General features: G+C 41.3%; 1 pseudogene; it reads left to right on the plus strand.

Annotated features, from left to right (window-relative positions):
- Window positions 1–91,431: 91,431 nt before the first annotated feature.
- LOC122548641 (ferritin, middle subunit pseudogene) lies at window positions 91,432–91,962 on the plus strand (annotated as a pseudogene).
- Window positions 91,963–144,179: the final 52,217 nt, after the last annotated feature.

Genomic DNA, 144,179 nt, shown 5'->3' on the forward strand with positions numbered 1-144,179 from the left:
TAAGTGTATAAGTCCTGCTAAGATTTACTTTCCCAAAATGTTCTTTAAAAAAAGGTGCCATGATAGGGCCCTGGAGCCTATCGAGAAAAGCTGCACAAATTAAACTGTTGTAGCAAAATTCTGCAGGGTTGCGGAAGGGTGGAAAATATTCAGAGACCTTGCAGAAGGTGAAAAGACTGTTCTGAGATCAGGTAGTTTCAGGGGAAGCTACTTTGATTTAAAATATCTGAAGCGTGGCAAGTAAAATTAAAAGTGGTCAAGAAATGATCTTTAGATTTCAAAAGAAATGAAGGGAAGTAGCCAGAAATCAAATTGTCGACTGCATCACTCAATGGGGACTGGGAGAGTTAATACAGATAAATTGACAGTGAGGGCAAAGCACCAGAACAGCAGAAACTAGACAGTTTCAGTTACACTAGGGTTTCCTAAAGGACATTGGGCTGAATAGGGACTGGTTCATCCTTATGGTACTGAATTAGGGAAATCTCCACCAATAAGCAAGACTGTGTTTGCAACTACTCGAGAGACAGTTTAAGTACTTCTGATAACCCCCTGCTCTTCTGAGTTGAAAAGTCAAAAAAAAATGTCGCTAGTGAAATCCTTCTCCCCAACTGATTATTTAAATAAGAATAATGTGCAAGGGATTATGAGGAAAGCCCATGATGTCAAATCAGAGACCCCTCTGCAGATGCAGTGTACTGGCTTCCTTCAGCACCAAAACAATCCTGTGCTTCAGAGACAAATAACAGCATTGAAAATTCTCATACCCAGGCAGAAAATTTCAAAGGAAGGGAGACCAGATCACTACTGGATGAGCAGAAGCCCTGGCTCAAAATCTTCTTTTCATATTTAGACAGAGACCAGAGAGGTTTGCACGTGGAGCCAGAACTGATGATGATGCTACCTGGCCCTAATTTAAAAGGAGAGATAGGAGCCTGTACCCAAGCTGGATGAGCAGGAGGTTCAGCTGTCCAAAGCCTTCTTTCTGCATTTGGAGTGACACCAGGTAGGTTTCCAACCTGATATACGGTTGGTGAGAGAGCTGCCTCTCCTACTTTTAAAGGAAAAGAAGCCTGCTCCCTGAGCAGCAGGTCTGACTAATCATAACCTTTTTGATTTTAGATGGGGATAGGACACGTTCTCAAATACACAACTGGCGTGAAAAGTACCTGACTTAATTTGAAAGAAAACAGTACAACGTTCTAAATGAGCAGCCAATCTGGCTATCTGGATCTGCTTTCTCAAATCTGCTGGGAGACCTGGGAAGTTTGCCAGAAGGTCAAGAGCTCTGTATGGAAGTTGCTTAACTCAGGAGTAGAACCACAGGTTAGATCAGCTAAAGCCAGCCCAATATCTGTGGGGAGGGTATCTCTAAAGATATAGGACAGAGCAGGGATGCAAAAAAACTCTCCAGACACTGACTGTTTGGAAGATGGGAACAGAAATTAAAAGCTCAGCTATATGTCAGGACAACACAGAAACAATTAATGTTCTGGCCATGTTAAACAATTAATCCTTTCAGCTGTCTGCTTGTGGTAGTGTACTGACCACGTTCAATCAGTCCACACTTACAAAACCCTGAATACAGTGAACAATGCTAGATGTGATTCTACTATTTGACACCATTTACTCAATAATACTCACTGTGCTAAGAATTCCATTGGAAACCAATTTAAGATCATCAGTCAGGTTTGCAGGGTGATTCATTTGAGAGCACTTGAAACCTCATTTATTCACAGACAAGGCCCCATTCTTCCCAGACAATACAAATATGTTCACATATTGCACCTTCTTCACTGAGGTACTCAGGAGGCAGCCAATCCCTGTTTCACTTCCATGGCAACATCCTGACTAATCATAGTTGACTTGTTTCATTTTAACTTAATCAGTTAACTAACAGCTAGGAACATGGAATCATGGAAACTGGAATAAGAAGAAAGCCATTTGGCCCATCGAGCTCAGTTCACCATTTATTATCTCAAGATCATACTCCTTTTCTCTCTCCATGATCCTTGATACATTTAGCTTCTATCATAGAATCCCGACAGTGTGGAAACAGGCCATTAGGTCTAACAAGTTCACACCAACTCTCCAAAGAGTATTCCATCCAGACCTATTCCCCTATCCTATTACTTTACATTGCTCCTGACTAATGTACCTAACTTACACATTCCTGAACACTATGGGCAATTTAACACAGCCAATTCACCTAACTGCACATCTTTGGACTGTGGTAGAAACCAGAGCACACATTAAACCCACGTAGACAATGCGCAAACTCCACACAGACGGTCACCTGAAGCTGGAATCGAACCTGGGTCTCTGGCACTATGAGGCAGCAGTGCTAACCGCTAAGCCACTGTGCCATCTAGAAATCTATTTATTCCTTTCTTAAATATAATCGGTAACTTGGCCTCGTCAGTCATCTGTGGTAAAGAATTTCACAGGTTCACCATCCTCTGAGTGAAGATGTTTTTCTTTATCTCAGTCCAAAATGGCCTACCATGTTTCCTAAGGCTGTGACCCCTTGTTCTGGGCACCCCCAGCCAAGCAACACATTATCCAGTTCCTACAGTGTATGAATGCCAAGTATAAACTATTGTGAGAAGAGAATCAGAGGCAAGCAGAACATGAACAGGTACTTTAGGTTTCCCATGTTTTACATTCCTTGTGGGTCCAGAGGAGAAAGGACTGCTGTGACATGTAGTGTAGTCATAACTATTCAAACATTGGACAGGGACAATGATCTGACTCCTAAAGCAGAAATTGAGCAAATTAATCAGAATTAATTTGATTGAACATCTTATATTATTAAGACTTTTAGATTTTGAGGGTAAATTCAATGATTTCGTATGAATGGTGAAGCTCAACGAATAAAGCTCCTGCCTACCATTCCACAAACCTCTCATGTTGCTCAATACAGAGGAACTTTGATTATCTGAAAGACATGAGCAAGGAGTATTTTGTTCAGTTAATCAAACTCCAGATATTCGAATGCTGGTTAGCATAGTTTAACCGAGCATCATGACATTGCGATCTTGCCAAATAATCCGATATTCGGATCATTGAATGCCGGATAATCAAGGTTCCTCTGTATACTCCACTCACAGACCTCATCAATCAGCATCTCTGGAAATAAAGACTCATGGCTAACATTGAAATGCTTACTTCACTCTCCCATATTTGCTAATGTTATGGACCAAACCAGATGCCCCAAAGTACATTATGGAGATAGCCTAAACCTTAACGCATTTTTTTTTACAAGATATGTGTAAGGCATTATGTTCCGGATATGATTTGATTGGTCCACCACTAAGGTTTAATTAGAACATACTTTATTCTTATAACACAGTTAAAAATACAATGAAAGATTCCATAACTTTTTTGAAATACTTAACAAGATAATATATTATTTAACCACTAATCATCAACTATTCCAATATAGGCAGCATCCCATAAATACACGCTTTGGCAAAAAGGCAATTCAGCAAAGCAGGTATTATTCTCATGGGCTGTCCCTCCACTCTAGGAGCAGAGAACTTGAGCTTTGACTTCCAGCAGCTGGCCAAACACCTACTTAACTGAAAGCAAAACAAAATGTTTTCCTGGGAGTGTGCTAGCCTTTACCATGACCAATCAGATTCTTTTGACTTATGAATAAAAACACCCAGGGTGCCCCTCTTCCGCGGTTACTGCCCCTCTTCCGCGGTTACGTTAAAGCCCGGGTGTCCTTGGAGAAGGAGCACGTGGTGTCGACCAACACCCTGGAGTTGTTCAGGGAGAGCTGGGTGCCGCAGGGAGTGGAGTGCATTATTTCTCCCTCCAACTCTATTTTGATTTAGTTACTACCCTCCCCCTCACTGTTTTGATCACACAGCACTGCCCTTTGATGTGAAGGGCAGTGTTTGTCACTGGCCACCCGGGTGTTTTCCTATATTCCTGGTGGTGGAATTTGAATAAAGATTCGTGCACTTTGTGTCTTTCACTGCGCCTCACACCTGCACACACACACCATGGGTGCTGGGGAAAAAATAAGCACTACCGCACTTAGGTGATAGTGTGGGGGTTAATATTAAAAAAAATAATAAAAACACCCAGGAGAACTCCAAAACTGTTTATTGACTGCCTGTCTGAACACATTTCAGCACCACTGTGACAACACTGCTCTGCAAGTGAAACACATCTTGCAAAAGGCACAGTACTGTCACACCAATGTTGCCAACTTCACGCCTCTTGCTCGCCGTTTCCAGCTGGTCAGATATGGCAGGAACATTGCCCAAACACATTGCAGTACACTTAGTAACAACCTTCGCTCTCTCTTGCACAACAAGGTTGCACATAACTGCAGTGAGCTACAAAGAACTGTTGGAGGACTGTTATTGCTGCATCTCTTGAAACCCTTGGAGGCAGAGCTGCTCCGCACTACAGGGCCAGTATTCTGGCCAGACTTCAGAGGTTTTAGAATTTACGTAGTTTCCCCTGAACCACCTTATCCCAGAAGGGTATTTTCACCCTCTGCAGGGCCTCTGAATATTTTCAAGCTTTCTGCAATCCTGGAGAATTTTGCTACAACAGTTTAATTTGTACAGTCTTTCTGGATAGGCACCTGGGTTCTATCATGACCCTTTTTTAAAGAATTTATGAACAGGATGTCACAGCAACCAAAGGCATCATTTTTAATTTTCTTAATGAAGGAATTATACCAATATCAGGTGTCCTCTTATAATATTATGCAAAAGCTTGAGAAGACATCAAATTTGCAGCACTTGCTCAAATGTGTTGATTGGTACCTGAAATACTGGGCTGAGAAGTGGCAGATGGAGTTTAATTTAGATAAATGAGAGGTGCTGCATTTTGGGAAAGCAAATCTTAGAAGGACTTATACACTTAATGGTAAGGTCCGAGGGAGTGTGGCTGAACAAAGAAACCTTGGAGTGCAGGTTCATAGCTCCTTGAAAGTGGAGTTGCAGGTAGATAGGATAGTGAAGAAGGCGTTTAGTATGCTTTCCTTTATTGGCCAGAATACTGAGTACGGGAGTTGGGAGGTCATGTTGTGGCTATACAGAACGTTGGTTAGGCCACTGTTGGAACATTGCATGCAATTCTGGTCTCCTTCCTATCGGAAAGATGTTGTGAAACTTCAAAGGGTTCAGAAAAGATTTACAAGGATGTTGCCACAGTTGGAGGATTTGAGCGAGAGGGACATGTTGAATAGGCTAAGGCTGTTTTCCCTGGAGCGTCAGAGGTTGAGGGGTGACCTTATAGAGGTTTACAAAATTATGAGGGAGATGATAGGATAAATAGGGGTGGGATTGTCCAGAACTAGAGGGCATAGGTTTAGGGTGAGAGGGGAAAGATATAAAAGAGACCTAAGGAGCAACTTTTTCACACAGAGGGTGGTGCATGTATGGAATGAGCTGCCAGAGGCCCGTACAATTGCAACATTTAAAAGGCATCTGTATGGGTATATGAATAGGAAGGGTTTGGACGGATATGGGCCAGGACTAGATTGGGTTGAGATATCTGGTTGGCATGGACGAGTTGGACCAAAGTGTCTGTTTCCATGCTGTACATCTCTATGACTCTATGCCTCTAGGATGTGGGTGTCACTGGCTGGGTTGCCATTTATTGCCCGTCCCTAGTTGTCCTTGAAAAGATATTAGTGAACTACCTTCTTAAAGCGCTGCAGCACATTTGTTGAACATATGCCTACTATTAGTGAGGGAGTTCCAGGTCCAAGTTAGAATCAGAGATATACAGCACGAAAACAAATCATTTGGTCCAACCCGTCCATGCCGACCAGATATCCCAACCCAATCTAGTCCCATTTGCCATCACTTGGCCCATATCCTGCCAAACCCTTCTCGTTCATATGCCTGTCCAGATGCCTTTTAAATATTGTAATTGTGCCAGCCTCCACCACTTCCTCTGGCAGCTCATTCCATACACGCATCATCCTCTGCATGAAAACGTTGCCCCATAAGGCCCTTTTAAATGTTTTTACTCTCACCCTGAACCTCTGCCCTCTAATTCTGGACTCCCCAACTCCAGGGAAAAGATTTTGTCTATTTACCCTATCCATGGCCTCATGATTTTCTAAACTTCTATAGCATCACCCCTCAGTCTCCAACGCTCCAGGCAAAGAGCCCCAGCCTATTTAGCCTCTCTCTATAGCTCAAACCCTTCAATGCTGGCAACATCTTGTAGATCTTTTCTGAACCCTTTCAAGTTTCACAACATCCTTCCTACAGGAATTGCACACAATATTCCAAAAGTGGCCTAACCAATTTCCTGTATGGTTGCAATATGACCTCCCAACCCCGATACTCAATACTGTGACCAATAAAGGTAAGCATACCAAACACCTTCTTTACTATCCTATCTACCTGCAACTCCACTTTCAAGGAGCAATGAACTTACACTCCAAGGTCTTTTTGTTTTGGAACATGCCCAGAGTCTCACCATTAAGTGTATAAGTCCTCCTCTGATTTGCCTTTCCAAAATGCATCACCTCACACTTATCTAAATTAAACTCCATCTGCCATTCCTCAACCCATTGGCACATCTGAGCAAGATCCTGTTGTAATCTGACGTAACCTTCTTTGCTGTCCACTGCACCTCCAATTTTGGTGTCATCTGCAAACTTACCAATCATACCTCCTATGGTCACATCCAAATCATTCATATAAATGACGAAAAGCAGTGGACTCAGCACCAATCTTTGTGGCATATCACTGGTCACAGGCCTCCAGTCTAAAATGCAACTCTCCACCACCAATCTCTGTCTCCTACCTTCAAGTACTGTACTGTATCCAAATGACTAGTTCTCCCTATATTCCATGTGATCTTACCTTGCAAACCTGCCTACCATGAGGAACCTTGCCAAAAGCCTTAATGACGTCCATATAGATCACGTCCACCATTCTGCCCTCAGCAATCTCTTCGTTACTTCTTCAAAAAACTCAATCAAGTTAGTGAAGCACAATTTCCCACACAAAAAGCCATGTTGATTATCCCTAATAGTCTTTGCTTTTCCAAATACATGTAAGTCCTGTCTCTCAGGATTCTCTCCAACAACATGCCCACCACCAATGTCAGTCTCTAGAGTTACCTGCTTTTTCTTTACTACCTTTCTTAAATAGTTGCCCCACATTAGCCAACCTCCAGTCTTCTAGCACCTCGCCTGTTACTATAGATAATACAAATATCTCAGCAAGGGGTCTATCAATCACTTCCCTAGTTTCCCACAATGTTTAGGGTACACCTGATCAAGTCTTGGGGATTTATCCACCTTCATGCACTTCAAGACATCCAACATTTCCTCCTCTGTAATATGGACATTTTTCAAGATGTCACTATCTATTTCCCCACATTCTATCTCTTCCGTGTCCTTCTCCTTTAGCATCTCTCCATCTCCTGCAGTTCCACACATAGGCTGCCTTGCTGATCTTTGAGGGGCCTTATTCTCTCCCTAGTTACCCTTTTTTCTTAATGTATTTGTAAAAACCCTTTGGATTCTCCTTAACCCTATTTGCCAAAGCTATCTCATGTTCCCTTTTTGCCCTCCTGATTTCTCTTTTAAGTATACTCCTACTGCCTTTATACTGTTCTGACAACTCACTCGATCTCTCCTGTCTACACCTGACATATGCTTTCTTCTTTTTCTTAATCAAAACTTCAACCTCTCTAGTCAACCAGCATTTCATACATCTACCAGCCTTTCTTTTCACCCTAACAGGAACATATTATCTCTGAACTTTTGCAATTTCAGTTTTGAAGGCTTCCCATTTTCCAGTCGTCCCTTTACCTGACTTGAGGGGAATTTACAGGTGGTGATGTCCCCATGTTTCAGCTGCTGTGGGTCTTTTAGATGATAGTGGTTGTGGTTTTGGAAGATGCTATGTAAGTAGCCTTGGTAAATTTCTACATTGCATCTTGCCGATGGTACACACTGCATCCACGATCATGGCATGTTTTGTTCTTATGCACCTTAACTTGCTACCTGCCATGGACGCTTGCTTTCCATTACATGATTGTGTCTCACGTCTGTCCTCCACTTCTGTGTTTTGGCCTTCAAGCTCCTGCTATCAGACCAGCCACTGAGGCCTCACCATGAAGGGAGTGAGAAACACCAAATGAATGATAATGAAGGACCAGCACTTGATCTGACACTCAAAACAATTGGCTCAGAAACTGGCTGTGAGAGGGATCGGCATTTTGTGAGTCACTGGGCACAATTGAGCTTTAGACAGCTCAGCAGGAAAGGATGACCCATGGACAGCTGCCGAGTTTGCAGGCAAATCCTGCTGCAGAGGATTTCAAGAAGCCTTTGATAAGTCTGTATACAAGAAAAGACTGATGAATATGCACACTGGTGCTTTGGCAGGATTACAGAAATTCTATCACTGTCAAGAGGCATGGAGAATTCCAGCACTAACTTGGCAGAGGGCTTTGTACAAAGCATACACATCTTTTGAGTGCGGAAGTGATAGCTAGCTTCATGATGGTATTCATTCCTATGTGGCTTCTGAGGGCCAATATCTAATCATCCCTTGCAGGACAGTTAAGTCCCATTCAAATTCCCAGTGCTGGAATCTCAGAGTAGCATCAAGAAATACATTTTTGTAATGAAAGCCCAGAGTGCTGTAATTATTACTGCAGAAGCCAGTGCTCAATAGGAATGCAGTCTTTCACAGCAGTTCAGCAATCTGCACTGTACCACTTTACTAGAACTTGCTGGGGTGCTACCCCAAAGAGGTGGTCGTGGCAATGACATTGTGGGGAACAGATCCTTTTGTCCTTTCTTCGGATGACGGCAATAGATATCTCCACACTGTTCAGCCACTTGTGTTCTTGTGTACTGTCATTCTGCCAGTCAGCCCAGACTGTTTCTTTGTGGCACATAAAAATAGATAAATGGATACGTAGTATCTTCCAAAAACACAGCCACTATCATCTAAAAGACCCACAGCAGCTGAAACATGGGGACATCACCACCTGTAAATTCCCCTCAAGTCAGGTAAAGGGACGACTGGAAAATGGGAAGCCTTCAAAACTGAAATAGCAAAAGTTCACGGATCTGATCAGCTTCACCCTAGAACTCTGTGGGAAGATGGGGAAGTGATTGTTGGGCCTCTTGCTGAGATATTTGTATCATCGATAGTCATAGGTGAGGTGCCAGAAGACTGGAGGTTGGCTAACGTGGTGCCACTGTTTAAGAAGGGTGGTAAGGACAAGCCAGGAAACTATAGACCAGTGAGCCTGACGTCGGTGGTGGACAGGTTGTTGGAGGAATTCCTGAGGGACAGGATGTACATGTATTTGGAAAGGCAAAGACTGATTAGGGATATTCAACATAGCTTTGTGCATGGGATATCATGTCTCACAAACTTGATTGAGTATTTTGAAGAAGTAACAAAGAGGATTGATGTGGGCAGAGCAGTGGATGTGATCTATATGGACTTCAGCAAGGCATTCGACAAGGTTCCTCATGGCAAGGTTAGATCTCATTGAACACAGGGAGAATCAGCCATTTGGATACAGAACTGGCTCATAGGTAGAAGACAGAGGGTGGTGGTGGTGGAGGGTTGTTTTTCAGACTGGAGGCCTGTGACCAGTGGAGTGCCATAAGGATCTGTTCTGAGTCCACTACTTTTCGTCATCTGTATAAATGATTTGGATGTGAGCATAAGAGGTGTAGTTAGTAAGTTTTCAGATGACACCAAAATTGAAGGTGTAGTGGACAGCGAAGAAGGTTACCTCAGATTACAATGGGATCTTGATTAGATGGGCCAATGTGCTGAGGAATGGCAGATGGAGTTTAATTCAGATAAATGTGAGGTGCTGCATTTTGGGAAAGCAAATCTTAGAAGGACTTATACACTTAATGGTAAAGTCTTAGGAAGTGTTGCTGAACAAAGAGACATCGGAATGCAGGTTCATAGCTCCTTGAAAGTGGAGTTGCAGGTAGATAGGATAGTGAAGAGGGCATTTGGTATGCTTTCCTTTATTGGTCAGTATATTGAGTATAGGTTTTGGGAGGCAATGTTGCTGATGTACAGGGCATTGGTTAGACCACTGTTGGAATTTTGTGTGCAATTCTGGTCTCCTTCCTATCGGAAAGCTGTTGTGAAACTTGAAAGGGTTCAGAAAAGATTTACAAGGATGTTGCCAGGGTTGGAAGATTTGAGCTTTAGGGAGAGGCTATTTTCCCTGGAGTGCCAGAGGCTGAGGGGTGACCTTATAGAGGTTTACAATATTATGAGGGGCACGGATAGGATAAATAGAGAAAGACTTTGGGATTGTCCAGAACTAGAGGGCATAGGTTTAGCGTGAGAGGGGAAAGATATAAAAGAGACCTAAGGGGCAATTTTTTTCACGCAGAGGGTGATATGTGTGTAAAATGAGCTGCCAGAGGAAGTGGTGAAAGCTAGTACAATTGCAACATTTAAAAGGCATTTGGATGGATATATGAATAGGAAGGTTTTGGAGAGTATATGGGCCAGGTGCTGGCAAATGGGCCTAGAGTGGCTTGGGATATCTGGTTGGCATGGATGGGTTGGATCAAAGGGTCTGTTTCCATGCTGTACATCTCTATGTCTCTGTGATTGAGTCTGGAAGAATGTTGATAGTCCACCACAGGAAGTTGGAAAGGCAAGAAAATGGAAGTTGCAGCAACATGGTGGTGAAAGTTTAGTTGAATTGATGTCTGTGTAGCCAGTGACCCAGAGTGAAGGTGTTCAGAATGTCTTTCCCTTCCCTCCTCCTGTTTTCTGTTCTGCTCCCTCTTCCTCATCCTCTTCTCAAGGTTCCTGCAGAAGAACTGATGGCAAAATCAATTTATGAATGCCAGGTTCAGTTCACCAAATATTTGAATGCATGATCTTGACAGAAATTAGTATATAAGGATGGCCATGATTTCCTCCAAGCATCCCTTATTGAAACATAGCTCTTGCTTTTCTGTCCTATCTACCGAAGATCAGGAGGTAGAGGGGAGTCAGCAATCATATTCAGCTATTTCCTGATCTAACATAGTAACAGGAATGTGGCAGGATTGGCTGACTGGCTCAATAGAAAAGCATCATGTTTGCTGCCAGGATGGGGAGCATATACTGGCATGATGCTCTGTGTATAGTCTTGCAACAACTACATATTAAGGGAATTAGAGCCTTTATTCTTATATAACATCCCTCCTTTAATATGTTGGACCTGTAATAGTATGCATGCATTTTATGACAACTGCTAAAGCCAAGTACTCACTAGTCAAAGAAAAGGTTATTGGGGTTAAAGCAGCAATATGGGATGAATTGTGAAATGTTGATGATATCACCTGCTCCCACCTGGGAGAATCTATTGTTATAGAAGATGAAGGCAAGACAATCTTCACAGTGTGCCATCCTCTGTATGGTATCTGGACGGTCATGGTTTCTAACAAGGAAATGTCTGAGAATCATAGAGTCCCTTCAGTGTGAAAACAGGCCATTCAGCCCATCAAGTCCACATACTTCAAAGAGTATCCCACCCGGACCCATCTTTTTAACCCTGCATGTCTCATGGTTAATCATAGCCTAGCCTGCACATCCCTAGGCACTATGGGCAATGTAGCATGGCCAATCCAACTAATCTGCGCATATTTGGACTGTGGGAGGAAACCAGGGCACCCAGAGGGAACTCATGCTGACACAGGAATAATGTGCAAAACCCATACAGACAGTTGCCCAAGGGTGGTGTTGAACCCAGGTCCCTGGTATTATAAGGCAGCAGTGCTAACCAATGAGCCACTGTGCTACCCATAACTTCACTCAGAAGAAAATTGTGAACTTTTGAATTTTTTGTTCAGAGGGTATGGATATCTCATCATTGAGTATATGAGATACAGAAACCAATGGACTGTTGGATGCTGAGGAACTTAAGGAATATGAGGTAAAAGCAAATTATTGCAGATGCTGGAATCTGAAACCAAAAGAGAAAATGCAGGAAAATCTCAGCAAGTCTGGCAGCATCTGTAAGGAGAGAAAAGAGCTGATGTTTCGAGTCTAACTGACCCTTTGACAAAGGGTCATTTAGACTCGAAACGTCAGCTCTTTTCTCTCCTTACAGATGTTGCCAGACCTGCTGAGATTTTCCAGCATTTTCTCTTTGGGTGAAGGAATATGAGGGTTCAGGTTGAAGACCAGCTATGATACAAGGACATAACACAAGAACACATGAATTAGGTGCAGACGTTGGCTGTTCAGACCCTCTGGCCTACTCCGCCATTCAATAAGACTATGGCTAATCTGATTGTGGCCTCATCTCCATTTTCCACGCTGCCCCCACAATGCAGAACTTCTTTCTCCATCTAAAATCTATCAAATTCTGTTTTGAACACAATTCAGTGATTCATACTCAACTGCTCAATGGGAAGAAAATTCCACAGACTAATGAACTCCAGAGAAAAGAAAATCTCATCTCAGTCCTAAATAAGGGACTATTATTATTTATGTTGTATTCTAGACTGGCTTGCAACGGGAAACATCATCTCAAAATTCATCTTATCAAGTCCCCTCAGAATAATGTATACTTCAACAAGGTCACCTCTCATTCTTCCATAATTGCATGGGTATAGACTTAACCTGCCTAACCTTTCCTCGTAGAATAACCCTTCATATCAGGAATCTGTCAAATATACATTGCAATTATATCCTTTATTAAGTAAGAAGAACAAAACTGTACATAGTGGTCCAGATGTTATCTCACCAAGGTTCTATACAGCTGCTGCAAAGCATCCCTCCATTTTATGTACTCAATTCTATTGGAATAAACTCCAACATTTAATTTACCTTGCTCATCTCTTTCTGTACCTGAGCAACAAAGGTTTGGGATTCCTGTACCAGGAATGATTTATTTGGATGGCTGGCTGGAGTGAATGGTCAAATGGCCAAATCCCATTTCTTATGTCCTTATGAATAATGAAGCCAAATTCCATTTTAGCACTGACAGTGAAGAACTTCATTGCTTCCAGCACATATTAGAAAGTAACAAGCTTGCTACGCATTGATCTTGGAAGAGGAGGTTTAACTCATCCATTTATCTTTAAACTTACTCCTTAACTCTGATTTTATATTGCTGATCCTGCTGCTAATGTAATTGGGTAAAAATATTAAAGGCTTTCAGATGAACTAATGTTGATATGATGATTCCTCTTGTTCCTGGTTAAACTGAAAACTTACTTCACGACCCTTAGGGTTTACCGCAACAATAAAATCTTACCAGAAAGTATAGAACATTAGCATAAACCGAAGGAGCTTACTTTAGTGGTAGTTAGTTATCTGAAAATAAACTTGATTTTATTTCTTTAACTCTGAGGTATTCCAGCATTGCCTCAAAACTAATGCATGAAGGATTTGTGCCTATGGATATTAATCAGACTTGTCTAATTTGTCTCAACCAGGTGAGGAGGAGAAGTCAGTTCCCCTCTTTTTAACCCTTTTCTGTTGGTCACAGCAAATATATTTTATTTATTTTTGCACTTAGTTATAACAAAAGAATTAACAGTAACTTGATAGAAAATGTCAAAGTCAGTTACCAAGGTTTTCTTGAGTAAAAGAGAAATAAATTTTTGTATCAAGTAACAAAGAGAAAATATAATACAAATGTGACAACAAACTTACAGACAAACAAAGGTAATAAGTTCAAAAGGGAGCGTGCCTTGTACAGACAGGAAAAATAAGTTTATACAGTTAAATAATCTGTAGAGCCTCTAACTCTGAAGAAAATAGTCTTAACCAATTCAGGCTCTCTTTGTTGGTCAGTCCTGCCTTCCCAAAAATCATTCTAGTAAAATTTGTTGCACTCCCTCCATGCCAGAACATCCTTTCCTCACATAAGGAGACCAAAAATGCTTACAGTATACCTGAAGATGTCTCACCAACACTCAGTACAATTTCAGCTCCTGTACTCAAAACTCCTCACCATGAAGGGCAATATACAAGTTACTTCTTCACCACCTGCTGCATCTGTATGCTTACTTTCAGCGACTAGTGTACAAGGACATCCAAGTTTCATTGCATTTCCCCCTTTCCCAATCTATCACCATTCAGGTAATAATCTGCCCTCCTGTTTTTGCTACTAAAATGTTTAATATCACATTTATTCAAACATTATACTGCATCTGCCATGCATTTGCCCACTTACTCAACTTTTCCAAATCACATTGAAGTTTCTCTGCATCCTCCTCACAGTTCACCCTTCTGTCATCTGTAAACTTTGAAGTATTATATTTAGTTCGCTCATCTAAATCGTTAATATATATTGTGAATAGCTGGTATCCGCACACTGATCACTGCGATATCCCACTAGTCACTATGTGCCACTCAGAAAAAGACACCGTTATTTCTACTTTTTGTTTCCTGTCTGCCAAACAGTTCTTTATCCATATCTACACTAACCTGGGACCTTATCTGGGACCTCATCAAAAGCCCGCTGAAAGTCCACATAAACCATAACCACTGGCTTCCCCCATCAACTCTACTAGTTAAATCCTTAAGAAAATCGAATAGATTTGTTAAACAGTTTTCCCTTTCATAAGTCATTGCTGACTCTGACTGATCTTGTCATTATTTTCCAAGTGGTCTGGTATTAAATCTTCTATGCTGGACTCTCGCACTTTTCCCACTATTGACGTCAGGTTAATTAATCTATTACATAGAAAATAGTGCAGGACTAGGCCATTCAGCCATTCAAGCATGCACCACTATTCAATATGGCTGATCATGTGATTTCAGTATCCCACGCTTGCTTTCTCTGCATACCCCTTGATCCCTTTAACCACAAGGCCACATCCAGTTCCCTCTTGATTACAGTAATGAACTGGTCCCAATAGCTTTCTGTGTTAGAGAATTCCACAGGTTCACTACTCTCTGAGTGAAGAAATTGTTTTTCATGGGTGGCACGGTGGCTCAGTGGTTAGCATGGCTACCTCCCAGTGCCGTGGATCCAGGTACAATTCCACCCTTGGGTGACTGTCCATGTGGAGTTTGCACATTCTCCCTGTGTCTGTGTTGGTTTCCTCTGGGTGTTCTGGTTTTGTCCCACAGTCACAGAGATGTGCAAGATCAGAAGTCGCACCTCACCTGATTATAGTCCAAGTTTATTTGAATCACAAGCTTTCAGAGCACTGCTCCTTCATTAGGTTTAGAAATAGAATCAGTCTGACTTAACATTGGGACACAGACTTTAGCTTCACATCTTCTGAGCTGAGAAGACACCTATTGTTAAAAGCTAACTTGAGAATGTAACTTTTAAAAAATTCTGAGATTTACATATGAAGGAACCAAAACCAACATAGTTAAAAATCACACAACACTAGGTTATAGTCCAACAGGTTTAATTGGAAGCACACTAGCTTTCGGAGCGACGCTCCTTCATCAGGTGATAATGGAGGGCTCGATCGTAACACAGAATTTATAGCAAAAATTTACAGTGTGATGTAACTGAAATTATACATTGAAAAATCGATTGTCTGTTAAGCCTTTCATCTGTTAGATGACAGTGATAGTTTCATTTCTTTCATGTGTTAAAAAGTTGCATTCTAGGGTTAGCTGTTAACAATGGTGATAGCTAGACAATATGTTGAAGGTGTTAGCCTCCTGTGTTCTCTGTCTATGCCATGATCTTTAGATTGATTCAAATCTAAAATGTGAGATAACAGAGTTTTACATAAATTCATGCAATTTTTGAGCTCAGAGTTCTCCATGAATGCATGCAGTTTTTGAGCAAAGTACAATGTAACTCTGCAAGTACAAATTCACCCCACAAAATATATGTGTGCATGTGGGTCTTTGTCTGTCTGTGTGTGTTTTTCTATCTGGGGTGGGGGTTGTGAGTATGAGAAAGTGTGTGTGTGTCTGTGTAGTGAGTGCAGAGTGTCTTAAGTACATGTGTGAGTGTGGGAGTGTGTGTGTCTATAAGGGTGTGTGTGGGTGTCTGTGTGCGGGTCTGTGTGTACCTGTGTCCGTGTGTATGTGAGAGTGTGTGTATGTGTAGGAATATCTGTGTGTGTGTGTAGTGCAATGGTGATCACCTGTAATGAACCCAAGGTTGAGGCCCTCCCTATGGGTACCGAACTTAGCTATCAGCCTCTGCTCGGCCACTTTTCTCTGCTGCCTGTCCCGAAGTCCACCTTGGAGGTTGGTCACCCGAAGGTCCGAGGCTGAATATCGTGGACCACTGAAGTATTCCCCAACTGGGAGGGAACCCCCCTGTCTGTTGATTGTTGTGCGGTGCCCATTCATCCGTTGTCGTAGCCTTTGCTCGGTTTCCCCAATGTACCATGCCTCCGGGCATCCTTGCCTTCAACGTATAAGATAGACAACGTTGGCTGAGTCACATGAGTACCTGCCATGTACAAGGTGGGAGGTGTTCCCACGCGTAATAGTGGTATCTATATCCACAATCTGACACGTCTTGCAGCGTCCACCATGACAGGGTTTTATGGAGTTGTCCTGAGAGCCAAATCATGAAAACTAATATAGTCATTCTAAAAGATGAAAGACTTAAGCTAGATTTGTTCAATATTACATTTTATGACACTGCATTCCTGTTGCTATAAAGTCTGTGTCTTATGGTGCTGCTCCACAACCACTTGATGAAGAAGCAGTGCTTCGAAAGCTAGTGATTCCAAATAAACCTGTTGGACTATAACCTGGTGCTGTGTGATTTTTAACTTTGCCATTATTTATAGACTGTGTTGCCTAGTTCTAGACTTCCTAACATCATGAACATTCATCCCCCATCTAGCTTGTCCAGTCCTATCAGGTTTTTATGTTTCTCTGACATCCCCCCTCATTCTTCCAAATTCCAGTGAGTACAAGCCCAGTTGATCTAATTTTTCTTCATATGTCATTCTTGCCATCCCAGAAATCAGTGTGGCGAACATTTGCTGGACTCCCTCAGTAGCAAGAATGTCTTTCCTCAGACGAGAAGCCAAAACCGCACGCAATATTTAAGGTGTGGCTTCACTAAGCCCCTATGTAACTGCAACAAGACATCCCTATTCCTTTCCTCAAATCCTCTCGCCATGAAGACCAGCATGCCATTAGCTTTCCTCACCGCCTACTGCACTTGCATGACAAGATTCAGTGACTATTTCACCGTGACACCCGGCTCTTGTACCTCACCATTTCCTAAACTATCACCATTCAGATAATAATCTGCCTTCCTGTTTTTTTCCCACCAAATCGAATAACCTCACATTTATCCACATTATCTTGAATTTGCCAAGTATTTGTCTACTCAAGTTTGTTCAAGTCACCCTTCAGCTTCTTAGTGTCCTCCTCACAGCACACACTGCCACCCAGCTTAGTGTTGTCTGCAAATTTGGAGATATTGCATTTAATTCATTTGTCCAAACCATTAATATGCATTGTGAATAGCTGGGGTCCCAGCACTGAACTCTGCGGTACCCCACTTGTCACTGCCTGCCACTTTAAAAATAACCTGTTTATTCCAACTCTCTGCTTCCTGTTTGCCAACTCATTCTCTATCCACATCAATATATTACCTTCGATATCATGAATATTAATTTTACTTATTAACCTCTTGTGTGGAACCTTGTCAAAAGCCTTTTGAAAGTCCAAGTACACAATATCTATTGATTCACCCTTATCCACTCTATTGGTCACATCCTCAAAAAATTCCAGAAGAATTGTCAAGTATAATTTTCCTTTAGTAAATCCATGCTGATTTTTTTAAGATTAGATTCCCTACAATGTGGAAACAGGCCCTTTGGCCCCATAAGTCCACACCGACTCTCCAAAGAGTAACCCACCCAGGCCCATTTCCCTCTGACTAAAGCACCTAATACTATGGGCAATTTAAAATGGCCAATTCACCTGACCTGCACATCTTTGAACTGTGGGAGGAAACTGGAGCACACCCATGCAGACATGGGGAAAATGTGCAAACTCCATGCCACTGCTTTGGGTTGATCCTGTCATTGCTTTCCAAATGTCCAGTTATTACATCCTTAATAATCAATTCCAGAATTTTTCCCATCACCAATATCTGGCTAACTGGCTCATAATTCCCAATTTTCTCTCTCCCTCCTTTTTTAAGAAGTGGGGCTAAATTATCTACCCTCCAGTCTATTGGAACTCTTCTAGAGTAGACAGAATTTTGGAAAATGATCACCAATGCGCCGGTCCACTGTTTCTAGGGCCACATCCCTAGAAGTGGAAATGCAGAGCATCAGGCCCTGAAGACATATTTGGTTTTAATCCTTAATACCAATTCCTGACTAATAAGGATTTCTTTAAGTTTCTCCTTCATGCTTGACCCTTTGGTCCCTAGCATTTCCAGAAGATTATTTATGTGCTCCTTAGTGAAGACAGATTCAAACTATTTGTTCAACTGGCCTGCCATCTCTTCATTGTCCATTATGAATTCACTTGATTCTAACTGTAAGGACGTACATTTGGCTTCATCAGTCTTTTCCTCTTCATGTATCTATAGAAGCTTTTGCAGTCAGTTTTTATGTTTTTCAACTTTACTTTCATCTTCATTCCCTGGTTTCTCTCTACCTCTTTTTTTAAATAGTGATGTTACATTAGCTACCCTCCAAACCATATAAACTGTTCTAGAGTCTGTAGAAAATTGAAAGTGGACCACTACTATTTCTAGGGCCACTTTTTAAAAGTATTCTGGGATGTAGATGATTAGGAATTTATCAGCTTTTAACCTCATCAATTTCTACAACACCACTTCCCTACAAATATTAATCTCCTTCAGTTCCTCTATTTCACAAGACCAAGAGTTCTCCAGTATATTTGGACTTTAATTGATCTGCCATTTTTTTGCCTCTTTCTCTTCACAAACCTATAGGCGTTTTTGCTTGACACTTGCTTTACATCATGCACCCATGCTCATGTGATTACATGCCTTTGTCCTTCGGCAGGATATGACCCTTTCTATTTAGGAATTTAAGGCTAATTGTGTGCAGTGATGAAAGTAGTTCCCAGTTCCTTGTTTCTTCACCTCCTGCAGCTGTTAGAATCCAAAATAGCCTGAGAGAAATAGCAATTATAGAAACAGAACAGATGACACAGAAAATGTGACTGATGTCAGCACAATTTTCAAGGAGTTTAATCATTCACATCAGGCAACTTTCATTCAAGTCAAACAATCCCAGCTGAGGAGATAAAGGAAGACTCATCGTAAAACAATCTGAATTGCTCAAAAACAAATGTTCACTTCATGTTTGAGTGGCTGAGAAAAAGCCTAACATTTTCCCAGGGATATCACAGAACAATTTTCCCATCAGACTTTCTGTTTTACATAGGGTGCAGGTGGTAAATATTGCTCAAGTTGACATTTGAAAATATCAACAAAGCACATTCACATATTTAATTCAGATGTCTGAAAAATATTTTATTTGCATTTTAGGAATGTTAAGTATTTGCTGCTTGAAAAATCCCATACAATTCTTAAAGAGTGATTTTAGATTTATTTTAAACCTGTTTACCAGGTAGAAAGAGGGAGACCAGTTTTAAAATGTTGGTTGAGTGTTTCTGGCTGCATATTGAAGTATGTGTGGTCTCTTTCAGTCGAACTGCTAAGAATTCATTAACATTCAAATTTCAGGGTCTAATAGCATCTAGATTCTGGTGCAGCTTTAATTACTAATTGAGGCAGTGATACTCAGTGTTAGGTCACCACTGAAAGTCGAATCATGGCCAGAGAAGCTCAAGTGTAAGATTTGGGGTTCACTTAGAATTAATTACCAGACCTAAGTCAATTTTAATGAGAAATTGAGTTGTGAAAGCCATCCTGAAGTATTTTATTAGGTTAATTCTTCAGAGTTCCAAAGAAGCCTGAGCAAAACTGAAATCAATGGGTATCCAGAGTGCTGTCTGCTTGTTGGAGTCATACCTGACACACAGGAGGATGGTTACAATTGTTGGAGGTCAGCTCTAGGACATCTCTGCAGGAGTTCCTCAGGATGGTGTCCAAGGTGTAACCATCTTAAGTTGTTCATCAATGACCTTTCCTCCATCCTAAGGTTAGAAGTCGAGCTGTTTGTCGATGATTGCACAATGTTCAGCAATGCTCTAACTGGAGTTCCATGACCAGCGGTATACCACTTGGTCAGAACTGGGACCTCTGTTGTTTGTAATACTGTACATACAAATAATTTGGAGGAGAAGGTAAATAGTCTGATTAGTAATTTTACAGATGACACAAAGATTAGGGGAGCTGTGTATAGTGAGGAGGATTGCCAGTGGATACAGCAGGCTGGAGACCTGGGCAGAAAAATAGCAGAAGGAATTTAAACCAGACAAACTTAAGGTGATGCACTTTATAGAACATAGAATGTTACAGCACAGTACAGGCCCTTTAGACCTCAATGTTGCGCTGACTTGTGAAAATACTTTGATGCCCATCTAACCTACACCATTCAATTATTATCCATATGTACGCCCAATGCCCATTTAAATGCCCTTAATGTCAGCGTGTCTATGACTGTTACAGGCAGGTCATTCCACGCCCCTACTACTCTCTGAGTAAAGAAGCTATCCCTGATATTTGTCCTAAATCTGTCATCCCTCAATTTAAAACTATGTCCCTCGTGTTAGCTTTCACCATCTGAGGAGAAAGGCTCTCACTGTCCACCCTATCTAACCCTCTCGATCTTCTTCTCTCCAACAAAAACAGCCTCAGTTCCTTCAGCCTTTCCTAGTAAGGCCTTCCTTCCATACCAGGCAACATCCTAGTAAATCTCCTCTGAGCCCTTTCCAAAGCTTCCACATACTTCCTATCTTGCGGTGACCAGAACTGCATGCAGTACTCCAGGTTCGGCCTTACCAGTGTCTTGTACCACTGAAGCATGACCTCGTCAGTCTGAAACTCAATCCTCCACCAATAAACACCAACACACCATATGCCTTGTGGACAACCCTATCAACCTGGGTTGCAACTTTCAGGAATTTATGCACCTGGACATTGAGATCTCTCTGCTCATCTACACTGCCAAGTATTTTACCATTAACCCAGTACTCTGTATTCCTGTTATTTCTTCTGAAGTGGAGAAAGTGAGGTCTGCAGATGCTGGAGATCAAAGTTGAAACTTTATTGCTGGAACAGCACAGCAGGTCAGGCAGCATCCAGGGAACAGGAGATTCGACGTTTCGGGCACAGGCCCTTCTTCAGGAATGATTCCTGAAGAAGGGCCTGTGCCCGAAACGTCGAATCTCCTGTTCCCTGGATGCTGCCTGACCTGCTGTGCTGTTCCAGCAATAAAGTTTCAACTTTCTTCTGAAGTGAACTACCTCACAACATCCTTCGGCACTATCCACAACTATCTGCCTATCTTAGTGTTATCTGCAAATTTACATCCTTCTACACCAACCTCCAGGTCACTTATAAAATTGACAAACAGCAGTGGCCCCAAACAGACCAATGGTAACTGAACTCCAGGATGAATAGTTCCCATCAACCACCACCCTCTGTCTTCTTTCAGCTCGCCAATTTCTGATCCAAACCACTAAATCACCTTCAATCCCGAAACTCTGTATTTTGCACAATAGCCTACCATGTGGAACCTTGTCAAACACCTTACGGAAGTCCATATGCACTGCATCAACCACCTTACCTTCTTCCACCTGTTTTGTCACCTTCTCGAAGAACTCAATAAGATTAGTGAGACACAACCTACCCTTCACAAAACCATATTGACTATCCCTAATCAGATTATTCCTTTCCAGATGATTATAAATCCTATCTCTTAATACCTTTTTCAACTCCTTACCCACAACCGAAGTAAGGCACACTGGCCTATAATTATCAGGGTTGTCTCGACTCCCCTTCTTAAACAAGGGAACAACATTTGCTATCCTCCATTCTTCTGGCACTACTCCTATCAATAATGATGACATAAAGATCAAAGCCAAAGGCTCTGCAATCTCCTCCTTGGCTTCCTAGCGAATCCAAGGATAAATCCCACCTAGCCCAAGGGTCTTATCTATTTTCAGTTCTTCCAAAATTGCTAAAAGCTCTTCTTTGTCAACCTCAATCCCATCTAATCTTGTAACCTGTATCTCTGTATTCTCACTAACATTGCCCTTTTCCAATGTGAATACTGACAAAAAGTATTTATTAAGTGCTTCCCTTACGTCCTCAGATTCTGCACACAACTTTCCACTACTTTCTTTGATTGGCCCTGATCTTACTCTACTCATTCTTTTATTCCTGGGTTTAGGAGTTTAAGAAGGTTTAAGAAGGACTTAGGATTTTCCTTGATTTTATCCACCAACAATTTCTCATGTTGCCTCCTGGCTCTTCTTAGCCTTCTCTTTAGATCTTTTCTGGCTTTTAACCTCAAGCCCCCTGACTGAGCATCACATCTCACCCTAACATAAGCCTTCTTCTTCATCTTGACAACAGCTTCAACTTCTTTAGTAAAACATGGCTCCCTCTCTTGACAACTACTTCCCTGCCTGATAGGTATATACTTATCAAGGACCCACAGTAGTTGTTCCTTGAGTAAGCTCCATATTACAAGTGTGTCCATCCCCTCAATTTCCTTTCCCATCCAATGCATCCTAAATCTTGTCCAACTTCATCATAATTGCCTTTCCCCCAGTTATACCACTTTCCCTGCGATATATACCTATCCCTGCCCATTCCTATTGTAAACGTTACCAAAATGTGGTCACTATTGCCAAAGTACTCACCTACCTCCAAATCTAACACCTGGCTGGATTAATTCCCCAGTACCAAGTCCAATATGGCATTGCACCTTGTTGACCTGTTTACACACTGTGTCAAAAAACCCTCCTGCACATATTAAACAAAAACTGACTCACCTAAACTACTTGAACTATAGTATTCTCAGTCAATATTGGGGAAGTTAAAGTCCCCTATAACAACTAACCTATTAGTCTCTCTCCTATCGAGAATCATCTTTGTTATCTTTTCCTCTATATTCCTGTAAAAATTTGGAGGCCGAAAGAAAACTCCCCAGCAGGGTGGCCTCTCCTTTCCTGTTTCTAACCTCAGTCCAAACTTCCTCAGTGGATGAATACTCAAACGTTATCTCAGTTGCTGTAATACTACTCTTGATTAACAATGCTACACCACCCCCCTCTTTTACCAACCTCTCTGTTCTTACTGCAACATCTAAATCCCAGAATCTGCATCAACTATTTCTGTCCCTGCTCTACCCATGTCTCTGAAATGCCACAACATCGAAATCCCAGATACCAACCCACGCTGCAACTTCACCCACCACATTTCGGATGCTCCTGGCATTGAATTACACACATTTCAAACGAACATTCTAATTGCTTTGAAAGGTCAAATGCAACAGGGAAGTCAACAGTAAATAGCAGAACTCTTAGATGCATTAATATACAGAGGGATCTGGGTTTACAGGTCCACAGTTCCTAGAAAATGGCAACACTAATGGAGAATGCAATCAAGAAAACATTTGGCATGTTTACCTTGATCAGTCAGAACATCGAGTATAAAAATCAGCAAGTCATTGCAGCTGTGTGAAACTTTAGTTAGGCCACATTTTGAATATTGTGTTCAGTTCTGGTCACCACACTATCAGAAAGATGTAGAGGTTTTCAAAAGGGTACAGAAAATGTTTACCAGGATGTTGCCTGTTTTGGAGGATATTAGCTATGAGGAGACATGGGACAAAGTTGTTTTGTTTTCACTTGAACATTAAGGGCAACTTGATAGAAGTTTACAGAGTTAGGAGAGGCACGGATAGAATGAATAGTCAAAATCATTTTCCCAGGTTCAAAAGGTCAATTACTGGGGGCCATAGGTTTAAGGGAGTAAGGGGGGAAAGTTTAACTGAGAAATGAGAGGCAGGTTTTTTTGTAACAGAGGGTTGTAAGTGCCTGTATTGCATTGCCAGAAGAGGTAGCAGAAGCAGATACAATACCACTGTTTAGTGGCATCTTGACAGATATACAAACAAACAAGGAATAGGACATGAACCGCATAGAGACAAAAAGAAGTTTAGAAAGACACCATGTGTTGGCACAGACAGGATGGACAGAAGGGCTACTCCTATGCTGTACTGTTCTTTGTTCTTTGAATTACTGAGGATCAGGGAGACCTGGGTATGTGTCTCCATAGATCCTTGAAGACAGCAGGAGGATACTTTCTTTGGTCAATGTCTCCTAACTAAGAAAGTAAAGGATTCATTCTAAGTATACTATTGTTGTCTTCTTTAAACTAACTGTCAAAAGTCTTTAAAGTTTCATCTTGCCACTGATTTTCTTTCTAGTTGCCTGTCCTATTGTATATGCTATGCAAATGTATATTAGTTTTATATATCTGTAGCTCACACAATATAGACAGTTAATCCAATATCCACCTATTCCTTTTAGTGTTGAACCCAACAGACTAATAATGTTCAGTTTATATTTCTAATGTTTCTTCTTAGTCACCAGTTTTGTCACTTGCACTTGCTGACACTGAACTTAATTTACCAGTTATTAGGCAAACATCCCAATCAGATGTTTTAGAGCTTATTTACTTTCTGTAGTAATATTGGCATCAAGAGGATTTCACAGTTGGAACGGAACTATTGATAGTAATTTGCAGAAAAGAAATCTCACTTATCCATATTAAAAAGAAACGGATGGTTAATAAACAACAACAGAATTAACAGATCATTTGCAGTGAAAATGATTGCAATAAGGTTTCTTCATTCTAACAAATAAACATTTAAAAAAAAACTGATGTATCATGATATTGATAAACAAAAGCAAAATAGAGCAGATGCTGGGAATTTGAATCAAATACAGAAAATGCTGGAGAAAATCAGCAAGTCTCGCTGCATCTATGGAGACAGAACAGATTTAATGTTTTGTGTCTGATATGACTCTTCTTCAAAACAGAAAAGGTTTTGAAGGAGAGTCGTACTGAACTCAAAACATTATCCCTATTGCTCTCTCCACAAATGCTGCTGAGTTATTCCAGCATTTTCTATGTTCGTGTTATATTAGTGAGATTTGATTCTATTCATTCCCAGGAAATCCTTTTCTCCCTTGCAAAACAAACATAATACATCATTCTTGTCAGTGAGCATCAACGTTATTCACCGGGGAAGAGAGAATGTAGCAATGACAGGGTGTGGAATGGCTGAATGGTACATTCAGAATCACCACATCTGTACTTTGCATCAGTTGTTGTATGTTGGTCTCCAATATGAAGCCCCTCCTCATTGCTGATGCACACTCATCGATCTTATTCATCATGAAGCCAATTAATTTGCACAATCACATTGTAACCTCCGAAGGTCAGGAACCTCTTCAACATCATTCTGTTAATGTAGTGCTGTACTGGGAAGGATTTTTGCATCATCAAATTCTGACCCATGAATTCTTGTTCTGTATTCCATTGCACTGCCCGCCCTCTACCTCTCCTTAGATATTCTCTGATTGACTTGTTCAGAGATGTTATTACAACTCTCTGGACCAGGTTGGAATTGAACATGGGGCCTCCTGGTTAAGACATACAGACATTACCACTATGCCATAAGAGGTCCCTCTATGTCTCCTGTGTCCTATACGTCTTCTCCAACTTTCCATCTTATCAGGGTAACAGCTTAATTACCCTTCAAAGGTTCTCATTACTGCAGAGATCAGCCATGATCTCATTGAATGGCAGAATAGACACAAGGGACTGAATGGCCTATTCCTGTTCCTTTTTGAGATCATTACATTCCTGAAGTATTTGCTACAGTTCTAATGAACCTTCATACTATTAATTGCTATCCAATAGTTCAATAGGTTAGATCATAACAGCTATCACTCATGAGCAAACAAATAAGGTTGGCTGCATGACATTGAGTGCCTGACAAAGTTGATCACAGACATATAATTATTCTGAAAAGTACATTTGTCATGGTTATTTGGTTAATCAGGGAATGCTCAAGGCTCGGCATAACACGCTGACATCCTTTTGATGTACAACCTGGAATTATTGAGAACTTATTCCTCCCATCAGTTCTCAAACAGACATTCTACACAAGAAGAGTCTGCTCTTGAATTAAAAACACTTTAGCGGCAAATTTTCTTTGAAATATAAAGATAGTTATCTTGAAAACTTTTCAATTTGAAAATGAGTGATACCATCTTAACTTACGAAACCCGAAACATATTTTGTGAAATAATTTGATACTCCAACAATAATTTAACTTTTTAAAATGTAATTCTAAATGCAAATGAGTTAGTTGACAATTTTATACTCACTGCATGGTGCTAAAATTAAAATTGAGCTTGTATCACCAATTATGTTGACAACATTAGCCAGGAAATCAAAATGCTAGGCTACAGAAGTTATATTGTTCAAGCAGGGAAGAGGTTACATTTCAATTGGTTCATGAAGGTCATTTAGGAAAGCAAAAAAGCAAAACCTTATATGATGTATTGTGAATTCAGCCACACAGTGAGGTGCTTGAACCTTAAGTACCCTCAGAAATGATCTCGCAAGCCGATCAGTAGTATCAAAGGGAAATAAAAAGTTCACAAAGTATTAAAGTCTCCAGACCACTCAGCTTTGACGTATGCATTAGGGTTGGACAGTAAAAAAACATAGCTAGCCCTGTTGACCCTGTAAAGCTGCTTCATTAACATCTGGGGTTTTGAGCTAAAATAAGACAGCTGTTATACAAGCCCTGCAAAGGCATATACATAGAATCCACCATGACCATCTTGTACTCCGTACCATCAGCAGGACACATCTATCAATGATGGTCTAAGAGAGGATTATGGTTGAGAAGGACCGGCCATAAATATTGAAATCTCAAGGCATCAAATCATGAGCAAAGCCTCCTACAAATAACTACAATCTACTCCCCTCCCTCAGTAGTTCATGAGGAGTATAAATAGAGTCAGAGAGTTGAACAGCATGGAAGCTGACCCTTTGGTCCAACTCATCCATGCCGACCAGGTATCCTAAATTAATCCACTCCCATTTGCCAACATTTGGTCCATATCCATATATTGTGTCCAGTTCTGGTCGCCCTACTATAGGAAAGATACAGAGGCTTTGGAGAGGGTGCAAAGAGGGAGGGCTTGCTTTATGAAGAAAGGTTGAATAAGCACAGACTTTTCTCTCTGAAGAGAAGGAGGAAGAGAGGAGACCTGATCGAGGTATACAAAATAATGAGCGGAATAGATAGAGTCAATAGCCAGAGATTTTCCCCAGGGCAGGATTGACTGGTACGAGAAGTCATAGTTTGACGATATTAGGAGGAAGGCATAAAGGAGACATCAGAGGTAGGTTCTTTACGCAGAGAGTTGTGAATGCATGGAATGCGTTGCCAGCTGTAGTGGTGGAAGCAGTCATTGGGGACATTTAAGCAACTGCTGGACATGCACATGGATAGCAGTGAGTTGAGGGGTGTGTAGGTTAAGTTAATATATTTTACATTAGGATTAAATCTCGGCACAACTTCGTGGGCCAAAGGGCCTGTTCTGTGCTGTACTTTTCTATGTTCTATCCCTCTAACGGTTCCTATTTACATTCCCACCCAGATGCCTTTTAAATGTAATTGTACCAGCCTTCATCACTTCCTCTGGCAGCTCATTCCATACACGCACCACCTTTTCCTTGAAAGAGTTGCCCTTTAGATTCCTTTTAAATTTTTCCCCTCTCACCTTAAACCTATGACCTCTAGTTTTTCTCTTCCCACCCCTGGAAAAATTCCTTGGCTATTCACCCTATCCATGCCCCTCATGATTTTATAAATCTTCATAAGATCAACCCTTAGTCCTGATGCACTAGGGAAATAGCCCAGCCTATTCAGCCTCTCCCAAAGCTCAAATCCTCCAACCCCAGCAACATCCTTGTAAGTCTTTTCTGAACTATTAATTGCTATCCAATAGTTCAATAGGTTAGATCATAACAGCTATCACTCATGAGCAAACAAATAAGCTTGGCTGCATGACATCGAGTGCCTGACAAAGATGATCACAGACATATAAGTTTCACAGCAACCTTCCATAGCAGGGAGACCAGAATTGCATGCAATATTCCAAAAGTGACCAAACCATCATCCTGTACAGCTACAACATGATCTCCCTATTCCTATATTCAATGCATTGAACAATAAAGAAAAGCATACGAAATGGCTTCTTCACTACCCTGTCTATCTGCGATTCCACTTTCAAGGAACTATGTACCTGTCCTCCAAGGTCTCTTTGTTCAGCCACACTCCCCAGGATCTTACCACTAAGTATATAAGTCCTGCCCTTATTTGCCTTTCTAAACTGCAGCAACTCACACTTATCAAATGTAAATTCCATCTGCCACTCCTTGGCCCATTGACCCATCTGACCAAATTCCCACTCTATTCTGAGGTAACCTTCTTCACTCTCCACTATACCTTCACTTTGGGTGTCATCTGCAAACCTATTAACCATATCTCCCATGTTCACATCCAAATCATTTATATAAATGACGAAAGCAGTGGACCCTGCACTGAGCGTTGTGGTATACCGCTGGTCACAGGCCTCTAGTTTGAAAAGCAACCCTTCACCATCACCCTCTGTCTTCTACCTTTGAGCCAGTTCTGTATCCAAATGGCTCATTCTCCCTGTATTCCATGTGATCTAACCTTGCTAACCAGTCTCCCATGGGGAACCTTCTCGATTGCTTTACTGAAGTCCATCTAGATCACATTCACTGCTCTGCCCTCATCAATCCTCTTCATTATTTCTTCAAAAAACTCAGTCAGGTTTGTGAATTAATGGTAGATGTTTTTTTTTCCCTAGGATGGGGGATTTCAAGACTGGAGGGCATATTTTTAAGGTGGGAGGAGCGAGATTTTAAAAAGACATGAGGGCAAATGTTTTGCACAGAATGTTGTTTGTGTGTGGAATGAGTTTCCTGAGGAAATGGTGGATGTGTGCACAGTTATAATGTTTAAAAAACACTTAGGTAAGTACATAAATAGCTAAGTAAAAGCCCCCCATTCCTGATGAAGGGCTTTTGCCCAAAATGTTGATTTTCCTGCTCCTCGGATGCTGCCTGACCCGCTGGACTTTTCCAGCAACACTCTGGTCGAAACATAAATAGCTACGGTTTGGAGGGCTATGGACCAGGAGCAGGCAGTTGGACTAGTTCAATTTGGGATTATGTTTGGTATGAACTGGTTCAACTGAAGGGTCTGTTTGGGTGCTGTATGAACCTATGACTTTATAAGACACACTGAGGTCATCAGAGACAGAATGCATTCTGAGTCAGAGGCCCTGATTATTTACTATCTACGTTAATGACTTGGAATAGTATATTGTATCCACATTTTCTGATGATACAAAAGTAGGTGAGAGGGCATGTTGTGATGTGGACATGTGGACTCACAGTACAATATTCTGTGCGTATACTTATATCACATAGACTGCTGCAATTCAAAAAGGTGGATCACCACCAAGTTGCCAAGGGCAACTAGGCATGGGCAACAAATGCTGGTGGAGCCAGCAATGCAAATATTCTGTGATTTGTTTTAAAAAAGATCAAAGGATATGGGCAAGAATGGCCATCTTGTCCTGCAGATCAACCATGAACTCATTAAGAGGTGAAATAGGCTTGAGAGCAGGTTTACACCTGCTCCTACTGGAGTGTAGAAATGCTGAATAGCAGTAACAGCATTCCACCAACAGAGGTACACAATCCCACGGTCAAAGGATTAGATCAATGGTCTGCTTACTTACACACCAACATGATTGATTATTTCCACTTAACAAGAGAAAGAGGCGCCCAGGAACATTCAATCCTAAAAAATGACTGAAGCCAGTATATGCCAGCTTACCACTATCAGCTGGAGTTACTGAGTGGATGAATCATCTTGCTATTCTCCTAAGATTCCACCATCACATGTGTCAGTCTCTTGCCAAGTGTGTTTCCTCCCTGTGATATTGAGCAATGGTTGAACATGTTGGATGCAGTGGGGAGCACTGAAAATAGCTTGGCTGTGGTGCTGAAGGCTTGTGTTCCAGAATTAGTTCTCCCTCCAGCCAAATTGTTCCAGCGTAGCCACAACTTTGGAAACTGCCTAACAATGTAGAATATTGCTGAGATATGCCCGGTCAACAAAGGGAGGTTAAACCTAATCTGAATAATTCTCGCCACAACAATGTGTCATTTAATCAATAGCAAAGTGATGGATGGTGTTAGCAACAGAGCTGTCAAATGGTATTTACTCATCACTAACATATTAGTTGTCATGACTTGGTTGTGCCAGTGTTGGACTGGAGTGAACAAAGTTAAAAACCATACAACACCGGGTTATAGTCCAACAAGTCCAACATAGTCCGACCTGTTGGACTATAACCTGGTGTTGTGTGATTTTTAACTATATTTAGTTGTGTTCAATTTGGCTTCTACTTGCACCACAGGACATCAATTCCTGATGAAGGGCTTCTGCTCAAACTTCGATTTTCCTGCTCCTCAGAATCTGCCTGATCTGCTGTGCTTTTCCAGCAACACTCTCTCAACTCTGATTTGCAGCATCTGCAGATCTCACTGTCTCCACTGGACATCAGACTTTATTGTAGCCTTTTTGTTAAATATGGACAAAAGCACTGGATTCCACTGGTGAGGTGAGAGTTTCAGACTGTAACATCAAGGCAGCATTTGAATAGCTCTAAGGAACCATCAAATAATTGAAGACAATAGGGGTATGGGTAATTGACCCATTTGCTAGAATTATACCTCATACAAAAGAAAATGGTTGGCAACCACTCATTTTAGCTACAGAATATTGCTGCCAAAGTTTTGCAAAACATATAAACCATAAGAATATCGGTTATAGGAGCAGAATTAGGCCACTCAGCCCATCGAACCTGCTCTGCCATTCAATCATGGCTGATTTGTTTCTCAGTCCCATTCTCCTGCCTTCTCCCTGCAATCTTTGATCCTCTTACTAATCAAGAACCTATATATTTCTGTCTTAATAACTTGGCCTCCACTGACTTCTACAGGAATTATTTCCACAGATACACCACTTGCTGTTTGAAGGAATTCCTTCTAATCTCAGTTCTACAAGGTCATGTCTTTACCCTGAGGCTGTGTCCCCAAGTCCAATTCTCTCCTGCTGGTGGAAATATCTTCTCCATGTCCTCTCCAGCCAAGCCTCTCAGTATTCTGTAAGTTACAATGAGATCCCCGCCTCACCCTTCTAAACTTCATCAATCCAGATCCAGAGTCCTTAACCACTCATCATATGGTAGGCCCTCCATCCCCAAGATCATTTTTGTAAATCTCCTCTGGATGCCCTCCAATGCTAGCACATCCTTCCTTAGATACAGAGTGCAGAACTGCTCACAATAGTCTGATGCAGTCTGACCAGAGCCTTATACAGCCTTTGCAGTTCTGCTCTTATATTATAGTCCTCTAAAAATGAATGTTAACATTGCATTTGCCTTCCTAAATGCCAATTGAACCTGCATGTTAACCTTAAGAGAATCCTGAACTGGGACCACTAAGTCACTTTGTGCTCCAGATTTCTGAAGTCATTCTCCATTTAGAAAATAGTCCATGTTTCTATCCTTCCCATCAAATTGCATAACCTCACACTTTCTTACATTATATTCCACCTGTCACTTTCTTGCCCACTCTCCTAGCCTGTACAGGTCCTTCTGTAGCCTCTCAACTACTCAACACTACACATCCCCCAAGTATCTTTGTGTTATCTCCAAATATAGCAACAATGCCCTCAGTTCCTACATCCAGATCATTAAAGTATAATGTGAATAGTTGTGGTCCAACCCTGACCTCTGCAGAACTCTACCACTCACTGGCTACCACCCTGAAAAAAATCCTTTATCCTGACTCTCTGTTTTCTGCCAGTCAGTCAATCATCTATTCATTCCAGTACTTTGCCTCTAACAGTATGAGCTCTTACCTTATTTAGCAGCATCCTGTGAGGCATCTTGTCCAAGGCTTTCTGAAAATCCAAGTAGAATACATCCACTGCCTCTCATTTGTTTAACTTGCTTGTTACCTCCTTGAAGAACTCTAGCATGTTTGTCAGTGATGACCTCCTTTTGACAAAGCTTTGCTGATTCAGCCTAGTTTACCATGCATTTCCAAGTACCCTGCGACTTCATACTTAATAATGGACTCAAAAATCCTGCTAATGATCAAGATGAGGCTAACCAACCTAGAATTTCTTACCTTCTGCCTCCCTCCTTTGTTACATAAGTAATTTTCCAGTCCTCTGGACACTTCCTGACTTCAGTGATTCCTGAAAGATCACCACTAATGCCTTCACAATCTCCTAATCTATGTCTTTCAGAACTTGGCGTAGTCCCTCTGATCTGGGTGATTTATCCATCTTCAGACCTTTCTGCTTCCCCAGCACCTTCTCTTTAAGTGATGGCCATTACACTGATCTCTGCCACCAATTCTTTTGATATGCTCTGGGTACGCTGCTCCATCGAGACGTCTGATGCAAAATACCTCATCAGTTCCTTCACCATTTCTTTGTTCTTCAGCCTCACTTTCCAGGGGCCTAAATTTAATTCTTGCCTCTCTCTTACCTTTTATATACCTAAATAAAATCTCTTGTAATCCTCTTTTATATTACTAGCTAGCTTTCTCTTATATTTCACCTTCTCTCCCCTCTTGATTTGTTAGTTATCTTCTGCTGGTTTTTAAATGTTTCCCAATCCTCTGGCTTCCAGCTAATCTTCACCAATTTGTAAGGGGTGATGCCATATTAGATTTGGTACTGGGGAATGAACCTGGCCAGGTGTTAGATTTGGAGATAGGTGAGCACTTTGGCGATAGTGACCACAATTCGGTTATATTTACAATAGCAATGGGCAGGGATAGGTGTATACCCCAAGAAAACTTGGGGAAAGGCAATTATGATGTGATTAGGCAAGATTTAGGATACACAGGATGGGGAAAGAAACTGGGGGGACGGACACACTTGAAATGTGGAGCTTATCGCGGGTCCTTGATAAGTATATACCTATCAGGTAGGGAGGTAGTTGTCAAGAAGTTGAAGCTCTTGTCAAGATGAAGAAGAAAGCTTATGTGAGGATGAGGCATAAAGGCTCAGTTAGGGGGCGTGAGAGTTATAAGTTAGTCAGAAAAGATATAAAGAAAGGGCTAAGATGAGTCAGGAGGGGACATGAAAATTTGTTGCAGATAGGATCAAGGAAAAACCCTAAGGCCTTCTATAGGTATATCAGGAATAAAAGAATGACTAGAGTAAGATTAGGGCCAATCAAAGATCAGAGTAGGAAGCTGTTTGTGGAATCTAAGAACATGGGGAAGCGCTTAATGAATACTTTTTATCACATTGGAAAAGGGCAATGTTAGTGAGAATATGAAGATAGCTACTAGATTAGATGGGATTGCAATTGATAAAGAGGAGGTTTTAGCAATTTTGAAAGATCTGAAAATAGATAACACCCAGATGGCATTTATCCTCAGATTTTCTGGGAAGCCAGGGAGGAGATTGCAGAGTCTTTGGCTTCGATCATTATATCATCATTGTTGACTAGAGTAGTGTCAGAAGACAGGAGGAAAGCAAATGTTATTCCCTTGTTTAAGAAGGGGACTCGGTTCAAACCTGAAATATAGGTCGGTGTGCCTTACTTCGGTTGTGGGTAAGGTAGAGTAATAGAATCATAGAGATGTACAGCATGGAAACAGACCCTTCACTCCAACCTGTCCATGCCAACCAGATATCCCAACCCAATCTAGTCCCACCTGCCAGCACCCCTCCCATATCCCTCCAAACCCTTCCTATTCATGTACCCATCCAAATGCCTTTTAAACGTTGCAATTGTACCAGCCTCCACCACTTCCTCTGGCAGCTCATTCCATACACGTACCCCTCCCTGTGTGAAAAAGTTGCCCCTTCAGTCTCTTTTATATCTTTCCCCTCTCACCCGATGATGCTGGCAACATCTTTGTAAATCTTTTCTGAACCCTTTCAAGTTTCACAATGTCTTTTCGATAGGAAAGAGACTAGAATTGCATGCAATATTCCAACAGTGGCCTAACCAATGTCCTGTACAGCCGCAACATGACCTCCCAACTCCTGTATTCAATACTCTGACCAATAAAAGAAAGAATACCAAACGCCCTCTTCACTATCCTATCTACCTGTGACTCTACTTTCAAGGAGCTATGAACCCGTACTCCAAGGTCTCTTTGTTCAGCAACACTCCCTAGGACCTTACCATAAGTCCTGCTAAGATTTGCTTTCCCAAAATGCAGCACCTCGCATTTATCTGAATTAAACTCCATCTGCCACTTCTCAGCCATTGGCCCATCTGGTCAAGACCCTGCTGTAATCTGAGGTGACCCTCTTCGTTGTCCACTACATCTACAATTTTGGTGCCATCTGCAAACTTACTAACCGTACCTCTTATATTCTCCAAATCATTTATGTAAATGACAAAAAGTAGAGGACCCAGCACCGATCCTTGTGGCACTCCACTGGTCACAGCCTCCACCACCACCACGCTCTGTCTTCTACCTTTGAGCCAGTTCTGTATACAAATGGCTAGTTCTCCCTGTATTCCGTGAGATCTAACCTTGCTAACCAGTCTCCCATGGGGAACCTTGTCGAATGCCTTACTGAAGAGCTGAAAAATATGTTGCTGGAAAAGCGCAGCAGGTCAGGCAGCATCCAAGGAGCAGGAGAATCGACATTTCGGGCATAAGCCCTTCTTCAGGAATGAGGAAGGTGTGCCAAGCAGGCTAAGGTAAAAGGTAGGGAGGAGGCAGTTGGGGGAGGGGTGTTGGGAATGCGATAGGTGGAAGGAGGTTAAGGTGAAGGGTGATAGTCTGGAGAGGAAGTGGGGGCAGAGAGGTCGGGAAGAAGATTGCAGGTCAAGAAGGCGGTGCTGGGTCCGAGGGTTGGGACTGAGTTAAGGTGGGGGGAGGGGAAATGAGGAAGCTGGATAATGCCTTACTAAAGTCCATATAGATCACATCTACTGCTCTGCCCTCATCAATCTTCTTTGTTACTTCTTCAAAAAAACTCAATCAAGTTTGTGATACATGATTTCCCATGCACAAAGCCATGTTGACTATCCCTAATCAGTCCTTGCCTTTCCAAATACATGTACATCCTGTCCCTTAGGATTCCCTTCAACAACTTGCCCACCACCGACGTTAGGCTCACTGGTCTATAGTTCCCTGACTTGTCCTTACCACCCTTCTTAAACAATGGCACCACGTTAGCCACCCTTGAGTCTCCCGGCACCTCACCTGTGACTATTGCTGATACAAATATCTCAGCAAGAGGCCCAGCAATCACTTCTCTAGCTTCTCACAGAGTTCTAGGGTACACCTGATCAAGTCCTGGGGATTTAGCCACCTTTATGCATTTCAAGACATCCAGCACTTCCTCCTCTGTAATATGGACATTTTGCAAGATGTCACCATCTATTTCCCGACAGTCTATATCTTCCATATCATTTTCCACAGTAAATACTGATGCAAAATACTCATTTAGTGTCTCCCCCATTTTCTGTGGTTCCACACAAAGGCCACCTTGCTGATCTTTGAGGGGCCCTATTCTCTCCCTAGTTATCCTTTTGTCCTTAATGTATTTGTAAAAACCCTTTGGATTCTCCTTGATTCTATTTGCCAAAGCTATCTCATGTCCCCTTTTTGCCCTTCTGATTTCCCTCTTAAGTATACTTCCACTGCCTTTATATTCTTCTAAGGATTCACTCAATCTATCCTGTCTGCACCTTACATATGCTTCCTTCTTTTTCTTAACCAAACCCTCAATTCTTTAGTCATCCAGCATTCCCTATACCTACCAGCCTTCCCTTTCACCCTGACAGGAATATACTTTCTCTGGATTCTCGTTATCTCATTTCTGAAGGCTTCCCATTTTCCAGCCATCCCTTTACCTGCGAACAACTGCCCCGTTTCGAAAGTTCTTTCCTAATACTGTCAAAATTGGCCTTTCTCCAATTTAGAACTTCAACTTTTAGATCTTGTCTATCCTTTTCCATCACTACTTTAAATCTAATAGAACTTTGGTTGCTGGTCCCAAAGTGCTCCCCCACTGACACCTCACTCACCTGCCCTGCCTTGTTTCCCAAAAGTAGTTCAAGTTTTGCACCTTCTCTAGAAGGTACATCCACATACAGAAGCAGAAAGTTTTCGTGCACACACTTAACAAATTCCTCTCCATCTAAACCCTTAACACTATGGGAGTCCCAGTCTATGTTGGGAAAGTTAAAATTCCCTACCATAACTACCCTATTATTCTTACAGATAGCTGAGATCTCCTTACAAGTTTGTTTCTCAATTTCCCTCTGACTATTAGGGGGTCCATAATACAATCCCAATAAGGTGATCGTCCCTTTCTTATTTCTTAGTTCCACCCAAATAACTTCCCTAGATGTATTTCTGGGAATATCCTCCCTCAGCACAGCTGTAATGCTATCCCTTATCAAAAATGCCACTCCCTCTCCTCTCTTGCCTCCCTTTCTATCCTTCCTGTAGCATTTGTATCCTGGAATATTAAACTGCCAGTCCTGCCCATTTCTGTAATTGCTATGATATCCCAGTCCCATGTTCCTAACCATGCCCTGAGTTCATCTGCCTTCCCTGTTAGGCTCTTGCATTGAAATGAATGCAGTTTAATTTATTAGTCCTACCCTGTCCCTGCCTACCCTAACTGTTTGACTCGCTTCTGTTCTCAAATGTATCAGTCTTAGATTGATCTCTTTCCTCACTATCTCCCTGGTCCCACCCTCTAGTTTAAATTGTCCTGAGCAGCTCTAGCGAATTTCCCTGCCAGTATATTAGTCCCCTTCCAATTTAGGTGCAATCTGTCCTTCTTGTAAACGTCACTTCTACCCCAAAAGAGATTCCAATGATCCAAAAATGTGAATCCTTCTCCCATACACCAGCTCCTCAGTGATGCATTCATCTGCTCTATCCTCCTATTCCTGCCCTCACTAGCTCATAGCACCAGGATCAATCCAGATATTACTACTCTCGAGGACCTCCTTTTTAAATTCCTGCCTAACTCTCTGTATTCTCCCTTCAGAATCTCAACCTTTTCCCTTCCTATGTCTCTTGCTGGCCCCTATCCCCCGTGAGAACATTCTGTCCCCTCTCTGAGATATCCTTGATCCTGGCACCAGGGAAGAACACACCATTCTGATTTTTCGCTGCTGGCCACAGACACATCTGTCTGTACCTTGGATTAGAGAATTCCCTAACACAATTGATCTCTTGGAAGCCAACATACCCCTCATTGCATTAGAGCCAGTCTCAATACCAGAAACCTGGCTGTTCGTGCTACGTTCCCCTGAGAATCTATCACACCCTACATTTTCCAAAACAGCATACTTGTTTGCAATGGGTATAGCCACAAAAGACTCCTGCACTAGCTGCCTACCTCTCTTACCTTTCCTGGAATTAACCCATCTATGTGACTGTATCTGAGACTTTTCCCCCTTCCTATAACTGCCATCCATCACATACTGTTGCTGTTGCAAATTGCTCATTGTTTCTAACCGTCTCTCTAACCGATCCATTCGATCTGATAAGATTTGCATCCAACAGCATTTATGGCAGATATAATCCACAGTAACCCTTAAACTCTGTTTAAACTCCCACACCTGACAAGAAGTACATATCACTCTACTAAAGGCCATTTTTGCTCCTTCACAATCTACAGACTGAGAAAATAACACCATCTTATTCCTCTACAAACACTGCCCCAGGTTAACTTAATAGTTATGGCTTATATTTTAAGTTTAATCAAGAGACATATCTCCAAAAACATATAATCAAGAAAGGACCCATTCTACTCACTACTGCTGACTTTCTGTAGGCCACACTTAAAACAACAATTAACTTATCTGATTCTGTGCTGTGAACTTCACCCAACAGTTCCTCCAAAATTAACTGTTTGTTAATTTTTCCAGACGCACTCTGATGTCCAGCGATACATGAATTCAAACAGCAAAGGTAGCGTCAGTTTCTTTCTCCTTCTCTCCTGCATTGACCTCACCATGTGCTTCCTTTGTCTCTTCTTCTCCCTTTTAAAACTGCTGTTGTTTTGACTTTATTTCCCAAAGTTCCAAAACAATGCAACAGCATATAAAACAGTAATTCCTGCTCCTGGAATTCGAGGAAATCACCTGCAGCACCTAAAATACCTCAAAAAAGGAGCAGCTGTTACAGCCAGAAACTTTTCCCTTCCTCCATCTTGGATTACCCAGAATCCTTTTGTATTACTCTGAATCCTTTTTTTTTGTTGGAAAAGGTTCTAAGAGATAGCATTTATAATCATCTAGAAAGGAATAATATGATTAGGGATGGTCAACACGGTTTTGTGAAGGGTAGGCCCCTCGGAATAACCCCAATTGCAAATTCCCCTCCAAATTATATAACATTCTAGTTTAGAATTATGTCACTGTGCCTTTATCATTTTTCTGTAAAATTCCAGAACTTGCTCTCTAAGTGCTGTGGTACACCTCCACCACGTGGACTGCAGCAGTTTAAGAAGGTTGCTCACAACCACCTTCTCAAGGACAATTAACAATAGGCAACATATTCTGGCAATGGTCATGTTCAGGAGAAAATAAATAAAAACAAGTGGATAGAAAAGGAGTTTCCATCCACAGAGGAGGAATTGAATTGAATTTATTGTCACATGTACCAAGGCACAGTGAAAAGCTTTGCCTTTCAAGGAATAAAGGCAGATCACAGAGTTAAGTAGTATAGGTAAGTAAATAATAGGTAAACAGTTAAAAACAAAAACACAGGTACATGCGAATGTTAAGTGTTTGTGAGTCTATTTAGTATTCTAACAACAGTAGGGTAGAAACTGTTACAAAACCGGCTGGTGTGTGTATTCAGGTTTCTGAACCTTTTCCCCAGTGGTAGAGGTTGTAGAAAAACATTGGATCTTTGACAATGCTGACGGCCTTTCCTTGACAGCGGGTCTGGTAGATGGATTCTGTAGATGGGAGGTTGGCCTTTGTGATTGTTCGGGCCGAGTTCACCACTCTCTGGAACTGTCTCCGATCTTGAATGATACAGTTGCCATACCGGGTAGTGCTACATCCAGACAAAATGCTCTTGATGGCACACCTATAAAAGTTGGCAAGGGTATTCCCCATCTTGCCAAATTTTCTCAGCTGCCTGAGGAAGAAGAGACATGGTTGGGCCTTTGTAACCAGTGAATCCACATGAAGAGTCCAAGAAAGCTTGTTGTGGATGACCACTCCCAAGAGCTTGACCTTCTCCACTCATTCCACTTCTGTGTAGGAGGGCATGAGTAACATCCCTCCAAAAGTCAATAATGCCAGTTTTGCCAGCATTGAGAGCTAGGTTGTTCTCTGTGCACCATTTTTCCAGGTCTTCCATCTCCTGCCTGTAGTCTGTTTCATCACCATCTGAGATTCAATCAACTATGATGGTGTCATCAGCGAACTTGGAAATGGTATTAGTCTGGTGTTTGGCAACGCAGTCATGGGTATACAGTGAGTACAGTAGAGGGCTGAGTATGCACCCCTGGGGAGTGTCAGTGTTGAGTGTTAGTGAGGATGAAATATTGTCCCCAATCTTCACTGATTGTGGCCCGTGGGTCAGGAAACTGAGGATCCAGTGGCAGAGAGTGGGGCCTAGTCCGAGATCACTGAGTTTAGTAATCAGTCTTGAGGGGATAAAGTTCAGATAACAGACTGAACTGTAGTCAATGAGTAGGATTCTTATGTAGCTGTTCTTGGTGTCAAGTTGTTCTCGGGCAAGTGATATGGCATCTGATGTGGAACTGTTGGTCTGATAGGCGAATTGGAGTGGGTCAAGAGCAGTGGGAGGCTGAAGTTGATTAATGCCATGACCAGCCTTTCAAAGCACTTCATGACCACTGAAGTTAGGGCCACTGTCTCTTTTTAGAACCTGTGATTTCACTTAATCCTTGCCATAGTCGTCGGATTTCTGTCTGGGTCTCTAATTTGGATCGGTATTGGTCCTTGGCCGTCTTAACAGCTCTGCGAGGGTCATACTTGGATTCCTTATATTTGAATTAGTCTCCTGATCTGAAGGCCTCATGCCTTGTTTTTAGCAGGTTCTATATGTCCTGATTCATCCAGGGTTTCCTGTTGGGGAACACCCAGATTGACTTCCTCGGTATGCAGTCCTCCACACACTTGCTAATAAAGTCTCTGACGGTGGTAGCGTATTCGTCCAAGGTACCTGCGCACTGTTTGAACATGGCCAGACAGCACATTAGTTGATCTCTGCCTCCTCTGATCAGCATTGGACCTGTATCCATGAGGAGGTCTCCTGCTTGACCTTTTGCTTGTAAGCCGGGAGAAGAAACATGGCTTTGTGATCGGAGTTCCTGAAATGAGAGCTGAGGATGGAGTCCTCTGCTCCTTCACAGTGGTGTAGCAGTGGTTTAAAATGTTCAGGCCCCTAGTGGGACAAGTAATGTTCTGATGGTACTTGGGCAACACCATCCTTAGATTAGCTTGATTGAAGTCGTCAGTTACAATAAACAGGGCCTCAGGATGTTCCGTCTCCAGGGTATTAGTGATGGAGTACAGCACATCCAGAGCTCAACCTTTGCTTGTGGCGCTATGTACACAGCAGTTTGTGTAGCAACGGTAAATTCCCATGGTAGATAGAAGGGGCGGCATTTGATGGTGAGGAATTCATGGTTTGGGGAGCAATGGCTGCCCAGGGTTGCAATGTCCATGCACCACAAGTTGTTAATTAAAAAGCAAACCTTTTCACCCTTTGTCTTACTGTACAGTCCATACGATGGATTGAAAAACCATCAGCCTGAAGTGCACAGTCGGGCATGGACGGGTTCTACCAGGTTTCTTTGAAGCAGAGTGCGCAGCAGTCCCGCAGTTCACGCTGGAAGCTGAGCTGTGATCGGAATTTGTCCATCTTGTTCTCCAGAGATTGGACCACCAATGTGCTCAGATTAACAAACACAGACAATTAGGGTTGAGACCATAGTTTGAATGCAAAGCAAGGTAATTATAATTTGTCGTTACTAACATCTTACCTTGGAAAGTTCTGTAAAACCTGCCAAGTTTTCTGACTTCTATTGCTAGTTTCAAGAGGGATAGTTGAATCATTGAAGCTCACTGCTGCTAAACATAGCACACTGCTGGATCCAGCACAAGATTTCCTGGGAATCTCTCTTCACATTCATCTCATAAAAGGAGCGCATCCATTTTAACAGCTGTAAAACAAAAGATCAGTTGCTTTCCCATTCTATTCCTTGCTGCTAACATATTGTATTTATCAACACTGCATTGTTTCTTTTAGCATTTTATTTTGACCTTTCTTTTCCTTCACACACAAAAGCTTATCAAATATTAAACATCCATTTTCAGTCTTATAACAACATTTGTATTACTTTGTGCCCACTGAATTGTAAGTGGGCACATCAATTTAATTTTTTGCCATACCCAAGTGCCTGGAACAAGGCCAATGCTGCATTGGCTTCTAATAATTACTTGAATAAACTAACTGAGGCAGTCAGTTCAGGTCACACTTGGCAGGTTTTGAGTGAACAGCTTGCCCAACCTTTGTCACTTACCCAGGATCACAAAATCAGCTCTTATATGCTTACATTTTCAGAATGTTTTTGACAGTGTTCTACATCAATGATTAATAACATAAAGAATTCCAGCACAGGGGATTTAAAAAAATGGTGCAGCATAGGTAATTAGTTTAAAAACAGGATAACTGTCATCAGCAGATTTTCACAGACTGGTAGAACACAGGAAGTAAAAACGCAAGATTCAGTCTTGGGCCATTTTTTATTTTGCAGACATATAAATGACCTGGACATGCTTATTGCATTCAAAAAGTTACTATTGAATATCACCATAGTGGGAAAGCATTCAAATCGTATGCTGAAGGATTTAGAAAATTGATTTTCCTAACTCATATTTCTGGCATAGACCTTAAAGTGATGGCGTTTGGAGGGTGAGTGATCTGGAGGAAATGAAAGGAAGGGGAGGGTGAAATTTTAACTGCTTATCAACAACTGGTGGGATCAGGTGAAATGCTAGATTTACATCACATCCAAATTTATCCTTCCCTGAAGTAGTGAACATTGGGGGAGGTGACGGTCTAGTGGTATTATTGCTAAACTATTAATATAAAGTCCAAGTAAATATAGAATCCTTATAGTGTGGAAGCAGGCCATTTGGACCATTGGATCCACACCAAACTCTCTGAAGAGCATCCCACTCAAATAACCCCCATCCCCTAAACCTTGACCCCCCCCGACCCAAAGTGTACCTCTGCTTTTCCTATAGCTAACCCACCTAGCCTGCACATCCCTGGATACTACAGAGCAATTTAGCACAGCCAATCCACCAAACCTGCACATCTTTGACTGTTGGAGGCAACTGAGCACCTGGCGAAAACCCAGACAGACACAGGGAGAATGTACAAACTCTACACAGACAGTTGCCCGAGACTGGAATCAAACCCAGGTCCCTGGGAGGCAGCAGTGTTAACTGTGCTATCCGTAAGTAATGTTCTTGGGACCCGCGTTCAAATCCAATATGGCACTGGTTGAAATTTGAATTTTATTGTATGTTAGCTGTTAGTTAAAAGTTACAAGTGGAGTGGTTTTGGAAAACTATAGCAACGCACTACAAGGTAGATTCATTCACCTCTGACAGAAGAAATTCCTCCTCATCACTGTCTCAAATGTGCAACCCTTCATTCTGAGATTATGCACTTGGGTCCTGGACTATCCCAGAAGGAAAATGAGACTTTCTGCATCTACCCTGTCACGTCCCCTAAGAATTTAAAATATTTCAATAAAGTTGCCCCTCATTCTTGTAAATTCTAATGAGTACAGGCCCAACCTACTCAACCTCTCCTAAAAAGACAGTTCTTTCGTACTCAGTGAACCTTCCTCAGACAGTCTCCAATGCCAGTACATCTTTCCTCAGATGAGGAATACTGTTCACCATGTTCCAGCTTTGGTTTGACTAGTACCTATTATAATTTTAGTGACACCTCCATACTTTTACACTCCATTCCTTTTGAAATAAAGGCCAACATTCCATTTGCTTTCCCTATATCCCCATGAAATTGGATGTAAGCCCGTTTTGTGATTCATGGATGAGGACTTCCAAACTCCTTTATTCTGTAGCTTTCTTCAGTCTTTCTCCATTTAAATACTAGTCAATTCCTTTATTCCACCTAAAAAAAGTGCATAATCTCATACTTTCCCACATTATATCCTGCCCCCAAGTTTTTGCCCATTCGCTTAGGCTGTCCACACCTCTCTGCAGAGTTGGAATGCTTTCTTTCCTGCCCTCTGAAATGTCCTTGCAAGACAATCAATTCAAGGGGTCTTAGGGATGGGCAACAAATGTTGGTCTTGCCAAAGATGCTAAACTCCCATACAAAAACAAAAAAGTTACAGGGAAGGCACTGTTCTTCGATAACATGAAGTTTAATTGCATGGTAATAATAAGTACAAATATAGTTGGTCTGTCATAATTAACTGGGAATTTGTAGAGATATTACAAATGTGTCTGCTTCCTTCAAAAGCTAGAGTAGAACTCTTTGTGACCACCTGTAGGCTTTGTGTGATATGAGTAGAATGGGTGGAACCAATATAACATGAACATTGACCCCTTCAGAAACATTATCTTATACAACAACTGTCTATTAGAGTCATTAGTCATAGAGATGTACAGCATGAAAACAGACCCTTCGGTCCAATCTGTCCATACCGACCAGATATCCCAACCCAATCTAGTCCCACCTGCCAGCACCCAGCCCATATCCCTCCAAACCCTTCCTATTCATATACCCATCCAAATACCTCTTAAATGTTGCAATTGTACCAGCCTCCACCACTGCCTTTGGCAGTTCATTCCATACACTGCGTGAAAAGACCCCTTAGCACTCTTTTATATCTTTCCCCTCTCACCCTAAACCTATGCCCTCTAGTTCTGGACTCTCCAAGCCCAGGGAAAAGACTTTGTCTATTTATCCTATCCATGCCCCTCATAATTTTGTAAACCTCTATAAGGTCACCCCTCAGCCTCCGAAGCTCCAGTGAAAACAATCCCAGCCTGTTCAGCCTCTCCCTGTAGCTCAGATCCTCCAACCCTGGCAACATCCATGTAAATCTTTTCTGAACCCTTTCAAGGTTCACAACATCTTTCCAATAGGAAGGAGACCAGAATTGCATGCAATATTCCAACAGTGGCCTAACCAATGTCCTGTACAGCTGCAACATGACCTCCCAACTCCTGTACTCAATACGCTGACCAATAAAGGAAAGCATACCAAATGCTTTCTTCACTATCCTATCTACCAGCGACTCCACTTTCAAGGAGCTATGAACCTGCACTCCAAGGTCTCTTTGTTCAGCAACACTCCCGAGGACCTTACCATTAAGTGTATAAGTCCTGCTAACATTTGCTTTCCCAAAATGCAGCACCTTGCATTTACCTGAATTAAACTCCATCTGCCACTTCTCAGCCCATTGGCCCATCTGGTCCAGATCCTGTTGTAATCCGAAGTAACCCTCTTCGTTGTCCACTACACCTCCAATTCTGGTGTCATCTGCAAACTTACTAGCTGTACCTCTAATGGTTGCATCCAAATCTTTTATGTAATTGACAAAATGTAGAGGGCCCAGCACCGATCCTTGTGGCACTCCACTGGTCACAGGTCTCCAGTCTGAAAAACAACCCTCCACCACCACCCTCTGTTCTTCTACCTTTGAGCCAGTTCTGTATCCAAATGGCTAGTTCTCCCTGTATTCCATGAGATCTAACCTTGCTAATCAGTCTCCCATGGGGGACCTTGTCACCGCCTTACTGAAGTCCATATAGATCACATCTACTGCTTTGCCCTCATCAATCATCTTTGTTACTTCTTCAAAACCTCAATCAAGTTTGTGAGACATGATTTCCCATGCACAAAGCCATGTTGACTATCCCGAATCAGTCCTTGCCTTTCCAAATATATGTACATCCTGTCCCTCAGGATTCCCTCCAACAACTTGCCCATCACCAAGGTCAGGCTCACCGGTCTATAGTTCCCTGGCTTGTCTTTACCGCCCTTCTTAAACAGTGACACCACGTTTGCCAGCCTCCAGTCTTCCGGCACCTCACCTGTGACTATCGATGATACAAATATCTCAGCAAGAGGCCCAGCAATCACTTCTCTAGCTTTCCACAGAGTTCTCGGGTACACCTGATCAGGTCCTGAGGATTTATCCACTTTTAACCATTTCAAGACATCCAGCACTTCCTTTTCTATAATCTGGACATTTTGCAAGATGTCACCATCTATTTCCCTACAGTCTATATCTTCCATATCCTTTTCCACAGTAAATACTGATGCAAAATTTTCCTTTAGCATCTCTCCCATTTTCTGTGGCTCCACACAAAGGCTGTCTTGCTGATCTTTGAGGGGCCCTATTCTCTCCCTAGTTACCCTTTTGTCCTTAATATATTTGTAAAAACCCTTTGGATTCTCCTTAATTCTATTTGCCAAAGCTATCTCATGTCCACGTTTTGCCCTCCTCATTTCCCTCTTAAGTATACTCCTAATTTCTTTATACTCTTCTAAGGATTCACTCGATCTATTCTGTCTATACCTGACATATGCTTCCTTATTTTTCTTAACCAAACTCTCAATTTCTTTAGTCATTCAGCATTCCCTGTACCTACCAGCCTTCCCTTTCACCCTGACAGGAATATATTTTCTCTGGATTCTTGTTATCTCATTCCTGAAGGCTTCCCATTTTCCAGCCGTCCCTTTACCTGCGAACATCTGCCTCCAATCAGCTTTCGAAAGTTCTTGCCTAATACCATCAAAATTGGCCTTTCTCCAATTTAGAACTTCAACTTTTAGATCTTGTCTATCCTTTTCCATCACTATTTTAAAACGAATAGAATTATGGTCGCTGGCCCCAAAGTGCTCCCCCACTGACATCTCAGTCACCTGCCTTGCCTTATTTCCCAAGAGTAGGTCAAGTTTTGCACTTTCTCTAGTAAGTATATCCACATACTGAATCAGAAAATTTTCTTGTACACACTTAACAAATTCCTCTCCATCTAAACCTTTAACACTATGGCAGTCCCAGTCAATGTTTGGAAAATTAAAATCCCCTACCACAACTACCCTATTATTCTTACAGATAGCTGAGATCTCCTTACAAGTTTGTTTCTCAATTTGCCTCTGACTATTGGGGGGTCTATAATACAATCCCAATAAAGTGATCATCCCTTTCTTATTTCTCAGTTCCATCCAAATAACTTCCCTGGATGTATTTCCGGGAATATCCTCCCTCAGCACATCATTCCACACCCATGGAGGAGAGGTGCAGTATTTTGTTTGGAAGATGAAGAACAAAGATTACAAAATGATACAGCTTTCAATTGACCACAGTCTTCACTGAGATAGGATCAATGATGGTCCCATTGGTAACGATTGGAGCTTGCATGTAAATTTCAGAAAGCAACCAAATTTGAGAATAAAGCTTCAATGCTGTCATGGTTAATGGAGTCAAAGGTTTTTGTGAGTATGAAAATGGTCACGTGCAGTGTATGGTGCTGTTCTTGCATGAAGGTCAAATGAAAGACATGCCTTTGGTTCTCTGCATGTTAATATTCCAATATTCAAGTCTTTACTGGTTTTAGTCTTGATCTCTGGGGAACACCACACTCTTTTGTCCTCCAGTTTAAAAGACAGTAGCATCCTGTTTTCCATTTTTTTATCCAAGCTGACAATGACTCTCCTATCCCATAAACCTCAGTTTTGTTAATCTGACTTTTAAGTGGCATATTGTCAAACACTCTTTTAAAATCCATATTAATGACATACCCAGAATTCCCTTTATCAACTTTCCCATTTATGTCATCAAGGGCTTAAATTAGTCAACTCAATTTTTCTTTTTTACAAATTTGTGTTGGTTTTCCTTATCTCACTCTCCAAGTATCTCTTTTTAACAATCTGATTATCGCTTCTGGAATATCCCCTTACCCCCACCTCCCGGGGGCTATATCCAAAAAATCGACTTCTCCACCTCCTGAAGCTGCCTGATTTGCTGTGTTCTTCCAGCCTCCGGGTTGTCTACCTTGGATTCCAACATTTGCAGTTTTTGTTTGTTTTTGGAATATTTCCAGCCACAGATATTAAACAAACTAACCTGTAATCACTAAATAGCACCCACTTTCTTGAACAAGGGAGTCAAGTTTCCAGTTTCCAATGCACTGGCATCGTCCCCATGTCTATGGATAATTGGGAGATTAAAGTGTACTACCTCCACCCTAATACGCAGACCAGGCAACTTATTCAGTCTAAGCATCATCAGCTTTTCTAATACATCCCAGCTATCAATCTATTTTCACCCCATCCAGAGCCCCACACTCTCTGTTTCTATCACTGTTTCTCTTCTTTAGTGAACATTGATACAAATTATTTATTCTAGCTTTGTTATGCATCTCTAATCTTTTGCCACATTTTGCTCAAATAAATGAAAATCTGTTGATTTTAACAATTTCTGATAATAATTGCTGTTCTCAACTTTCTCACACATCAGCTGCTGGTAATTATTTTGTTGTTGTCATTTACATTCTTCAAGATTGATCTTTTGCGTATTCACTTGTCTCATATTGCCAGATCCTTTTATCTTGCACTATCACCTCTTTATCAGTTAATAACCCTGGCCTTATCACACTTTTTTTTGCTTCCCTCCTCCCCCCCTCCCCCCTCACCGAATCCCTGATCCTGTCTCTGCTTTTGCATAAATAATGGCACACTTAAATCTTTTCCACTTCTATTGAAAGGTCACTAAGCTGAAACAGTATTCATGTTTCCCTCCGCACAGTAGCGGTCTGATCTGTTGAGTATTTCTAGCGTTTTCTGTTTTTTTTTCAGGTCTTCAACATTAATAGCATTTGACTCTTAAGATGTTACTTTCTTGTTGAACAAGAAGTACTAATCAAGAAAACTGTCTGGAATGTAATAGAAACAAATTCCCATTTGGATCATTTTTTTCTATTTTATGAACATGAAAATCAGTAGAATTCACCAAAAATCACCAAAAAAACATAATTAGGAGATAATATTTCATTCTTTACAGCCTGTACTTCTGCCGGCTATAGGACTAATGCAGTCTGTTCTGAATAACGCGATAGTTCAATTCTCATGCGATCCTGTGTTATAAGAAAATTGCAGAAAAACAGCATCATTTAAACTAATGGGCTGGGAATCATGTTATAGCCAATGCAAGTAAGGAAAGTTCACGTTTTACAAATAATGGTCTAAATTCTTCAATCACATGATAGCCAGTTTGCATTGAAGAAACGTAAATTGCAGCAGAACCCATTGTAGGTGGATGGAGAAGTGGTGAGTGCAATATAAAGGACACTTGACAGCCATGATCATGGCAATATCCTTCACAAAAGCCAAGGCGAGAATGCAGCAGAACACCACTTTGGCCTTCACCCATGAAAGGGCAGCCTCATGATTTTCTAAAGTAGTGGTGCTGTTGCAGATCAAAGCCACATCCTATTTCTTGAGAGTACTAAGGACTGTAACCCGTCAGACAATGAAAGCATAAAGGAAGGTAGTTCAGAAGTTGCCTTAGAGTGGTCAGCAATATATGTATGCAGTTCAGGAAGCATTTCATTGACTTTCTGAGGTTTGATAAGGTACTTGCAATGTTGCATCCAAAAACAGATTTCAATCACACTTATGAGCAGAGCCATATGATGCTAAGGAACAGTGAGGAAATGTTTATCGGGTCCTATTCTGAGCCACAGCCAGTCCTTAAAATACAAACTGCGCTGAATGAAGTGATTCTATGGCCATGGACATCATGTGTGAATGAACCTCTGTGAAGGGTGAAGGTGAAATCCACAGACATAACACTCTCAGTCTTGACTTTGTTGGATTAAAAAAAATGACACACGCACAAGTCAGTGCATTAGTAGATTGCCACATTCTGAGTTTCTATAGTGAAGGGAGAGATGGTGACAGATCAGCAGAAAGACAGCAAGGGCAAGATAGATGTCCATCCATGCAAGGGTGAAAGTATATTGGAGTTTTCATGTGAAAGGGATAGAACCCCATTCATGTCTGTTTACTCAATTCAAATTCATAAATTGTTGTATGAATATGAGTAAATTAAGAATAAAGCAGAAGTAGGCCATTCAAACCCTCAAGCCTACCCCCCCATTTCATATGGTCATGGCTCTAGGCCTCAACTCCTCTTTTGTACCAGCTCCTCAAAGCCCTCAAATCTTTGATATTTCAAAAATCTACCTGCTTTATTCATAAATACCACAGTGATCTAACTTCTACACATCTCCAACGTGGAGAATTACAGAGGGTATGCAGTCGGATAAAGAGCCATTTAACTTTGACCTTTCTTAATCAGTAATACTTACTCTGGTTCTACAACCTGCAGTACTTTTATGTGTAAACTTTCAGCTCCTTCATGTCACACTTTGATTATTATTCATCTTTTGGCAACCCTGCACCTCTGAAATCTCATTTTTAAAAAAACCTTCTTCAATTGATGGACTCATGGTTTGCTGCAGAGAAGAGATTCTTAAACAACCGTTTTACACCTTCCACAGGCAGAGTTATGGAGGAGCAGCCATATCATATCAGTATGCTATCACTTTCCAAGGAGGAAATTGTACCTGAAATTGTACACTATCGCAACAGTCCAATCCTCAAGTACTTCATAAACATTTACCTGAGTCAGACCCTCAGTTTAGAATAAAAGGTACACACTAACCAGCACTTCACATGTGAGCAAGTAGAGGTGGTAGTGAAAGCTGAGTGAATCTCTCCTCAGATGATCGAGGACAGACTTTGTTTAATCACCCAGTGGCGAAACACAGTTTTGGGAGTCACATACAAAATGCTTTATTTTCTGAAGAGCAACAGTAGTTCTATGCTAAATGTCGAAATTTCCCAAGGCAGGCCAGAGGCATGGGCAGAAAATGAAGGCAAGAAATTTAATTCAAGAGATGTGTTCTGTTGTCTCTCAAGCACAGCTCCTCTACTGAATAAGTGGCTACTTCCAATAACAAATAAAGATAACGGAGTGAAAGGTGGTATCTGTTGACGGAAGAGAAAGATGCACCATAAATTTCACTAAAAGTGAGTTGGATGATCTTCAAATTAAAAGAAAGTGGAGGGCTGTAATTTTTGGAATTGATGCCATTGAACACATTCAGTACTGAATTGCCAGGTGGACAGAAGTAGCACTGAAAATAAATGGCATCTCTCTAACTCCCCCTCCATGGGGAAATCTGGATGAAATTCAATAATCTGGCAAAGGCAGAAGAAGTAATTACATTGTAAGTCACGTGCCATGACTAAGTTAAAAAAGAGATCATGGCAGCTGCCAGAATACTTGACGCTGATATAATGGGATCTGAGCCTGCAGATGCACATCAATGTAACATTCATTGAATAAAGATAACAATTAAGATAAAGAAGAAAAATATGATTATGCCAGATGTTACAAAGAATGTACAATTGAGAACTAGACTAACCATATAAAGTTCAGAGGAAAGGTGAAAAAGCTATTGAGAGAAATAAAGAGGCAATATAAAATGTGATTGGCAGCTAATGTAAAAAGTAATCTCAAAGGTTTCTATGTGCATATAAACAGCAAAAAATGTGGTTAAAAAGAGGAGTCAGCCTGTGTAGGGATCAAATGGGATTTAAACACTGAGACATTAAATTAAGCAGATATACTAAATGAATCCATTGCATCAAAATTACTCAAGAAGACTGCTATCCAGGTTATGTTCAAAGAAGAGGTAATTCCTAGATGAGAAAGGTTTAAAATTGATAAAAGAAGATCCATTAGATAGCTGTCTGTTCTTGAAGTTGACAATGCACCAAAATGGGATGAGATAAATCCAAGGATACTGAAGGAAGTGAGATTTGTAATTGTAGAGGTATTGGCAACAATTTTTCAGTTTCCCTTAGACTCAGGGTAGCACCAGTAGATTGTAAAGCCAAAACCAGCCAGCCAGCCAGTGGTGATTTAGGAACTTTGCAAAACAGTAGATTGGGACAGTAGTTCGCAGATCACACAAATTGGTTGAGTGGTAAATAATGAGACTAATTGCCTTCTACAAGAAGATATAGCCAGTCTGGTCAGATGGATTGAACAGTGTTAAATGGAATTCAATCTGAATAAATGTGAAGTGATGCACTTGGGCAGCAAAAACAAGGCAAGGGAATACAATAGGACCCCAGGAAGTGCTGAGGACCAGAGATACCTTGGTGTGCATGTCTACAAATCACGTAAGGTTTCAGGTCAGGTGCTTAAAGTGGTTAAGAAGGTATATGGTAAACTTGCCTTTATTGTTTAAGGCATAGATTTTAAGAACAGGGATTTTATGCTGGAACTGTACAAAACGTTGCTTAGGCCACAGCTAGAGAATTGTGTGCAGTTCTTAAATCTATATTACAGGAGAAATATGATTGCACAGGATTTAGTTTCATTAATTTGATCTATTATTGTTGTCACATGCACAGAGATGCAGTGAAAAGTATTGTTTTGTGTGCTAAACAGACAGATCATACCTTACGTAAGTACATCAGGGTAACAGACAGAATGCAAATTATAGTGTTATACTACAGAGAATATGCAGAGAAAGCTCAACTCTAAAATATGAGAAGTTCATTCAAAGGTCCAGCAAGAACAGGGAAGAAGCTGTTTTTAAATCTATTGCTGTGTGTTTTCAAACATTTGTACCTTGTGCGCAATGGAAGAGGGTGGAAGAAAGTATAACTGGGATAGGAAGGGTCTTTGATTATGTTGGCTGCATTCCTGAAGCAGCAGGAAATATAGGTAGGGTCAATGGAAGGAAGACTGGTTTTCATGACAGACTGGGCTGCATTCACAACTCTCTGTGATTTCTTCTGGTTTTGGGCAGAGCAGTTGCCATACCAAGCTGAGATGCATCTGGATAGGATGCTTTCTATGGTATACCTGTAAAAAATGGTAAGAGTCATTGTGGACATGCCAAATTTCTTTAGCCTTCTGAGGAGGTAGAGACGTTGGAGTGCTTTCTTGATTGAAGTGTCGACATGGATGGACCAGGATAGATTGTTGGTTTTATTTACTCCTCGAAACTTGAAGCTGTTGACTCCACCTCAACCTTAGCACCATTGATACAGACAGTACACTCCATTTCACTTCCTGAAATTGATGACCAGTTCCTTTGTTTAGCTGACATTGTGAGAGAAAATGTTGTGTTTACGCCATGCCACTGAGCTTTCTATCTCTTTCCTGTACTCTGTTTCATCATTGTTTGAGATCCAACTCACCACGGTAGTGTCATCAGCAAATTTATAAATGGAGTTGGAGCTCAATTTGGCCACACAGTCATGAGTAAATAAGGAGTATAGTAGGGTGCTGAGTACGTAGCCTTGCAGGGCGCTGGTGTTGAGGATTATTGTGGAGGAGGTGTTGTTGCCTCTGTTCACTGATTGCGATCTGCAGGTCAGGAAGTCAAGGATCCAGTCGCAGAGGGGGAACAGCGACCTGGGTCTCGGAGTTTGGAGGTGAGTTTTGTTGGAATTAAGGTATTTGAAGTGGAGCTAAAGTCAATAACTGGAAGTCTGACATTGGTGTCCTTCTCCTCCAGATGTTCCAGATATGAATGTAGGGCCAGGGAGATGGCATCTGCTATGGTCCTATTGTGATGGTTGGTGAATTGTAGTGGGTCAAGGCAATCTGGGAGGCTGGAGTAAACATGTGCCATTACTAATCTCTCGAAGCACTTCACGATGATGGGTGTCAGAGTCACTGGGCGGTAATTGTTAAGGCATGTTGCCTGATCTTTCTTTGGCACCGGCATGGTAGTTGTCTTCTTGAAGGAGATGGCAACCTCACATTGTAGTAAGGAGAGCTTAAAGATGTCTGCAAATACTCCTGACAGCTGGCCCATGCAGGATCTGAGTGCATGGCTGGGGACTTGATCCAGGCCAGTCGTTTTCTGTGATGGTGACTGTGGCTACAGGTGTACCTAAGGCTATCAAGGCAGGTGACATCATTTCACTGATCTTCTGATCAAAATGAACATAGGATCCATTGAGCTCATTTGGGAAGGATACATTGTTGTCACCGATTCTACTCAACTTAGCTTTGTAGCCCATTATATCATGTAAGCCTTGCCAAAGTCAACATGTGTTTGTGTGGTTAGTCTGGGAATCCAGTTTAGTCTCTTGGTATCCCTGATGGCCTTGCGAAGATTGTACCTAGATTTCCTGTACAGGTCAGGGTCACCCGATGTGAACAGCTCAGACCTGGACTTCATACGGGAGTGGATCTTCTGGTTATGGAGTCACAGAGTCTTAGAGCTGCATGGCATGGAAACAGACCCTTTAGTCCAACTTGTCCATGCCGACCAGATGCCCCAACCTAGCTTTGTCCCATTTATCAGCATTTGGCCCATATTCCTCTAAACCCTTCCTATTTATCTACCATTCCAGATGCCTTTTAAATATTGTAATTATACCAGCCTCCACCACTTCCTCTTGCAGCTCATTCCATACACACACCACCCTCAGTGTGAAAATGCTGTCTTTTCAGTCCCTTTTAAATCTTTCCCCTCTCACCTTAAACCTACGACCTCTAGTTTTGGACTCCCCTACTTTGGGAAAAAAAGTTCTTGGTTGTTCACCCTATCCATGCCCGTCATGATTTTATAAACTTCCATAAAGTCACTCTGCAGCCTCTGATGCTCCAGGGAAAATAGCCCCCACCTATTCAGCCTCTCCCTATAGCTCAAACCCTCCAACTTTGGCAACATCCTTGTAAATCTTTTCTGAACCTTTTCAAGTTTCACAACATCTTTCCTGTAGCAGCGAGACCAGTATTGAACGCAGTATTCCAAAAGAGGCCTAACCAATGTCCTGTACAGCTGCAACATGTCATCCCAATTCCTATACTCAATGCACTGACCAATAAAGGCAAGTATACCAAACATCTTCTTCCCTGTCCTGTTCTTCAATGGTTTCCAATAGGGGAACACCCAGATTAATTTCTTTGGCATGCAGACCAGGATGCTCCGCCTCCACCATATATGTTCCCATAATGTATGCCACCACCACATCTGTTCCCAGGATGACCAATTCCACCTCAGAAAATCCTAGATGACCACCTTTTTCCAAAATTGCAATTTTCCTTCCCACATGGTCAACAATGCCTTCCAGTGCATCTCCTCCACTTCCTGCACCTCTGCCCTTGAACCCCACCTCTCCCAATGCAACAAAGACAGAGCCCCCCCCATCCTCACCTTCCACCCCACGAGCCTTCGAATACCAAGGCATAATTCTCCACCATTTCCGCCACCTCCAAACGGACCCCATCACCAGATATATTTCTCCCGCCCAACCCCCATCAGCATTCTGGAGAGACCATTTCCTCCGTGACTCCCTTGTCTAATCCACACCCCCCCCCCCCCCCCCCCCCCAACTAGCCCACACACCACCCCCAGCACCTTCCCTTGCCACCGCAGGAAATGCAAACCTGTGCCCATACCACTCCCCCCACTTACGTCCAAGGCCCCAAATGATCCTTCCACATCTGACAGAAATTTACCTGTGCCTCCACCAATGTCAGTTACTATATCCATTGCACCTGATGTGGTCTCCTCGCCGTCGGGGAGACAGGGCATCAACTTGTGGATCATTTCAGAAAACATCTCTGGGACACCCGGACCAACCAACCCCACCGCCCCATGACTGAACACTTCAACTCCCCCTCCCACTCCCTCAAGGACATGCAGGTCCTGGGCCTCCTCCATTGCCAAACTCTAACCACCTGACGCCTGGAGGAAGAAAACCTTATATTCTGCCTTGGGACCCTGCAACAGGATTAATGTGGATTTCACCAGTTTCCTCATTTGCCCTCCCCCCACATTATCCCAGTCCCAAGCCTCCAACTCGATACTGCCCTCTTGACCTGTCCATCACCTTTCCCATCAAGCCACTACATCCTCCTCTTCGACCTATCACCTTCTCCTTCACCTTCATCGACCTATTGCATGTCCAGCTACCTGCTCCCCAACCCTAGCCCCCTCCCATTTATCTCTCAACACCTCGGCCCATAAGCCTCATTCCTGATGAAATTCTCCTGCTCCTCAGATGTTACCTGACCTGCTGTGCTTTTCCAGCTCCACACTCTGAACTCAGACCTCTACATACTTATTGATAAACTCTGTGACGTTCGTGGCATACTCAGCTAGGTTGGCCACTGAGTTCTTCAATATGGACCAGTCCACTGACTCCAAGCACTCACATAGATGCTTGTCCATTACTTCAGACCAGTACTGTGTGACTTTCTGTGCTGGATCCTCATGCTTCAGTTTCTGCTTGTAAGCCAGGAGGAGGAGCACAGCTTTATGGTCTGATTTACCAAAACATGAGAGGGGAATGGAGTGGCCTATGTGGCAATGGTCCTGGGTGCTTGGGCTTCTGGAGGGACAGGAGACATGTTGGTGGTATCTTGGTAGCACAGTCTCGGTATAAGTCATTGGTTACGATGAACAAGGCCTTGGGGTAATCCGTCTCAATGTTATTTGTGGCAGTATATGTTTCATGAAGGAAGAGAGTACAGAGGAGATTTACTGGAATGTTGCCTGGGCTGGAGATTTTCAGTTCTGAAGAGGGATTGGACAGATAGGGGTTGTTTTCTTTATCGTAAAAAAAGCAGGAATCTGGAACTCACTGCCTGTGAGGATAGTAGAGGCAGAAACACACATAACATTTAAGAAGCATTTAGATGTGTATTTGTGATGCCAAGGCATACAAGGCTATGGGTCAAGTGCTGGAAAATGAGATTAGAATTGTTTGGTGTTTGTTTTTGACTGGTATGGGTATAATGGACCAAAGGGCTTTTTTCTATCCTATTGATCTCTATGATTCTATTGAGCACAGGGAAAATTTAATTTGACAACCTTGCTGGAGTTCTTAATGAGAAATGATGAGACAATTGTTGTTGATGTGGTGTCCATGAACTTTCAGCAGGCATTTGATACAACGCCGCAAAAGAGACTTGTGAGCAAAGTGATGGCTCATGGAATAAAAGAACAATGACTGAATACAATGAAATGGAGTGATAGTTGATGGATTTTCTTTAGGCTGAAGGAAGGTTTGTAGTGTAATGTCCAAGGGGTCAGTGTTGGTACTTTTGTTTTTCCTGATATATATTAATGACTTAGATCTTGGTGTACGGAGCACAAATTGCAAAATCTGCAGATGATACATAACTTTGAAGCATTGTGAACCATGAGAAGACAATGTAGAACTTCAAAAAGACACAGACAAGTTGGTGAAAAGAGCAAACAGATGAAGGTGAAAGTGAAGAATTGTGTTGTGATGTACGTTGACAGAAAGAACATGGAGAGACAATATAAAATAAGGGACAGAAGTCTCAAGGGTGTGCAGGTGCAGAGGGAGTTTATATCTTCAATATCATTGAAAGTGGCAGGACTGGTTAAGAAAGTGGTTAATAAAGCATACAATAACTAAGGCTTTATGAATATGAGCTTTGAGTACAAGAACAAATAAATTACATTGAACATATATTTATGAGTTCAATCTCTGTTAGAGTATTCCATTCAGTTTGTGGCACTGAATTTTAAGAAGGATGCGAAGGCATTGGAGAGAATGCAGATAACATGCATGAGAATAGTTCAGGGATGATGTACTGCAGTTATAAAGATAAATTGGAGATGTTCTGAATGTTTTCCTTAGAAGAGTGAAAACTCAAGGATTTGATAGAATTATTATGTGGTATCTTGGCAGAAGGAGAAACTGTTCTTACTGTGGAAAGGATTGAGAATGAGAGGGCACAGATTTAAATTCATTACCAAAAGAAGAGATGATGACTTAAGGAAAATGTTTTCCTGTATCAAGTGGTTAAGGTCCAGTATACGCTACTTGTGGAGACAGGATCAACTGAAGCATTCAAAGGGATTTAGACTGCTATCCAAAAAGGAAGCAAGTGCAGTGTTATGGGAAGTAGTTATGGGAAGAAGGCAAGGGAATGACACTAAGAAATAACACTTCTTTTGCCATGTGATTTTATGTCCATTTTATTTTATTTCAAAAATATACTTTATTCATAAAATATTTTGATGATCTGTACAATTGGTCATGCCATACGTACGTAAACATTCCATTTCTTGGCATACAGAGACAGAATAATCATTCATATATACAGGTCTGTACAATTACTATCCACATATTTAGCAGGGGGGGTCAATGGAGCCCCCTTACTGCGGCGGACCCCTGTGCTTAGGCAGGCAGACGTTACACGGTGGTCTTTCCCCACCGCGCCTTGGCAGCAGCTGTATGTCCCCATCAATGAATTTGGATTCCTGACTAGGCAGAACGAGGTGAGATTAAAAACAATGATCAGAGCTAGACTTCTTTAAATCTCTGTTTAGTATATATCAACTCTCAATATTACTCATGGTAATTTTGTCATACAGAACACAAGTAATGTTGAAAAAAGACATGTATTATCAAAGCTTTTCATCTTCTGCTCATCGTGACAATTTAATGAAAATTCAACATTTCTACTGAATGAGAGGAGAGAGTTCTGATTGGTTTGGAAATGAACTTTGATTGGTAAAGACAGTAGAATGTAACATGCATGTGTTAATGATGACTGATAGTTAAATGTCAGACCTTGTTTAATTTTATTCAGACAGGTTGATCAAAACATCACCCTGACGAACTTATCAGTGACTAGCTGTCATCTGTTCTTTTGAGTGGAAGCAGATATGGCAGAAAGCACAATGTTCTTTCTGGATGCAATCAACAGGGCCCTTTGTCAGTTGGGCTCACAGTGTAACGTACTTTCATACACAGGAAACTGCACAGCAAAACAAACTCAATCATCCCAACCCAAGAACATTTCTGGATGAGTATCCATAGCACAACCATCTTGTAGTGTTTCATGAATGGCCTTTCTTCTATCATAAAGTCAGAAATGGGAATGTTCACCAATGATTGCACAATGTTCAGCACCATTCATAGCTGTTCACGTAATGAAGTGGTTTCTGCTCTTATCCACGAAGATCTGGACATCCAAGCTTGGGCTGAGAAGTAACAAGAAACATTCACTTCTGACATGTACCAGACAACAATGAAATAATCTAATCATTGCTCATTAATTAATTGATATGGGTGGGGTGGGGGGGGGGGGTGCGGGGGTGTGTGTGTGTGGAGGTTTTCAACTGACTACAAGCTGAGCTGAGCTGGACTAGTCATCTAAATACAATGGCTACAAGAGTGGGCCAGAGACTGGGAATTCTATGGCGACTAACTCACTTTGTTTCTCCTTAATGCCTGCCCATCACTTAAATAAAGTTAAAAATCAAGTAACACCAGGTTATAGTCCAGCAAGTTTATTTGGAAGTACTAGCTTTCAGAGTGCAGCTCCTTCATCAGGTAACTAGCGGGATAGGATCATAAGACACAGAATTTATAGCAAAAAATCACAGTGACATGGAATTGAGACGATCTATTAAACAAACCTAGATTGCTGATAAATCTTTCAACTTTTAGATTAGGTTGCAGATTTCAGTTCATTAATATGTAAATCCCAGAACTTCCTTTAAATCACATTCTGGAGCTAACTTAGGGTTTTAAAAAGCATGGTGACATCTCAGCTCAGACAATGAATTAAAGGTGTGAAGTTAGAGTCTGTCTGTATCGCAATCTTGAATCAAACTGGTTGTGTTTCCAAAGTAGGAATTTATAAAATGTTATACGGATTGACTGCCTGCCAGTTGTGTGCTTTTTGAGCAAAAATAGAATGCATCTGCAAATCAATTTTGCAAATGCAAATTCACCCCATAGACTTATATGCATGTGTGTGTGTGCATATGAGAGAGAGAGTGTGTGAGTATGTGTCTGTGAGTGTGACGGTGTGGGCGTAGGTGTCAGTGTGGTGGGTGCATATGTGTGTGTTTGAGAGAGAACGTGTGTATGAGAGAGGGTCTGCGTGAGTGTGTGAGTATGTAAGAGTGTGTGTGCATGTGCACTTGTGTGTGTGTGAGTGTATAATGTAGTGGTGTAGTGGTGTAACCTGTCGTGCGACATGAACCCAAGTCCCAGTTGAGGCCATCATCATGGATACCGAATCCATGAGGATGTCACACCCACGCACACACTCCACCATGCACACACACACAAACATACACTCTCTCAAGTGCAGTCGCAGTCTCTCACACACACACACACACACACTCACATGCACACACTCACACTTTCTTTCTTTCTCTCCCACGCATGCACATGCATACGCACACACATGCACACACACTCACATATAAGTCTATGGGGTGAATTTGCATTTGCAGAATTGTATTTGCAGATATATTCTATTCTTGCTCAAAAAGCACACAATCTGCAGGCATTCATTGTAGGCAGTCAATCTATATAACACTTTATAATCTTCTATTTTGGGACTCAAAATTGGGATACAGACAGACTCTAACCTCACACTTTTAATACATTGTCTGAGCAGAGCTGTCACCTTTCTTTTCCAGAACCTTAAGTTATCTCAAGAATGTGACTGAAAAGAGGTTTGGGATTTACATATTAATGAACCAAAACCTGCAATCCATTCTAAAAGATGAAAGACTTAACATCAATCTAGGTCTATTCAATAGATCGTTTCAATTGCAGTCCACTGTAATATTTAGCTATAAGTTCTGTGTTCAAAGTTTGTGAGAAGATTTGTAGCTCGGGTGCTCGTTGTTGTGGTTCTGTTCGCCGAGCTGGGCATTTGTGTTGCAGACGTTTCGTCCCCTGTCTAGGTGACATCCTCAGTGCTTGGGAGCCTGCTGTGAAGCGCTTCTGTTATCTTTCCTCCGGCATTTATAGTGATTTGTATCTGCCGCTCCCTGTTGTCAGTTCCAGCTGTCCGCTGCAGTGGCCGGTATATTGGGTCCAGGTCGATGTGCTTACTGATTGAATCTGTGGATGAGTGCCATGCCTCTAAGAATTCCCTGGCTGTTCTCTGTTTGGCTTGTCCTATAATAGTAGTGTTGTCCCAGTCGAACTCATGTTGCTTGTCATCTGCGTGTGTGACTACTAAGGATAGCTGGTCATGTCGTTTCGTGGCTAGTTGGTGTTCATGGATGTAGTCCCATGCAAGGACTGCACAAAACACTACATAGGACAAACAGGAAGACAGCTAACGATCCACATCCACGAAACGTCTGCAACACAAATGCCCAGCTCGGCGAACAGAACTACAACAAGTTCTGTGTCTTATGATCCTGCCCCACAAGTTACCTTATAAAGGTGCAGTGCTCCGAAAGCTAGTACTTCCAAATAAACCTGCTTGACTATAATCTGGCATTGCGTGATTTTTAACTTGTCTACCCCAATCCAACACTGGCACCTCCACATCATCATTTAGATAGCACAAATCAAGAGTGTGAGAGAATACCCTCCACTTTAGTGGATGACAGCAGCTTCAATAATGCACAAAAAGTTTGATACCATCCAGAACAAAGCAGCTCACTTGATTGTCTTCACATCCATAAACATTCACATTCCCACCAAAAATGCTCAGCAGCAGCTTTGTATACCATCCACAAGGTGCACTGCAGAAATTCACCAAAACAGCTTAGACAGCACCTTCCAAACAAACAACAATGACCAACTAGAGGGCAAGGGCAGCAGAATCATGGAAACATCAGCACCTGAAGTTTCCACTCCAGAACATTAACCACCCTTGGAACTATACTGTTGTTTCTTGAATACAGATGGATCAAAATCCCAATGGTTCAAGTAGACAGCTTATAAATACCAGCCAATCCAGTGACACCCACATCCCACAAAATAAAACAAAATTGCTTATTTGGAGACCCGGGGGGCAATTGATCTCGTCTCCTTCATAACAATTCTGTGATTCATGGGGAGAAATGTTTTTCTCTCGATGTGGGTTGTTTGTCAGGACATGTTACACAGATTAAGTCTATATTGCAACCATTTTTGGAAGATCAGTTTTTCGATAAAAATTAATCACCTGGCCACTCATCTGCTTGACTCCCATGTCAGACAGAAAGATCTGAACTGCCCTTGTGGAGAAAAGTGCTACAAATTGACTGATCTGGCTGATTGCCAGCAGCTCCCTTTATTACGCTGTGATATACTATGACTGCAGTACTTACTCTTGAGATTGCTTGAAGTTTGTCCCCGGGAGACTGCAAAACTTTTTCACAGCTATCAATCTGAACTACAACTTATTTTTCTGTAATTCCTGTAATTTTAACACTCTAATAAGGATAATTATGGTTAATGAAGCCTGATGGTTGGGCATCGATAGGAGAGCTTGGTTATTTTCTGTGCGGTCTACTGATATCAGCCACAGTACACCAAGGGGCTACAAATTGCAGAGGCCCCCAGTCTCTGTGTCTGACAAGGAATGCAAATTGTGAGTATCAAGATAATTGAAATTTTATTGAGGTACCTCAGGGTGTAACATGATATTTGGAGAAAAGTTTATTGCTAATAAATGTCCTGTAATTTTCAATTTGAAATGATTTGCCCTCAGCTATATACCTGAAATGGAATTAAGACTATTATAATTATGTGGAGGCACCTCAGAGTGGAGCACACTTTCTGGTAAGAGGTTTATTGCATTTTCAAGAATTTTGAAGTTGAAATGTTTTATAATACACTCTATACATTTTACGAATAAAGTATGTTTAGATTAGATTACATTACAGTGTGGAAACAGGCCCTTCGGCCCAAATGATACCACACCGACCCGCAACCCACCCATACCCCTAACCTAACACTACGGGCAATTTAGCATGGCCAATTCACCTGACCTGCACATCTTTGGACTGTGGGAGGAAACCAGAGCACCCGGAGGAAACCCACACAGACACGAGGAGGACGTGCAAACTCCACACAGTCAGTCGCCTGAGGCGAGAATTGAACCCAGGTCTCTGGCGCTGTGAGGCAGCAGTGCTAACCACTATGCCACCGTGCCACCCACAAAGGTGACAGGGTGGAAGGTATGGGGGAATGTCAGGGGTAGGTTCTTTACCCAGGTTCTTTACATGCGCTGCCTGTGGGAGTGGTAGAGTCAGAATCATTGGTGACCTTAAAGCGGCAATTGGGTAGGTACATGGATGGGTGCTTAAGCTAGGACAAATGTTCGGCACAACATCGTGGGCCGAAGGGCCTGTTCTGTGCTGTATTGTTCTATGTTCTAAGTTCTATCTTTAAGGGAAGAAAACAAAGTTAGATTGAATTCTCACTCACATTTGCTCCTTTCATCTCTACATTGTTACATCACAGGGTAAACCCTCCTGCTTAATTTAAACCTGCAACACAGAAAAGATTTATCCTATGCAGTAATCTGTGAAAATTTGAGAGACCAATAATTATCCCAAAGGTCACTATTTAAAGTAAAAGTTAACAACAGTCACACTTTATTTCTTAAAGTATAACAGAGAATAATTAACTAACAACTATTTACAACTCCCTTCTCTAACCTATCTTTTACCTGCCCCTTCTACAATACTAGTCCGATAAAACCCCCAATTAAGATTTACCAAAAAATTCAAATTTCAAAACCAGGCAGCTGTTAAATCTTCTCTTGGTGTCTTCCTCTGTAGATTTTCTTCTTCTTAGGGATTTTCCTTGGATGCTGCCTGAACTGCTGTGCTCTTCCAGCACCACTAATCCAGAATCCCATTTCTGTTTCATAGTTCACTGATCAATAAAGGTACCTTAAAGAGAGTTATTTTTCAGGCAGTCTGTACATGCTGGTGGCTTGAAAGTTCTCTTTCAACTGTTCAAGTTTCCCCGGTCTTATAGCCCCAAAGCATCAGATTGTGTCATTGGCTTTCAGATTGTCAATATACTCAATTAAAACTTCAGATTGGAATTTTCTATTTTTGAGGTATAATTTAAACTGATTGGCCAAATTCGCATATGGTTTTGTATCCAGGCATTCAGCTATTCTAGCTATGGACCAAACGTTACAATGTAACTTCTCCAGAACTCTGTGTGCCTCTCTAAATCCTTCACTCTCTTAAATGTACAGTACACTTAAACATCTTCATAACAATATACATGTGAGAAAATGATACCACTACCGGTAAACTCATATTGCATTCTTTAATGAGCTCTCAGTTAGATTTTCCAGATAAAACATTTTCCTTGGAAGACTTCAAATTAAACACCACAAGTTATACATGTTTAGCAACAACAGAAATCCAAATAACTAGAATGGAAAACAAAATTTTCTCAATGACATTAATTTTTCCAGTTTTCATTTAGGATGTAACTGCTAACTTTGCAAGCTGGTTTTGGAAAAAAAATGTTTGTTTTAGAATGAATGGAACTGATAGAATTGAAGGTGCGATCTGCTCTAAATTGATCATTTATATGGTTTCACAAGTGAAAGAGTGGCCTTGTTATTCGCTTTAGTGTCACAAACTGGTGAGTTCATTACAAATGCACCCGAGCAGCTGATGGAAGTTGTGACAGCCCAGGACACTGAGTATCTACTGAAGGCTGCAGGTGGTGAGGACCGTACTAAGTCCCAGGTTCAAATATAGATCTCTGAGGTTAGCCCACCTACTGGAGCAGCAGGAAGTGATTAACTCTCTGGCAAAATTGTCAGTCTGCATATGTTTATGCATAGATGGTGGAGTACCCCAACCAGACAATGGGCTACCCTATCGCAGAATGTGTACATGGCCCAAATAAGAGATTGTGACCATCATGAAGTGCCAGATGAAGCAGCCACTCAGTGGACACACACAGACCTGAATACCATCAGTTTGCTCATGGTTGGGTGACAGCCGGGGATGTTACATGATATGCCAAAGTCTCCAGGTCATTATCCTTTGCTGGTCAGTAAAGAACAACATTTATCCATTGTTTATGAAATGACAAACAGCTGGCCTTTACATCTCAGAGTGTTTCTGCTATGGACAGTGGGGTTTTAAGTCCTTTGCTAATACCTCCAATACCTCAACAAACCTCAACAACAGAGAAGAGCTTAGCATTTGTAGAGGAGGGGTAGCCAGAGGGGTTACAAAGCTCATCTGAGTTTTGTGGGAGGCTGGCCCATTATCAACCTACTTCTATGTTACCTGCTAGGACAAGCCTGGGCCCTCATAGAATACAGATTTAAGAAAAGTGCTGAATCGCTCTTGGGATTCCTGGGTCATTACTGTTTTGTAATGTTGAGTAATGTTTCTTTACTGGAAACTTAGGCATCTCATAAATCCTTCATTCAATTTTCCTGTTTTGTTACTTTATGTCCTGATATCCTCTGGGATCTACAGGTGATTGAATTATTGGAATGGAAAGCCTTATTTCTGTTCCACCATTCAATAACATGTTTCTGTGCTTTTGTTGCTTACTCTTTCAATCCTCATTGCCCTTTGAAATGTCATCCACAGGCATGTTCCCTTGATGGACTGAAGTCTTTGTGCCCTGTAATACCCTGGGTATTGGGCAATTGAGTATAAACTGTTGGAGGCAGTAGTTGAGGCTTTATTGAAATGTTTCTGAAATGCTCCAAGAAGCTGGGAATCACTCTGAATTAGACAGTCTCAAGCAGTCCTTATTCACAACTAATTACACCTTGCATGGAGTTCCAAAATGTTCCTCATCTTTCATTGCCTGCTCAGAAAATTGATCCACAACCTCATCATTAAAGGAGACAGCTTGATGAGTGACACCCTCATGTTCAGCATTTCCATTCGCTTCACTGACTTTGTTGCTCAGACATCTGGAGAAAGTTCAGCCAAGGTGGCACATACTGGACATATGTTTTTCCATGCCCACACTTGCACAGCTGGCCCTCTTGCTTTTCTGAGGCTGCTGATGTCTCTTTCTCTCTCTCTGCAGTGTCTCGATCTGTCACTCTCTGATCTGTGTTTTGTTGCCAACTGGGTTAAAAGGCCTGGCTGAATTAAATCTGTTGTAGCTGGCCTTGCTCTGAATCATGATCAACTTACCTCAATTCCCCAAGGATGCTCCTGAGATCTCATGTCAGTGCAAGTATTATTGTCCTTAAATGACATTGACATACATTCCAGCACCTCCTCGCTCTTTTGCTAATGTCTGACATCATTGTCTGTAAACAATCCTTGCTGCCACTATTTGTTGGCTCTACCATTGGCTTCAATGGAGCATTTTCCCCTGCTTCCATCTAGCTGCCACCTCTTTTCACCAGGCAATGTTCCAAAGATCTGTGGCTTCCTTGAGTAATCCAAATACAAATTGGCAGTACAATTTCATTAATTGGTGTTTGAAATATATCCAATTGTGTCTCACTGCTTTGATGGATAAATTCATCCAACATGGCTCCTGTTACTGGTAAAATCCCAAAATAATGGAACAATGCTGGCCTTCCGGTCATCACAGGCTGCTCCAGTTTCACAGCTTCCCACCACTCTCCACTGATCACCTGTGGTTGTACGATCAAGCAAAATCCCACCTTATGTCTATAAATAAGATCATCACGTAAAAGCAAGCAAATGTGGAAGGGAAAGAGGATAAGGATTGTTTTTTAGGGAGGTGCCAGTGCAAAAGTTGGAGAAATAATTATTTTTGATGCTTCTCACTAGCATTAGATTGAGAAGAGTGAAACAAAGAGGGAGCACTACAATTTAGCTGGACTTTGGAGGAATAACAAATAATGTGTTTCACTGTGCTAAAGGCAACAGAATGTTTGAGGAGACAAGAAAATATAATGCATAATGACAGTCACAGAGGGATTATTCAAATAGTGTTTGGGTCAAACAAGGACCAAGCCAGAGAGGAAGCCCACAGAATGGCCAGGCTACTTTAAACTTTAACTTCATTTCAATATTTTAGCACTTACCCTACCTTAAACCAGGAGGAGTGACATCACTGCTGTTGGCTGGAAATTGCCCTTGGCATAAGGTACTGCTGGGAGAATGTTTATGAAAACAATTTGAATGAAAGGACGAAAGAGGCCCAAGGGCCGAGGACTCCATCCCCTGGACTTTAAGAATTCCACATAATAGTAACATGCTTTAAAACTTTTGAGTGCTCTTCCTCAACTTTGTTATTTTCAAAATCAAAGGTTGATAGATTGTTAAGTTGAAGGAGATAGGTATTAGAGATAGGAGGGAATGTGGGATAATAAAAAAAAAGAGCCATGATCTTATTCAATGGTGGAGCAGGTTCAAGGAGTTGAATGGTGCCCGCTACTCCTAATTTATATATTTGTATGTTTGAGTGTATTTTCATAGAACACCTCGGCGTTTTCTGGCTACTTCGCAAATTGCACAATGGAAGAGCTGGTAGAGTTGATCCTTTGCAGATACCCCTAAATCTGCAATTAGAATGCTGCTGCCATGCCATTCTTCTGCACCTGAGATATGCAGTGTGTCTCACCCACATCAACGATAACTCCCCATTTCTGAGAATGTTCCTCTCAGGACAGGATTAAAAAAGCAATCTGTGTCTTATCAAGGTAGTCTGTTTTATATTTAATAATGAGGTTCCTGCTAGAATTTAGATGGTGACTCATCCAGTGCTAAAACCAGTAGCATTAAAATTCCAAATCATTATATAAATATTATGATTGGGTTTTGGATAGTTTTGGCAGATGAGAACTGGAAGCTATGCTAATGCAAACTAATGAATATTTATTAATTATTTACACTATTTACAGAGAACCATTTATGAACAGAACTCCATCAGCACTTTCTTCCCTCAAGTCCTAGTCCCATGTGCTGTGACGTCATCTGACATCACTAATGATGCACTCCCGCTTTCAGCTTAATGACCGTTAACCTTTGTAAAGACTATGCTGTTTCATTTTTCTGTGTCTATGATTCTGGTCAGAAATGAGAAAAGGATTGTTTTTTAAACCAAGAATTGCTGACGGTTTGTTGTAATTTTGAAAGCGATTAAACTAATATTCATTGTGAGCATTGTTTACCAAGTTGCCAGTTCAAACAGGAGTAGAATGTTTGCTTATGAACCAGAGCCAAGGGCTGTATACAAATGGAGATTCAACTGTCAACAAATAGCTGATTGGTCTGTGAACTACTGATGAATTATCACTGACAAAGGCCCCTACCTGTCAACAAATACATGATCAGCTTCCAGGTAGCTAAACAACTTTGGACTTGGAACAAGACAGTGAGAAGCCATCAAATGTTCACAGACTCAGGAGGCTCTGTTCTTTGTAGTTGGAAACATTTTAATTTCAAAGAAACAATTTATTTTTCCTTCAGCAGTTGCTGGAAGCTGTGATTTTTCTAAACAATAAGTCAGAGGCCTTTATAAGTGTGAACCAGTCACCCTACGTCTCTTGTAAACAAGTGAAAGCACCTTAAAAAGAAAGGAATAGAAGCAGCATTCTGATCATCACAAGAATAATCTCAGTAAATCCTATGAAGAAGGATCACTGAACTGTTTTCCAGTGTTTTTCCTTCACCCATAATACCTAAATTATTTTTTTCCTGTCTGTGTCTGTTTGTACATGTCTGTACCTAAGGGAAGTTTATAAGGGGGTTAGCGTTTTAACTAGTAGAGTTACATATCATCAGTCTGTAATTGTTTAGTTGTAGCTGGAGTCTATTTATTTTTCATAAATAGTAATCCTTATTAAGTGCAGAAATTTGCTCCATGCTTTCTGCCAACCTGGTATTGAAAAAATTGGGGAATTTGGAGTACTTGTTAAACTTTTTTAAATTTTGTGACTTTGAGAGTAGGAGGGCTTGATTTCCAGTGTGCAACCACATTGAGGCAGGGCACCACTAATGTTATTATCCAGAACAATAGTTAGAAATGGAACCAATTTATTTAGCTGCTTTCCTCATTTCGTTCTTGCCAATTAATGATAGCTAAAACACTCCGTAACATGTTTGATGCAAGAAGATGCCTTGGTTACAAAGTTGACTTTTACCTGGAAATATCATGCCCATGATTTCCCCAACATTAACAACACTTACTTTTAAGTGTTAATTTGAGATAGTGATTCTTGAATAAATTCAGAAATTTTAATTACAGTAAATTTCATATTATTTAGATAAATTAGAATGGTAACTAACTAAACAACTGATAGTTGTTACATACATGTTAATTTCTAAATGTTATTCTTAGAGATTTTAGAAAAATAGATTAACTTTCAACAGACCACTTGGGTAAACATTTATAGATTGCTATTAGGAGGTGACAATCAATGCACTGGTAGTTTTTTAATCCATGCAGTATTTAAAAAAAAGACTGGTGTAATATGTTGCATAATTTCTGCTTCCTCGTTTAACCTGTCTTATTTTCATACTATTTAATCTCTTGAGAATTTCATTGACCATCTGCAGCTACTCATTGGTCATTCCTTTCGGATTGATGGGAATAAATTTGTTCAGATTCCTCTCCCCTCAAGATGAAGCATTCCATCATCACGACTTACCCTGTCTAACAATCCTATTCAACCGTAGAAGGTAACGATGTGAAAATCAATTGAATCTCAGGGACTCTGCAAGACATCCGATGTTTCACTGTAGAATCCCTGAGCTGCTGAATTTCATTTTTTTAAAAATTCCTTTCCTTGGGTATCCTTTCTCCCTTTCAGGCTAGAAAGATGTGTGTTTCCTGGCAGAGGGAAGGCAGTGCAACTTTGTGTCTCTGATGGCTGAAAGGCATAATTAATCTTCCAAGTGTTGGTAATGATGTTCCGCTCTAGTAATTTTTGTAATTATCTTTTGAATGGTGTTAATGAAATATGCATAACAAATGCAAGGCATGCAAAAGTTTTGCCATATTGTATGCCACAAGGACAAGGCCAAACAATGGAAAAACTGAATATTTTTGAACTCTCAATAGGTTAATATTACTGAACATTACTTTCAATTACATCAATATAAACAGCAATTTGGTTTACAGTTATTAACAACCAAAAGTAATTAAATTGTGAAGTATTGGTGATTTGAAGTACACAATTTAATGTCATTTATACAATCTACACACTTAAAAGGTAATGGGATCAATCATAATCTAGATATTTGAGCATGCAATTTAGATTCACACTGTAGTGAAGTATTATTGGACTGCTACACTGTCGGATGTACTGTCTTTTCATTGAGGTGGCAAATTAAGTTTCCCTTTGCCCTTTCAGCTTGATGTGAAACATCCATTGCACTGTCTCAAAGAACAAAAGATAATCTTCCCCTCTCTCATAATTTGGTTTGACCAATTGTTATTATTCAACCAATATCATATTCCAAACTTCACTCGTTCTCCAAAAATCTCCTGTTCTATATCTGTCTGTCCAAACCCCTCGCATGATGACTTCACCTTTAGTCCACTCAGGCTTATCAAAATGGAAGTTGCAGTTTACTGTGTAGAGACATTATGGGAGCTCCCCCTCAGTAAGCAGCCTGAGAGTGCATGCTTGGCCCATATCACTGTCGGAATGATATCTGCCACTAACTCTGTTTGACCCTCTCTCCAATATTGGATGGGCACTCCATTTGATGCACAGGCATTGTCCGTGTGAATCAAAATCAGTTTGAAGCTTGTAATTTAAAAATAATTAAATATAATTGCTTCTGTAGTGATATGTTGCTTTTAGTTCTGAGTGATTTTATTAAAAGCAGAATTATAAAACAGAAAATAACTTGTTATGTACAGAAATACCAGTGAGACATTGGTGAACCAGAAAAAGTGCAATTTATCTAGTTGTATTGGCCAATATTAACTATACGGATTTCCTCTTGTACTTACAATATATGTTGTCAACTTCAAGTAATTGTAGTGAAATATTAGCATAAGTGAAACATAAATAAATAATTTATTAATTTCCATCTGTTGTTCAGTCAAAATTATGTTGTGACAGTTGTTTTAGACGTTATTGCTACATTGTGAAGGTTATAGTCTTGACACATTTCCTTCATCAGACTGTTATCTGAATATTGGCCAACTTAGGAAGTTCGAAATGTTTTCATGCTGTTTTCAGGCACTGGAGTCGATACAGTTATTAGGATCTTACATAATTCAATGGAGGGCGATGTAGGAGTTCAAAATTTGGGAGAAATGAGAACCATGAGCTATTATTAAATCTGTAAAATAGTATAGTGACTGCCAAAGCAAATACGAATGGAGGAAAGGATGTGAGAAGTGTTCTTAATCTCTGAGCATTAATCAATCCCAGTTCTAGGAATCACAAGTGGCTGGATTTTACCACCACTTGCAGCACATTTGCAGGATGGACATAGAGTCATAAAGATGTACAGCATGGAAACAGACCCTTCAGTCCAACCCATCCATGCCGACCAGACATCCCAACACAATCTAGTCCCACCTGCCAGCATCCGGCCCATATCCCTCCAAACCCTTCCTATTTATATACCCATCCAAATACCTCTTAAATGTTACAATTGTACCAGCCTCCATCACATCCTCTGGTAGCTCATTCCATACACGTACTACCCTCTGCGTGAAAAAGTTGCCCCTTAGGTCTCTTATATCTTTCCCCTCTCACCTAAACCTATGCCGTCTAGTTCTGGACTCCCTGACCCCAGGGAAAAGACTTTGTCTATTTATCCTATCCATGCCCCTCATAATTTTGTAAACCTCTATAAGGTCACCTCTCAGCCTCCGACACTCCAGGGAAAACAGCCCCAGTCTATTCAGCCTCTCCCTGTAGCTCAGATCCTCCAACCCTGGCAACATCCTTGTAAATCTTTTCTGAACCCCTTCAAGTTTCACAACATCTTTCCGATAGGAAGGAGACCAGAATTGCACGTAATATTCAAACAGTGGCCTAACCAATGTCCTTTAAAAACACACAATTGTCCCGGTGCCTTCCTGTCCAGCCCTAAATATCTTCCACATTACGGTGGGCAGACAAGATGTCAGGAAGATTGCATATATTGAATAAAAAAAGCAAAATGTTATTTAAATTGAGCAAGATTGCAGTACAGATGGACCTGGATGTCCTTCTTCATGAATCAATGAGTTCAATTTATCACCCAGGCAATGACGTATAAAAGTAAGGAAAGCTGGCTCCAAGGTTTGGTCAGAGATAGTCTGCATGGTTTTGACAAATTTGATTGAATTTTTTGACCAGGTGTATGAATGGGAGTAATGCAGTAGATGAAGTTTCTATGGATTTCAGGAAAGGCTTTGACAAGTTCCCACATGGAGCTTTGATAAAGGTGATAAAAACAAATGGTATCCAGGTCAACTTAGTAAGTTGGATCCAAATTGGCTGAGCAGAAAGAAAGAATGGTAAAAAGCTGTTGCGTGGCTGGAGACAAGTAACAGATGAATCAGTGCTAGGTCCCTTTTTGTTCATGATATCTATTTAAACGTTATAGATGAGCATGTACGGGGAATGATAAGTAAGATGATAGATGACACAAAGGTTGGCTGGATGGTTAATAGTGAAGATGAAGGTTTTAGGCTACAGGAAGATATAGATTGATTGGTGGTGGGGCAGATTTGAGGCAGATGGAATTTAACCCTGTTAACTGTGAGCTGTTGCACTTTGGAAGAAGTAACAAGACAAGGACGTTCTCCATTAATGCCAGGACATTAAGAAGGTTAAACAAACAGAGGACCTTGGGATGTTTATCCATAGATATCTAAAGGTGTCAGGGCAGGTTAGTAAGGTAGTTAAGAAGGCATATGAGAGACTCATCTTTATCAGTTATAGTATAGAGTATAAGAGCAGGGAAGTTATGTTGAAGCAGTACAAATCTTTGGTTACCCTACAACTGGAATGCTATGTGCAGTCCTGGTCACCACAACATAGGAAGGATGTGATTGCACTCGAGGGAGTACAGAGCAGATTCACCAGAGTGTTGCCTGGGATAAACCATTTTATCTATGAAAGGAGGCTGGATAAGATCGGATTGTTTCCTTTGAAGTAGAGAAGGCTGAGTGGAGACCTGGTTGAGGTGTATAAGATTATTAGGGGCTTGACAGAGCAGGTAGGAAGCAACTATTCCCCTTAGTTGAAGCATCAATAGTGAGGAGACATAATTTTAAGGAGGTTTATAGGCGATTTGAGGAAAAACCTTTTTTACCAATGACATGCATTGCCTGGCAGGGTATTGAAGCTGGAAACTTCAAAACCTTTAAATGTACATGGTTGAGCACTTGAAATGTCACAAAATTCAAAACTAGGGACCAAGTGCTGGAAAGGATGATTAGTGTCGATAAGTCATTGCAGACTCAATGGGTCGAAGTGCCTCTTCTGTGCTGAATAACTCATGACAGTGGAACCTCAAATATCTGAACGTGATGGGTGGGCACTATTTCGTTCGGATAATCGATTATTCGGAAAATCGATTAAATGCCTTTTAAAGTCTTCTCCCTGTTCAGGAGACTGCAGCAGCACACAGCACGCGAGACCCCGTCCCCAACACTGCCCCCGTCTCGTTCACCCCCCCCCGATCCAACACCACCCCCCCCACCCAGTCCTAACCCATCTCCCACCTCCCAACCCCGTCCAAACCCGGTCCCCACCTCCAACCCCATCCAAATCCGCTTCTCAACCCTGTCCAAATCCGTCCCTCACCCCCAACCCCGTCCAAACCCTTCCCTCACCCCCAACCCCATCCAAATCCGCTTCTCAACCCCGTCCAAACCCATCCCTCAACCACAACCCCATCCAAACCTGCTGCCCCTGCCCCCAACTCCGTCAAACCCACTCCCCGTCTCCCAAACTCGTCCAAACATGCCTCCCAACCCCGTTCAAACCCGTCCCCTCCCACAACGAAACCCATCCCCCTGTTCCCCGCACCCCCCCAGCACAAAGCATGTAAGCCCCCACGCCCAACACAGCCCCACCCCACCCCCATCCCCCAACAGCCACCCATCCACCCCTCAGCACCTGTCCGGGGTATCCGGACTGCACACCAACAAACTGCTGCTACCACCGCTGCCTTTGTGGGGTAAGTCTCCAAATAGCGTGCGCACGCGCACACACACACACATACGCACACACAATTTTTTGATAGGTTCCATGTTTGCCCTATACAGGACAATGTTGGAGAGATTACTCCTGGGAAAGGGGGGCAGGGAGGAGCGTGGTTAGGGTACACCCCTCTGTAGAACTCTAGGGAAAGTGTGGGGAGAGAGAGAGGGCGGGAGGTCAGTCATTTGGAGACGGTGCCTGTTTAATCACTGGAAACAAGACGCGATCACTGCTGGAAACATGTCTTTGATGTAATGTTTCTATCAGGACCTCAAGATCTCCTTTGGATAATCCAATTTTCGAATAATTGGTATTCGGATAATCGAGATTCCTCTGTATACAAGGTATTGGCAAAACCACACCTGGATTACCATGTGCATTTTAATTCTCATTATTTAATAAGGGATTTACATATATTGAAAGCAGTTCAGAGAAGGTTCACGAGGCTGACTTCTGAATCAAAGAGTTCCTATGGTGCAGATAGAGGCCACTTGGCCCATCAGGTCTACACCAACCCTCCAAAGAACATCCACCCAGTTGCATCTTATCCCCCTAACCCTGCATTTGCCATGACTAATCCCACTAGCCTGTACATCCCTGGATACTATAATTCAATTTAGAATTGCAAGCCCACCAATTCTGTACAGTTTTGCACTATGGAAGGAAACCAGAGTGTGGGCAGAAATCCATGCAAATGCAGGGAAAAATTGCAAACTCCGCAGAGTCAGTCGCCCAAGGCTGGAAGTGAACCTGGGTGCCTGGCACTGCGAGGCAGCAGTGTTAAACACTGAGTCACCGTGTTGCCCTGGTCTGAAGGAGTTGTCATTTAAGAAAAGACTGAGCAGGTTAGACCTACACTCATTGGAATGTAGAAAAATTATAGGTAATCATTTTGAGATATAAGATTTTATAGTGTCATAGAATCATGCAGTGCAGAAATAGACTCTTTGGTCCAATTCATCTGCACTAACAATCTGACCTAGTTCCATTTGCCAGCCTTTGGCTCATATGCCTCTAAATGCTTCCTGTTCACATACCCATCCAGATGTCTTTTTTGTAATTGTATTCACCGTCACCACTTTCTCTGGCAGTTCATTCCATACATGCACCATCCTCTGCAAGAAAAAAGTTACTCATCAGATCCTTTTTAAATCTTTCCCCTCTCACCTTAAACTTCTGTCCTCTAGTTTTGGACTCCCTACCCTGGGACAAGAACTTTGACTATTCATCCTATCCGTGCCCCTCATGATCTTATAAACCTCTATAAGGGCACCTCACCTCTCAGCCTCTGATGTTCCAGGACAAAAAGCCCCAGTGTATTCAGCCTCTCCCTATAATTCAAGCCCTTCTGTCCTAGCAACATGCTTGTAAATCTTTTCTGCACTCTCTCAAAGTTAACAACATCTTTCCTAGAACACAGTATTCTAAAATTAGCCTCACTAATGTCCTGTACAGATGCCACATGACATCCTAACTCTTATTCTCAATGTTCTGATCAATGAATGCAAGCATTCCAAATGCTTTCTTCCTGACCCTGTCTACCTCTGATGCCACTTTCAAGGAACTATGGACCTGCACCCCAAGTTCGACAACACACCCCAAAATATAACATCACATATTAATCTAAAGTAAACTCCACCTGCTACTCATCAGACCATTGACCCATCTGATCAACATGTCATTGTATTCTGAAATAATCTTCTTCACTGTCCACTATTTTGGTGTCATCAGCAAACTTCCTGACTATACCTTCTATTTTTGCATCCAAACATTTATATAAATGATGAAAATTAATGTACCCAGCACTAATGCTTGTGGCACACTACAAATCACTGGCCTCCAGTCCAAAAAACAACCTCCTACCATCATCCTCTGTCTCCTACCTTCAAGCCAAGTGTGTATCCAGTTGGATAGCTCCCTGGATCTCTTGGGATCTAACCTTGCTAACCAGTCTATCATGTGAAAACTTGTTGAACTCTTTGCTGAAGTCCAAATAGACAATGTCCACCATTCTGCCTTCATCAATCTTCTTTGTCACCTCTTCAAGAAGCTCAAGGGATACAATTTCCCATGCTCAAAGCTATGTTGAGTATCCCTAATCACTCCTTACCTTTCCAAATGTATGTAAATCCTATCTCTCAAAATCAACTCCAAAAACTTAGCCAACACTGACGTAAGTTCCAACTGTCAATAGTGCCTTAGTTTTTCCTAACAGCCTTTGTTAAATAATAGTACCACATTAGCCAACATCCAGTCTTCCAACACCTCACCTATGGCTGTTGATGGTACAAATTTCTCAGCTAGAGGCTCCCTTATAACCTTTTTGGAAGGTGAACACATTGTTGGGAGGGGATGATGGTAGCTTCTCACGACAGCTGGCTCTTGGGCTGTGAAATGTACCATGTACTGAATGTAAAGACAGTGAAGACCAATCAAGGAAGCACAACCCTTGAATAGGAAGATAATTGCTTGAAATTCTCTCTCTCATCTTCTTTATCATTCTACTTTGATCCAGGAATTAATCTGGTGATTAAAAAGAAAAATGAAAAACATCAAAAAACAATGCTTGAAACAAGGAATTGAGATCTTACCTATTCCTCCAAGGATAAGATATTCTCAAAACCCAAAGAATTACAGATGCTTGAAATCAGAAACAGAAACAAAAAAAATGCTGGAAAAACTCAGTAGGTTTGGCAGCATCTGTGCTTTCTTTCCACAGAAGCTACCAGACTGCTGAGTTTTTCCAGCTTTTTGTTGTTTTTTTTTTGTTTGCAAAGTACTTTCATTCTGTAGATAATGGCATGGTTTTGCTTCAGCATGAGCCTGTTCCACTGCAAACAGTAACATTTCAAGATTTCCAGCAGAATGTAGAATTGCACAATAGAATTCACTTTTGGACTAGGTCTGTAAGAAGTTCCCGCTTAGAGATCTAATCAGTAGATTTATGTGAAAGCTTAATATTATCATCAAACACTTTCTCTACAAGAATGACATTGTTAATAGAAATGACAGTGAGTATCAGTACTTCTTCGGATATTTATTCTGTAGCTGTCACTTATGTCTGAAACTCTGATAGTCTCTTTAGAAGTGGTACACCATTTCCTCACCCAGCTTGTGTAGTATGTTCATTTTCTTTTTTTTTTGGAATCATTGATGTGAATCCCCATCTGTAGCTTAATTCTATTGTGAATTGCTCATAGATGGGATTTTCTTTTAGCAGTCTCTTTTAGGTAGTTAGACTTCTCAAACTCTTGTTTAGTTTTAAAAGACCATTGCTTCTTAGTGAAGGAAAAAGTTGAGTGCTTTGTAGTTTGCTGATGAGAAGCATTTGGAAACCCTCGTGTATATTTGCACAGATTAACAACGTCTTAATTTTTAATTTGGCTTGATATAATTTGGAATTAAGTAACACATTCTCTCTGGGTAGTTTTCCACTGGATACTTGTTGAACATATCTTGGAGGGCTGTTTTCAAGGTTCAGAGGCTTTCCTTGCCCATATCAAGATCATAGAACATAGAACGTAGATCATAGAACATTACAGCATGGTACAGGCCCTTTGGCACTCGATGTTGTGCTGACATTTTATCTTACTCTAAGATCAGACTAACCTCCAACCTTTATTTTACTATCATCCTTGTGCCTGTCCAAGAGTCGCTGAAATGTCCCTAATATATCTGACTCTACTACCACCACTGGCAGTGCATTTCATGCATCCACCACTCTCTATGAAGAACCAACCTCTGATATCTCTCCTAAACCTTCCTCCAATCACTTTAACATTATGCTCCCCCTTGGTAGCCATTTCAAGACACATACAGTTGATTTCTGCCAATAGAGGTGAACAAAATGATTTGGATTTGAATATAAGAGGTATGTTTAGTAGGTTTGCAGATAACACCAAAACAGGTGGTGTGGTGGACAGTGAAGAAGATTATCTCAGAGTACAATGGGACCTTGATCAGATTGACCAATGGGTGGTAGATGGAATTTAGTTTAGCTGAATATGAGGTGTTACATTTCAATAAGGCAAATCAGAGCAGGACTTGTACAGTTACTGGTAGGGCCCCAGGGTGTGCTGCTGAGCAAAGAGACCTTGGGGTGCAGGTGCATAGTTCCTTGAAAGTGGAGTCTCAGGTAGACAGGATAGTGAAAAAGACGTTTGGTACGCTTGCCTTCATTGGTCAGTAAATTAGGTTTTGGAGTTAGGACATCATATCACAACTGTACAGGACATTGGTTAGGCCTCTTTTGAAATACTGCATTCCTGTGAAAGGAAAGATATTGTTAAACTTGAAAGAGTTCAGAAAAGATTAACAAGGATCTGCTGGGATTGGAGGTTTGAGCTATAGGAAAAGGTTGAATGGGCTGGGGCTTTTTCGCCCAGGAGCATCAGAGGCTGTGGGTGACCTTAAAGAGGTTTATAAAATCATGAGGGACATGGATATGATGAATAGCCAAGGCCTAGGATAGGGGAGTCCAAAGCTGGAGGGCATAGGTTTGAGGTGAAAGGGGCAAGATTTACAAGCAACCTGAGAGGCAACTTTTCACACAGAGGGTGTGAGCTGCCAGAGGAGATGGTGGATGCTGGTATGATTACAACATTTAAAAGGCATCTGGATAGGTAAATGAGTAGTAAAGGTTTGGAGCGACATGGGCAAAATGATGGCAAATCGGATTATATCAGTTTTGGATATCTGGTCGGTGTGGATGAGTTGGACCGAAGGGTCTGTTTCCATGCTGTATAACTCTGTAAATCTATGACTGTGTGACCTGAAGCTTCAGTGCACATGAGCCCATGGCAAAACTCTAAGACCTCCTTCATATATGATGGGAGGTCCCTTCTAACATCATAATCTGAGACTGCCAGTTACATGTGGCCACATTGCTGTCTGCAGATACTGAAGATGCATTCATGTCATTTTGCACGTTAGTATTGTTACAATTTATGTTCATTGCATTTATCTTGCAGCACTGCCAGCTCCTTTACAGTTAGATCAGTTTCATGTAGATTTTCTGATGTCTCAACAACCTGGTTGACATTTTGAAGACTCAAATGCCATCTCTTTTTCCAATACTGTGGTGTGCCCACTTTCATCACAGGAAGCAATTTCTATAACTGATTGTGGTTGCTGCTTGTGTTCCTTATTGTTATTGTTGTGTGTCATCAGTGTGTACAGTGAAATAAACAGACAAGCTCATCGCTTTATCCCCTTCTTCAGCATCAGTTCAGAAGTAGTGATTTTCGCTGATGATTGCACAGTGCTCATTAACATCTGTAATTCCTCAGCTACTGAAACAGACTGTGTTCAAATGAAGTAGGAGAAAGTGAGGACTGCAGATGCTGGAGATCAGAGTCGAGAGTGTGTTGCTGGAATAGGACAGCAGGTCAGGCAGCACTTCAGGAGCAGGAAAATCGACATTTAGGGCAGGAGCCCTTCAATCGAAATGTCGATTTTTCTGCTCCTCAGATGCTGCCTGACCTGCTGTGCTTCTTCAGCACCACAGTCTCAACTGTGTTCATATGAAGCAAGACCTGGACAATATTCAGGCTTGCATTGATAAGTGGCTAATATTCACACCATGTAAGTGTCAGGCAATGACTGTCTCCAACAAGAATGTATTTAATCATGTCCCTTCAGCATTCAATGTCATGAATTCCTCACCATCAGCTATGGTAGGGGCTACCATTGACCAAAAACTGAACGAGATTATCAGAGCCATAATGTGACTAAAGAGCAGGTCACAAACGTTGCAGCAAATAAACCACCTTTTTCACTCCCTAAAGCCTATGCTGTTCCTGTCACACCTGGTGTTGACAGACCGATCCTACAGAGCCATTTGTATGTCCACATTTGATAGCTCACGACACTATTGGAGATCCCACTACTTGAGCAAACCCATACACTTGTTCATTCTGCTGCTATCTGCTTAAAGTGAAAACCACATAATCTCTCCTTCCATACAGATTTCAGGCATAACAATGGCCAATGCTCATTATGTTGCCTGTTTAAACTGCCACACTTAAGAGATATATGAATTGATGATCATGATAACCTTGACATTCCTGCACTGGTGTAAGGCTGCAGGCTCTGTTGAAAGAGATGTCCCAGTTCTGTGGCCACTTCCTTGTTAAATCTGAGGCATTCTGGCATTACTCCTGTGTGAGGCAGAGACAAGAGAAGTGCTTCCTGAAACCCACTTTTAGTAAGTCCTTATACAGATTCTTCTTCCTCCTCCCTCCAAACATAGAACATAGAACATAAAACAATACAGTGCAGAACAGGCCCTTCGGCCCTCAATGTTGCGCTGACCTGTGAATTATTCTTAGCTCATCCCTCTACACTAATTCATCATCATCCATGTGCTTATCTAAGGATTGTTTCAATCTCCCTAATGTGGCTGAGTTGACTACATTAGCAGGTAGAGCACTCCACGCTCTTACCACTCTGCGTAAAGAAACTGCCTCTGACATCTGTCTTAAATCTATCACCCCTCAATTTGTAGTTATGCCCCCTCGTACAAGCTGACATCAACATCCTAGGAAAAAGACTTTCACTGACTACCCTATCTAATCCTCTGATCATCTTGTATGTCTCTATCAAATCCCCTCTTAGCCTTCTTCTTTCCAATGAGAACAGACACAAGTCTCTCAGCCTTTCCTCATAAGACCTTCCCTCTAGACCAGGCAACATCCTGGTAAATCTCCAATGCTTCCCCATCCTTCCCAAAATATGGACTCCAAGATTCTTCTGCACATCCACACTATCAAGAATCTTTCCATTGACCCAGTACTCTGCCTTCCCGTTATTCTTCCCAAAGTGCATCACCTCACATTTAACTGCACTGAACACCACTTGCCACCTCTCAGCCCAATTCTGCAGTTTATCCAAGTGTCCCTGCAACCTGTAACATTCTTCCAAAGTGTCCACTACTCCACCGACTTTAGTGACATCTGCAAATTTACTAATCCATCCACATATGCATGCATCTAAGTCATTCATAAACATGACAAACAGCAGTGGTTCCAAAACAGATTTTTCTGGCACACCACTATTAACCGGACTCCAGGCTGAATATTTTCCATCAACCACTACTCGCTGCCTCCTTTCAGAAAGCCAGTTTCTAATCCAAACTGCTAAATCACCCTCAATCCCATGCCTCTGCATTTTTTCCAACAGCCTACCATGTGGAAACTTATCAAAGGCTTTACTGAAGTCCACATACACTACATCAACTGCCCTACCCTCATCTACATGCTTGGTCCCCTTCTCAAAAAACTCAATGAGGTTTGTGAGACATGACCTGCCCTTGACGAAACCATGTTGACTATCTGAAATCAAATTGTTGCTTGCTAGATGATTAAAAATCCTACCTCTTATAATGCTTTCCAAAACCTTTCCTACAACAGAAGTAAGGCTCACTGGTCTATAATTACTTGGGTCATCTCTCCTGCCCTTCTTGAACAAGGGCACAACATAATGCCAGCAATTCTGGTCTCCTTCCTATTCGAAAGATGTTGTGAAACTTGAAAGGGTTCAGAAAAGATTTACAAGGATGTTGCTAGGATTGGAGGATTTGAGCTATAGGGAGAGGCTGAACAGGCTGGGGCTGTTTTCCCTGGAGTGTCGGAGGCTGAGGGGTGACCTTATAGAGGTTTACAAAATTATGAAGGGCATGGATAGGGTAAATAGACAAAGTCTTTTCCCTAGGGTTGGGGAGTCCATAACTAGAGGGCATAGGTATCGGGTGAGAGGGGAAAGATATAAAAGAGACCTAAGGGGCAACTATTTCACACAGAGAATGGTATGTGTATGGAATGTGCTGCCAGAGGAAGTGGTGGAGGCTAGTACAATTGCAACATTTAAGAGGCATTTGGATGGGTGTATGAATAGGAAGGGTTTGGAGCGATATGGGTCACTTGCTGGCAGGTGGGACTAGATTGGGTTAGGATAGCTGGTCGGCATGGATGTGTTGGACTGAAGGGTCTGTTTCCATGCTATACATCTCTATGACTCTATGACTATATTTGCAATTTTCCAGTCCTCTGGTACTAAACCTGTAGACAATGACAACTCAAATATCAAAGCCAAAGGCTCCACTATTTCCTCCCCAGCTTCCCAGAGAATCTTTGGATAAATCCCAGAGGACTTGTCTACTTTCACTCCTTCTAGAATTGATAACATCTTTTCGTAACTAACCTTGATCGTTTCTAGTCTAATATCTCGGATCTTATTCTTCTCCTCTACAATGTTCTCCATTACCTGAGTGAAAACCAATGAGAAATGTTCATTTAGCACCTTTCCAATCTCCAAAGGGTCCACACTCAATTCCCCACTCCTACCCTAGTCATACTTTTATTCCTCACATACCTATAGAAAGCTTTAGGGTTTTCTATTTGCTAAAGACTGCTCGTGTCCTCTCTTTGCTCTTCTTAACTCTCTCTTTAAATCCTTCCTAGCTGATCTGTAACTCTCCATTGCCTCATCTGAACCATCTTGTCTCATCAACACATAAGCCTCCGTCTTCCGCTTAACAAGAGATGAAATTTCTGTAGCAAACCATGGTTCCCTTACCTTATCACTTTCTCCCTGCCTGATAGGGACATACCTATCAAGGACATGCAATATCTGTTCCTTAAACCAGCTCCATATTTCTATTGTCCGCATCGCCTGCATTTTGCTACCCCATTCTATGCATCCTAATTCTTGCCTAATCGCATTATAATTGCCCTTGCCCCATCGATAACTCTTGACCTGTGGCATGTACCTATCCCTTTCCATCACTAAACTAAACCTAACTGAATTATGGTCACTTTTTCCAAAGTGCTCACCTACGACAAAATCAAACACCTGGCATGGTTCATTACCAAGCAACAGATCCAGTGTGGCCTCTCCTCTTGTCGGCCCTTCGACATACTGTGTCAGGAAACCCTCCTATACACATTGGACAAAAACTGATCCATCCGACGTACTAGAGTTAAAGCATTTCCAGTCAATGTCGGGGAAGTTAAAGTCCCACATAATGCCCACCTTGTTCCTTTCACTCCTACCCAGAATAATTTTGCCAATCCTCTCCTCCACCTCCCTGGAACTCTGCGGAAGCCTACAAAAAGCTCCAAGCAGTGTCACCTCTCCTGTCCTGTTTCTAATCTCAGCCCATACTACCTCAGTAGACGAGTCCTAGTCAAAAGTTCTTTCAGCCACCGTTATATTATCCTTGACTAACAAAGCCACACCTCCCCCTCTTTTACCGCCTTGCCTGTTCTTAATGAAAGATCTAAACCTTGGAAAGTGCAACATCCATTCCTCATCCTGCTCTATCCATGTCTCCGAAATGGCCACAACATTAAGTAGGAATTCATAGAAGGCTAGGAAGAACAAATGAAAAATTTCAGTCATTGGTTTTGAGAATTGTCTATGCTAAATTATTTACCCTGATGACAATGAAGACATCCAAGTCTTCAAAATATCAAAAGCATCCCCAATTTACAGTGGAGAGATATTTTGTGCAGAAAAACGTACGTAAGCATATATGAACATAAACTGAAAATTTCAGCTAAAAGAGCTCCAAGTTTTTCAAACATATCACCTCATGAGTAATTTGCTGACTCACATAAAAATATAACTGAAGCAAAACCTGGGTGTCCTGGAAGCAGGCATGAGGGCTGTAATTTTCATTTAACATGTTTCTTCCAATGCAGACAGGCTGCTCACTTTGTGCTACTTTTTAATTTAGTTGACAATACCAGAAAACTGATTGTGCTGTTGAGTGGCTATACACCTCAATACACTCTCCCAAATTTGTGCAATGCAAGGAACACTTAAAGCAGCTCTAGATTAGACAGGAAGAACACTAACTAATGGTACAACAAGGGTCAAATCATGCTTTAAATTCAGGTGAAGCATTGGAGACCAATGTACAGGAAAGGAAATAGAATTACAGAATCATCCAGCATGGAAACAGACCCTTCCGTCCAACCAGTCCATGCCGAACATAATCCCAAACTAAAGTAGTCCACCTCCCTGCACTTGGCCCATATCCCTCCAAACACTTCTTAATCATGTACTTATCTAGATGTCTTTTAAATCCTGTTTACAAGACATCCACCACTTCGCCCGGAAGTTCATTCCACACACAAACTGATTAAAAAATTGCCCTTCATGCCTTTCTTAAATCTTTCTCCTCTCAACTTAAAAATATGCCCCCTGGTGTTGAAATCCTCTACCCTGTGTAAAGAAAACTCCTGCCATTCACCTTATCTATACCCTTTATGATTTTATAAACTTCAACCTCCAATGCTGTAATGAAAAATGTCCCAGCCTTTCCAGCCTATCTTCACAATTCAAACTCTCCATTCCTGGTAACATCCTGGTAAATCTCTACTGAACTCTCTCCAGTCTAATTATATCCTTCCTATAACTGGGCACAGTATTCCAGAAGAGGCCTCACCAATGTCCTATACAATCTCGACATAACATCCCAACTCCTATACTCAAAGGTCTGAGTAATGAAGGCTGGCATACTTAATGCTTTCTTAATCACCTGTATGTGATGCAAATTTCAAAGAATTGTGTACCTGAATTCCTAGGTCCTTCTGTTTTACAACACTACTGATGGCCCTACTTTTAATTGTACAAGTCCTGACCTTGTTTGTTTTATCAAAACACAATACCTCACATTAATTCAAATTAAACTTGATCGGCCACTCTTTAGCCCCTTGATCCAACATTAGAATCATAGAGTCATAGAGATGTACAGCACAGAAATAGATTCGTTGGTCCAACTCGTCCATGCCAACTAAATATCCAAACCCAATCTAGTCCCACCTGCCAGTACCTGGCCCATATCCCTCTAAACCCTTCCTCTTCATATACCCATCCAGGTGCCTTTGAAATGTTGCAATTGTTCAACATCTCCTTGTAATTTTAGATAGACTTCTTCACTGTTCACTATACCACCAATTTTGGTGTCATCTGCAAATTTACTAACCATGCCTTCTACATTCTCATCTAAATCATTTATATAAATGACAAACAAAAGTGGACCCAGCATTGATCGCTGTGGAACACTGCTGGTCACAGCCTCTAGTCTGAAAAATAATCTTCCACCATCACACTCTGTCTCCTGCCATGAAACCAATTTTGTATATAATTGACAAGCTCACCTTGAATCCCATGTGATCTAACTTTAATCTAACCTCTGACCTGCTGTTGTAGCCACTATGTTAATGTGGTGAGTCCAGTTCAGTTTCTGGTCAATGGTAACCCCAAGGATACTCATAGTGGATGATTCAGTGATGGTAACACCAGTAAATATCAAGGAGTGATGATTAGATCATGTCTTCTAATCCCCATATCCACCCTTATCACCATGGCCTTATCATTGTGCCATTTGTAAGACTTGATTCTACTAATTCTTAGGCTAAGAATGTGAAGTAACAGTTTATGATTGTACCTTAGCTATCTTTTTGAACAGTCAAGCTTGAATTTCTGTTTGCTGAGTGTGATGATTAATTAAAAGCAGGCTGGTACCAGTCACAGAGTCCTCTAGGTGTGAGATAGTCTGGTTCAAAACAGCCAGCACATTTGTCTTAATTAGACTTTGTAAACTTCATGGTTTCTCTAAGTTTCAAAGGACTAAGCAAAACATTTGAACTCAGCAGTTTAGAATCAGTAGAAGTTTATCCTTTATCAAGAACTATCACATCTTTGAATAAGACTGTGGTGTTCAAAAGCCTTGATCTATTAATTGTATCTGTAGAACAGAACACCTACATTTCATTACTGCTGACATTTATTGTAAGTTGGCTCAGTATTGTAAGTTGGGAATAGTTATTTCACAGGATGTAGATGTTGATCGCAAGGCCAGTGTTCGTTTCTCTTCCCTAATTTCCCTTAAATGAAGTGATTTGCTAAGCCATTTCAGATAGCAGCTAAGAGTCAACTATATTGCCGTGGGTCTGGAGTCACATGTGGCTCAAACCAGATAAGAATGGTGGACTTCCTTTTGAAAAAGACATTAGTGAGCCAGTTTTTAATTTTGTCATGACTGATGATCTTTTCATGGTCAACAGTAAAGAGGCTAGCTTTTTAATTCTACAAATCATTATTTAACTTTAAATTCTACCAACAGTGGTGATGGGATTGAAATTGATGTCCCCAGAGCCTATGTTATCACTGTACCATCATCTTCTACGCCAGGATGTTTTACAATAACTTGAATTGTTGAGTTAAAAATCACACAACACCAGGTTATAGTCCAACAGCTTTATTTGGAAGCACTAGCATTTGGAGTGCTGCTTCTTCATCAGGTGATTGTGGAGAATAAGATTGTATGACACAGAATTTATAGCAAAAGTTTATAGTGTGATGTAAATGAAATTATATATTGAGAAAGATCCAGATTGTCTTTTTCATGTAAGTGAAATTATATATTGAAAAAGACAATTTTTTTTATCAATTATTTTATTATCAATTATGCTCACTCATATCCTTTTATATCCTTATCTAACAAAGCAAGAAATTACAAAGAGTTGTGATTCAGAGTTGTGATAAATAATTGAGGTTCAGGTTAGCCAATGATCTAAGTGAATGCAGAGCAGAAACAGTGGGAGGAGGGGATGGGATCACAATGGTCTACTTCTATTCCCATGTACCTGCATTATTCTTGCTCCTGCCCTCATTGCACTCATGCTATATCTGGATTCTCATCATATGCAGATGGTGCAAGCTACCATCTAACATGTGTCACGTCACAAAACCACAAGCAATAAGAATAGAAGCAAACCATACAACCTGGTGGTGTTGTCCATATCTAAACTGGGGTAACTGGCAACTGTGAGCATGACAGTGTTCTTTTTCAATACTGTCTTCCTATTGTTTCATAAGTGCCTTCTTAGGGGTCTCTGAAAGGAATCCACGTTTAGGGTATTTGAGATATAAAACCCTTACAATGTAACCAAATGGATGCCAATTTCTGAACTGTTAACAATAGGATTCTCAGTTTTGTTTATTCTAACTCACATTCACCTAACATAATCAAAGACCCCTTCTATCCAGGTTATACTCTTCTACCCTCTTCCATCATTTTCTCTGAGTTCACACCCAAGTTTAATTCATCAAGCATCATGAACACAAGGAGAAGATACAAAAGTTTGAAAACACGTGCCAACTGATTCAAGAAGAGCTTCTTTCCTGCTGTTATTAGTCTTATGAATGGACCTCTCAAGTATGAGTGTTGATTACTCTGCATCTTCTCTGTAGCTGTAATTCTATATTCAGCATTCTGTTCTATTACCCTGATGTACTTATGTAAGGTATGATTTGTCTGAATAGCACACAATACAATACTTTTCATTGTATCTCAGTACATGAGACAATAACAAATCCACTCAGATCAAATCTCTATTTGTCTCAGTCTCATAAGTGCTATTTACCCTAGTAACCACACCATATTTTGGGTAATTTCATATTTCTACCACTCTTTGTCTGAAAAATGTCTCCTGATTTCATTCTTGGATGGCTTAACTCTCATCTTAAGATTACAGCCCTTTATCCATGACTCCCCCATTGAGAAAATAGTTTCTCCATCAGAGTAGTTTTTCTCTCCCAATCAAGTCTAAAAATCTGACTGATCAAAAATATGGATGATATGTATTGTCTTTTTCTCTCATTATCAAGATGTTTATAATAATCTGCGATGTTTCTGCATTTATGTTTATTTTCCAATTATGTTCACAATGATTGATGAATTAAACTTGAGTATGAACTCAGAGAAAATGATAAGCTATAAAAAAAAGCTGAAAGGAAAACCTGAAGCATGGAATGGACATTTTCGAGCATTATGTGAAAGATTATAAATAACATTTCTGTAGAAACTGAAATCAATATCATCTCTCTTAGATTGGAGTTAAAAATGTACAACACAGTCAAGATAGACTTCTGTGCCATGTACCAATGGTGCCACACCTTCAACTGATACTATTTTGTGGGAAGGCTTTCTTTCTCTAAATTCAAATTGCTGTTTGTTGCACACCAAATACTTCTTCATAATTCAGGAGCTGTACATAGAATGTAGATATGAGATTGTCATCAAACATGCATTAAGATAAAAACTTAAAGTGCATCTAACTAAACAAAGTCAGTTTATAATCTGCATGATAAGGATTCTAAATTAATGAGTGCTATGTGTATTATTGAACTGTGTTTCACACTCCACTTAAATCTTGAGTTAATGACTTAGCAGCAAAATTCTGTTTCTGCAACTGGCAGTATCAAACAGCTTTAATTAATCTTTTAAAGCAGAAAAATCAAAATTACTTTAAGTATCAATTTTAAAAATGTTATTCAATACAGTATGATATTTGAAATGAAGAAATAAATTCATTTAGTTTTGTCTTTGTGCAAACGTATGTTGGAAAGTTGACCTGTGTTTCTTTAGATTTGGGTTTCTAATGGGTTTCCAACAGGAGTTTGTGTTTACCAAGGACAGAGTTGCAGGTAAGGTTACAATGTTTTATGTTCTTGCTAAATTCAGCAAGCTCCATTAGTTTAATGATGAAAACTGATTGCAATGAATTCAGAAGCCAATAGTGTATTGCAGTTTTAATATATAAAGAATGATTCCTGTTCTGTCTTCACAGTTGGCAAGTTGTTGTTTGCACTCATAAAGTGAACAGTGACAGCTCTGGAGGATGGATGTGTTTGGTTTATTTTAGAAATGCCTCCTTGCTGCTTTGCCCTATTGCAGTCTGCTGTAGTTCAGTGTAGGACCAAGGATTGTGGAGCAAAAAACAGTGAATTCTTAGATGAGCAGTGATGCCTTATTTTATTAAAACATTTTGAAGGAGCTTCAATATTTTGTACACCATATTGAGCTGTCGGATGGGAATTAGTCATTTGTAAGAAGGTGTAGCACCATGTAGAAATGAAGAACAAGTGCAGGTAGAATTGGCAGAGCTCCACTCTATTGGTTGAAAGAACACCATGAGAGAGAGAAGGGGGTAAGGAGTGTTTCTGCAACTGCTGAGCCCAGGAATTTGAAACACATAAGACCTACACTATTCCATTGCTTGCGTGTGCAGATTGTGGCAAGGAGCTTGAACATTTTAGGATGTCAATGGACAAGCTGGTGACTTGCATTTGTGTTGTGCAGCATGATGGCATGACTAAAAGTTGGAAATTTGCTGGTGACCAAGGAATTCATTGTCCTGGCAATTTTAAACTCACCTCAAATTCCTGAATAATTTGGAAAGATTTGACATATTACCGCTTGCTGTCGTTTTGTCACACAGTGAGAGTGGAATTGACTCCAAGAAGAACAGGGCAGCTGGGAAATTTGTGTGTGTGTGTGTGTGCATGCATGTGTGCCTTTGTACATGTTTGTATGTCTGTCTGTATGTGTTTGTGTCTGTGTATGTGTCTGTGTGTACATGTCTATGTGTGTGTGTCTGTGTGTGTACGTACCTGTGAATATGTTTGTATGTGCATGCATGTGTGTCTGTGTGTGTGTGTGTGTATGTGTGTGTAGTGCCTGCGTGTGTTTATTTTTTATTCACTCATGGAATATGGGCATCATTGGCTGGTCAGCATTTATTGCCGGTCCCTAGTTACCCTTGAGGAGGTGGTGATGAGAGGCTTTCTTAAACTACTGCAGTTCACCTGCTTTGGGTTGACCCATCCTGCCGTTAAGGAGGGCATGATGATTTTGATCCAGCAATAGTGGAGGAATGATGATAGAGTTCCAAGTCAGGATGATGAGTGATTAGGAGGAAAACTTGCAGGCGATGATGTTCCCATGCATCTGTTGGCCTTGTTCTTCTGGTTGGAAGTGGTCATGGAAGTGCTGGCCAGACACCTCCACACTGTGTGTGTGTGTGTGTGTGTGTAAGAGAACAAAGTCATGCGGGGTGATGAGTAAATAGATGAGGGAACGGTATGGATTGATGAGTGGATGAATAAGTGATGGTGGGCAGATGTTTTAGTGAAGGTGCAGGAGTGTGGATCAGGGAAAGTGGGTAGCTGAGTGGTTTTGTGTAGTTTAGTTGATTATCCCATTGGGTAGCTGATTATATCGGAGCTGTTCATACACCCATCCTTTGCATCATCCTCTTTTTCAAAAACGTCTCCTCAAAGTAGGACTGGAGAAGAGGAAAGTGTAAGATTAAAGGCTAATTTCACCAATCTTCACTATCACCATAGCTAGCTCATTGTGTTCTCCATTAGGGGAAAATGAAGGTCAATGTTAGTTAAACATAACTTCTTGGTCAAGCCCCTTGTCACCCACTTCCTCTGGTGATCAGGACTTGGGCATAGACTTTTTTTCTCTTAGAAAGGTTGAAAGAGGCTTCATTACTTAGATCTGCTGCTGGGCAATTGTAAATGGGTTAATTAGCTTTTACAATTTACTCATTTAAATAATCAAAATGTTACTTTGGAATCGTCTTTTACTCTGAAATGTATGTTTACTGTTGTGATAAATCTTTGTGATGTGTTATTGCTGGTCCCCAAATAAGACAAAAATTGATATGTGACCATGAAACATCTCCATCCCCCCGATATGCCAAAAGGCTGGAGTACCCAGGATTTTGAGCACAAAGGGAGGAACATGGAGATCAGATGGGAAAATGAAAGGGACTAAGAGATTTACCATGATCTTATTCTGTCACTGAACAGGCTCAGACAACAATATGGCTTACTCCTCTTCATATTTTTTGATCTTTGTTTTTGCTATATGCCTGTTCTATCAAACCCCATCCATTAAGCCTCTAAGAAAGTGTGCTAATTAAAAATAACTCCTTCGCAACCACAACTTTTCCTTTTCTCTTTGTTATCTTCAAAAGGAACACAAAAGTGCTGCTTTATTATCTTCAAACAGAACACAGAAATGCTGCTAAAGAAGAATGGATGAGAAGGGTTTTTTTGTTGATTCTCTACTCACAGGAGGCAGGAGCTGCTTCATAAGAAGATGAAAATTATATTTAATACATTGTATATCATTATGCTGTTCGAGTGGGGATATTCAGTCCTCTGGATTAGGTTGAAAATCCAACCTGAAATGATACATAATTAATTTTCAGTGTTCCTCCTTGACATTAAATGTTGCCTGTGAGGAAAACATGCTTTGAATATCAGTAATGACTAGATGGTTTTCTTTCTGGTGTCTCAAATCATAGATTGGTTGTAACACCTTTTAATTTTGTTCATGAAATTCTTGTACTAATTAAAATAAATTTAAATTCAGCCAAATCCTGACTAGCTGTATAACACATGCCCACGTAACTTATTTTGCTGCTTGGTTTATCTGTTTGAATGTTTCTATCCCTCTTCATTGGATTTGCTGTTTCAGTTTGTTGCCAAACCACGTAGATCTCAGAATATGAATATTCCAGTGTATAGGTTTGTAATGAATAAATTCAAACTATTCCCTTTAACTCCAGTCAGGCATTGACTTACAGCATGGTTAGACACATTATTGTGCTGTGCACTTGCGAGTACAAAACCATTTGTTCTGTGCATAAATTACATTGTTTCATTGAGAGTTGCCTCAGTTGCAATATGTGAGCACCATAGGGATGTTGAACACATTGTTTGAAATGTTTTTGGCTGAACCACTGATCTCAAAAACAAAGCCATCCATTTTTCAAATATCAAACTAATTCACAAACTCTGCATCCATCTGTCACTTTCCTCCCTTTCTAAGCTTGAGCCATTTTTGCCCTGCTTTATGGAAATCTTGAATAAATCATTATTCTTCATTTAATTTCTGTTGATAAGGAGTTTGAATGTTTAAATACTGTGCAAACATTTACACCCGAGGTTGGTAAGCAGAGTGGGCAAAATTTGAGTACCATCTCCATTAGACTTTGAGTTACAGCGGGTGCCAGGATCAAGTGTCCAGGTCAGTAAGGTTCAACCTGCCAGACTTGTTGCAGACTAACTGGGAATGGTGTAATTGGGGGTGGGGTTCTGTTGCTTCTGCTCAGGCACCCAATGGCCAGTTAAGATACTTCGCTCCATTCTAACAAAACTCTCTTGCCGTTGTCCACCACCCTGGCCCTGCTGAAACCTCGTTTAAGTGAGCATCTTCTTCAGGGACTGCTTGTAGTTCCAGTAAGTGGCCACCACTCCCAGTTGTGCTGCTGGGAATAGAGAGCTGCTCACCACTTGATGGTCAGCAGACCTCCAAGGTGGAATTTCCTCCCATATAGAGGCAGCAGTTTCTTTAAGTGAAGTCATGGTTGGGTTGTAGTGATTGTAATGAGGTCAGCCAGATGGACCTCATAGAACATGACTATTCTGATTGGGTCTGTTAACCTGGTCCAATCAGTGAGCCCCGGCTGACAGATAAGAACAGGAGTATCGGTATATAGTTGGTGTTGGCTCTTGGTGTATCTGATAAGGGTTGTGTTTTTGTGAGTTTTCTTTTGGAGGAAAGCATTTGCTTTGGTGAAATGGCCTCCCAGGTTTGTCAAAACTATCACCAGGATTATGAAGCTGCTGTCAACAAACAGATTAACCTGGAGCTCACTGCCTCCTATCTCTATCAGTCTTTGATGTCGTACTTTGACCGGGATGATGTTGCCCTGCACCATTTCTCCCAGTTCTTCAAAGCTCAGTCCCAGGAGAAGCAGGAACATGCAGAGAAGCTGCTGAAATTCCAGAATCAGCGTGGAGGCAGAGTCCTCCTCCAGGATGTGAAGAAGCCAGAGAGGGATGAGTGGGGTAACGGGCTGCAGGCAATGCAGGTTGCCCTGGATCTGGAGAAGAATGTGAACCAGAGTTTGCTGGATCTACACCAACTCGCCACTGCCCAGACTGACCCTCATCTGTGTGACTTCCTGGAGACCCACTATTTGGATGAGGAGGTTGAGATCATCAAACGACTTGGGGACTACATCACCAACCTGAAGTGTCTGGGAGCTCCTGAGAATGGGCTGGGAGAGTACCTGTTTGACAGGCTCTCGCTGGAGGACAGCAGTTAGTGGGGCCTTTGACTGCAGTCTTTGTCTGTTGTGTATCCAACTCTCATTGGGAGAATTCCTCCAGGAACTTGTAGTGAAGTGATTTGGAAATAAAAGTTGATCTCTCCCAAAAAAAATTAAAAGAACAGGAGTATCAGGCATCCTGTTCACTCTGAGAGTTGGCTCTGTGGGAGCTGGATCACTGCTAAGGACTCTCCACTTGGAAATAATTTAGCTGTCTGTCTCCATGTTTGAACAAGACCATTTCAGACACCAAGTTACAACTCCCTGCATCTCTCTCCGCAGCTACCCTGCAACTCTATCAGATTGTCTGTTGTTCTAGCCATTAGGCACAAGACCACGCAAAACTCCTGTTTCCTTCTGTTGTCTGTGCATGGTCACTCATTTCTTTCTTTTTACAATGTCTTGATAGCTGCAGTCACTATGATGATCACAGGAATAAAATTCAAATAAAGTTTCCTACTCTCTGTTCCAGGATGGATGCATGTAATAATTGGTCCTAATTTAAAAGAATCAGAAGAGTACACACAAATTTCATGAAATCGTGAGCAGAAATGGATGTCTGTATAACCTTTCTGTGTAGAAACAGTGAGAAAATTCCAGTGTCCTTGATATTAGCCTGATTCAAATCAACTGACTCAGCATAGAGTAGAGGCTTTACCTTGGGCCTGCGGATTTTGTGTATCACTCAAGCTATACATTTACTTAATGAACATCAGGCAGACATTGTCAGATGCTGAAAATTGAAGTTTTTAATCTAGAAATGGCCAAATAAAGTGGGATCTTCCATTACTGAATTGGTGCTGGAATGCTACTATTGTTGGGAGGCAGTAACATTTTAAGAGTATTCCTGCAGCCATTTTACAGCTTTATCCAAATGTCCATGAGCTCATTCTAGCAGATAATTTATTGCAACTGTTAATGTTCCTAACCTCAGTTCATAGTATTCAATTAAGTCACTACAGTCTAGGAAAGCTAACATCTAGTGTGCTGCTGTCAGACTGGTGAGTCACATTTTTTTTAAAAGAAACCTTTTTTCTAAATTTATGGTAAATAAGTGAAATGATGATAAACTAAGATTTGAATTCTTCATTATAGAGATTAACAGAAATAGAACAGAAAAAAAGGAATGAAATTCAAAACTTTACTTTCCCATTTTATATGCCACAAACAAAAACTGAACTTGAAGTGTTGATATAGTTTGACAGAGTTGATAGGGAGAATCTATTTTTAACTGAAAGAGAGTCAGTAATCAGAGAACACAGACATAAAACAATTGGTGCAAAACATCAGTGCACAGTTGAGGAGTTATATTGATGTAGAATTCACTATCTGTAAGGATGGAGCAAGTTGATTCAATTTTAATTTTCAAAAGTAAGTTAAATATGCATTTGGAAAATAAACTTGTGCAAAGATTTGGTAAAAAGGAATAATTGGATTGTTCTTTATGAAAGCTAGGATAATCATGATGGGCTTTCTTCTCTGCTGTATTCTTCCATGATTTTATAGAAATGTGAAATGTTCGATGGGATTTTCAAAGAAATTTGGACTTTGAGAGAATGGTGGAAAAGATCTGTAGCCTTTCAGGTGTACTGGCAGCCATATCTCTGAAGATGTCATACCAGAAGATCCAGAAATTAGGTAACCCTTGTAAAAAAGACAATACTTGCAAGCTCGGTGGCTTAAGAGATGGTAAGAGCGGAGCTGGTGGTGTGACACTGATGCAGGTGTGATTATCAAAGTATAGATTGGATACTGTGAATCCTTCACTTTTGAGGGAATGATAGGTACGGCGATGAATTGTATCTCTCAGGATTACAGGGTGTAGCTGTGGGGTGTGTGTCTTCACTCAGCTGAGTTAACCATGTAAAGTCATTATGGTGCCATTTGGGATTATAAGTCTTGAGATAGTAATGGCTGCCTCCCAGACACCTCTCTCCATTATACTGAAACTACTCTCTGGTGGGGTTTCCTCTCCTACTCTCCAGAAGACAGATTTTCCATGACATCCCTTTTGTTAGTAAAGCATCCTCCCTTACATTAGTAAAACTGAAAGTCTTTCTGTTGATTAATATATTGCCCCACTCCCCCCCATCTAACTCACCAAAAAGCTGAAGTGGAGTAACTATTACTTAGGAACATAGGAAGAGGAGTAGAGTATACAGCCTGCCTCAATATTCCTACAATCATGGCTGATTGAAGATTCCAATGCATTTTACCCACCCTATCCCCAAAATCTTGTACACCATGATAATCAGGTATCTATCAATCTCGACCTTTAACAAAAGCAAAGATTCAGCCATCCACCCAATTTCTGTCACTGTCTATCTCTTATCTCTTTCAGCTCTGACAATAAGCAAACCTGGACCATTTGTTTTCTCTAAAGGTGGTGACTAATCAATTATGGTTCCTAAAACCACAGGACCATGAGAAATAGGAAGAGTAGAGTCATAGAGATGTATAGCATGGAAATAGACTCTTTGGTCCAACCTGTCCATGCCGACCAGATATCCCAACCCAATCTAGTCCCACATGCCAGCACCTGGCCCATATCCCTCCAAACCCTTCCTATTCATATACGGCCTCCGCCGTATCTGCTCCCAGGAGGAGCGGTTCCACCACAGAACACACCAGATGGCCTCCTTCTTTAGAGACCGCAATTTCCCTTCCCACGTGGTTAAAGATGCCCTCCAACGCATCTCATCCACATCCCGCACCTCCGCCCTCAGACCCAACCCCTCCAACCGCAACAAGGACAGAACGCCCCTGGTGCTCTCCTTCCACCCTACCAACCTTCGCATAAACCAAATCATCCGCCGACATTTCCGCCACCTCCAAACAGACCCCACCACCAGGGATATATTTCCCTCCCCACCCCTCTCCGCCTTCCGCAAAGACCGTTCCCTCCGTGACTACCTGGTCAGGTCCACGCCCCCCTACGACCCACCCTCCCATCCTGGCACTTTCCCCTGCCACCGCAGGAACTGTAAAACCTGCGCCCACACCTCCTCCCTCACCTCTATCCAAGGCCCCAAAGGAGCTTTCCACATCCATCAAAGTTTTACCTGCACATCCACTAATATCATCTATTGTATCCGTTGCTCCCGATGTGGTCTCCTCTACATTGGGGAGACTGGACGCCTCCTAGCAGAGCGCTTTAGGGAACATCTCCGAGACACCCGCACCAATCAACCACATCGCCCAGTGGCTCAACATTTCAACTCCCCCTCCCACTCTGCTGAGGATATGGAGGTGCTGGGCCTCCTCCACCGCCGCTCCCTCACCACCAGACGCCTGGAGGAAGAACGCCTCATCTTCCGCCTCGGAACACTTCAACCCCAGGGCATCAATGTGGATTTCAACAGTTTCCTCATTTCCCCTTCCCCCACCTCATCCTAGCTTCTAACCTCCAGAAACTTGATCCCCTGACCTGTCCGGACTTGTCCGACCTGTCCAGCTCCTTTTCCACCTATCCACTCCACCCTCTCCTCCCTGACCTATCACCTTCATCTCCTTCCCCACTGACCTATTGTACTCTATGCCACTCTCTCCCCACCCCCACCCTGCTCTAGCTTATCTCTCCACGCTTCAGGCTCTCTGCCTTTATTCCTGATGAAGGGCTTTTGCCCGAAAAGTCGATTTTGCCTATCCTCGGATGCTGCCTGAATTGCTGTGCTCTTCCAGCACCACTGATCCAGAATCTGGTTTCCAGCATCTGCAGTCATTGTTTTTACCTCCTGTACTCAATACTCTGACCAATAACGAAAGCATACCAAACGCCTTCTTCACTATTCTATCTGCCTGCGACTCCACTTTCAAGGAGCTATGAACCTGCACTTGAAGGTCTCTTCGGAGGCCATTTGGCCCATCGAGCCTGCTCCATCATTCAAGACAATCACAGACAATCTGAGACTCCTCACATCGTCCTTTACCCATTACCCTACTGATCAAGAATCGATGTATCTCAGCCTTAAATATACACAAGAACTCTGTCCCCATAGTTTTCTGTGGTAAGAAGTTCCAAAGACTGACAATCCTGTGAGAGAATAAATTCCTCCTCATTAAGTGGACGCTTCTTTAATCTGAGAGTATGACCTCTGGTCTTCGACTCTCCCATGAGGGAAAACATCCGTTAAGCATTTATCCTGTCAAGCCCCTTAAGAATCCATTACAGTTCAATTAAATCACCTCATTCTTCTAAATTCCATCGAACAGACTCCCCACCTGTTTAACATTTGTTCGTAAGACAATTCTTGCATACTAAGGATCATCTTAGTGAACATTCTCTGCACTGCCTCCAGTGAAATATTCTTTCCTTAAATAAGGGGACTATAATTGCTCATAGAACCCTAGACGTGGTCTCACCAACACCTTGTACGGTTGCAGTAAAACTTCCCTACTATTAAACTCCTAACCCCATGAAATAAGGACCCACTTTCCATTAGCCTTCCTGATTACCTGCTGCATCTGTGTCCTAGCTTTCTGTGTTTCATGCACATTTACCCCCAAATCCCTTGTGTTGCAGCTTTCTGCAGTTTTTCTCCAATGAAATAGTACTCTGTTCTCCCTTTCAAAATGAAAAACTTCTCATTTTCCCACATTATACTTCATTTGCCAACTTTTTGCCCACTTACTTCATCTATCAATATCTGAAATTGTATCTTTTTGCAACCTGGCTTTCTATCTATTTTTGTGTCATCTGCAAATTTGGCTACATTACTTTCACTTGCTTCCTCAAAATTATTCATGTAAAATTTCAGATGGAATGGAATTTACTTATGAAGTTAAATTTATTTGCACGGAAGGGTCTATAAATTACTGCAAGCATTAAAATCAGGAAGCATCCAAGCTTCAGCATGCTCATTATGAACTAGGTGAGAGGGAAAGATAAAATAAGGCTTCAGTGCACAGCTTTGAGGGGATCTGCTGCTGTGATTGCAATGTTGTCTGTTTCCTTTTCTTTTCAAGGGTTTCAGAGCTCTCTTTTACTTTCCAGCATTTACTGTATCCCTTATGCCCTTTCTATTCTTGCTACCAGCTGTTTTGTTAATCAAAAGCCGGGATGCCTAATTAGCAAGACACGTTTTATTATTTAATGGGTTCCATCTTCACTATTCATCAGTTTGCAGGTCGTTCAAACCATTAACTTCTCAAGCAGTATCTTTTGGGGATGAGCTTTCAGTACAACTTCCCAATCTGAGCATGGATGTAGAATTCCAATGAGAGCATGGATGTAGAATTCCAAAAATTGGAATTGCTGATGCCATATTCTCTGTTTTGCCGAGAACCTTGAACTAAGCGCCTGAAGAGAATGAAAAGCCAGTTCAGATATTTGAATTAATGTCAATGTTGGAGCAAGTATGCACACTGCTAAATCAGCTGTTTTGGAAGTATCTTCGTAGCATCCTGCACTTGGGGGAAGCCAGCTCTGTTGGCAAAGCCTACTGCCTAGGCTGTAGCACTAACCTTGTCACAGGGAAACAAGGAGAAAGTATGCATCTCTAGGCTCTGCAAAACCAACCAGAGCTATCATTGCTGCGGCTCCTTGTCTCTTCAATATGGGACACCATTTCCTCATCTCCCCCACTTCCCTCCTCCAGCTAGGGGTTTGGCCAAGACATCTGATATTGTAGAAATATGAGGGAAATATAAGTGATAAGACATCAGAAGTGTGCGGGACAGCTTGTCTGTCATTTTCATATGTTTGCATGTTCACCCTACTTTCAGGTCTTACTTTCAGTTCTGATGATATACACATGGAAAATTAATCCATGTTATTTGTGTACAGATGTTGATTGAATTGTACTTCCAGTATTTTCTGCTTTTACTTCAGATTTCCAATATTTGCATTTTCTTTATTTTTCTTCAGAACGCTTGTGTTTATTGCCACTCAGCTGGGAATCCCTTGTTCTCTGTGTTGACAGATGTGGTTAGTTCAGGAAATTATCCCCCGTTGTCACAGGAGACAATGCTGGTATGTGAGAAATACAATGTTGTTCAGTCAGCCTCACAGCAACATGCATTGCCTTGTATTGGTTGAAAATAAATCTGTTACAAAACTACCCATGGAGACTAAAATAAGGGACAATTTCATTCTATGTTAACATGGTTATATTTATCTCTGATGGATTCTGATCCTGTAATGCTGAAGTACTCTTTATAAAAATAACTTTGGAACAGAATAAACCAGAGGTGCAGAAAAATGGCTAGCAAAGTTCTTAGTGTTGCCTGAATGCCTTTGTTATTGAATTTTTTATTTCATAATATGAAAAAAACATTAATCCTATAATAGGAAATCATGCAATCATATCAGAGAGAAGATTCTATTCTGTTCGTTGTCCCTGTGTCATCACTTTGGTAGATCTATCTATTCTGTTGCCTTCTCCTCAGAGCCCTGCATTTCTCCTTTTCAGAGTTTGAATTTTATGCAGGGTGGGGAGTGCAGCACAGGATTTCTGGCTCTGGCATAAAAACTGGTGATCAGCCTGCCCACATTTGACTGGTTCACCCTGCAGCCATTTCACAAGTCCCTGGCTATTAATTATTTTGAGGTTGGCTTTTCCTCCCCATGGAACAGGAAGCTCCATCTCTGAGAGCAGCCACTAACTCCCTGGTCACAGGTTGCCAAAAGAGAGGTCATCAATGCTGGGGCTAGGATGAATCTCCTGAAGTGGACAAAATGTCATGGTGGGAGATTATTACCGGCAGCCATACTGGAAGATATTGGTGAGAAGGGGTAGTAGGCCAGAATTGCCAGGGCATATATTTGATGGAAGGAGCACTTTGTGGGAGAGGACAGCCTCCAATGGCACAAGATGGTCAAGCAGAAGGCAACCTTAAGATCCCAAGCACAATGCCATTATTGACCTCCTACCCTGCACATTAAATCTGAATGGACGAGGCCCTTAATTAGCCACTTAAGGGTCTCACTTAGTTAACAGGCAGACAACCTGGTATCTCTGCCACTGTGAGTAATATACCAGTTGTACCTCTGTGAATTCCCTCATCCTCTTCCCTGTCTAATACGTCCTTCCTTTTGCTGAGCCAATGATCCTCAAGGGGATTTGGCTGTAGTCCCAGCTGACTCCACTCCCGTCTGATTGACTGGCAGCTCTTAGAGACTGGTCTTTCTCATCACCCAAAAGGGGTAAAAGACAATAAAACTGTCTGATAACACATACTGGTCTGACTCTTCTCGTGTACTTCAAACCAGCGTGTCAATATGCTCATTTCCCAACAGAACTGTTTTTCTTTGCTGTTTATTACTGTCTGGGAAGACAGGGGCAGAAATATCATGAAGAAACAGTGAATGACTTCATGGATTTTAAATGCCTGTGGTCAGGTGTCCTTCATTTACAGATTAGATTAGATTAGATTAGATTACTTACAGTGTGGAAACAGGCCCTTCGGCCCAACAAGTCCACACCGCCCCGCTGAAGCGCAACCCACCCATACCCCTACATTAACCCCTTACCTAACACTACAGGCAATTTAGCTTGGCCAATTCACCTGACCTGCACATCCTTGGACTGTGGGAGGAAACCGGAGCACCCGGAGGAAACCCACGCAGACACGGGGAGAACGTGCAAACTCCACACAGTCAGTCGCCTGAGGCGGGAATTGAACCCGGGTCTCTGGCGCTGTGAGGCAGCAGTGCTAACCACTGTGCCACCATGCCGCCCACAAAAGATGTTAAAACAAATTCCAGACTTGCCAATAAATGCATTGCAGATCTTATGCACTGGAGGAATCTAGGGTACTTACTAGAAAGCGAGATCAGAATTCCTTTTACAAGCACTTTTATTCTTTTATAGAGCATTAGTGAGCAGGAAGAATTAGAATGCTTCAGTATATTGCAGCAGTAAATTGCAGCAGTGCTGACATTGGAAATAATAGCAGGCTTCTCTGGTTGTAACACCATTCTAAAGGCAGTCACTCAATTTGCTTCATCAAGTAAAATGTGCATGTGTGTGTGAGCGTCTGAGTGGATATAAAGCATGTTCCTTTTGTTCTTCTTGCCATTAAAACATAAATTTTCTTTGAGAAAAATTAAAGCTGGTGCTCAGAAATGTCAAAAAGTAATTGATTCTTTAAAAATAATGATAGAAAACAATTATAGTCATATATAATAATTAGACCAGATTGTGTTTGTAGATAGGAAAATCAATAAGTGCAGTTTATGTAATCTTCCATTGAAACAGAGTTCACAGATCGCTGGATCAAATTCCTGGAATTCCTTCCTTAACAGCATTGTGGGTCCACCTACAGCACATGGAGAGCAGCGGTTCAAAAAGGTAGCTCACCACTCACTTCTCAAGGCAATAGAGACAGGCAATAAATGCTGGCCCAACCAGTGACTCCCATCTCCCATGGGTGAATAAAAACAAAATGCACATGTCACTTTCAGAAGTATTTGCAGTTTTCTTAGATCGTGGGTGGAAATTTCTGAGCCTCTGAAAGACATGGACAATGGTAAGAAAATTAGGAAAGTATGGAGAGAGTGAAGAAATGAGATTCTCAACATTGAGAAAAAGTTGTCCAATATTGCAGTCAAGGTTTTAATAACCAAATGCAAGTCTTACCAGAGCGAATAAGGGGCCTATTTACATGCATTAACACACCAAAGTAATGTATATTGATCATCTTGATCAGCATTCTCCAACATTTCAGCACACAATCCAAAGGCAGTGACTACCTGCACCCTCTGTCCATGGAGATAGATATTGGCAAAGCACCAACATTTTAAAATCATTATGACGTATTCTTGACTAACTTATAATACTGATCACCATTTCAATACAGCACTTTGGAGATCATCAACACTTTACATGACTTACAGGCCACTTTGCGAACAGCACCCATCATATAGAATCCCCAACGGGCAGATAGAGGCCATTCGGCCCATTGAGTCTGCAATGACCCTCCAAAAAGCATCCTCCCCATCCCTGCATTTCCCATGGCTAACCCACCTAGCCTCCTCATCCCTGGAGACTACAGAGCAAGTCAACATGATCAATCCACCCAACCTGCATGTTCTCGGACTATGAGAGGAAACCAGAGCACCCAGAGGAAATTCATGCAGACACGGGGAGAATGTGCAGACTCCACACAGACAATATTCCAAGGCTGGAATTGAAACCAGGTGCCTGGTGCTGTGAGGCAGCAGTACTAACCACTGAGCCACCGTGCTGCCTCAAGTATCAAAATGGTGTGTGCATCTTATTGCCCTATACTTGTCTTGTTAGTTCCCACTCATATTGCATCTACCTGGATGCTGACAGCCTCTCCGTCATACCTCATCTTGCCTTTTTGAGTGTTGCAGTTTCATTCATAACTCACAAGCTCACAAAACTATGTTTACCTTTCCTTTTTGTGCAGACAGAAAGCCAGGCAGCTTGTTGTGCTTGCCAGCATTGAACGGTCAAGGAAAGGACATTTTCTGTAAAGCACCATGTGACATTGAGCAAACATACTGAATATGCTTCAACCCCACATCGACCTGACTGAAAATCTAAGGGGAATCTTAGTCAAGTCATGGGGGACTCTGTTAGAATATGCCACCAGTCAGTCCAGGATGGCTGCTGAAACAAAAGTTTAAATTCCTGGAGAAACTCAGCAGGTCTGGCCACATCTGAGCAGACAAAGCAAAGTTGTTTTGAGTCCAGTGACCCTTCTTCATGCCTGGTGTCAATCGAGGTGGTTACCATGGTCAGTTCGCCACGTGGTGCAATAAGGATCTAAGAATCAATGTCCTAACATTCTAGGGCGTGGACTCCATTGACTCCAACAGATCGTGTCCAACCAGACCAGGGATTAGCAGTAAATCAGTATGAGAGCTATGCAGAGATCAGTCAAGGGTCTAGTCTGTCATCAGTCTAGTCTGTCATTTCACATCAGTCAGTCAGTTCAAGGGGTGGGGAGGTGTATGTTCTGCACTCAAAGTCAGGGCAGATTGTATTGGGCACAAGTGTGGAGGTTGGGGAAGTTAAGTGTGAGTTGAAACTTTATTGCTGGAACAGCACAGCAGGTCAGGCAGCATCCAGGGAACAGGAGATTCGACGTTTCGGGCACAGGCCCTTCTTCAGTTAAGTGTGAGGAATGGAGGCAGCATGCTGGAAGATGCAGCCGACACAATCACTATGGGTGCATGGTGATGACCCAGCATAGAAGTATGGGAGACACTGTTGTGTAAGAGGGCACAGGATACTGTGGGAGGGGAGAGTTATTGACATTCAGCACCATCATATCTTTGATGTGGGGGAATAATGCACAACAATTTGGGGCTGTACTAAGCTGTAGGCCTGTGACTCAACGAGTAAAGTGGGGAGATAAACAATTCAGAAAAGAATCAGTGAGAAAGTGGAGAGGCTCAAACCTGCTGGGATTGACAAGAACTGCAGTGCAGAAAGGAACATGAGCATGTAGAATAACAGGCTTCTAAATCCTATGTAATCAAGGATTATGCTAAACTCTTAACCACATAGAACATAGAACATAGAAGAATACAGCGCAGTACAGGCCCTTTGGCCCTCGATGTTGCACGGATCCAAACCCACCTAACCTATACTAACCCACTATCCTCCATATACCTATCCAATGCCCGCTTAAATGCCCATAAAGAGGGAGAGTCCACCACTGCTACTGGCAGGGCATTCCATGAACTTACGACTCGCTGAGTGAAGAACCTACCCCTAACTTCAGTCCTATACCAACCCCCCCTTAATTTAAAGCTATGCCCCCTTGTAATACCCGTCTCCATACGCGGGAAAAGGTTCACACTGTCAACCCTATCTAACCCCCTAATCATCTTGTACACCTCAATCAAGTCACCCCTAAACCTTCTTTTCTCTAATGAAAACAGCCCCAAGTGTCTCAGTCTTTCCTCATACGATCTTCCTTCCATACCAGGCAACATCCTGGTAAACCTCCTCTGCACCCGTTCCAGTGCCTCCACATCCTTCCTATAGTATGGCGACCAAAACTGCACACAATATTCCAGATGTGGCCGCACCAGAGTCTTATACAACTGCATCATGACCTCAGGACTCCGGAACTCAATTCCTCTACCAATAAAAGCCAGTACGCCATATGCCTTCCTCACCGCACTATTTACCTGGGTGGCAACTTTCAGAGATCTGTGTACATGGACACCAAGATCCCTCTGCTCATCCACACTACCAAGTATCCGACCATTAGCCCAGTACCCCATCTTTTTGTTATTCTTCCCAAAGTGAATCACCTCACACTTAGCTACATTGAATTCCATTTATCACCTTTCTGCCCAGCTCTGCAGCTTCTCTATATCCTGCTGTAACCTGCCACATCCTTCCTCACTGTCAACATGTACTTAGATTGCTGACTGCACACATTAATAAGGCATTGTTAAATTTCTGATATTTCCCATACAGATATTGGAACTATTACCAATGGATCCAAGCACACAAATGTATTGTCACTGTATCTGCTCCGCAATAAAGATGCAGAGGTATTGAGGAGCAACAATGTGCCTGCAGCTGCCAAACAGCCTCTCGATGAAGAGGCAGCAGCTACTGTCCCCTCAGGATCCAAAGGCTGGATGGGAATCTCAGGGTCTACTGTTCTCAGCAACTATGTCCTCCAGCTGAATGGGGCACAGTGCCAACTCTGAATCAGAATGCCTGGGGACGCTATATCAAAACTGTGTAATCTGTTGAAACAGGACTTGGGATCTGTCAGGATGGTCGGCTATCCAGTCCCAGTGCCATCAAGCTCTCAGCTGCACTTTATTTTTATGCACTGGCTACTTCCAAGGATCCACTGGGCACCATGTATGGTATTGCTCAGGCCTCGACCCACAAATGTCCCCGATGTAATTTGTGACCAATCGCATCACTTCATCTTGTTTCCCTGTGACAAGGTCAGTGCTGCAGCCTGGACAGTAGGCTTTGCCAATAGGGCTGGTTTCTCCCAAGTACAGGATTTTATAGACTGTACGCACATTACATTGACAGCACCATATCATAAAGCAGCTGACTACATTAATTGGAAAGTGTTCCAGTCAGTCAATGCCCATGTCATTGAATCATCGCTACAACATTTTCGATGTATTCTATTTTCGATTTAATCTCTGAAGGTTTTCTTTCTTTTTGCCCTCTGACTGTGTATAGGTGCAGTTCTGGGGATTGCGACAGGTGGGGAGGGAGCTTGCCCTATTGATGAGCCTGCTGGCCTTGAAGATTTGGCCGAACCACCCTGGGGATATTTGTGGCCACAGAGCACATTCAGCCTGAGAGTTTCCTGACCAAATTCCGGCTCTCCCTCAGCTTGAATTTCCCCAGGTTGGGGGTGTCAGGCAGCATGCGCGTGAAAGAGCTGAGCACCTTTGCAATATCCTAACAGGAAATTTCTGGGGTGGGGGGGGGGTGGGGGGGGGGGGGGGGGGAGGGGTGGGAGCTGGGGACGGGGATGTTCTGTGCATATAGTTCCATCTTCACCTGCTGGCACCATACTGTCGCCTTGAGTGAAGCCAATGTCCTTCACACCACAGTCACCTTGTCATTGATGCTGGCCGGCAATGGTCACAGTGATGGAGTACAGGTCTGAGTGCATTTCCACTGAACATGCTGTTAGACCAGGCTGTCTGCCAACCTGTCTACGAGGACAGCCATACGCATTCATGCCAGGAACAGCATGGTGCAGCTAATTTCTGTGGGTTTCTCCAACCTTGGATCCAATTTACTGAGTGTCTCTGACAAACATACGTCTGTATATTTACATGTTATCAATGGCTGACGCCGTTGGGTTCAGTCCTCCCTAATGACAGCTGTTTTTTTTTCCTGGAATGAGACAAAGAGAGGGACTGCGTGGTATGGAACTAGTTGCCACGCCAGTTAGTGGGAGTGTAGGAGCAGCAGAGGTGGTGAGGTAACATGAATGGGTGAGGAAGAAGCACAGAGGGCAACAAAGGCTTAATGCTTTGGGGAAATGGCATGTGATAGTGAGAGTTATAGACCGTGGAAGTTGGATGCAGTAATGGAGTTAGAATGAATGTGAGGTAGCAGAGAGAGGTTAGTGGTACTTACCCTTGCTCAATGACCTTCTTGCAGTATTGCTGTGTGATCCTATGCACTGCAGATATGACACTGACCCTGGCTGACAGGCTCTCTTTAGGGAGTCCAGGGGCAACAGGATATTTCTCCTCTTTGACCACGTGATTCATCAGGACTTTCAGGTTCTGGCAGCAAAGTAGGCAGCTAGTTTCTCTCTCTCTCTCTCTCAGACACCTCCTTTGGAATTATTCAATGACAAGAACTGTGAAGGGTAATTCTGAGCTTGCAGTATTTGAAATGGTAAACAGATGGGGTTTAAATATGATGCAGACACCAGAGAGTCCCACCATTAGTGATTATATTTTCAAAGCAATTTTACAAAGTGCTCAGCATAAATATATTCCAGTGAAAAGGAACAACTATAAGAAAAGGGGCGATCTGGCATGGGTGTCTAGGGAATACGGAAGGTTATCAAATTGAAAGAGAAGGCATACAAAGTGGCCAAGAACGGCAGGAAACTAGAAGATTGAAAAACATTAAAGCATAGAATATAAAGACAGATAACAAAAGTTTCTATAAATATACAAAATGAAAAAGAGTTGCTAAAGTAAATGTTGGTCCTTTAGAGGATGAGAAGGGGGTTTAGTTATGGGAGATGATGAAATGGCCAATGCTTGAATAGGTATTTTGATTTGGTCTTCACAGTGGAGAACATTAATAACATGTCAGCAATTGACAAAGAGGCCTGGAAACAATCATTATTATGGGAGAGGTAGTGTTGGGCAAACTAATGAAGCTAAGGATAGACAAGTCTCCTTGCCCTAATGGAATGCTCCCAGGGTACTAAAAGAGATGGCGGAAGAAATAGCAAGTGCACTTGTGGTAATTTTCCAAAATTCATTGGACTCTGGAGCATTCCAGCAGCTTGGAAAACAGCAAATGTGACACCACTGTTTAAAAAGGGAGTTAGACACAAGATGGGGGGATTATAGACTTATAGACTTAGTTAGCTTAACCTCTGTAGTGGGGATGATGCTTGAGTCTATTATCAAGGAAGAAATAGCAAGGTATCTAGTTAGAAACACAGCATGAGTTCATGAAAAGCAGATCATACTTAAATCTTTTGGAATTCTATGAAGACATTACAAACAAGGTGGACAACGGGGACCTAGTGGATGTTGTGTTCCCAGATTTCTAAAAAGCCTCTGACAGGATGCTGCACAAAAGGCTGCTACATAAGATAAGGATGCATAGCCTTACATGTAAAGTCTTAACATAGCTTGAGGGTTGGTTAACTAACACAAAGCAAAGAGTGGGGATAAATGAGTGCTATTCTGGTTGGCAACCAGAAACTAGTACTGTGCCTCAGGGATCAGTATTGGGACTGCAATTATTCACAATTTATATAGATGATTTGGAGTTGGGGACCATGTGTAGTGTCTCAAAGTTTGCAGATGATGCCAAGATAAGTGGCAAAGCAAAGTGTGCAATGCACTGCGAAACTTTGCAGAGTAACTGTAACTGAGTGGGCAAAGGTTTGGCAGATGGAGTACAATGTTAATAAATGAAAAGTTATCCATTTTGGTAGGAGTAACAGTAATAAGGATTATTACTTAAATGGTAAAAAGTTGCAGCATGCTGCTATACAGAGGGACCTGGGTGTCCATGTGCATGAATCACAGAGTTGGTCTGCAGGTACAACAAGGAAGACAAATAGAATTTTGTCCTTCACTGCTAAAGGGATTGAGTTTTAAAAGCAGGACGTTATGTTGCTGCTATACAAGGTGCTGGTGAGGCCACACCTGGAGTACTGCGTGCAGTTTTGATCTCCTTACTTGAGAAAGGATGTACTGGCACTGGAGGGGGTGCAAAGGACATTCACTACATTGATTCTGGAGTTGAAGAGGTTGATTTTATGAGGAGAGCCTGAGTGGACTGCGATTATATTCACTGGAATTTAGAAGAATGAGGGGGGATCTTGCAGAAACATATAAAATTATGAAGGGAATAGATAAGATAGAAGTAGAGAGGATGTTTCCACTGGCCCGTAAAATGAGGACAAGAGGGCACGGCCTCAAAATTAAGGGGAGCAAATTTAGGACTGAATTGAGAAGGAGCTTCTTCAGCCAGAGGGTTGTAAATCTGTGGAATTCTTTGCCCAGTGAAGTAGTTGACACTACTGCAGTAAACGTTTTGAAAGCTAAGACTTTTTTTAGAACAATAAAGGAATTAAGGGATACGGTGAGAGGGTGGGTAAGTGGAGCTGAGTCCACAAAAAGATCAGTCATGATCTTATTGAACTCGAAGGGCCAGATGGCCTACTCCGGCTTTTAGTTGTTCTTTTATATATTTATCTCTTCCATCGCTGTTGGATGCTGGAGGCAGGATGCAGACTTAATGAGGTGAGCAACATTAAATTGCAGGAGAAATCCTGTTTGAAACTCCCTGAAATTGACACTTAGCCAAGTTTTGAGAAAATCCATGCAATCAGCAGCATGTCTGCTAGTGTTTTGGCATTGAACTGTATCCAGAGTTTTCCGAAGAAAACTAACTTTTAGATGACACATCCTCCTATTTCATAAATGCACACTGAGTGAAGTGGTGAGTTGACTGGTGAGAGGAGGGGCAAGGGAGTGGTGAGGGGAGTGCAGATCAGGACAGGCAGGTGAGCAAATTATGGGCAGTAAGGAAAAGGTTGTCTGATGAATGGGAGAGGGAACAGGGCATAGGGAAGTGAGAGGAGCAGCGAATGGGGTAGTGAGGGCAGAGAAGAGCAGGATGTCTAAGGGAATGGCGACTCGACAGAGGGTGGTGATGGAGGACTGCCTTTCAGACTGGAGGCCTGTCACCAGTCGTGTGCCACAAAAGACCACTGCTTTTCATCATTTATATCAATTATTTGGATGTGAACATAGGAGCTATAGTTAGTAAGGTTGCAGATGACATCAAAATTGTAGGTGTAGTGGACAGTGAAGAAGGTTACCTCAGAGTATAATGGGATCTTGCTCAGATCGGCCACAATGGGCCCAGGGGTGGCAGATGGAGTTTAATTTAGATAAATGTGAGGTGCTGCATTTTCGAAAGACAAATTAGGGCAGAACTCATACACTTAATGGTTAGGCCCTGGGGAGTGTTGCTGAACAAAAAGACCTTGGAGTGCAAGTTTATAGTTCCTTGAAAGTAGAGTTGCAGGTAGATAGGACAGTGAAGAAGGCTTTTGATATGCTTTCCTTTATTGGTCAGAGCATTAAGTATAGGAGTTGGGAAGTCATGTTGCAATTGTACATGACATTGGTTGGGCCACTTTTGGAATATTGTGTGCAATTCTGGTCTCTCTCCTGTCGGAAGGATGTTATGAAACTTGAAAGGGTTCAGAAAAGATTTACAAAAATATTGCCAGCTTTGGAGGGTTTGTACTATAGGGAGAGGCTGAATAGGCTGGGGCTATTTTCCCTGGAGCATTGGATGCTGATTAGTGACCTTATAGAGGTTTATAAGATCATGAGGGGCATAGATAGGGGTGGGGGAGTCTAAAACTAGAGGGCATAGGTTTAGGGTGAGAGGCAGAAAATTTAAAAGGCACCTAAGGGGCAACTTTTTCAAGCAGAGGGTGGTGTGTGTATGGAATGAGCTACCAGAGGAAGTGGCGAAGGTTAGTAAAATTGCAACATTTAAAAGGCATTTTCATGGGTATATGAATAGGAAGGGTTTAGAGGGATATGGGCCATGTGCTGGCGAATGGGACTGGGTTAGGTTAGAATATCTGGTTGATCATGGATGAGTTGTACGGAAGTGTCTGTTTTCATGCTGTGCATCTCAATGACTCCATGACCCTAAGTAAACAGTCCTGCATTATATGAACAGCTTTAAGGGGTTGATGAGAAAACTCACTTCCTCGTCATGGGATGTAAATAAATAGATTTGTTTGTCTATTTTATCTTCATTCCTTTTGCTCAATTAACTTTAGCCTTATTGTTAAAATTAAATGGCTTATTTAATCCCAATTGCCACTGATCATAATTTGGTGGTTTCTCAGTACGAAGGGCAATAATCCTCATTCAACAGGCATAGTGTGATTCAGGGACCTGGTACCAGGTAAGGGAGGTGCACTCAATCCTCCTCCATAAATCCTGATTTTGCATTTAACCCCCTAACTCTCTCCCCAGTTGATGCCATCCTACAATTTCCTTCCACTCTCACTTGTCTGTATCCCAGGGTCCAGCATGACCCGTGGTGAAGACCTCATTGTGTTGGCAGCAGACGCTATTATTCCTGGTGACAGTGGTAGTGCTGGACACTGTTGACTTCTGATTGAGCTGGAACCTCTACCCCACTAAGTAATTAATCAAGTGGGAAGACTGACTTTGTCTAGCTAAGTGTCTACTTACCTTATTATTGTGTCAGGCCTCCCATTGAATTGTAAATTGGTAGATAACATATAATCATGGATAACAAGCATAAGGGTGGTTCATTGAATATTCATAGTATCCTATGATTTTGAATTTAGAAAGATCTTCATGGCACCTAATGTTTGGAAGTTCACTCAAATTTTGTTTAATTTCTTATGCTTTTGCCCTGTTACCTATGTGGTTAATTTGTCTCGAGGCGTTTATGTTTGATTATGTTTGATTCTTTTATTGTAACATTACTTAGACTTTGGAAAGTGAATGGTTTTGATGGAACATACTCAGAGCTTTGATGTCTTATCCATCACTGATTTAGGGTAGCATGAATTATAACTGAAACATGTTGGAGTAATTTTGTGTTAATGATACATTAAAGACAAATCTAATTCATATTCGTAATGCATCTTCTGCTAAAAAGAGAAGAATTAATTATTCTTCAGTGTTGGACATAACTGCAGCTTCCAATATAAACTAAAGCACTGAAATTTTGGCAGAAAAATTTCACATTTTATGATGACCACACTGATTTATATTACCGTAGAATAAGGAGTTAGTGAAAATGATATTTGCCATGTGTTTAATACTTTGAATTTGTGCTGTAAATAAATAAATTTGTTTGTCTATTTTATCTTCATTCCTTTTGCTCAATAAACCTTGTTAAAACTAAATGGCCAACATTGTGTGCTATTTTCTCAGTGAGAGAGCATGTTATTAAAACAAAAACAAAATAAAAGATGATCTATCAAGTCAGATTTAAATCTGGGATCTAGCTTGTCCAATTAAAAAAAACCCCAAGAACATAACACCAGAGTGATCTCAAAGCACTTCATTAATTACAAATTCATATAGCTTAGTTGTAAACTTCTGTTAGTATCTAAGCTTTTGAATTTAAAATAGCCAGTGGGATAATGTTTAGCCATAGCAATTTAAAAGTTTAATTCATTATACAACTATTACAGAAAGTTATTTAGTAAAGAAGAGTGATAAAGTTATAAGGTAAATTGACAAAATATTATGAAATAAGGATCAGAAATGCCTATAAAGATGAAACTAGATCAGTTGCTAAGATTGTTGCAGGCCTATTACTTGATTGAAGGGGTGTGATTGAAGTAAAGGGGTAATATTTTAAAATCAATATTCATTACCTGCAAAGATTTCTGTTGCTGAATAGTTGCAGGTTTGCCTGTACAGCTGGATTAAACAGGCTGGCAGGATTTAGGAGAGAGAGAAAAATGTTCCCTTACCATGCAATTAAAGATTGTCCATACTTCTTTGGTAGAAAAATAATTAATTGCCTTCATCCTTGTGCTCCTTTTGGCTGAAAAGCCTCCTCTGATAGTATTTCTCAGAGTTCATCCTGGAGGTTTTGCTAGAAATGGTTATGCTGAGACTATTTTATCTTGGTTACTTGGACTTCAGTAAAGCCTTTGGTAAGGTTCCACATGATAGATTAATTCATAAAGTTAGATCGCATGGGATTCAGGGTAAGGTTGCCAATTGGATGCAAAATTGGCTTTACAGTAGGAAACAGAGGGTGGTGGTGGTGGTGAGGATTGTTTTTCAGATTGGAGTCCTGTGACTAGTAGCATTCCACAGTGATCAGTATTGGGTTCACTTTTGTTTGTCAGTTAATAAATGATTTGAATGAGAATATAGGAGGCATGGTTAATAAGTTTGTGGATGAGACTAAACTTGTTGGTATAGTGGACAGTGCAGAAGATTATCTAAGATTACAGAGAGATCTTGATCAATTGGATCAATGGGCTAAAGTGTGGCAGATGGAGTTTAATTTGGAAAAATGCGAGATATTGCAGTTTGGTAATACAAACAAGGGTAGAATGGATACAATTCAAGATGGGGCCCTGGTGGTGTTGTAGAACAGAGAGACCCAGGGTTTCAGTTACATCATTCTTTGAAATTTGCGTCACAGGCAGTCAGAATGGTTGAGAAGGTGTTTAGCATGTTTGACTTCATTGCTGAGACCTTTGAGGACTGAAGTTGGAATGTCTTATTGAGGTTGCACAAGATATTGGAGAGGCCTCTTCTGGAGTACTGCATGCCGTTCTGGTCACCCTATTATAGGGAGGTTATTACTAAATTAGCGAGGACTCAGAAATGATTGGCCAGGATCTTACTGGGAATGGAGGTTTTGAGTTATAAGTAGGCTGAGTAGGCTAGGTCTGTTTTTCACTGCAGCATAGGAGATTGAGGATTAATCCTTACAGAGGATTATAAAATCTTGAGTGGTAAAGATGAGGTGAATAGCAATGGTCTTTTCCCTCAGGTAGAGCAGTTCAAAACTAGAAGATACATATATTTTTAGGTGAGAGCAGAAAGATGTAAAAAGTACATGAAGGACATCCTTTTTACAAACAGGGTGGTTAGTGCATGGAATGAACTGAAGAGGAAGTCACGGACACAGGCGCAGTTACAACATTTAAAGACATTTGGATAAGTACACGAATAGGAAAGATTTGGAGAGATATAGGCAGGTGGGATAAGTTTGGTTTGGGAACATGGTTAGTGTGGACGAGTTGAACTAAAGCGTCTGTTTCCATGCTGTATGGGTCATAGATTCATAGATTCATAGAGATGTACAGCACGGAAACAGACACTTTGGTCCAACTTCTCCACGATCAACCAGACATTCTAACCTAACCTAGTCCTATTTGCCAGCATTTGGCCCATATCCCTCTAAACCATTCCTATTCATATACCCATCCAGATGCCTTTTAAATGTTGCAATTTTACCATTTCCTTTGGCAGCTTGTTCCATACACGCACCACCCTCTGTGTGAAAACGTTGCCCCTTATGTCCATTTTATATCTTTCCCCTCTCACCCTAAACCTATGCCCTCTAGTTCTGGACTTCTCCACCCCAGGGAAGACATGTCTATTGCATGCCCCTCATGATTTTATAAGCCTCTATAAGGTCACCCTTCAACCTCCGACGCTCCAGGGAAAACAGCCCCAGCCTATTCAGCCTCTACCTGTAGCACAAATCTATGACTTTCGGACTCTATGATCAAAATTTTTAAAGACTTCTCTCCCAAACTAGTGGATCATGCTTCCACATTAGGTAATGTGTTATCCTAAAATGGTTTATTTAAGAAAGTGTTTGGATAGCTTTCGTTATCAGGTCTTTTTGGTGAGATAGGAGGATCTATTCATACTTCTGTGGGAATCAGTGTCAGAGAATTCATGTTTACTCTTAAAAATGGTCACTGAATTTCAAAAGGTCTCTTCTGATTTATTCCTGAAATAACCAAAGTCTCAGTCCAAAACAAGTGACCTCTGGGAGCCATTTTATAATGTTATTTTTCTATTTAAAGAATGGGTGCATTTCTTTCAAAAAATTGATAAAATAATTACACAGCCATGACAGCGATTTACATACATTCACAAGCTCGCAGAATAGGACAATAATGAATTTACTTTGCCTTTTTTGGGCTGGTTAGCTCAGTTGGCTGGACAGTTGGTTTGCAATGCAGTGATTACAACAGCCGAAAATGTGTTGCTGGTAAAGCACAGCAGGGCAGGCAGCATCCAAGGAACAGGAGAATCGACGTTTCGGATTACATCAGGATTACAACAGCGTGGGTTCAATTCCTGCAGCAGCTGAAGTTATCATGAAGGACTCTTCTTCTCATCTTCTCCTCTCGCCTGAGACATGATGAATTTCTGGCTAAACCACCATCACTCATCTCCCTCTAATGAGAGAGCAGCCCTGTGGTTCCTCTGGAAATTTCACTTTGAATCGAAATAATGCATTTTTAAAAAATGTTAGACCTTGCATATTAGCAAGACTGACTATGGACATTTCAAAATTCCAAAATGACTGCTCAAATCACTTTTTTAAAGTTAGTTGTTTAAAATACTTAATTTTTGTGTCTCCAGATGTTTTGGCAAATTGTAAAGGATAGTAATAAAGCTGGACAGGACCTGTTGATACAAGCCCACAATTCTTAAAGAAACCATTTTACAGGATCCAAAGCTATCAAAGAAGTGTCCTTAAAGGGATCAAAGCCAGAGGAACACGAGTTTTAAATTCTACGGATACAATGTCAGCAAGTGTTATGTTTTTTCATTAATGCTATCCTGAAGTGGTACTGTCCAACATTTGTAAGGTGGAACAATACTAGCTACAGGGTCAGTGTATGGTTTGGGAAGCATCCAGTGACACACTTACAGAATGACAGTTGTGCAAACAACATATACGTATCTATTTTACAGACAGAATGATAACATTTTGTCTCAGAACAGAGCTCTAAAAATCTTTCCTGCCACTGGCAAGAAGACATTTCACAGAGTTAACACACATTGTTTTTCTTTGGATGATCAGAACGATGCAGAAAAAGTCTGGAAAGTTATCAAAAGATGGGCTCAAGGTAAGAATTAACTTCCAGATCAAAACCTCTGCCATAGAGTGACAGGGTGCTAGGAACCAGAGCAGCAGGTCAACAGGTGGAGGATTGAGGGGAAGATAAATGTTGGACCAGTAAATCAGAAAGAAAGGACAGGGAGAGACAGGTAAATGAAAGCAATGATAACAATTGAGTACAGTGTGTTTATTTCACTGCAAGCAGTATGAGCTTAGAGCCTGGATCAGTACCTGGGACTATGATGTTGTGGCCATTACAGAGGCTTGGTTGAGAGAGGGACAGGATTGGCTGCTCGATGTCCAGGGTTTTATTGCTTTATACAAGATAGACAGGAAGAATGGTCTGTGGGTGCAACAGGTAAATGGAATTTTGACCTTCGTAGCTAAAGGGATTGTGTTTATAAGCAGGGAGGTTATGTTGCAGCTGTATTGAGTGCAGGTAAGGCCACACCTGAAGTAATGTGTGCAGTTTTAGTCGCCTTACTTGAGAAAGGATGTACTGGCAATGGAGGAAGTGCAGAGAAGGTTCACTAGGTTGATTCCGGAGTTGAAGGAGTTGTTTTATGAGGAGAGACTGAGGTGACTAGGATTATATTTATTGCAATTTAGAAGAATGAAGGGGTATCTTATAGAAAGAAATACAATTATGAAGGGAGTAGATAAAATAGTAGAGAGGATGTTTCCACTGGCAGGTGAAACTAGGACAAGAGGGCATAGCCTCAAAATTAGGGTGAGTGGATTTAGGATTGAATTGAAAAGGAACTTCTGAACATTTTTGAAGCTAAGATAGATAATTTTTTGAATAGTAAAGGAATTAAGGGTTATAGTGAGAGATCAGGCAAGTGGAGCTGAGGCCTCAAAAAGATCAGCCATTATCAGGAAGAACATTACATCTGCACTCAGAGAGAGACTCATCCACTGAGGCAATATGAGTAGAGCTTGAAAATAAGATGGGTGCAGTCACTCTGATAAGATTATATTATAGGGTATCCCAGCAGCCACAGAGACATTGAGGAAAAAATATGTAGACAGATTATGGAAAGATGCAATAACAACAGGGCTGTCACAGTGGGTGACTTTAACTTCCCCAGTGTTGACTGGGAGTCCCTCAGAGCAAGAGGCTTAGATGGGGCAGAATTCGTAAGGTGCATCCAAGAGGGTATCTTGAAACAGTATGTGGAGAGAGGAGGGGGCATATTGGATCTTGTACTGTCTAATGAACTTAGCCAGGTGACTGACCTTCCAGTGGGAGAGCATTTTGGAAACAGTATCACAACTCCTTAAGTTTAAGATAGCTAGGACCAAGGATAAATCAGGACCTTGTGGCAAGGTGCCAAACTGGGAGAGAGCAAATTACTTCAGTATTAGGCAGGAACTAGGCAGCGTTAATCGGGAGGAGCTGTTATCAGGCAATGTCAAATGTGGGAATTGTTTAAAGACTTGCTGAGGAGAGATCAGGACCAGAATATTCCAGAAAGGTGGAGGGACAAGGATGGCAAGGTAAGGGACTCAAGGATAATGAGAGAGGTTGTGAATTTAATCAAAAGACAAAAGGTGCACGTGTGAGGTTTAGGAAATTAAAATCGGACAGGACCTGTGAGGGATAGAAAGAAAGCAGGAAAGAACTCAAGCAGGAAATTAGGGGAGCAAGATGGAGCCATTAAATGATCTTGGCTAGTAGGGTTAATGAGAATCCCAGGGCATTCTATACAGACAATAAAAACAAGAGGACAACTAAGGAGAAGGTAGGATCACTGAAAGATAAAGGAGGGAACTTGTGCTTGGAGCAGAGGATGTGGTTGAAATCCTAAATGAGTACTTTGCATTAATATTCACTCAAACAAGGAGATGGGGGATAGTGAGATTTGTGTGGAGCATATTAATATGCTATGGCATTTTGAGATTAAGAAAGAGATGAGGGTGGCAAAGTGGCTCAGTGGTAAGCATTGCGGCCTCATAACGCCAGGGACGCAGGTTCAATTCCAGCCTCGGGCGACTGTCTGTGTGGAGTTTGTACATTCTTCTGTGTCTGTGTTGTTTCCTCCAAGTGCTCCAGTTTCCTCCCACAATTCAAAGATGTGAATTGGTCATGCTAAATTTTCCATAGTGTTCAGCGATGTATAAGTTAGGGGTAAATGTAGAGTAATGGGGAATGGGTTTGGGTGGGATATCCTTCGGAGTGTCAGTGTTGACTTGTAGGGCCGGAGGGCCTGTTTCCATGCTGTAGGAATTCTATGAATTGTTGTTGGGTCTCTTGAAAAACATTGGGATGGATAAAACCCCAGGGCCCAACAACATCTACTGCAGGTTATTGAGAGAGGTAAGAGAGGAGATTATCAAGGTCTTGACCGTGATCTTTGTATCCTCATTAGCTACTGGAAAGGTGCCTGAGGACTGGTGTGTAGCCAAAGTTGTTTCACTGTTCAAGAAAGGAAATAGGGATAATCCAGGAAACTATAAATGGGTGAGTCTCACATCAGTGGTTGGGAGACCTTTGGAGAGAATTCTTTGTGATAGGATATTCATATATTTGGAAAAGCATGACCTAATTAGGGACAGTCAATCTGGCTCTGTGCAGGGCAGGTCATGTCTTACTAATTTGATTGAATTTTCCACGAAGGTAACAAAGGTGAGCAATTAAAGTAGAGCAGTGGATGTTGTCTCCATGAATTTTAGCAAGGCTTTCGACAAGATGCCCCATGGTAGCCTCATCCAGAATATTAAGATGCATGGGGTCCATGGTGACTTGGTCATGTAGATTCAAAATTGGCTTTCCCATAGAAGAAAGAGGTCATGGTGAAAGAGTGTTTTTCTGGTTGGTTGTGCAGGGATCTGTACAGGGACCTCTGCTGTACATGATATATATAAATGACGTGAATTAAAATATGGAGGGGGGTTAATAAATTTGCAGACAATACAAAGATTTGTGGATGGTTGTCAAAGGATACAGTGGGATAAAGATCAGTTGCAGATATGGGCAGAGAAATAGCAGATGGAGTTTAATCCTGGTAAGTGTGAGGTGCCACACTTTGGGAGATCAAATGTTAAGGAAAAGTACAGAGTTGTGGCAGGGTCCTGAACAGCATTGATGCACAGAGGGATCTTGGGGTTCAAGTCCATGGCTCCCTGAAAGTGGCCACACAAGTAGATAGGCGGGTAAAGAAGGCTTGCCTTTATTGGTCAGGGAATTGAGTACAAGAGTCAGGATGTCATATTGCAGCTTTACAAGACTTTGGTTAGGGCACATTCAGAATATTGCATTAAATTCTGGTCACTACATTACAGGCAGGACATGGAGGTTTTGGAGAGGGTGCAGAAGAGGTTTATTAGGATGCTGCCTGGATTAGAGGCTATGAGCTATAAGGAGAGGCTGGAAAAACTCAGGTTGTTTTCTCTGGAGCAGCAGAGGTTGAGGGGAGACTAGATAGAAGTCTCTAAAATTATGAGATGCATGGATAGGGTTGACAGTCAGAATCTTTTTCCCAGAGTTGAAATGTCTAATACTGGGGGGCATACATTTAAGATGAGAGAGTGAAAGCTCAAAGGAGATGCGCAGGGCATGTTTTTTTTCACCCAGAGAGTGGTACGAGTCTGGAATGTTCTGCTGGAGGAGGTGATGGAGACAGATATATAAGGGGCATTTAAGAGACTTCTAGATAAGCCCATGATTATGCAAGAAATGGAGGGATTTGCACCATGGGAATCAGAAGGGGTTAGTTTTGTTTGCCAGAACATTATTCCATTTTCCATGTTCTAAGTTCTATATGTCATACAGACAGCAACCACAAGAGGTTATTGATCAGTTTGTCAGATGATGTTGGAGTCTACAAAATGTGAAGCTGGAAAAGCACAGCAGGTCAAGCAGCATCAGAGGAGCAGGAGAGTTGATGTTTTAGGTAGGACCCTTCATCAGGACACAGGAAGGGGAAGGGTGCTGAGAATTAAATAGAGAGTGGCGGGTTGGGCTGGGGGAAAGGCAAGTGGAATGGCGATATAAGGGTGAAGATAGGAGGTGATTGTCATTGGCCAGTGGGAAGGGTGGAGCGGATAGGTGAGAAGGAAGATGGACAGGTTAGGTCAGTTCAAGGGGGTGGGGTGGAGTCAGAGGGCTGGACCTAGGAAGAGGTGGGGTGTGGGGAGATTTGGAAGCTGGTGAATTCTAAATTAAGGCCATATGGTTGTAAACTCCTGAGGCAGAAGATGAGGTATTCTTCATCCAGTTTGTGTGTAGCCTTATTTTGACAGTAGAGGAGGCCCTGGATGGGCATGTCATTGGGAGAGTGGAGGGGGAGTTGAAATAACTGGCAACTGGGGGCGTGGGTTTGATTGGAGGGTACGGACCATAGATGTTCCCTGAACCAGTCCTTGAGTTTGTGTTCAGTCTCTCTGATGTAGAGGAGATTTACATTGGGAGCAACGGATGCAATAAATCAGGTTAGAGAAAATGCAGGTGAATCTCTGCCGGACTTGGAATGATCCTTTGGGGCCTTGGACAGAGCTAGGAGGAGAGATGTGGCGGTAGATGTTGCACCTCCTGTAGCCATACTGAAAGGTGCCAGGTGTGGTGGAGAGGTTGGTGAGGAATGTGGACCTGACAGGGGAGTCATGGAGGAAACAGTCCCTATGGAAAGCAGACTGGGCTGGGGAGGGATATATCTCTTTGATGGTGGGTCAGACTGCAGGTGGCAAAAATGGCAGAGGATAAAGTGTTGGATTTGGAGGTTGGTGGGGTGGTATGTGAGGACCAGGAGGACACCAACCTCATTGGGATTCGGGGTGGGGTTTGAGGGCAGAGGTGGGGGAGATGGAGGAGATATGGTTGAGGGTATCTTTGAACACAGGGGAGGGCGGATTACAGTCCTTTAAGTAGGAGGACATCTAGGATGTCCCAGAGTAGAATTGCTCATCCTGGGTGCAGATATGGCAGAGGCAGAGGAATTGGGTTTATGAGATCGCATTTTTGCAGGAGGAGGGGTGGAATAAGGTGTAACCGAGGTAGCCATGGGAGTCAGTCGGTTTGAAATAGATTTTGATGCTAATTTGGGTTGCTGAAGATGGAGATGGAGAAGTCCAGAAAAGAGAGGGAGGTGTCAGAGAAACTCCAGGTGAATTTGAAGTCGGGGTGGAAAGTGTGGGTGAAGTTGATGAACTGTGCATGCTCCTCATGGGAACATGAGACAGTGCTGATTCAGTCATCAATGAGGAAAAGGTGGAGGATGGTGCTGGTGTAGCTGCAGAAGATGGACTGTGCCACATATCCTACAAAGATGCAGGTATAGCTCAGACCCACGTGGGTACCCATAGCCACTCCTCTGGTTTGTAGGAAGTGGGAGGATTCAAAGGAAACGTTGTTTAAGGTGAGGACCGAGTGAATGAGAGTGTCGGTGGAGGGGAACTGGTTTGGGTCTGCAGGAAAAGAGGAAGTGGAGGGATTTTAGGCCCTTTTTGTGGAGGATCCAGATGAAGAGAGACTGGATGTCCATGGTGAGGATGAGGTGTTGGAGGCCTTGGAATCAAAAATCATGGAGAAGGTGGGGGGTGTGGGTGATGTCCCGAGTGTAGGCGGGGAGTTCCTGGACCAAACGGGACAAATCATCAGACGATGCTGCAGCAAAGTGCACAAATGTAACTTTTCCAAAGAAAAACCATCAGAGAGACTCATTGAGTTAGTCATCACCTCCACAGCAATTCAAAGCTGAAGGAAAGAATTTACTTTCAAGAAAAAAAGATTTCCATTTCATTTGTACATTTCCTGAGGGTGAACACATATGTTAGCAGGTAAACAACATGCACATATTTTAAAAGCAGCCAGCACTATTGTTACGGTCAGCAAACCCCAATAGAAACATTTAGCATCATTCTGCTTTCAACAACATTTGATCAAATGCATTTGTAATGAGTTGTTTTCGAAAGCATTTATTCTTCATTTGACAACTAGTGCTGATCGAATAAAATCATTGACCATGAAATGAAGTCATATAGTGTTCCAAGCGTTGTAATTGCGAATATTTAGTTTCCTTTAAATGTTCAACAGCGTACAATTGAAATCGTTGGAAACAACTGATTAAAAAAAAGTAAACTGATCCAAAAGCTTGATCAGCCGACAAATGATCAAGAGAGGTGGAAACTCAGAGATCAGAATGTTTCTAAGATTTAAGCTGTGATTGTTTAACAAGAAAAGGAAGAAAAATCTCAGATATATTTCTCGGTTCAAGTTGTAATTGTGACTGTTAAACACTGATAAATCACTAAAGTGATCATTATAGTGTCATTAGTATTAGTTACTTTGATCATTGCAATTACCCCAATTTATTATATGTGAGATAATATTGATGGCTCATCACTTCAGCTTCAACACAGCAGAGGATGGGCTGTCCTAGTTTATCAGTTGCAGCTTCAGGGAACTGTTGACTGGGAAAGCACATCAAACAGTGATATCACCAGGAAGTGTTTGATTGATTGGTTCGTGACTTTAAAAAGTGTTTTTTTTTGGATCTGCGAAACAACAGGAGTAATTAAAAGTCAGGGCCAAATAATAAGTAAGCAAAGTAAGGAAAATAAAGTTAGTATAAGGGAAGCAAGTTTATAGCGTTCTTACATGAGCATTTTGTTTTAAATGGGAGTAAGTAAGGGCTTAAGGGAAGTTTGGCAGTGCCGTTTGCACCAGTGATATGTTCCTTCTGTGCTCAGTGGCAAATCATGGAAACTTCAATTGTCCCTGGTAACCACACGTGCAGGGAATGTATCCAGCTGCAGCCACTGGCTAATTGCATTTTGGAATTGAAGCTATGAGACCATAAGGTCATAAGAAATACGAACAGAAGTAGGCCATTCAGCCTTTTGAGCCTGCTCTGCCATTTAATGAGATCATGGCTGATTTGACACTCCTCATATCCACTTCCTTGCCCTTTATCCATAACCCTTGATTCCCCAATTCATCAAGAATCTTTCCAGCTCAGCCTTAAACATCCACAAGGAGTCTGCCTCCAAAGCTTTCTGGGGCAAGGAGTTCCCAAATTCCAAGAGAAATCCTTTCTCATGTCACTCTTAAATTGGTGCCCCTTTATTCTAAGACTATACCCTCTGGTCCTAGACTCTTCCATAAGGTGAAATGTCCCCTCAGCATTTACCCTGTTAAGCCCTTAAGAATTTTGTATCTTTCAATTAGAACATTTCTCATATGAGCCAGCTTTCTGCATATTGTGCACAGGTACCCCTAAGTCCCTTTGTGTTGCAGCTTTCTGCAGTTTTAAAAAATTTTAATAATATTCTCTTCTTTTGTTTTCCCTTCCAAAATGAACAACTTCGCATTTTCCTGCATTACACTCCATTTGACAATTTAGTGCCCATTTACTTAATCTGTCAATATCTCTCTATAAACTGTTTGTATCTCTCTTACAACCTGGCTTTCCACCTATTGTTCTGTTGTCTGAAAATTTAGCAATAGTACATTCATTCCATGCCATTAACACATGATGTGAATTGCTGCAGTGCCCACACTGACTCCTGTGGAACCCCACTGGTCACAAGTCACCAACCTGAAAAAGAGCTTTTTATCGCCACTCGCTATTTCCTGCCCATGAGCCAATTCTCTATCCATATGAATATACCACCTTCAACACTATGGGCATTGACAAATGACATGCGACACTTATGACATAACCTTTCTGAGTTACATTGTCGAACACCTCTGGAAGTTCAAAGACAACACATCTACTGGTTCCCCTGTATTAACTCTAGTTCAGACTTCCTCAAAAAGCTCTAATTAATTAGGCAAACATGATTTCCCTTTTATAAATCCATGCTACTTTGTTTGATTAGATTATAATGTTCTGCTATTACTTCCTTAGTGATGATTCCAATTGTTTTTCAACAACTGATGTTAGGCTAATTGGCCTATAGCTACCCACTGTTGCCTCCATCCCTGTTTGAACAGGGTGCTGTGGAGTATCCACGATGCTCAGTATGACATGGAAAGTACATGAAGTGATGTGCTCACTCTGCAGGTGTAAACTGAACAGGCAGAAAGAAAATGGGTGACCAACACATAGTGTACAAGAAGGTAGGTAGTACAAGTGTTCCTCTTTCTAACTTTTGCAAGGTTTTGGATACTTTTGGGATAGATTATTGTGCAGGCAAAGCTGTGGGAGCTACTTTCATGGCACTGTGGGTGGGTTTGTGGCAAAGAGGGAAGGAGGAAGAGTGACAAGGCTATAGTGATAAGGGATTCAGTAGTGTGGGGAACAGACAGATGTTTCTGCAATCACAAAGAGAATCCAGGATATGTTGCCACCTAATCACCAGAGTCATGGATTTTCCTTAACAGCTACAGGACATTGTGAATTGCTGATGCAAATGAAGATCATGATGCATATTGGTACCAACAACATACTTATAAAAAGAGATGAGGTTCTGCAAGCAGAATTTCAGGAGCTAAGAAGTTGATTAAAAAACAGGATCTAAAAGGTAATAACCTCTGGATTACATCTGGTGCCACATGCTGGTGAGTACAGAAATAGAAGGTTAGCGCAGGTAAATGAATGGCTGGAGAGATGGTGTCGAGGGAGAACGGTATATTTCAAGGACATTGGGACCATTTCTGGTGGCATTGGGACCTGTACAAGGCAGTTGGGTTTCCCACTGAACTAGAATAGTATCCAAAAGGGTTGGTAGATTTCAGCAGGATACAAGGAAAAACATGTTCACTCAGAAGGAGGTGGGAACCTGGTTCTCACTACCTGGAATAGTGGTAGAGGCAGAAACTCTCATAACATTTATTCAGATGTGATGCCAAGTCAATACAAGACTTTGCCCAAGTGCTGGAAAATAGGATTAGAGTAGCTATGTAGTTGTTTTTGAGCCAGACTTGAAGGAAACTGCACAAGTGCAAACATACCATTGCAGCTCAGAGGCAACCAAACAAAAGGCATATTTCAGAAGATGACCATACTTTTCCATGTCATTAACCTTACACAATGTCAGCACAAAAAGCACTCAAGCACTTTTACAATCAACAATATCTTACAAGCACAACAAGGCAGGTTGACAAACATTGAAAATGTTTTCTGTTCTGAAGCCCTGTGGTCTTTTTTTTAAATACCTAGTTATATTCCTGACCCCTCTCCTCTCTCCCTGCCTGCTGGCTCTCTCCCACTTCTATTCTTCAAGTTCCCCACCTCCAAGTGTTAAGAAGCTACATATTCAAAGGGTCCATAGTGGTAAAATGTTGTCCCTAGCAGTCATGTCAATTTTAGATTTTAATGTTGGTCGAACTGCCTTGTTGGGGATGTACAGTATTGATGTTTGTAAAAGCTTCTGATTGCCTTTTGGGTTGATGTGTGAGGTTAATGACATGGAAAGTTTGGTCATCTTCTGAAATTTGCTTCTTGATTGGCTGCCTCTGAACCTCATTAATATGTTTGCACTCGTGTAGCTTGTTTATACTTACCTTGCTGCCAGTGTTTTGGCATTGTACTGTCATGCTAGTCACCTATGTTCTGTTTAAGGGTCTGGCTTGGTCTTTTGAAACTGATATCCTGCTTAATGTCCCTTGATGCCAATGATTTCCAGATGTCAAGTAAAGCTGAACAGCTTTTGGGTAAGTGTGACAAAGCCACATTTGTTCCAGATTTTGTTGGTTAGGTGCACTTACCTACCAAAAAAGAACATTTGATCACACTCTAAAATATTCTAAACTGCCTCAGGCATCAATGGGTAGCAAATAAGGCTATTTCGAATGAGTCCTGAGCATCCTCAAGCAGTGAAGCATTCAAAAGCTTAAATTTGTTGAAGTGATCAGCTTCAAAGCACCAAATGCAACCTCCTACAAATTAGGTTATCCCAGTTGTCTAGGATAGCAAAGGAAATAGATATAGAGATAATGGATCCACTGGTAATAATCTTCTGAGAATCCTTAGATCCTGGAAAAGTCCCAGAGTACTGTAAAACTGCCAATGTCACACCCATTCTCAAAATAGGAAGGAAGCCAAAGAGATATCTATAGTCAAGTTAGCTTAACATCCACTATTGTGAAAATATTAGAGTCTACTTTAAAGCATGGAAAAACAGATCATTTAGAAATCCACACTATATTCAAACAGAGTCAACATGACTTCATGAGAGGAAAATATGCCTGACAGACGTATTAGAATTCTGTGAGGAAGTAACAAGTAGGATAGATAAAAGCATATATGCAATACATTTAAATTTCCAAAAGCCAAATGATAAGCTATTGCCCGTATGGCTACTTAATAAGGTAAGAGCTCATGGTGTTGAGAGAGTATTTAAACCAGTACAGAGGACTGGCTAACTAGTAGAAGACAGAGTTGGGGTAAAGGGGGCATTTTCTGGATTGAAATCTATAACTAATGGATTGACACAGGGATCAATTATTTACAATATATATTAATGACTTGGACGGCAGAAAAGAGGGCATAGGTTTAGGGTGAGAGGGGAAAGATATAAAAGAGACCTAAGGGGCAACTTTTTCATGCAGAGGATGGTACGTGCATGGAATGAGCTGCCAGAGGATGTGGTGGAGGCTGGTACAATTACAACATATAAGAGGCATTTGGATGGGTATATGAATAGGGAGGGTTTGGAGGGATGGGCCGGGTGCTGGCAGGTAGGACTAGATTAGGTTGGGATATCTGGTCGGCATGGATGGGTTGGACCAAAGGGTCTGTTTCCATGCTGTACATCTCTATGACTCTATGACTCTAAGTAAATGTACTATTGCCATATTCAGGGAAGATACAAAAATCATCTTTGGGGTGACATGAAGGCTCAGTAGTTAGCACTGCTGCCTCACAGCGCCAGAGATACAGGTTTGATTCCACCCTTGGGAAACTGTTTGTGTGGAGTTTGCACATTCTCCCCTTGTCTGTGTGGGTTTCCTCCAGGTGTTGTAGTTTCCTCCCGTAGTCCAAAGATGTGCAGGTTAGGTCAATTGGCAATGCTAAATTGCCCATAGAGATGTATAGGTTAGGTGCATTAGTCAGGGGCAAATATAGAATTGGGGAATAGGTCTGGGTGGATTACTCTTCAGAGGGCCAGTGTGGATTTGTTGGGCCGGTGAACCTATTTCCACACTGTGGAGATTCTAGCTCTAATTCTAATCCTAACTCTAAAAAAAAGGTAGGAAGGCAAATGATGAGGGTGGCAAAGAGCCTACAAAGGAATATAAACAGATTAAGGGCGTAGGTGAAAATTTGGCAGATGGAATATAATGTGGGAAAATGTGAGGTTATTCGGCAGGAAAAATAGAGGATCTGACTGTTAGTTTAATTAAAGAAAAACTGCAGACAGCTACAAGACAGAGGGATTTGAGAGTTCTGATGCACAAATCACAAAAAGCTGGCAGCGAAGTTCAGTGGGTAATAGGGAAGGCAAATGGAATGCTGGCCTTTATTTCAAATGGAATGGAGTATAAAAGTAATGAAGTGTTGCTAAACTATATAAAGGCCTGATCAGATTATAGCTGGAATACTGTAAACAGTTTTGATCTCCTCATTTAAGGGAAAATACATTGGCACTGTAGGCAGCCCAGAGAAGGTTCACTGAACTAATCCTGGGTGTGGGGGAATGGCTGTCGTATGGGGAGACGTTTAGTATTATGGGCTTGTAATTATTGGAGTTTAGAAGAATGACAGGAGACCTTATTGATACATATAAAATTATGAATGGCCTTGACGTGGAAGACGTGGAGTAGCTGTTTTCCCTTTGGGAAGGGTTAGGACCAGAGGGCGTTATCTCAGAACAAGGGATCCCTATCTATGTCAGAGATGAGGAGAATTTCTTTCTTTCTTTCTTCCACAGTGAACCTGTGGAATGTTTTTTACTGCAGAGGGCTGTAGATGCTACATCATTAATCAGGAAGGATTATGGGAAAAGGCAAGAGCTGGAATTCATGATTATCAGGTCAGTCATGACCTCACTAAATGGCAAATCAGACTCAATGGGCTGAACAGCTGATTTCTGCTCCTACATCTTATCGCCTTGTGGAATAACAGTAGCAATTAGTAACGCCAAAGATGACAAAATACAAGTGTTGCAGAATATCAATATCCAGGCTGTGACAGTATTGAAGAAGTAAAGATATATTTATTTGGCAATACAGAAAGGAACTTAGTGCATCACTGGTCGTTTTCAAGGTCAAACACATCCTAATACTAAAAGAATTATGTCAACTTATCATGTCCATGTTACAGCTGGGACACCTGGGTATTGAACACACAAGACGGATGGCACATGAATCTATGTACTTGACAGGGATGCAACAGGATATTTAACAACTCTTGAATACATGTGAGGCATAGTAAATGTTTAAACCACAGCAGCAAAAGAAGCCTCTACATCCACAAAATATTCCTTCAACTCTTTAGATGAATACAGTTACAGATCCATTCACAGTACATGTGCAGGATTAGATTATCATGATGGAATGCTTCTGTATATTCCCCATTGTTCAACAACTTAAGAAGAAAACAAGTATGACTACTGCTGACACATGACCTCTCTTTCACCTTACTCAGTATCTTGGAGGAGGAAGGATTTGATAAAGGAATACATTACACCAGCAGATGAGTTCAGACCATGTGCACAATGTGGGGAGTGATCCATTTCACATTGTCATCCCACTATCCATGCCCAAACAGCCTAACAGGATGTTTGCTGCATTCTATCAAATAAATGATCATTATGCTTTGAGCAAAAAAACAAGAATTTTGCTTTGCATCATTGCATTTTTGTGCAACATCAGTGGAGAAGGGGTTACTATTGCAAAAGAACTTATGTTCAGAAGGCAAATGTGATTAATCTTGCCTAGCAACTGATTGTCTAACCAATTCAAGATACAGGGCAGCCTTATTCAAAGACAGAGAAGAATGAAAGACATACACAATTAATTGGCAGAAGGAGAAATGCCAAAACTGAGCACTGGACAAAGAATGCAAGTCAGACATCCAAGTCCATTATGTGGAAACAAGCAAAGGTTTCTAGATTATGTAATAAACCCAGATCACACAAATCATTCCTCACTGTGGCGCTACATTGTGAAGGAATAGAAGCTCGCTCCAACTAATATACAGGACACCAAACATGCACGAAGAGACTGAGGGAGAACAGTCAAATGAGGATGATTGTGTGGTGATGTTGAGTGATAGAAAACAATAGCAAGACAACTTAATTGTCAAATGCATTCCACAGAGAATATTGCATACTTCTGCAAGTGTGGATACAATTGTCAGATCACGATGAGTTATCAAACCTCCAAGGTGTTAGTTTGAATTTTGAAATGTTAGTCTGGTAAACTCTGAATAATTTGTATAATAAGTATATTGGCAACACATGTCTATGACACAACAAGTATATCTGTTTGTGATAGTTTTGTGTCCCTGGAGAAAATAGGGGATGTTGTTTTATGTCTCTGTCAGAACATCAGTACATCCTGAAGAGATATGTTCATGGTATCATAACTGTATCATAGCATGTGATCTGAGGGTATAACAGTCTCACATGTTGTCTGACCACAGGATCATTTGAAGCATGACATGTTAGTTGCTTTCAATTATAATCTAATAGTTTAATGATAACCCAAATATTGAAGTTCCTGTGAATATGTTTACATATAAAGCTACTTGTAATAAACATCTGTTAGATTTTTCATAATCACAACATACACAATCAGTTTTTTTGTGTTATGAAGCTTAACATAAGCATTGCTACTTTTGACAAAACACCCAGCTACAGCCAAAATCACATTATACCTTAGAACATAAGACCATAAGACCATAAGACATAGGAGCGGAAGTAAGGCCATTCGGCCCATCGAGTCCACTCCGCCAGTCAATCATGGCTGATGGGCATTTCAACTCCACTTACCCGCATTCTCCCCGTAGAAAAGTACAGCACAGAACAGACCATTAGGCCCATAATATTGTGCCGATGTTTAGTCCTAATCCTAATCTTGGGCTGATGAAATAAGTGTTACCATCCTATAACAAGATTCATCCATCCAAGCTCTTCATGATGGCTTTATTCACTGTTACTGGCACATCTGACTCTATTTTCCTTTCTTATTCTTCACTTGAATTTTCTGAGAAATTAAGTGTACATCTGGAGCAGCATAAATCCAAAATATCCTGGAGTAGAAGGGATGTAGAGGAACAGTATGAAAGCGATCAGCTCATTTATATTTGTTCAGTGAACATAAAGCACTTTGAGTCAAAGAGTCATAGAGATGTACAGCACAGAAATGGACCATTTCATCCAACTCGTCCAAGCAAACCAGATATCCTAACCTAATCTAATTTGCAGCACTTGACCCATATCCCCCTTCCTATTCGTATATCCATCCAGATGTCTTTTAAATGTTGTAATTGTATTAACTTCCACCACTTCCTCTGGCAGTTCATTCCATAAAGGCACCATCCTTTGCGTGAGAAAGTTGCCTCTTTGGTTCCTTTTAAACCTTTTTCATTTCACCATATATTTATGCCCTCTAGTTCTGGACTCCCCCAAACCCAGGGAAAAGTCCTTGTCCATTTACCCTATCCATGCCCCTCATGCTTTTATAAAACTCTATAAGCTGCAATAAAAATCACTAGATTATTCAAATATGTTGCAAAACTGTTAATTTTATAAAAATAAAATTATGTGATGCTGGAGAAACTCTGCAGATCTGGCATGAGCTATGTAGAGAGAAAAAGACTAATATTTTTATTCCAGTTAGATTTAGAACATCAATGCTATTTCTCTCTCCTCAGATGCTGCCATTCCTGTCAAGTTTCTGAGGATCTTTCTGGTTTTTCTTTGTTCCAGCTTCAGGATTTTGTTTTATTTTAGTGTTGAGTTTTCAGTAGGTAATTTGAACTAAGCTTAGTTACAGCCTTTCCATCACATTAGAATTGGCAACAAAGAACAACTTTGGTGTCTGAAATCCTTTTGCAGAATGAGCATTTTTAAATTTCTATTTTAAACTCTTTTAAAACAAAATTAAGTTTGAAGAAGTGATATTAAAATACAAACGTTTTGGGCTGTTATCCTGTCAGAGAAAATAATAATGTCACACCCTGCAGCCAATATAAACAATACAAAGGTATATTAGATCAACGTATATAGAGTGTTAGGAAATTGAACTGGCTGTTTTGTTTACGACATAGCATTTTATCAGAATGCTAATGTCAGTTTTGTAATTGAGTACTGATTCTAAATCTGAGTGTGGGTTTTCTCTTTTTATATTTGTTCACCAGATGAAGGTGTTGCGGGCTGGGCCAACATTTATTGCCCATTGTTATTCAATTAAAAGTTATAGTGAGTCTGCAGTCACATGTAGGGCAGACCAGGTAATGATGGCAAATTTCTTTCCCTGAAGGAATTAGTAATCAGGTGGGTTTTTACAAGAGCGGACCTCAGTTCTCAGAATATGTGCCTGGGGTTCTGAATTAACTGATCTAAAATCAATACCACTATGCCGTCACCTTCTCAATTCAATGAATTATAGATGAATGCACTAATTATTCTTATTGTGAAGTCTATATAGAATATATATACTGAATTCCTTTATTTGTTCTGGCAACATTTGTAGAGATGGAAGCACAGTGAATGTTTCAAGACCAGTAATCATTTGTCAAAACTGAAAATTGTTGGGAAAGGGTGCTAATTATGTTGATGAGTCAGGTCAAGTGGAGTAGTTGTTGAGAGAATAGAGTACATGGTACCCAGAGGGAGAGGAAAACAAGTGATTGCCAAACAAAGAGATTGTGGATGATAAATTAAGGGAGCATTAAATGCTAGGAAGTGCTGGCGAGAAGTCTCAATGGTTGAAAATGAATTGGCTGTGCTGGATGTAGCCCACACACAACAGGACCTAGGGGTTTGGGGAATGGTAGCAAACAAAAAGAGGGTGCTCACATTCTGAAATTGTTAAACTCAATGCTGAGAAATTTCTATCTTCGGCCTAACGCAATACTCCAGCGAGGCTCAATGCAAACAGAAAGAACAGCACTTCATCTTCCATCTCGGTGAATACAACCTTCAGAATGCAATTCCACACTCCCTCAACCCATCCAGGTCTCCCACACCACCCAACCCAACTCCCATCATCAACACAAAAACCATGCTTCCCCAACTATTTTCATTTCTGTTAAATGGTCACAGGACTAAAAACTTTAATTCTGCTTCCCTATCTCTACAGATGCTGCCAGGCTGCAGTATTTTGCCCTTACTTGAGGGTTTTAAAAAAACACGAGTTTTGTGGACAGATGGAGAACTGAAAAAGCAGGGCAGTGATCTCTGTTTGTAGTGCCTGTTGAGATGGCTTTTGTGCTTATCAGAACACTGCTTTTTGGTGTTCTTTTTCCAGATGCTTTTGCTAGTTTGCAAGAAGCACAGAAGGCTGATTCACACGTATAAAATGTCTCTGACTTGTTAATCAAACGTCATAGTTTACAGCAGATATTGGAGGAAAATATAAACTGGTTTTCTGGATTCTTAAAGGGACTTTTAATGCAGAGAACATAGATAGCTAAATACACTAGGGCTGTTTTCCCTGGAGCATAGGGGCCTGAGGGGCGACCTTATAGAGGTTTATAAAATCATGACGGACATGGATAGAGTAAATAGACAAGGTTTTTTTTCCCTGGGGTGGGGGAGTCCAAAACTGGAGGGCATAGGTTTAGTGTGAGAGAGGAAATTTTTACAAGTGAACTGTGAGGCAACTTTTTCACGCAGATGATGGTGCATGTATGGAATGAGCTGCCAGAGGAAGTGGTGGAGGCTATTACAATTACAACATTTAAAAAGCATCTGGATGGGTATATGAATAGGAAGGGTTTAGAGGTACATGGGCCAAGTACTGTGAATGGGACTAAATTAGGTTAGGATATCTGGTCGGCATGCATGAGTTGGACTGATGGGTCTGTTTCCATGCTGTACATCTCTATGACTCTATGCCTCTACATCGGAAGGATTTTTTGTATCTTCTTCTCATCCCCAATCTTCTCAGCTACCAGAGAAACAATCACATAATTATTGGCAGACAGAAGAATTTGCTATTAATAACTGGCCCATGGACCAGTAAAGGAAGGAAAGTGGAATTGAGGATTATCAACTCAGACATGGTCTCATTGAATGATGGAGCAGATTTTATGGGATGAAAGGCCTGCTTTTGCTCCTGCATTTTATGGTATTATGGTACCAACAGAAGCTCCATCTGAACACAGCCCTTTAGCTCCAGCGCATCTGCAACAACACTGCTGGAACCAGCAGCAGTTCATATTCTTAGCTTTGAGACAAGCCATATCCAGTCCAGTTCTCCATGCAGAACATAGTTGGATGTTCTTTGCCCATTAAAATGACCTGTCCTAATGAGCTTTGTGTTTATTTGGACTTGGTTTCTTAAGCTGGCCTGGAGCTGTCATGTAAATTAGCTGAACTTTCCTCTCCATGTGATATTGCTGGAACTTTCAAGATACTGTCGGCAGGGATTTTCATCCTTTATATAAGACCTTCAAAGAAAACTATTGGGCAATGACCAAAGAGCTAAAAAGAAATGCACAATTAAAATAAAAGCCTCACTCTTTTTATTTTCCCATTTTGCCCACAAATGCTATGAGTCATTAATCAGACTAACCTCAAGATATCCTGCAAAATCATCTTTCCAGTGATCAATTGGTGTGCTTGCCTCTGCAAGCCCAGAACCGCAGTTCCCCGCAGAAACACTTCTCAGATTAATATAAATTTGCCCTAGAATACTCATTGCGTATTAAGAGAAATTACTTTTCACAAATGTTAAATGATGGGAAAATATCAATTATTCTGACAGTTGTATATCCAAGGCAAAATCAGCATTCAAATAAGCAACTCTGCACATTAATCAAAATTATAAAATGAGAAAGGTTATAAAGAGTAACGAACAACTCTGGATTATCACACTACAATGTCAGTAATTAATTAATTACTTTAGAAATTGAAAATTGTTATCAATGTTGAAGACTACTACAGGAAATGTATGGCATGCATTTGTTCTGCTCTGCAGAATGGAAACTGCTGTGACAGCATCCGCCATCAACAGCACACGTACAATGATAGAGTCGACATCTGTTCAGATCATTTAAAGATCTGTGTGGATATTTGTGAGTATCAGAGTTCCAGGTCAAAATCACAATGTTTTATGCATTAATTTATTTAGAAGTAGTGAGTTAAAATAATTTTAGCAAGTCTGTTTTGTTGGCTTCATTAGTCACAGAGATGTATAGTATACGTGTAACTGTAGATAGTTACTTCTATCTTCAAACTGCCAGATATAGATTAGATTAGATTACAGTGTGGAAACAGGCCCTTCGGCCCAACAAGTCCACACCGACCCGCCGAAGCGCAACCCACCCATACCCCTACATTTACCCCTTACCTAACACTACGGGCAATTTAGCATGGCCAATTCACCTGACTTGCACATCTTTGGACTGTGGGAGGAAACCGGAGCACCTGGAGGAAACCCACGCAGACACGGGGAGAACGTGCAAACTCCACACAGTCAGTCGCCTGAGGCGGGAATTGAACCCGGGTCTCTGGCGCTGTGAGGCAGCAGTGCTAACCACTGTGCCACCGTGCCGCCCACAAGCCACACAAAACATGATTCAGAAAGGAACAACACTTGATAAGTTAAATGTCATTTGATCCATTTTATTTGTATTTTCATATTCTTGTGTAAAATATATTTCCCTCTATATTTCTTTTACTTCCTTCGAAATTCCATCCTATTTTCTACTCAATGTTTCCTGTCTTTGCCATGCAGAGGCACTGTAGTATTATGGAAATAACTTTCTAATTTCTGAATAGAATGGAAATTCAATTTTTGTTTTTTTTTTCTATTTTATTATTAGATCATCAGGGTTTTATCTTTCACTTATCAATTTGGCCCAAAGCTTCCTATAAAATAGAGGAATTTCTACTGATTAGAGTATCATGCCATGCATGCCTATTCCCTTTTATAATGCATCAGTGAACCCAGTAACATAAGAGAATCACAAATTTTCTGAAAGCATTAAGTAAAAGTATGAGAATAAAACGAAGTATGTGGTTACTGGTAATCGAAACAAATGCAAAAAAGAATGCAGAGTGGCTTATAATTATTTTGCATTTCTGTGTAAATGTCACAGATTTAACCTTACGTTTGGTTGTTAGTCTCTCTGTGTAGGCCTGAACATTTGTTCACAGCTTCAGACATTACTTTATGGCTTTAAAGGAAGTTCCACAGGTGGAGGTCTGGACTGAGAGCCTGTTGCCTTATCTTGAAGCAAGAGGAACAATGTCAGTGGGTCATGGACATTTGGCCCTCCTCCTGCAACAAGCTTTTTTTTTGCAGCCTCCATGCCTAGAAGTGTAACCATCAATGAATTGTTCAGCAATGGCTGTGGAGTGAGGTGCAATACAAAGAAAGATGAGGTGCATTAGGATAGCTAGTGAATAGGGACCCCACAGGTCTGTGTCACATACAGTACATTGGTCTGTGTGCAACGTTCTTTTCCTGTAAAAGGCTACCATCAGTGGATTCCACAGCCCTCTCTTCCACAGAGTGAATCACTTAGCCCATCCACTCTATTGCAGCCATTTTCTTCCCCATTGCACACTTTTGATTTCCAGATGACAGAAGATTACAGTGAGTGCTCCTCAGTCAATGGCTTGCAGCCTCCACCTGAAACATCCAAATCCGCTTCCTGATCACCCTTCCCATAAACTCATTGGCTTCATACCTCCCTGGGTCCAAACTGATGCTGTCTATATGTGTTTGCAACAGCCTAACAAACACACCACTCCCCGCACCCAACCAGCCCCTAATATGTGAGGTGACCATGCCAAATAGGTCATTCACTGTCAGACACCCACCACATCACTTAAAACCAGGCTATTGACAAATGCCTCCTCCCTCATGACTTTGTTCCCAGTCATACTTTACCATACACCTACATACAACTACTGTCATCTACCATTTCCCCAACCTGTAGCCCAACAGCTATGTATTTCATTGTTCATGAGATCAGTGTGGTCTTCAAGTCATTAGCCTTTTTCAATTATGTTTTACTTCCCAGCTGGTTAAAATTATTTAGCTGAATGCGTTATGTTACATATTGCCAAATAGCACTTGGAACCCAATAGGATAACCCAGAAAATGAGATTGATCTGCCAGAATTTGTCAAAGCAGGTCACAAGCAGTCCAAAAGAGGACAATTCAGGGCTGAAGATAAATTCAAGTTTTAAATTCCTAGCTACTAAGCAACCTAATTACTTTAATCTTAGATTGATTACCTTAATCTAGGGACGCCCTGAAATCTTTACGAGGGCTTCAATGAAGCACATATCAGCAGTGAGTTTTGAATAATTTCATGAAATCCTTATCAACATGTATTAGGAGCAATTTTTGCATAGAACTGGGAAATTACCCTGTCACTTGATATATAGGGTGGGGGAAATGAATAGACTGGAGATTTAGCTATTGTTTTATTCTGTGCTTTTAGCAAATACTATTACTGGCATAGCTAGATAATTCTACTTAGTATTTCTAGGTTATGAATATTTACATTTAAAATCTTAGAGGCTGCTGGGCTCTGTAAATAAATGTTTTAATGTTCTTTTAGCACCTTTCTCTTTATGTGATTCTTTTCAATCTGATGTTAGCTTCTCTTCTTCCAAATGGCTCTGCTGATTTTAGAATGATATCTTCAGTTACGTTAGCATTACATTTTATGCTCTGTTATATTGCAGTTCTGATTGAAGTTTGTAGGTTTTTTACCTGCTAATATTTTACTTCAATATGTTTGGATGATGCAGACTTTGCAAAGAGAAAACATATGAATAAGGAACAAAAGAAGCCACTGGCCCTTCAAGTCTGTTCCACTATTCAAAGAGAACAAAGAAAATTTACAGCCCAGGAACAGGCCCTTCAGCCGTCCAAGCCTGAGCCGATCCAAGTCTGCTATCTAAGCCTGTCGGTCAATTCCTAAGCATCTGTATCCCTCTGCTCCCCACCTACTCATGCATCTGTCCAGATGCATCTTAAATGAACCTACCGTGCCTGTCTCTATCATCTCTGCTGGCAACACTTTCCAAACGCCCACCACCCTCTGTGTATCCCCCTTAAACTTTCCACCTATCACCTTGAAAGCATGACCTCTCGTTATTCAATAATGATCTGATTTTAACCTCAACTCTATGTTACTGCATACCCCGATTATTTTACATTACATAATCAAGAATCTATCACCCTCTGCCTTAAAAATTGTTAAAGATTTTACATCTATTGAGTTTTGAGGAAGGGAATTCCAAAGACTCTGAACCGTCTTATTATACTTTAAATGGGAATACTTTATTTTTTAAGTGATGACTCCTAATTCTAGACTCACCCACAAGTGGACACATTCTTCCCACATCTACTCAGTCAAGCTCACCCCAGGATATATTTTGTTTCAATCAAGTAACCTCTTAACTTTTATAAACTCCAGAGGATACAGGCCTCGCCTGTCCAATTTCTCCTCATAAGGCATTAGTCCAGTAAACCTTGTCTGAACTGTTTCCAACTTATCAACATCGTTGTGTAAGTACGGTGACCAGCATGGTATGTAGCACTTCAGATCTCACCAATACCCCTTTATAACTGAAGCATAACCTCCCTGGCTTTACATTTAATTTCCCTTGCAATAAAACACAACTTTCAATTACCTTTCCTAATTACTTGCTGTACCTGTATACTAACCTTCTGCAATTCATGCACTAGGACATCCAGATATATCTGCATCTCAGAGCTCTGCCATCTTTCACTGTTTAGATAATTTTTTTTTTATTCTTTCTGCCAAAATTGATAATTTCACACTTTCTCACATTGTACTCCATTTTCCAGATCCTTGCCCACTTCACTTCACCTATCTATGTCTCTTTGCAGACTCCTTATGTCCTCTTCACAGCTCATTTTTCTACCTATCTTTGTCAATAGCAAATCTAGCTCCTTTACCTTTGGTCCTTTCACCCACATCATTTATATAAATTGTAAAGAATTGAGACAACATCACCAGCGCCCATGGCACACTACTTACGATGTCGTACTAGCATGAAGAAAGACCATTTATTCCTACTCTCTGTCATTTCATCTTCTACTTATGCTGATATATTACTCCCTGTATCATGAGCTTTTATTTTTCACAATAATCTTTGATGTGCCATTTTATCAAATGCCTTCTGGAAATCTAAGTACAATATATCCACTCGTACTGAACTCCAATAAATTAGTAAAACATGATTTCACCTTGACAAAACCATGTTGGCTCAATATGATTATCTCAAACTGATCTAAGTGCTCTGTTACAACTTCTTTCATAATAGCTTCTAATATTTTCCCTAAGACAGATGCTAAGCTAAGCCACCTATGATCTCCTGCCAATGCCTACCTCCTTTTTTGAATAGAAAAGGTACATTAAGTATTACATAAGCCAAAGGAACTTTCCCCAAATCTAATGGAATTTGAAAAATTAAAACAAATGCATCAACTATCTCAGTAATTATTTTCAAACCAGAGGATGAAATCCATCAAGAACTGAGGACTTATCAAATCACAGTTTCAACAATTTACGTGGTAATTATAATTTTCTAACGTTTCTCCTTCTCTTTCAATCCCTTGTTTGCTACTATGTTTGGAATGCTACTTGTGTCCTCTGTAGTGAAGATCAATGCAAAACGTATTGAATTAATCTGTGATCTCTTCATTTTCCATCATTAATTTCTTTCCCTCATTTTCAATTGAACTAAAACTTACTTCGCTAACTCTTTTAAATATCTGCAAAAAAACTTCTATCTGTTTTTATATTTTTGACTAACTCACATATTCTAATCTTTCCCTCCTTGTTAATCATTTAGCAATTCTTGGCTTCTTTGTATATTATGTCCAATCTTCTGATATGCCACCTACCTTTGCACAATTATGTGTATTTTCCTGCAGTTTGACTATCTTTGCTTTTTCCTGAGCTATTGATGGCAGGTCCTTCCCTTTGGACATTTCTTATTTGTTGGAATGTTTCTATTCTGTGCTTTCTGGAATATCCTTTTAAATGTTTACCACTGCATCACGAATGACTTTTGCTTTTGCGAGCTCTTCTTTCATGTCCTCATAATTGCCACTGTTTAAATTTAATGTAAGAGTCTTGAATCCACACTTCTCTCTCTCAAGCCATATGTAATATTCAATCACATTATGGTTGCTACCACCCAGGGACACTTTCACTGTGAGGTCAGTAATTAGCCTGATCTCATTGGTCAAAACCAAGTCTAGTATAGCTCGCTCTCTGGTTGGTGCCAATACATGCTGGTCTAAGAAATTGTCCTGAAAACGTTCAGTACTGTTCTGCTGTAACGTATGTTTTGTTAATGCGAATTTGCTATAACATGATTGTTGAATTGGGGACAATGTTTATAGAATTATAGAATCCCTATAGTGTGGAAACAGGCCTTTCATTTCAACAAGTCCACACCGACCCTCTGAATAGTAACCCACTCAGCCCCATTCCCCTACCCTATATTTACCCCTGACCAATGCACCTAACCTACACATCCTTGAACACTATGGGCATTTCACCTGGCCAGTTCACGCAACTTGTACATCTTTGGAATGTGGGAGGAAACTGGAGCACCCGGAGGAAACCCACACAAACATGGGGAGAGAATGTGCAAACTCCACGCAGTCACCCGAAGCTGGAATTGAACCTGGGACCCTTACACTGTGAGGGAGCAATACTAACCACTGAGCCATTGTACTGCCCCATTGTGCAAATGTTTAAAGTGTGTTTTGGTTATAACACGATTCCAGCTCCATTTATTAAAATGTGCTGCTATTACACAATTTTCTTATGACACAGAATTGCATGAGAACAGAACTACCACATTATAGCAGAACTGCTTTCAAATGCAGTGTCTTAAATTTTGTTCTTTTATTATTTTGTGACCTCGAGTCCTAGCTGTTATTTTCTCTTAGATCTGCATTCTCTGTCTCCTCCTGTCATTATCTATTTAATATTTCCACAGTAAAATTCTTTATTTGTTGCCTTTGCCCCACTCTTTGATTCACCACAACTTCCCAAATTTGGGCCCTTACCCCAACTATTTAATTTAAAGCCCCACTCTTCATCCCTAATTATGGGATTTACAAGAACACCAGTCCCAGTACGACATGGGTGTAGAACATGCCAGTGGCACAGGTCCCACTTTCCCAGTATTGATGCTAATACCATTGCTTAAAATTCATTTATGGAATGTGGGCATTGCTGGCTGGCTAGCGTTTATTGTCCATCCCAAGTTGCCCTTGAGAAGGTGGTAGTGAGCTGCCTTCTTGAACTGCTGCAGTCCACCTGCTGTGAGTTGACCCACAATGCCATTGGGGAGGGCATTTCAGGATTTTGACACAGCAACAGCAAAGGAAGAACGATATATCTCCAAGTCAGGATGTTGAGTGGCTTGAAGAGGAAGTCAAAGGTAGTGGTATTCCCATGTATCTGCTGCCCTTGTCTCTCCTGTACTAAGCCACCATAGTAATTTACCTCACAAATCCCACAACCCCGCTCTCATCCAAGTATGCTCAGAGAACCTTAGACTTGCTGGACAATTTGAAAGGGTGACACATCTGCACTCCTGAACTTTGGGTCTCCTTACCTGCCTTATTTACAGTCACACCATCCTGTTCCTGTCCATTACTGTATCAGAACAATGATGTTAATTGGTTTATTCATCCCAAATAAAAGTAGAGAATTTAATGTCATGGAAATGCCATTTCTTCTCCTTTTCCTCCTTGAAATAGTTTCACTCTTTTTAAAACCCTTCCATAATTTGTACACCCAGATCCTGATGTACAAAAACTATGAGTGGGTGGGGGACATTGTTTGAAGTGTCTTGGTTTTCCATCTTTCTGCATTTAGGGAAACTTTGATGGATATTTATGAGGTGCAGCAGCTACTAAATTAGCGAATCAATGATATGAAGCGATTCTGATATTGAAAGCTCTTGAGATTTGTAACGCAGATTGCTGCAGTCATGTGGTAAAATATCTTTTCCCACTCTGCCTAAAGGCATCTGGATTTATTCTGTGAGGCCTACTGCCAACTTTGTAGGGCAACTGCTGATGGTAAATGGCAACCATACCCCTTTTCCAAGAATGAATAAAAAGAATCCTCGTATCTTAGATCTATCATTTGCCATTGGCAACACATCTGAACTCTTTGTTCCTGTGTCACTCTTTCAATAATCATCCCCTTAGCACCATGAAAGTTAAGTCCTGTTGACTCTGATCTCTAATAATAAAAAAAGCTTATTTCAGTACACAATTTACTTTATTCCAGGAAATTCCAAGCTTTTCACAAACAAGCAAATCTTTAACACTGAGTTCTTTATATCTCTCTGTCTTTTTTTCATCAGTATTCAAGTGCTTACTGAGATCCTGGATAGAGAGAGGTTGTTGACTTTTCATAATATAGAAAAAGCTTGTGGCAATGAGTTAGACTTTTTGATGCTGCTAATGTAATAATTCTTGAAAAAGTATGATAAAATGATTGATGAACTATGCAGTGAAGTTGTCTGAGAGTTGGATAAATGAGCTAGGTTTATTCAACTGTTTAGTTTTTCTTTCTTTACGGGTAGTGTGCCTAGTCCAGCAGTGACCATGAAACCATTGTCAATTGTTGTAAAAACCTGTCTGGTTCACTAACATCCCTCAGGGAAAAAAAGTCTGCCATCTTTAACTGGTCTGTCTCCAGACCAATAGTAATTTGGTTGACTATTATTTGCCTTTTGAAATAGCCTAATAACACTCTCAATTTATGACACCCCAGAAAAGAATAAAAACTGTATCTGAACCTGTAGCTAATAATGACTGAAACATTGTTGCTAGATTCCTTTTGACTCCAAATTGATGAGTTCTGTGTCCAAATGCAGCCATGTTATTAAATGCATATACAGACAAGGAGCATGCACTTGACCTTGTGCATGAACGATAATCATTTTAAGGTTCTATATCAACTCTGCAGTTACAAGATCAATGATTGTTACATCAGATCCAAATGTAAGTTCTTTGCAGTTTTGGAGCTGAAGTGTTATTCATAGTCAAAGCCTATTCTTCAAAACTCTCATAAAGTCATAGAGATGTACAGCACGGAAGTAGACACTTCTGTCCAACCCATCCATGCCGCCCAGATATCCCAACCCAATCTAGTCCCAACTGCCAGCACCCGACCCATATCCCTCCAAACCCTTCCTATTCATATACCCATCCAGATGCCTTTTAAATGTTGCAATTGTACCAGCCTCCACCACTTCCTCTGGCAGCTCAGTTCACACATGTACCACCCTCTACGTGAAAACGTTGTCCCTTAAGTCCCTTTTATATCTTTCCTCGCTCACCCTAAACTTGTGCCCTCTAATTCTGGACTCCCCTCCTCCAGGGAAAAAAACTTTGTCGATTTATCCTATCCATGCCCCTCATGATTTTATAAACCTCTATAAGGTCACCCCTCAGCCTCCGACGCTCCAGGGAAAACAGCCCCAGCCTGTTCAGCCTCTCCCTATAGCTCAACCCTCCAACCCTGGCAACATCTTTCTAAATCTTTTCTGAACCCTTTCAAGTTTCACAACATCCTTCTGATAGGAATGAGACCAGAATTGCACGCAATATTCCAACAGTGGCCTAACCAATGTCCTGTACAGCCGCAACAATACTCTGACTAATAAAGGAAAGCATACCAAACTCCTTCTTCACTATCCTATCTACCTACGACTCTACTTTCAAGAAGCTATGAACCTGAACTCCAAGGTCTCTTTGTTCAGCAACACTACCTAGGACCTTATGTCCTGCTAAGATTTGCTTTCCCAAAATGCAGCACCTCGCATTTATCTAAATTAAACTCCATCTGCCAATTCTGAGCACATTGGCCCATCTGATCGAGGTCCCGTTATACTGTGTAGTAACCTTCTTCGCTGTCCACTACACCTCCAATTTTGGTGTCATCTCGGACCAACATTTATAGTTCTGACATTGATAAATTTTAAAAATATAAAAGCTTGCAAAAAAAGGATATCTGATGTGAGTTTCTGAGCTCTCTCTAATTCACAAGTTACACTGTATTCCTTTCATGTTGGATTGCTATCAAATTTCTAGGGTAGTAATCACCTTCAGCACCCCGGGTTAGAGCTTTGTGTCCTAGGGCCATAAGCTGAATATCAGAGTGGGTCCTTTGCAATTCTGAGAGTGTGGCCCTCAGCTGAGGCAGGGCAGACTGTAGAGAGGTTAGGTACCGGCGCATTGCTGCAAGTGTGGAGCGGAGGATCTTGATGGAGAACCGATGCTGCTGACTTTGATTTACCCTTATTAAGTTAAAATGGGGTAGAAAATTCACAGACAGCATATGCTGAATTATTTTTCAAAATGTGTTCCTGATACGTAAAACTTTGTGCAGAAGCTCTGGAGATGTCAAATCCTTCTTTTGCCCTTCTCCCAGTTAAGGATTCATTGTATGCTTTTGGAAAATGAAAAGAAATGCTGCTTTACCATTTATTTTTGAAATCTATAAACAAGCATGTCACCAGTTCACAGCCCTGCTTACAGCAGTCCTCTTAAATAATGAACTTGTTTGTCTCTTATGTAAAATTGATGAAGAGTTTCAGGTTTAAATTATTGAACTCCATTATATCAGCTATTTTACAATTTGGACTTGTTCCATTTTTGCATCACTTCCCAAGAGATTCAGAATGTCTTTTGTTTTGGCATATTCATTTGGGGTTGAGTTAAGGATGCAATTACTGAACTTGGATCATTCCTGATTGCACATTGCTTTTCTATCTATTCGCTGAAACAGTTGTGCATATATTAACATGTGCATTGCAATCAATGCATCTTAAAATAATTGTCAGTGAAAATGCCTTGTTTTTAGTTAAATAATGACAATGAATTCCAGAGTTTTATTTATAGTAATGACTGGAGATTAGGTAAATGGTTGGCAAAAACGTTGCAAGGACAGAATTTCATGTCAAGCAATATAAAAGAGCTGTATGGTCGTATTGCAACAAAGTAAATGATATGTGAGTGGTCACAATTCAATAAACAGAGTTCATCCTCAAATATTAAGTAGATCAACACTGAATTTTCATCATGATGTGTCAAGCAGGAGTCATGTTTGTTTTCAGCTTAAAAATTTGCCTCTGGTGGGAAAGTGATGAAAGATCATATTTCACCTGGGAAAGACCTTATTTGATACAGAGACATGTTTCCTGTCCTCCCAGACCAAGTGGAGCTGGATCAGATGGCATATGGTACTAAGACTCTCTCAAGCAGCGTTCACTGAAGCCATCGATCATGCTGAGGAAGAGCTCTGCAGATTGTGCCAAAGCCTCTTACTGCACCAGGAGAGAAGCATGATATCCCAGTCGGCTGGCACCCAGAGCAAGATTGACCTTCAATTCATTGCAGCTGACTGCACCCAATGGAGGAAACTGTGAGGGATATTGGACGATTCTCTTCCTGGAAGTTGCCAAAGGAAACCAGTTTGTCATGCAACAGAGGCATCTGTGTTTAACTTCCATCTTTTTATTTATTCACTCGTGAGACAAGGGCATCGCTGGCTGGGCCAGCAGTTATTGCCCGTCCCTTGTTGCCCTTGAGAAGGTGATGGTGAGCTGCCTTCTTGAACCAGGAAGTCCATGTGGAGTAGGTGGACCCACAATGCCCTTAGGAAGGAAATTCCAGGATTTTTACCAGGAGTCAGAGAAAGATATATTTCCAAGTCACTTGTAAGTTGCTTGGAGGGAATCTTGTAGGTGGTGGTGTTCCCATGTATCATCTGCCCTTTTCCTTCAAGAATGTGGGTTTGGAAGGTGCTGGCTAAGGATCTTTGGTGAATTTCTATAGTGTAACTTGTAAATAGTACACACTTTTGCTACTGAGTGCCAGTAGTGGAGGGAGTGGATGTTTGTGAATGTAGTGACAATCAAGCATTTGTCCTGCTTTGTCCTGGATGGTGTCAAGCTTCTTGAGTGTTGTTGGGGCTGCACCCATCCAGGCAAGTGGGGAATATTCTAATACACTCCTGAATTGTGCCTTGTAGATGGTAGACAGAATTTGGGAGTCAGGACATCACTTACTCACCACAGTATTCCTAGCCTCTGTCCTGGTTTTGAAGTCACTCTACCTGTCAATGGTAAACCCAGAATGTTGATAGTGGGACATTCAGTGATGGTAACACTATTAAGTGTCAAGTGGTGGGGGTTAGATTTCCTCTTAGTGGAGATGTTCATTGACTAGCATTTATCTGGCACAGATATTAATTGCCACTTGTCAGCCCAAGCCTGGATATTAGACAAAAGTGAGGACTGCAGATGCTGGAGATCAGAGTCATAGAGAGTGGTGCTGAAAAAGCACAGCTGACCAGGCAGCATCTGAGGAGGCCTCATTCCTGATGAAGGGCTTATGTTGGAAACATCAATTCTCCTGCTCCTTGGATGCTGCCCTGACCAGCTGTGCTTTTCTAGCACCACTCTCCTCAAGCCTGGATATTGTCCAGATCATGTTACATTTGAACAAGGAGTGCTTCAGTATCTGAGGAATCACGAATGCTGCTAAACGTTGTGAAATCATTGGCAATCATCCCCACTTCTGACCTTATGATGGATGGAAGATCATTGATGAAGCAGCTGAAAATGATTGAGCCTAGGGCACTACCCTGAGGAACTCCTGCAAAGATGTCCTGAAGCTGAAATGATTGACCTGCAACAACCACGACCCTCTTCCTATGTGCTAGGTATGATTCCAGCCAGTCGAGAGTTTGTTCCTGATACCCATTAATTCCAGTTTTGCTCAGGTTCTTTGATGCCACACTTGGTTGAATGCAGACTTAATATCAAGGGCTGACACTCTCACCTCACCTCTGGAATTCAGCTCTTGTGTCCATATTTGAACCAAGACTGCAATGAGGTCAGGAACTGAGTGACCCTTGCGCAACCTGAATTGGGCATCACTGAGCGGGTTATTGCTGAGCAAGTGCTGCATTTCAGCATTGTCGATGACACCTTCCATCACATTACTGACGATCAAGAGTAGACTGATGGGACAATAATTGACCAGGTTGGATTTGCCCGGCTTTTTGTGTACAGGACATACCTGGGCAATTTTTCATATTGTCGGGTAGATACCAGTGTTGTAACTGTACTTGAATAACTTGGCTAGGGGAATGGCAAGTTCTGGAGCATAAGTCTTCAGTATTGTTGCCGAATGTTGTCAAGGCCCATAGCCTCCGCAATATTCAGTGCCTCCAAAAATCTCAATGTCATATGGAGTGGATCAAATTGGCTGAAGACTGATATTGATAATACTGGGGACCACTG

The sequence above is a fragment of the Chiloscyllium plagiosum genome, unplaced genomic scaffold, assembly GCF_037043375.1.
Source record: "Chiloscyllium plagiosum isolate Xiang-an unplaced genomic scaffold, Cpla_swu_hap1 HiC_scaffold_3, whole genome shotgun sequence".
Classification (NCBI taxonomy): domain Eukaryota; kingdom Metazoa; phylum Chordata; class Chondrichthyes; order Orectolobiformes; family Hemiscylliidae; genus Chiloscyllium; species Chiloscyllium plagiosum.